The 144179-nt window shown below is 34.3% G+C and overlaps 13 protein-coding genes across 28 annotated transcripts in view; 7 read left to right on the forward strand and 6 right to left on the reverse strand.

Annotated features, from left to right (window-relative positions):
- Positions 1-5226: 5226 nt before the first annotated feature.
- On the reverse strand, positions 5227-42907 carry LOC129803215 (protein daughterless). Of its 11 annotated transcripts, none has more exons than XM_055849648.1 (12): positions 42564-42907; positions 36253-36305; positions 35610-36065; positions 21194-21463; positions 16586-16657; positions 16033-16279; positions 11501-11591; positions 11270-11365; positions 10741-10845; positions 9415-9560; positions 9207-9322; positions 5227-5458 (listed from the first exon to the last, which is right to left on the reverse strand). In XM_055849648.1, exons 1-12 carry the CDS (start codon positions 42643-42645, stop codon positions 5414-5416), a joined length of 1779 nt encoding a protein of 592 aa, XP_055705623.1. In that variant the 5' UTR covers positions 42646-42907; the 3' UTR covers positions 5227-5413. The 11 variants fall into 11 exon arrangements, with proteins under 11 accessions (XP_055705623.1, XP_055705624.1, XP_055705630.1 ...); XM_055849649.1 differs by having other exon boundaries at positions 36253-36299; positions 42564-42901; XM_055849655.1 differs by lacking the exon at positions 10741-10845 and having other exon boundaries at positions 36253-36299.
- LOC129803268 (uncharacterized) lies at positions 28219-29443 on the forward strand. Its single transcript, XM_055849718.1, has 4 exons — positions 28219-28285; positions 28350-28555; positions 28620-28746; positions 29053-29443. Exons 1-4 carry the CDS (start codon positions 28240-28242, stop codon positions 29334-29336), a joined length of 663 nt encoding a protein of 220 aa, XP_055705693.1. The 5' UTR covers positions 28219-28239; the 3' UTR covers positions 29337-29443.
- A 278-nt stretch (positions 42908-43185) lies between the features above and the next one.
- Positions 43186-63922, reverse strand: LOC129803180 (axotactin). Its single transcript, XM_055849563.1, has 7 exons — positions 63249-63922; positions 56247-57303; positions 50224-52683; positions 47340-47975; positions 43913-44521; positions 43672-43853; positions 43186-43610 (listed from the first exon to the last, which is right to left on the reverse strand). The coding sequence occupies exons 2-7, from the start codon at positions 57220-57222 to the stop codon at positions 43203-43205; spliced, it is 5271 nt and encodes a 1756-aa protein (XP_055705538.1). The 5' UTR covers positions 57223-57303; positions 63249-63922; the 3' UTR covers positions 43186-43202.
- Positions 63923-69011: 5089 nt separating this feature from the next.
- LOC129803282 (putative oligosaccharyltransferase complex subunit CG9662) lies at positions 69012-69678 on the reverse strand. The gene is made up of 2 exons (XM_055849732.1): positions 69535-69678; positions 69012-69473 (listed from the first exon to the last, which is right to left on the reverse strand). Exons 1-2 carry the CDS (start codon positions 69674-69676, stop codon positions 69163-69165), a joined length of 453 nt encoding a protein of 150 aa, XP_055705707.1. The 5' UTR covers positions 69677-69678; the 3' UTR covers positions 69012-69162.
- A 204-nt stretch (positions 69679-69882) lies between these two features.
- Positions 69883-71529, forward strand: LOC129803222 (caspase-8). Its single transcript, XM_055849667.1, has 2 exons — positions 69883-70005; positions 70070-71529. Exons 1-2 carry the CDS (start codon positions 69883-69885, stop codon positions 71453-71455), a joined length of 1509 nt encoding a protein of 502 aa, XP_055705642.1. The 3' UTR covers positions 71456-71529.
- Positions 71515-76332, reverse strand: LOC129803284 (UPF0547 protein C16orf87 homolog). The gene is made up of 2 exons (XM_055849734.1): positions 75914-76332; positions 71515-71602 (listed from the first exon to the last, which is right to left on the reverse strand). Exons 1-2 carry the CDS (start codon positions 76255-76257, stop codon positions 71515-71517), a joined length of 432 nt encoding a protein of 143 aa, XP_055705709.1. The 5' UTR covers positions 76258-76332.
- On the forward strand, positions 76226-77108 carry LOC129803273 (B9 domain-containing protein 1). The gene is made up of 2 exons (XM_055849723.1): positions 76226-76669; positions 76734-77108. Exons 1-2 carry the CDS (start codon positions 76423-76425, stop codon positions 77057-77059), a joined length of 573 nt encoding a protein of 190 aa, XP_055705698.1. The 5' UTR covers positions 76226-76422; the 3' UTR covers positions 77060-77108.
- A 62-nt stretch (positions 77109-77170) lies between these two features.
- On the forward strand, positions 77171-78359 carry LOC129803251 (uncharacterized). The gene is made up of 2 exons (XM_055849701.1): positions 77171-77336; positions 77402-78359. Exons 1-2 carry the CDS (start codon positions 77295-77297, stop codon positions 78191-78193), a joined length of 834 nt encoding a protein of 277 aa, XP_055705676.1. The 5' UTR covers positions 77171-77294; the 3' UTR covers positions 78194-78359.
- A 3738-nt stretch (positions 78360-82097) lies between these two features.
- On the forward strand, positions 82098-83365 carry LOC129803276 (uncharacterized). The gene is made up of 2 exons (XM_055849727.1): positions 82098-82386; positions 82449-83365. The coding sequence occupies exons 1-2, from the start codon at positions 82357-82359 to the stop codon at positions 82959-82961; spliced, it is 543 nt and encodes a 180-aa protein (XP_055705702.1). The 5' UTR covers positions 82098-82356; the 3' UTR covers positions 82962-83365.
- LOC129803225 (phosphatidylinositol 3-kinase regulatory subunit gamma) lies at positions 82983-99047 on the reverse strand. Its single transcript, XM_055849671.1, has 3 exons — positions 98668-99047; positions 92061-93082; positions 82983-84860 (listed from the first exon to the last, which is right to left on the reverse strand). The coding sequence occupies exons 2-3, from the start codon at positions 93056-93058 to the stop codon at positions 84389-84391; spliced, it is 1470 nt and encodes a 489-aa protein (XP_055705646.1). The 5' UTR covers positions 93059-93082; positions 98668-99047; the 3' UTR covers positions 82983-84388.
- A 282-nt stretch (positions 99048-99329) lies between these two features.
- LOC129803183 (histone-lysine N-methyltransferase, H3 lysine-79 specific) lies at positions 99330-119535 on the forward strand. Its single transcript, XM_055849572.1, has 5 exons — positions 99330-99522; positions 99615-100236; positions 108631-110907; positions 114396-115225; positions 118775-119535. The coding sequence occupies exons 1-5, from the start codon at positions 99501-99503 to the stop codon at positions 119398-119400; spliced, it is 4377 nt and encodes a 1458-aa protein (XP_055705547.1). The 5' UTR covers positions 99330-99500; the 3' UTR covers positions 119401-119535.
- A 6606-nt stretch (positions 119536-126141) lies between these two features.
- Positions 126142-144179, reverse strand: part of LOC129803195 (protein charlatan) — a 45835-nt gene continuing 27797 nt past the window's right edge. For 4 of the 6 annotated variants that reach the window (XM_055849600.1, XM_055849596.1, XM_055849597.1 and 1 more), the window contains exons 4-7: positions 136543-137019; positions 136271-136414; positions 135669-135884; positions 126142-132011 (exon numbers count right to left, since the gene is read on the reverse strand). In XM_055849600.1, coding sequence (XP_055705575.1) covers positions 131162-132011; positions 135669-135884; positions 136271-136414; positions 136543-137019 — 1687 coding nt within the window. In that variant the 3' untranslated portion in view covers positions 126142-131161. The remainder of the gene's footprint in view (positions 132012-135668; positions 135885-136270; positions 136415-136542; positions 137020-144179) is intronic. The other 2 variants (XM_055849602.1, XM_055849601.1) reach the window with 1 other exon arrangement.
- On the forward strand, positions 126487-127166 carry LOC129803270 (protein D3-like). Its single transcript, XM_055849720.1, has one exon. It carries the CDS (start codon positions 126487-126489, stop codon positions 127126-127128), a length of 642 nt encoding a protein of 213 aa, XP_055705695.1. The 3' UTR covers positions 127129-127166.

Consider the following 144179-nt stretch of genomic DNA (forward strand, 5'->3'; position numbering starts at 1 on the left):
TGGATCATAATTTTTTTCGAGGAAAACATTCAGCAGACACCGAGGATTAAGGTATTATTCATCGTTTTCTATAAAAAATGATTTTGTAACTCAGTGTAACAATAATTTTCACAATGAAATGTATCTGTCTGATTTATGACTTTATCTTAATGGGTTAAAAAAATCAGGTAAGAGCTTTCCCAATATTTTACTATAGTTTGTCAATCAAACGCTATGACAGCAGTGGACGCAATTACTCTCTGTTAAGAATGTATTATAATACAAAGTGATCTTCAAGAGAAATTATTGGCAATAGATTTAGTAATAACTCTTTTTATTTTATTAGCAATAGCTTCTCCCTAAAACGGTCTTCAGACATAAGGCTTAGCCATATGGATTAACTCTTATAATTTCTTATCAGTCAAGACTTTTTGGAAAATTTAACTTATGATTGGATTATCAAGTTCAAGAGATCTAACAGGCTAAACCTCTACTCTGAAGACTACTTAACGGTTAAACCCCCCGTTGGTATTCGAATGGACATTAAAATGTCTCTCGGAGAGGCGCCGATTTCTCCTAAGAGTGTGCCTAGTGTTAGCTTTGAGTTACCTATTCGGGAGGGGTATCGTGGAGAGGACTAGTATTGAGAGTTAGTTCATGTTGAATCGACGCACAGTGGGACAAAACACCTAAAAACCGAGCAAAAAATCGAAATGAACTTAATGTGGGGGCAATGCGAATTAACAAATTATTTAAATGTGGAATGGACCGGTTTGTGAACAAATAAACTGGGGTGGGCCCTAGACTGTCTGCGAGGAGCTAGTCCTAAACACGTCTGCACTGCACGACGGTCCGCCAAGAAGGAAGAGAGTTCTCTCTTTTTCTACTTGGTTGCCTATTCGTTACAGTCCTACAAGATACTCGCTTGACAGTCGTCTTCACCACCCTCAGAGGTTCTGGTCCTGGGAAAGAGACTATTGACTCGAAAAAGCGGGAATTTTGCCAAAGCAGAGCCTTTGTTGCTTATGGCGGGTTTTATTGCTTCTACATTAATAAAAATAATAATGCTGGCACAATATTCCATGAAGGAACAAGGCCTCCCGCAAGGGGATTTCTAGGCATGCATTTTTTTCTTGTACCGGATGAGATTGTCAGTCCCAAGTCTTTGGAATCAAGTGCAGTGAAGCTCACTGGATGCAATCCGAACACCTTTATTTAACGCCAGAAAAATCCCTGGTGACCTAAAGGGGATTCGAACCCGGGACACTTGCATCACAGAGCGAGTGCTCTACCACTTGACTTTACTTGATGACTTATTATACGATAGATGTGAAGCTCAGAGGCAAAATTGAATATATAGAACATATAAGAATAAATAAGTAGATAGAATTCATTATTCATCAAATATTAGAATAAAAATCCATAATTTTAACCAATTTATTTTTATGGCACCGTCATACCTTTTAGATCAGGAAAAATTCATAAAGTAGAAATTCGAATCCCTGTCTTTCTCACACGCTTTTCATATGTTCATCTCATTCTTTCGTGCTCTTCTTCTTCTTTTAAACGTCACAACAAATTCAATTTAGCTCAATCGAATTTGGAGTGAGAAAGAATGGGACAGACATATACACAGCATGTGAGAAAGACAGGGATTCGAATTTCTATTTTATGAAATTTTCCTGATCTAAAAGTGCCGGAGCCATTAGTGTCCAATTTTACCCTCAAAGTGTCCAAATTTAGAAACTGTCCAAAATTATGAGCCTTTCCTCCATTCTAGTTCAAATTTAGGCTGTCCATTTTACATGCTCGAATAAGATTTTTTGAGTTCCTGCTACATCTCTCCTATAAGTTGCTCTTAAAATCGTGGCAGTGTAGAGGAGAGGATAGCAAAGAAATACTGAAAAAGCCAAGATAAAAATCCAGGATGACTTCTGGAAAAAAAAATCGGATTATTAGCCGACAGACCAAAACCCAGATTCGGAAACACGGGAAACATTAATGATGGAAATAATGCACGAAAGTTTTTCGACAATCCACTTCTTTCATCAGAAATCACAGGAGTGGATATCGAAATTATCGAAAGGTTTGCCATCATAAGTTATTTCAGGCATAGTAGTTGATGGTCAGAAGTTTCGTGAATATGCCAATTAAACCGCTCAGTTGCTCATTGACAAATACCCGTGGTATCTTATGTTCCCCACAGTACACAAGATTCTGGTACATGGAAAGAAATTATAGAAAATGTACTTGTAGCAATTGGGCAACTGAACGAGGAAACACAAGAAACAAAGAATTTTGAAGATTCAGAGTAAACCATTCCCGGAAATTTTCAAGAGTGGCCACAAATTTACAAATTCCCTGTAGCCAATCGGCCGCAAAGTTTCACAGTAACAGAAAATTCCCTGGAATTTGTCTTCTATTTTTCCGCGAGAGTTTCCGTGGAAATAAACGCTAGTATTCCGCTTGGAATTCTGCGGAATTATCAGCTTTTTTTCGCGTGGATTTCCTGGAAAAAGTCCGAGGAATTTTCTTGCAACATATCTGAGAGCATTCCCTGTAAATTCATTCAAAATTTCCATTGAATATTCCGAGTATATTTTCTGATATCTTTCCGACCAAGACTCCATGGAAGTTTGCGCGAAAATTCTGCAATTATTTTTCGCCCTAGCGCTATAATTCTTGCGAGCTAGACATACTCAAATGAACGATATGGTAGCAATATTTTCAATTCAAAAGTAGAACAATTGAGTGTTCGTCTGATAGATGAACACTCTCCAAGTTCTAAGCTGCCAATTGGCACTGATCGTCCATATTTGAGGATTTTTTTTTGGAAATTCTCTATGAAAGATCCACGAAATTTTTAATCAATTTTTGGAATTATTTTGAAGAATAATATATTTAAAAAATCCACTGGAAAAGTCGTGGAATTTCGTAATATTAAATCGCGGAAGTCTCTAAGGCCGTTGTATGGAAATTTCCACGGAGAATTTCGTGGAAATAAAGAGGATTTTTTCCAAATTTTTAAAGAGTTGACTGCCGATTATACGCTAATAATCCATAGGAAAAGCCGTGGAAATATTCGTCAGAGAAAAGTCCATGGAAACTCGCGGACATTTCTTATTAGACGGTCCTATACAGAGTTCCGCAAACGTCCATGCAACGCTACGAAGAAATTTAGCGTCAAATTCCATCTCGGAAGCTTACGCGGATTTTGAGTGGTAAAATCCAGGGAATTTCACGCGGATTTTTAGCGGTGAAATCAGCGGACATGGCAGAAAAGGCTGCTGGAAAACCAGTGGAATCGCTGCGGCCGTTGGCTATAGGGAGGATCTAACAATTTCTCAAAATTTCTTTTTTAAACTGCAATACCCGGGGCTAGATTGAAAAACCATTTTTTGCACAATGGTAAAGGAAGCTGGGCCTAGCCATAATTTAATTTAGAATAATTAATTGTTTTGTCTATCTAAATTACATAACATTAAAGCCCAGCTTCCATTAAAAATATACGAAAAAATAGTAATTGGCAGTGGACGGAAAAACTTAGAACTTTCTTGAGTTTTGCTACTTTAACGTTTCCGAGGATTGTTGTCCTCTTCATCAGGTATCGAAATCGCAGGAAAAAATCACGTAAAGGTGGGAAATGTTTGCACTGTATTTGGACTGGATCACTGATCAAGAGCTTTTCTCTTCTCTGATCGAGAGTCCAAGTGCAGTGTAAACATTTCCCACTTGTACGTGATTTTTCTGCGAATTCAATACCTGATGAAGAGGACTAAAATCCTCGAAACATTGTAAAATAAAACGGCAAAAATCAAGAAAAGTCTAAGTTTGCCAGACAAACAAAAATTTACGAACAAATCCGAACAAATGACAAAATTTTACGAACATTTTTCTGTGTGTTTACGAACATTTACGAACAAATGTTTGTAAAAGTACAAAAAATGTTCGTCAAATGATCATTTTGCGAACAATATTTGTGAAAAAATGTACAAAATTTTACGAATTTGTTTGTGGGTTATACGATTCACGAGCATTTTGTAAGTCCTCCATAGGATTTCACAAACATTTACGAACAGTTTTACAAAATATTTTTTTTCTGTGTAGACAAACAGTCATTCCTTGTCAAAATGAATTAAGATTGTTTAAGTAACTCCCTTGTAATCATAAAACCTCGAAGATTTCAAAAAAAAACGTACACCCCAGCATAAAAAAATTACTTTAAAAAAGAACACTTTTGTTCCTCACTGTATCACTGAAAGAGAATCTAAATAAAAAATTCTATTAAGAAAATATTTCTTTTAAAAATTATTTTTATCCAATTCATTTCACTGACACTTTTTAATAAAAAAATGTCAGAAAAATTTTCATGCTATTTCTTCACTATTCACAAAATTATTTTTCGCATTTTTTTCTCTTCTGTATAAATTAAAAATTTTCTTACTTATGATTTTTCTTTTCCTTCTTCGTCTCATTAGCATATTATTTCTATCAATAAGAGGCTACGACATCGTTTTCTTTTTGTTTTTAATCCTTACAAAAAAATTACTGTAAAAAAGAAAAAAAGAAACTTATCATTTTTTTCCTATTAAAAGTCTAGTATTTTTTGTTAAGCTTCTTTCTTGTCTTTCGTTTTTGTTTTTCTACACTCTCAAAATACAAGTTATCTCAATTTGTAAGACCATGTCGTAATTTCTTATCAATTAATAATATTTATATATAATTATTATGTTAGATATATAAATTTTTAAATGTATATAGCAACATTCATTCACGATCCTCGCGTATATTTTCAAAATGTATTGATTTTTTTCCATCTCACTATATCTGTTTTCTTTTGTCTCTATATATTTTTCTGTTACATAGAACAATGTTTTTTGTTGATTTTTTTTTATTCCATGAAATCAATTATTCATCTATTTATATATATAATTCCTTTTATACTTTCTACTCCTCTTCCACACTTTCTCTTATTCCTTTTATTCATTGTAAGTTGTAGAGTTTCTGCTCTCATTCTCTCCTAATTTTTTTCTTATTTCTATATTTTTTCTTCTCTTGAAAAAAAAAAGAACAAAACACCATTCTCCAGTTTTTTCGTCTTTGTGGCATATTCCTTACCTTCTTGTGCTGTTTTTTTCTTCTTTTTTTTTTTAATCATTTTCACACCCTTATTGCTTAACTTTATATACACAAAATCATGATGTAAATTATGTTTCAGCACAGTTGTCTTATTTTTTTTCTCTGCAATTTTCTTTTTCATCGTGATTTAATATTTTTTTTTCTCAAATATTTTACCTTCATTCACATGCTCCTCTCTTGCCGCCCCCTTCAAATCGACAACTTCCACCTACACCATTAACTTCACTGCAATCGTCAAATGTTGATAAAATGTCACGATACGACGACGATGTTATCGCCAAAATACTGTTAAGTGCTATTGTGAATGACTGTTGTTGTGTGATAAGTTGGAGTGTGGACCCTGTGGCAAAAGGAAGAGGGTTCAATTAATTGAATGATATTGCATAAGAGCACATTCATTGCCAATTACTATCTTTCTCTCTTTTTTTTCATTTTGTTTCAACGTGAGTCAATCATTCTGCTTTTGTAGATTTCCCTCTTTTCTTGTCACAAACAGTTGGACTTACATAAAACAAAAATTTAATCCTATCCCACTTTTAGGGATTTCAATGAATTACCTTGTTCGCAAAGTAGTTTCTAGTAATGCAAAATCTTCACTATAGTACATAAAAACTTCATATAATTCCCGCAACTTTATTCAAAATTCTTTAGGGTAAATGTCCTAATTCAAAACCATTTCCAGACGCTTTAACTTTGACTGAAGCATCAACACATTAAGTTCATATTTTATCTGAAGAGAATTAAATAAATTTGCTCCTTGACTCTTTTAGAATGTTACTGTTTAGTGAAAATTCTTTAGGTATAATTTGAAAACTTCTTAAAGAAAAATGCGCAAGTGTAAAATGCTTCTATTGGAAACAAATTAATCCAAATGGAGACAAGGGAATGTTTCTAATTGGAGACACACAGTGTAAATGAAACCGCGACGAAAGGCTTCCAAAACCTTGTTGAGTTGCTCTTAAGTGCAGGATTTGTTCTTATTCCTGGAGGGAAATTCTGTAACGCTGTGGCAATGCCATATGACAAATTGGGTTCGAATCTTAGGAGAGCTTTTTCGAAAATGCGATTCTGTAGCTGTGACATTGCCATTTCAGCTCACGTGGCATTTTCAGAAGTCACATATTTGAGATTTCTGGCAATTCAAATGACAAAGAATTCTGTTAAACAAATCAACAAAAGACGTACTGTATTTTCAAAAAATTATCAAGTAAAGGGATTACATAAAAAAATCAATGAATTGCATTTTCGAACTCATGATATGACAAAAAAAAGCTCGTTTGGCATTGTCAGGTTTCGAACTCATGCGTGACAATGCCACGAAAATTACAGAATTCCTCTACTGGTTTTTTCACATTTCCCATCTAAAACAACAACAAAAATCTCTCCAAAAAAAAAACATTTTTCCGGGGTTTCCTATTGAAGCATTTGCAGACACTTCAGAAAAACCCTTTTTGTTCATGAAATAGGTAATTATTTCATTTGAAAACTTCACGTACCGTTAACAATAAAGATTAGCACTCAATTTAACTAAAATTAGCCAGAAATATGACATAAATGCTAAACAAAATGAATAAACAATAGTCACTTTATTGTTTTTTTCATTCGGAAACATGGTCGATCAATGAAAAATTCGATGGTGAAAAGGTACACTTTTAATTTTTCTGAGAAATTAACAAATTAAAATTTGTGAATAAGAATGGATTATCGCTTTATTTGGAGCAAAATTAACTAAATAATGAAACTATGGTATAGAAAATATATAAATATAATAATTTAGTACTGTATTTATCGTGAAAACAATGACGTTTCCATTTGGAGTAGCGAAAAATTTCCATTTAGAGCAGGTTTTGAATTAGCTTAATTTACCCTAAATAAAGAAAATCCTTAATCTTTTAAATCTTTACGACTTAAGCCGAGAGACGACTTAGTGGAAAATTATGAAAATATAGTTTAATCATTATTTCGAATAAAATTACGCTAAGACGTTTCTCGGCTAATCCTCAGGTCTGTCGAGGCCCTTAGAATGTACAAGTTATTAGATAAGGGAAATCTTACTATTACTATGCAAATTGTTCATTAATACTCCCTCCGTTCCGAAATAAGTCGTACGTTTGGGAAAAATTCTTGTTCCGAAATAAGTCATACGTTTGGGAAAAATTGGGATTAAGGGAAAGTTTGTTGGTAAATCTTTTGTGTATCAACAATTATCTCTTGTAAAGAACTATTGCTAATGTCCAGTACTAAAATTGGGGTCTAGTCTTGATGGTATGTTGAGGAACGAATGTCTTAAAAATGTCTTATTTTTTGCGTTTTATTTTCAATCTAAAATAGGTGCAGAATGGTGAGAGATACAGACTTGGGGCCTCTGGGGGACCCCCACATAAGTTGACCCTGGGACCATTAATATGTTCTTTATTTTGCCCCTACTCCTTCCCTTCCCCTCCAAAATCATGTTTTTTGGGATTGCTCGAAAACACGTTGTGCGATTTTTTTTTCTTCAATTCTGGATATGTTTTAGAGAAACATATAAATTGTTCCATGGTCAACTTATGGGGGGTCCGCTGAAGGTCCCAAGACCCTATCTCTCACCATTTTGCATCCAGATATTCGAATACATAAAAAGGGATGTTCTTTTTATTGCTCATTCTGCAAATTTGAGCAATAAAAAATGTTATATCGGTAATAACTGGTGAGTTCTACTTGTGCATACTAAAAATTTAGAATAAATTCTAGCCTGTAATGTTAATCACAGTCCATCTTATAGTAATTAACTATCTACCGGAGCTCTTTGAAAAAAACGCGAAAAATGAACAACTTCAACATATCGATTCCTCAACTTACCATCATCGTAGGATCCCCATATTATCCCTGAACATGGAGGATAGTTCATACACAAGATATTTGCAAATAACAAAAACATTATCTGAAACCATTCCTTAATCCCTGATTTTTCGCCAAACGTACGACTTATTTCGGAACGGAGGGAGTACTTAATTATATCAAATTTGAAAATTTGAGAAATAAACCGGACCTGGCCCACAAAAAGTGGTTTAAAAAATCCATAACGTTTCTTTAGTTTTATTTCGTATATGCTTTTGAGCTAGAGCCAGGGTTGGGCGTTTTTTTTTACATTTTACATCATTTTTTACATAGTAAAAGAAAAGCCTTTAACATGTGCTACATTTTTAACGTGTAAAGTTAAAATATAAAAAATGTAAAATTGATTGATAAAAATATTGATATAAATATTGTAAAAATCATTGAAATTAAGATTTATTTCCTGCTCTCTTCATAATGATAATTTTTCTCTTGGGGATTTTGCTATATAGCTTGTCCAAGACATCACATTCCAGAAAACAATGTTCATGAAAAGAATCAGTGTCTCCTTGCTAACACTGATTCTGTGGTAATGAATATTTCTGTGATAATATTCTAAAAACAAAATTCTGCACAGAATCCGAGTAAAAACGATCTAAATTGCTAAACGTTTTGTTCGAAAGCTGTGAGGATTTTATACTCAATTTTAACCGTTTCGTGCTGAAACTGTGCGCTCTTTATTTGCAATTTTAAAAAGATTAAAGCTATGAGTGTATTACATACAAGTAAAATCATTTTAAGTTTAAGTTGTGCAGGATTTGAACATAATATTAACCAGTTTATGCTGAATCAGTGTCGGTTCTGTGACAACCTTGTTTTTTTTTTAACTTAAACTGTGCGGGTTTTATGCAAAATTATTAATTATTAATTAATTATTAAATTATTTTTGTTTTCCTGTCGAACATTTTACGAACACTTACGAACAAATGTTTGTAAAAGTACAAAAATGTTCGTCAAATGATCATGTTACGAACAATGTTTGTGAAAAATACAAACTTTTACGAACTTGTTTGTGGGTTATACAATTCACGAGCATTTCGTGACTCCCCCATAGGAATTCACAAGCATTTACGAACATTTTTACAAAATATTTTGTCCTGTGTTGTGTATGAAATTCCGTTCAAACAATGAAGATATTTCCTGATATTGATACCTTGCACATTCATAATCACTCGGAAAATTCAATCGAGAATCTAAAAAATTGGACTTACGGATATTGAGGGATATCCTTGGGATATCATATGATGTTGTGGCAATTTTGATCCATCCTCCGCCTTCTCCTCCTCCCTCCTCTTTAGGCAAGCTGCTTTCGGGTTAAGATTCCTCTCTGTGAAGAGCAATTTTAAAGGCAAAATTGAGTCTACGTCTCGAAGTGATCTGATATAAAAGGAATAGTAAATATATTTCCTGTTCACTCACCTCGAACTTGTTGCTCCAAATTCATTATCACTTCCACTGCCATATTGAGAATACCCAATTTTGTTTGTGGCTTATCTGATTTCAGGTGTGTCATGCACATTCTGCCCAATTCCTTTAGAGCCTCATTTATATCCCGAATCCGTATCCTAGATTATTAATTTGGAATATTACAAAAATGGTTTAAATATAAATTATTTTATATAAAAAAATGATATGGTGCTGGATTCTATTTGAATAAAAAATTTCAAGCAAAAGGTATACCTCTAAATTTTGCTAACACAGCATCATTGCATCAAAAAAATATGCTTGCAATCTATTTTATTCAAATATAATTCATGTAAAAGAAAAATTTATTATTGCGCAACGACAGACGAGAAAAATCAATTGAAACTCTCGAGAGATTCTTCTTTTTTCCTTCTTCATATTCACACAGATATTTTTTCATATTCAACACAATACAAAACTGACAATTTCATTTTCTCATGAGGAAAAGAAACGCCGCGAAGAAACCAAAATGATTACAGTGGAAACTTGTTGTTCCCGGCATCATCTCTGAAAAGCAAGCATATTGAAAAGTCTACACAGTGAAAGAAATTGTTTGATTTTTTTCCACGAAAGTCTCTTTGGAAATGAATAAAATTGACAAATCATTTGATAACTTTATAGAAAAGTTTATGACTTCACTGAGAGAAAAAAGAGGGTGCGATTAACTTATTTTCCTCATAACTTTAACACTTTTTAGGTGTAAAAATATATCTACAATTTTTAACGTTAATTTTACACCTTTTGAGGGTAAAATCAACATGAAAAAGGGTAACTTTAACCCCCAATACACCTAAAAAGCATAATATTTACACCGATTTCGGATCAATAATGCAGGGTAAAATTAACATTTCCGGAATGTTATTTTAACTTTTTCGGATTTCTCTCAGTGTTCAGTCGAATTATGAAAAAATAACAATAAAGAAAAACATTTGTAAAAATAACAAACTTTCAAATAATTTGAATCTTATAGAATTTCAAATATGGACTGTATAATTACTAGAATTTAAAGACAAATAACCATAGGTATAATCAAATTGAATGATTTGTCATTTCAACAAAATTCTCTGTACTTTCAACAAACGTTTGTCAATTTAACAAACATTTGTCAATTCTTTCCAAAATATTTCCTCACTGTGTTTTAGTAGCGAAATCTGATCCTCTTGAAGTTCTGACGTTGGTTAAAAAAAATCAGTTATTAGAGGTACTTCTTTTGCTCTCTGGACAATTAATGTTCTCAATTTTTTTTCCATGAACTTTCTTTGACATTTTCTTTCTCTTTACCTTTCACGAGCATTATTTGCTTGCCGTCTCTCTTTCTCTCTCAATGCCTTGAGACCGGGTTCCTCATCATCTTCATCAGCGCTCGAACAACTGCGCGAGATTTTACTGTATTTTTGGTTTTTTTTCAAAAATTATCCCCATAGAATTGTCAGCATTTGACAGTGACAGAAATCGCCCCAGAAAATTAGCCGGTTGCCGCAGGAGACAATTTTGGCCGTGAGAGAAGGAGTATGTTTTTTTCATTTTTTTTTTGTTCAAGATAAAATGTTGGAAAGAAAGGAAGAAGAAAAAAAATCATGAAATACTTTTAAGTGCCATCAAAAAAAATCCCATGTCAGAATTGTATTTGATGAAAAAAAATATATGTGTATGCAATTATTTTTCTTCTCATCTTTCATCTCATTTTTCTTTTATGTCATCTTGCAAAATTAAAATTGATTTTGAAAAAATTCAAAAAAAATTTCAACAATATTTACAGATTTTTCTCTTGCTTTTTTTTGTCTATTCATCACACAAAATCAAAACTCACCTCTCTCTAACATTATTAGCTTGTCGACGTTCTTTTTCCCGGACCGCTTTACTGCACGATGGATCAGAATTATCACCTTCATCAGCACTTGAGCAGCTAAGAAAAATAATTGCATACAAAATTTGTAAAGCATTCAATTTGCTCTACTTATACCAAAATATTCTTTGATTGCGTTTTTTGTTTTTTAAAAAAAAATGATAGAAAAAAAAACAAAACAAAAAAAACACTCACTATCGGCGTGGTCTCTTAGCTGAGCCTTTTGAAGGTCCTTCCACTGAACTACTCGGTTTAGTATCCGCTTCTGGCGGTTCCTTTCTTTTTTCTGTAAATTAAAAAAAAGCATTTTAATAATAAATATTCAGCAATTTCTTTCATTTTCTTTTAAATAAATATCTATGTAGGCAGAGTATAATGCCCAACGCAAAATAACTTTTGTTATTTAAACTTGTTTTTGAAATTTCAATGAGAGCGAATGAAATAGAGATCTAGTCATCTCGCTCTCTCACATAGGAAATTTTGAAAACATATTTACAAACAAAAGTTATTGTGCGTTGGGCATAAGAGAAATAGCATACACAATTTTTGAACTGCTTTCAATTTTTGTGAGACAATCGGTGGGCTTGCAGCTCACAACCGGGAGCTTGATTATCTAAAAGTGTCTCGGCTTAAAACAAACTTAATATTTGCACAAAATGTCGTTGATGTTCGATAAATTCAAATATAATTTCGAGTTTTTGTATTAAAAACTCGCTAAAGTACTTTTTCTGAAACACTAAGGGGTAGGTCATATTGTGAAACTCTTGTCAATTGTCCGAGAAACGCTCGTGAAACCTGAGAAACCAAATTCTTGCATTGCGAAACCCGAAAAATACAATTTTTCTATAGAGAAACAAGAGAAACCGAAAAATTGCATCGTGAAACCGACAAATTTTATCAGACAATCCGAGAAACCCAAGAATTCATCGCGAAACCGGAGAAATCCAAGAATGGGATCATAAAATTCAAGAAACTCAATTTTTGCAACGCGAAACCAGAAAAACCCAATTTTTCCATCGAGAAACCCGAGAATTCGATAAATTGCATCGTGAAACCCGAGAAACCCAAGAATGACATCACGAAACCGGAGAAAAATTGCATGGTGATGTCCGAGAAACCCAAAAATTGCACCGCGAAACCCGAGAAATACAAGAATTGCATAATGATACTCGAGAAACCCAATTTTTCCATTACGAAACCCGAGAAACCCAATTTTTTCATCGCGCAACCCGAGAAACCGAAAAATTGCATCGCGAAGTCCGAGAAACCCTTGAATTGGATGGCGAAACTTGAAAAATCCAAGAATTTCATCATGAAATCCGAAAAACCCGATTTTTGGATTCAGAAACCAGAGAAAACCAATTTTTTAAAACGCAAAACCCGAGAAACCTATGAATTGTATTACGAAACCAGAAAAACCCAATTTTTTTATCGAGACACTCAGGAATCTGAAAAATTACATCGAGAAACCCAAAAATTACATCACGAAACCCAAGAAAAAATTAAGAATAGCTTCATGAAACCGGAGAAACCCAATTTGTCCACCACGAAACTCGAGAAATCCAATTTTTTTCATCGTGCAACCTGAGAAACCCAAGAATTGCATCGCAAAACCCGAGAAATCCAAGAATTCCATTGCAAAGAACGAGAAACCAGAAAACCTTGTCAATAAAGATGGGAATGAGTTACCCCTTGAAGACACCACAATAAAAAGCTGCCAAAGATGTTAATTAGTTATTATAAAGGGAAGTTAATAATGAGACAGACAAAAATATTATGAAACTCGTGACTTTGATTGTTCTGACAACAAAAAATAATACAACAATTCTCTTTAAAGAAAAAGAAAAAAAAATATTTTTAGTGTTACAATCAGATTCTGAAAAATACAAAATCATTAAATTGTAAAGTACAAGGACTTCGAAATTAAAACGCAAAGTGCAAAGATTTCACTACACAGAAAAAAGTATATTTCGTAAAATCGTTTGCAAATGTTTGTAAATTTTCATTGGGGAATTCTAAAATGCTCGTTCGTGACATTTCGTGACAGTTTGTACTTCTTCGCAAATATTGTTCTTAAGATTATCATGTGACGGGCAGTTTTTGTTCTTTAACAAACATTTGTTCGTACATTTTTGTTTGTCTGGAAAAATTTTTACAAACAAGTGACAAATTATTTGTAAAATAACAAACAGTGCTCGTCAAATGAATATATTACGAACAATGGCCTCAATTCTGGAGACCAAAATCAAGATCAATATTTCAAGCTGTCGAATATTTCCAAAATCAAGATTTCGTATTCTGACGCGAAGTATTTATGGAACTTAAAATGTCTTTTTGCTAAGAACCAAGATTTCAAGATTTTCCACACTTTACGAAACTTCACTTCTGCCAAATATCTTCATTCCTCTGTTGAATTTCTTGAAATTTCGCCACACAAATTAGGAAAATTAATTATAGGACGTATTAAAAAATAAATGAGAGGCCATAAACAGGAGTACAGGCAGTGCAAACCAAACTTGTGATTTCGATTACATTACAAAATCAAAACACAGTATTCTTCAAAGTAATTCTCTTTTTGTACCATCTCTTATAGAAATATTCGTCATCAATAGTCATTTCGGTATGAAACTCTTCAGATTTTTAGTAATTCATATCTTGATTTGACATTTTAATCCTGATTTTTTGATTTTAGAATACCAAAATCTTGAAATTTTCTTGATCTTGATCTCAGAATTGAGGCCAATGTTTGTGAAAAAAGCGCAAACTTTTACAAACTTTTTAGTGGGTTATGCAATTTCCGAGCATTTAATTGAGTCTCCAGTAGAAATTCACAAACATTCACGAACAATTTTATGAAATATTTATTTCTGCGTCTATATAATTTGAATTCAGCAAATTTTACACGCTTGCAAATTTTAAGTTCGATTACCTAACGAAATAACAAAAAAAACAGTTTGCAAATAAGGAATTTGCAACTTCCGTAATTTTTTTTAATGTCTTTTACAAATGTTTTGTTGAAAAAATACTAATAAAACAGTATTTTTTTGGGAATGTGCAGAATGGTTTTGCAATCTAAACTACAGAGGATTTCACTTTATATCATTTAGTTCCTAATAGCTCCGGACCCACTTTTAGATCAGGAAAATTACATGAAATCAAAATTCACATCCCTTCCTTTCTCACACGCTTTGCATATGTCCATCTCATTCTTTCGCACTCTAAATTCGATTGAGCTAAATTGATTTGGAGTGATGTTTAACAGGAAAAGAAGAGTGCGCAAGAACGAGATAGACATATGTAAAGAATGTGAGCAAGAAAGAGATTCGAATTAGGACTTCATGAATTTTTCCTGATCTAAAAGGTGTGCCGGGGCCACAATAGCTCCGGGCACACTTTTAGATCAGGAAAGTTTCATAAAGTCAAAATTCACATTCCTTTCTTTCTCAAAAACTGCATATGTCTATCCTACTCTTTCGCACTCTTCTTCTTCCTTTGAACATCACACCAAATTGAATTTAGTTTAGCACAATTTTGAAAAGAAAAAGACGAAAAACAAGGCGAAGTAGAAGCGATTTTCAGACCAAAAGAGCGCGATAAACTTATACAAGTTTTTGGAAAAAGAAAGACACAAGAATTTTGATTTCATGAAATTATAATAAAAATTCTAGGTATAACATTCCATGAAGGAACAAGGCCTTCCCGCAAGGGGATTTCTAGACATGCATTATTATTATTTTTTGTATGGGATGAGGTTGTCAGTCGCATACGCGTGGAATCAAGTGCAGTGAAGCTCACTGGATGCAATCCGAACAGCTTTAATGCCAGAAAAATTTCTGGTGACCTAAAGGGGATTCGAACCCGGGGCACTTTCATCATAGAGCGAGTAGTGAAATTATACCGAGCATAAAAGACTTTAAATTTGGTTGAATTTAAATTTCAGCCTACACTGAGAAAAAAAAGAGGCTACGATTAACTTTTTTTCGTCATAACTTTAACGCTTTTTAGGTGTAAAAATATATCAACGTTTTTAATGTTAATTTTACACCTTTTGAGGGTAAAATCAACAAGAAAAAGGGTAACTTTAACCCCTAATACACCTAAAAAGGGTAATATTTACACCGATTTCGGATCAATAGTGCAGGGTAAAATTAACATTTCCGGAATGTTATTTTAACTTTTTCGGATTTCTCTCAGTGCAGTGTATGGAAACAGTCCAAAAATCCACTTTGTAATTGAAAAATTTGCAACTTTTAGCTTCTATTTAAAGTTCATCAAAGGTTTTCTGCAGAAAAAAAAGATAAATTAAGATTTATTTTTATTAATTGTAAAATTAAAATATTAAATTGTTTATAATCTTTTCCCGATATTCCCAACAGTATATTCTAGATTTTTTTTAAATTTAGGGATCTAATTATTTATTTTTCCCCTTAATTCCTAAACACAATTTGAAATTTTCCATGTAAGAATTATTTAAGTTTTGTTGCCAAAAAACTTGAATAGGATCACTTTAAATCCATTAACATAAATATTCGTATAATTGAAAACCTTCGTTCCGTGAATTGCATGAATAATATTGAGATATCAATCTTCCAATCAAGGCGCAGTTCTAACAGCTGTCTATCCATGACAACATTTAACCTGGAGGGAAACTCTGCCTACCGAGAATTCAAAAGCAAGAGAAGAAACAAGAAAAAAAGGAGTAAAAGTGAATGAAAGTATGTGATTACTGGAATTGCCACTTGTGAGTCTTTCTTGCTTTATGCTTCCCGCCATCGGATCGGCCTTTATGTCACTTTGAAGAGATGGCATCAATTGTGTTGTGGCAACTGCGGGTGCTGGTCCACTACCACTTCCACCCGCCGCCCCAATAAATGCTGGATCCAATCCTGTCAGCGGCATCGGCAGTTGGGGTTGTTCACAGTGATTTCTCAATACATTTATGGCATCATCTAGTCGCTCCTCCATTCGAGCCCCCTGCAACGATACACAACATTGCAACCTCTCAGATCCCCATCAGAAATTTAATATTGAAAATTCCCAACATGTCTCCCACCCTCAGCCTTCTTTGCCTGTTCTTTTGCTCTTTCTTTCAAAGTCATCTCGAAAAATCAACAAAATATTTAAAAAAAAAACTATATATAATGTAATGTAAAAAAGAAGATATTTATTTGAAATATAAAGAAAATCAGTCAAAAGAACAAAGAACACAAGAGAATGTGAGAAAAGTTAGAGGGTAACAAAAATAATATATAAAAGAAAAGAAAAACGTCGTCTACTTACATTCGTACTTTCTGAATGGTCTCGCAAAAAAACAATGGCATCATCTAATGGCTGTGTTTCTGGCGGATTAGCCTGAACAACAAAATACGCAGAAGCATGCAAAAAATATAAAAAGAAAAAAATTGTCGTGTATTAATTGTTAGGGATCAAACACACAAATCCACAGAATAAATTGAAAAAAAAAAACAGAAAAATAAACGATAAATTAAATTGTTAAACAAAAATTAAAATAATTTTTTCAGGAACTCCTTAATTATTTTGATAAATAAGTATCCTATTTTCTTTTAATAAAAGGTTCCTTGACCTATAATTTAAACCATGAAGCGAAAGAACATTTTTTCGCATAGCTAATAAAATTTACTTAGTTGAGACCGGGGCAGAATTATAGCCAGCAAATGATTTTCTTTTTATTTTTGAATTTGGCAGAAACTTGTGTCAATCAGACTAATAAATATTTCAATGAATAGGAAAGGAATTAATTATCTTAAGTAGTTTGCTCAATATCCTTTCTAAGGAAATACAGTAGACTCTCTCTCAATTGGGCATTTCGGGCAAAATGTAATCCGGTTTATCGATTGATTTGGGCGTCAAAGCCTTTTTCAGACAAAATTTTTTCGCCCGATTGAAAAAGAGCCTATTGAGCGAGAGTCTACTGTATCTAATACCCCACTGTTTAATTTAGCCCCGATCTTCCCTAAACCAGTATTCAGATTTGAGTTTTATCCCCATTCTCGAATGTCTCTGATTTCTAAACAGGAAGTAAATGAACGTGAGTATCACTCCTGGAGGAATATATGTACTACGGAAAAGGCACGTAAAAAAATTTTTTGGAAGATCAAGTGAAACGTTCCAAAAAAGATCGAGACAAAATCGGGTTCTTTAATGTGATTATTCATTGATTTATTTTCTCTATGTAAAAAAGTGTTTATTAGCAGTTCTTCAGATTCAAAAAGGAGTTTTCGACCCGAAATTGAAATGGATAGTCTTTTGTGATAAAGAAAAATGTTTAGTCAGTGCAAAAATAATTTTCTATCTTGAGTTACGAAGGGTCTCTATCAAAATCCCGAAAAGGTCAAAATTCCGAAAGCCAAAATCCGGAATGGGCCAAAATCTACAAAAAAGGCCAAAATCCCGAAAAGTCAAAGTCGCGAATGCTAAAGTTCCGAACGCTAAAGTCCCGAAATCGAAAATTCCGAATTCTTAAAAGTGTCATAGCTACTCCGACGATTGGACTCGCGTTTTCTGGAGGTAAAAAGAAATTTTCTGCGTTTTGGGAAATTATGCCACACATTATCCTTCGTATAATTTCGTCCTTTTGAGTATTCCGATCATTCGAGATTTTGGTTTTCAGGATTTTGGCGTTCGGGATTTAGGTTTATCGGAATTTTTGGGTTTGCGCATTCCGACTTTTCAGAATTATGACCCATTCAAACTTACTACAGTACAAACTTTACTTCTTCGTTGGCTTTTCCTTTCGCTTAGGAAATCTTAAAGTTCCAAATTAGACTTGATTCCAAATTACCCGATTTTACCCTACTTATAGAAAAAATATGAATGTGAGATGCACCAAAGAGTTTTAGGTTCCTTGCATTTAATTAAACAACAAATAAACAAAAAAAAATTGAGAAGAATGGGGCAGTTTCTAAATTTAAAAACTTAAAACTTTAATTATTTCTCTTGCATATTAGTTGTCTAAAAATATTAGTATATCTCAATTCTTAGACATTAATTACTAAAAAAAATATATATTTCGATATGCTCTACTTTGCTCTATTCAAAATCTTATGTTTGAAGTGAAATTAAATTATAGAACAATCAATATAATTGGGAAATGTTTTTCTAACTAAGTTTTAAAATGTTGTTTTTATTGACAACTATAAGACAAATATTAAAATATTGCCTACAATTCTTAAACATCTTTTTGCATTTTCACATAAACTTTGAGTTAAGTACTTTTGAAACGATAAATTGAATGTTTTTGTTGTTGTTGTTATTTTTAGTATAGAAAAAGTTTAAGAAAATATGTTTTATAGTCAAAGACGAAAAACTAAGTAATATTTTTGTAGTTGTTTTAAATTAATTCTTGCATACAGGGGCCTCTCGACATTTCATTTTTCCATACGTTTTTGCATAGAGGCACTGAAGAGTATTGGCAAGTTGTTTCCTAAATCATTATCATTATCAGTCTGATATATTTCGAAATTGTGCATTAAAAGCTATCTAAAAATACATATTTCATAATGCTCGCCGAAATAATACAAGAACTACGAGGAAATTTGTTTAAGTTGCAGTGCAATATCTTCACTTTTTATTAGGATTGATGGGCCCCTGCTTGCATATTTAAAATGGGAACACTTGAACTTGAATATCGGATTTTCGTAAAATAATGAAAGATTACTCAGTTTTTGAAATAACCTAAAGATAAGAAAATTATGACTTTAAAAATATTCTTTTTAATGAATTTCTTTAAAGAAATTTAAAAATCAAATGATCGAGACCCATCATATCGACCACTCAGAATATAAGTCGAACAACTCGATTTTTTACAAAAAACAATCGTTTTATTCGCTTTTTAGATAATTCTTTATACCCTTTCTACCTTTCTTCTGAATATTATACTTGAAAGATAATTATTTTCAAAGTTATAGGGATTTTAAATCTAAAAAATTCTATACTCTGCATGTAAAATCTTAGCTTCAAATCGTTCTGTAAAATTTGCCTACTGCGAGTTATTTGTTTTTTATTCTGAGCGGTCGATATTTCAAGTAATGAAATTTATGTTGCTTTGCTGAAATTTCAAAGGGAAGCTCCGTCTGGACGAAACAACACAAACTGTGGAGTTTTCAACCTAAAGATAAAAAAAAACTCATTCTTTTCCAGAGCTTTAGACACGCTCCGTGTCTTCCTCAGTGATCGAGTGATGTCAAAGATCACTGGGTTTCGTTGGGTGGGGGATTTTACAAATTTGGTTGTCTCCTGATAATCTTTATGTGAGCGAGCATCCTGGAACCCTCCCACCAAATTTTTAAGATCCCCCACCCAACGAAACTCAGTTATGTTTGACATAATTCGACCACTGAGGAAGACACGGGGCGTGCCGAAAGCTCTGGAGAAGAGTAAGTTTTTTTGATCTTTGGGTTGAAAACTCCACAGTTTGTGTTTCCACGTCCGGACAGAGCGTCCCTCCGAAAATTCCCACTGAAGTTTGAACGGCTATTTCCCCGATAGTCAGGGTTCTTTTTAAAATAAAGTAAAAAGGATATTGACAAAGTTGTGGAGGAATAAATCTTCTATAAAAATATATCAATTGGATTTTTTGCGTTTCCAAGGGTAACATCTCACAAATTATCCGATGTCTGACAAAATTTGCTCGAAAAAGTACATTTTCTTTCGAGGTACAGACAAGTTGCCTTAGGAATAGTTGTAGAGCAGTATTCCTATAATAATTTGCTCTTTATAAATCTATCAATCTTTCGTGAGAGTTCGTGAAAAAATTAAATATCCGTTTTGACAAATCGTCGGTTGCGTCTACCTCTGTCGTATCTGCATTTCTTTTGTGTCAGCATTTCACGCAAGAGGGGACGTTTGTATTGTAGCTTGCACCAAATGCAAATACAAAACAAATGCAGATACGACAGAGGTAAACGCAATCGACGAAATATTGCCCCAGTCTCCCCTAATGAATTTCGGAATTTCTGATTTATTATTTCTTACCCCCTTCCCATGCGGTCATCGTCATTTTAGCGTCGATTCCAACCTCCCCTTACGAGTTTTATATCATTTTGGCATTTATCTGATTGTATAACATTTTGCCCCAGTCTCCTCTATTCGCCGTTAATAAGATTAACCAAATATTCAAACTCTTGCTCACTTTCATTTCTACACCTTCAACTTTGACAAATTTTGTTTACTATAGTTTTATGTAATCCCTTGAGAAAATTCCCAGGTAAATTGTAGGTTTTATACCCCATTTGCCATTTTACACTCCAAAGAACTATAAAAAACTTAAGTGAACTCATCGTTTAGTTTTTCATTAATGTTTTTATATTTTGTATGATACTTTAATGTATTTCCTTAATTATTTTACTCTTTAATCCCTTTTAATGTCCAAGAAAAAAAAATCCTAAAAGCTTTGTTCATCTTTAAAAAAAAAAAAAATAACACAACAGACGATATATTTAAGTTGTAAAAACATATGATTAAATAAGAACAAATTAGATGCATCATGCCACAGAGTAATCACTTGTCAGGTTAATTTGCTCTCGTTTTCTTGAATATGAAAAAGACTACGTGTGTTTGTGTGCTGAAGTGGTGGACCACAAGATTAAAATTCAATCTTTCACTGTAGATGTACGACAAAAAAAAAAGAAGCAACAGCATTGAGAATGGCCAACAAAACGGAACAACGAGAAATAAAAGACAACAGAGAACAACACAATTCAGATGGAATGAAATAATAAGTGATCAAAACACGTGAATGGTATTTTATGTTGCAGAGAAAAATTCTCCCTACACCCTGAGACACTGGGAAATGTAATGATTTCCTCTTCTTTTTTTTCTGTTGTTGTTGTTGTTCCAAAGTGTGCAAATTTTTTTTAATTTACTCACCATAAGTCCTCTGGCCACCAGATCTGGAGTATAGGCTCCATTCTGAAGGCCATTGACACTGGGATTCCCACCAGCGACGCCCGTCGTGCTGAGGACAGGTGTCAATTGTTGCCAGGACGTTGCACCGCTCGGAGCACTTCCCGGCTGGCCGGCAATTACTGGATTCTGTGGTGGATGGAGTGGAGTCTGCGATGTGAGTGGTGGGGGTGAATTCACAGGGGTTGATGCATTTGAATTTGTATATGCCAGATTCTGATCAGGTGAATAAATCTATAAGTGCAAAAAAAAAATATACGTAGAAACATTAACTGAACATGAACATAAAAAAATCCCCCCAGTAACTAATTGAATTTTATTCCCATTTTCCATGAGAATTTTCCATTTTTTCAACACTTTTCCAAACCAATTTTGCACTTGACACTCAATCGATCCATATACAATCAATTTTGCTTAGACTAAATGAAATTCAACACCCCTGAAATCCTCAACAGTATGTGCTTTTACTGTTTAAATAATTAATCACAATTTCTTCCAAGGCTAATAATTACACCTTCAAACTGTCTTTTAACAAATCAATTTTACTGCGGACATTTAGCAAAATATTAATGAAGTTGTTACAGAATGTTCTAGATAAATTTTCTGTGGAATTATCATACACACATCACCTATAAGCTAAATTTGATTATTTTATGTGAAAACAAAAAAAAATAGGAATAAAATGCATGTATTTAATATTTGGTGCAAATTTAAACCCTAATTCTAACCCTGTTTTCTATTATTGTAATTGTTGTCTAATAAATGAAGTAGAACCGACCATCTTTCATTATCTCTTTTCTTCTAAGCGCCAGGTGTGCAAAGATAAAAATTCATGGATTTTTTTTTTCATTTCTCAGTCACACTACAATTTTGTTTCAAATTTATCAAGTATAAAATACAAAATAGATTGACATTCAATAAATTCAGTAAAAATTACTTTAGTCAGATTACTTTAGATCGGTAAATTTCTTGATTTAGTAAACAAAGAATTTTTTACAAATTTTACTGGTTTATCTCTGACCTGTCGTACAAAACTGACAACGAAGGGTCAAAAAGAGTTCAAACCATCAGAAGAAATGTCAACAACAAAGTCTTCAGACTAGCGTACACTAAGAAAAAACCTAAAAAGTTAAAACAACTCTATGGCAGAGTTGAATTAACTCTACGAATATCGATGTAATTGTTACTCTTTTTCGTTGTAAATTTTAGTAAATAGAATTAAAACAAGTGAAGAATTGTTCGGATTGCAGCCAAATGAAAAACTGGGTGTTAATTTTTCTGCATACCAGCGACGTTTCGTGCTTTATTTGAGCACTTCTTCAGGCTCTGTGCAAGGGAGATATACAATGATTGATATAGAGATTTGGAGTGACAATTACATACTCAATCAGAAAAAAATTTATAAACTCACAGAGCGATAGGTGATAGGTGACCTATCGATAGGTGACCTATCGCTAGGTCACCTATCGTGATAGGTGACCTATCGCTCTGTGAGTTTATAAATTTTTTTCTGATTGAGTATGTAATTGTCACTCCAAATCTCTATATCAATCATTGTATATCTCCCTTGCACAGAGCCTGAAGAAGTGCTCAAATAAAGCACGAAACGTCGCTGGTATGCAGAAAAATTAACACCCAGTTTTTCATTTGGCTGCAATCCGAACAATTCTTCACTTGCATAATTTACCACAGCCGTTCTTCAATTATTATAGAATTAAAACAACTCTTCGTGCGAGTTGAATTAATTCGTCGGATATCGATGTAATTATTACTCTTTTACGATGTAAAATTTCATCTCGACTGAAGTATATGTTTAAGTGTTTTCGTTTTAAGAATATACTTCAGTCAAGAAGATTTTCGTATGACAAAGTTCATATGGAAAATCAACTAGAAATATGCCTAACAGTGTTTCATGAAGACATGTGCGTGCATCTTACGTGATATTTGGGTCGGAATATAGGGAACTTGAGATCAAGAAAATATAAATAAAAAAATGATAAAATAAAAAAAAAACATAAAATTGCAAAATCTATACATTTTGGGATTTGAAAGAGTTATTTTAATGCCAAAAAAGATTTTTTTAACTCTTGGAACGAGTTATTTTAACTTTTAAAACGAGTTATTTTCAGTCTTAAGAAGAGTTATTTATAGGGGGAAGTGGGGCACCTTTGAAACCGAGGCACCTTTGAATTTGGGATTTTTCACCTGTTTTTTAATAAAATTGAGCCTTATCGTGATATAATTTAGCTGCACAAACAGATTGAGAAGCTGAATTCTATCACGATAAGGCTCAATTTTATTTAAAATAGGTGAAAAATCCAAATTTCAAAGGTGCCCCACTTCCCCCTACTCTTTTGTCATGTAATTTTTAGGAAAAAAAAGTTAAAACAGCTCTTCCAAATATTACACCTAAATAGAAGTAAAATCAACTCTAAAATATAGTTAATCGAAAATCACAACGAAAAAGAGTCAATTCAACATCGATTCGAGTAAGTTTTACTCGATTATTTTTCTAAGTGTATGAATTTTCTATTCAAAAAGCAATTGCAGTGATATTTCAAAATATATTATTAAGTCAATTGATATTAATATACAAAATTAAATAAAAACTTTTTAAAAATATTGATTATAAAAAAAATAGCAATTATTAAGTCATATGACTTAAGCCTTAAGGTCTAAAGCCCATTACTAAAGCACTTTTAAATAACCATTGTTAAGTTAAGCAGTTCATGGGGTATCCGATAATATTAATTGAAACTACAAAAAATTTCATCCTTTTACAATTTTAGAAATAAGGTATTATTTATTAAATAAATAAATAATTTGGAATTCAATTGTACTTCAAAATGCTTTTAACCCTTTAACGGGTAAGACCGCCTCCAGGCGGTCATTACATAAATCGCATTTACTGCGATAATATTACTTATTTGAAGTTGAAATATCTACAGTGACCTCAGTTATAGTCTTACTAACTTATTTTCTGAAGCTGAACTCATTTTGACCTTCCCGGCCGGCTATTCGTACTGACTTTACAGATCCTACTTAGTATATACAGCGTATTTATGTGAGGAAAGTACTAATTTCCATACTTTCTATGTATATACTATGTATTTACGTGAAAGATATACAAATTTAAATATATAGTCAAGTAATACGTTGTATCTCTACGCAAAAAATACTATGTTGAAGAAGTGCCCGGAATATATCGAGTATAAACTTTGTATTTCTGGTTTAAAGTCCTTACAACTACACAACCTTGCTGTGTCGGTGTGCCCGTCGACCATTTCCTCTCTACCCGGCCGGCTATTCATACTGACTTCACAGATCATACTGAGTATATACAGTAGATTTGGATGAGAAAAATACTAGTTTCCTGATATACTATGTATATGCTATGTATTTGAGTGAAAATTATACAATCTTAAATTTATACCCAATTAATACGTGGTATTTATACACAGAAAATACTCTGTTGCAAAAACACTCATTATATTTATTGGGTACGGCTCTACTACTACATAGACATGCTCTATCGGTGCGCTGCGCCCGCCGTCCAGTTCCAGCAGTTTGACAAGTGACAAAATCGTGTCGTGACGGTGTTTTACGAAGTGCGTTCTTCAGTGGAAAACGGTAAGTTTTCATAAATTTCATTAATTATTTCCCTTATATTTAATCCAGAAGAGACTCCTTCAAGACCATGTCAACGTTAATAAATCGAAAGATAGATGTGCGCAGACGTTTTTGCGAAGTTTTAGGAAAAGAAAATTACGTCAATTTTAGTGAAAAAGGGTTCAGGCTTCTTGAGTTGCATTCCGGAAACCATGCACATTCACAGCTGAACGTCTGGCCTAGCATATTGGTGAGGAATCAATCCGGGAAGAGCATTTCTTGGAAGAGTATGTTATTCTTGGTGCTGAAATTAACAGATTATTCCAAGAGGCAAGCGCTCGACCGTGATCATTTTGCGATAAAAGTGGTTTCCCTCAATTCTAGGGATTAAGAATATTTCACTAGATTAAATGAGTTTGTTCAAAGCTGCAGTCTTTCGTTTAGAATCAATTCGTAAACCGCAGTTATAGATAAACAAGGGATATATATTTCATTAAAAGTGGTGTACATAGACATATTTTTTTTACACCAATTACACTATGCAACAAATTGACAACTTTTTTCCTGTCTTAGAGGTCACATATGGTGCGTTTGAAATCAGTTGTCAATTTTTTTTAATTAATACTTTTATATTTTTCTGCTTTGCCAACAAACCAACAAATAAGGCATTTAGAGTGATCGGAGCGCGATGTCTTATATGAGCAAAATTGTAGCCCTAAGTGTTGCCTATCGCCTGGTGTCAATGATTGTTTCATATTTTGTTTAGTTTATTTTATACAAATTTTTAAAATCTCACTTTAAGATATTTTTTTGGTAATTGTTAGAGAAACTCTAATTTTACACTCTGAAGGAGTGGTTTAAAAAAGTTTTTTGTAATAATAAAAATTGAAGCACAACTAATGACCTTTTCAACGAATCTACGCCTTTTAAGTTCTATTTATTAGAACCTGAGATATAACGAATAATGTAAGTCAAAGCAGAAAAAATATAATAGTATAATTAAAAAAATTTGAGACGTGATTGAGCTAAACTAAAACCATATACTTAATCAGGGGACTCGACTCTATCAAGCGTACCATGTGAGACCTCTGAGACAGAAACCGTGTCGCATAGTGTTGTTGAAATTCCATAACAATTCCAAAAAATGACTGTTGTTAAAAGTTTTCCATTTTTTCTTATCTTCTCCTTGCATATAGTAATTTCATACAGTTTTCTCGAAATGTATTTTATCGTCCTTCCAATTTTAATTTTTTCAGATTTTTAAAGATAAAGGTTGTCTTGCTGAAAGTTTGCTATTTGTTTTTTCTTTAAATGGGAAGACCTAAACTGTTAAGACAAAAGAATAGAAAGATAGCTGGAGTATCGCAAAGACATTTTAACCGATTGAAAAAAAAGGCAAATGCATCTTCCTTTTTAAATATAGCTCGAAATGAATCTATCATGGAAGCACAGGCAAGTACATCCTTAGAATGTCTTCCACCCTCAGAATCTCCTGGAATCGCTCAATCCCTGTCACCATCACAATCTATCGAAGTCCCTGATTGTGTACAATTGTCTCAGTCATCATCGGATTGTCCTGATCATGAGGAAGAACCAAATGAGAAAATTTCATTCCGTGACCAGCTTGCTTGTCTTATCTCCACAAACAATTGCACACGTGCATTTACTGATCGTTTACTTCAGCTTATAAAACGAGAATATAAAGATAAAAATCTACCGAAAACAAAGAAAGCCCTGTTGCAGACTGGAAATAAGAAGATTGTAACTTGTGTTGTGGAACCAGGCAAATATTTTCACGTTGGAATTGAAAGCACTTTGATCCAATTTGACTCTGATTCGTTTTTAACTGAAATGGAATCAGTTAATTTATACATCGGTATTGATGGATGCCCAATGACATCCAATAGGACATCCGCATGGCCTATCTTAGGCTCATTTCCCGCGCAAAAAGAGATCTCCCCTTTTCTCATAGGAGTCTACGCAGGCAAGGGGGATCCTAAAAATGTAGACAATTTTTTAGAGGAATTTGTCAATGAAGCCAAGCGTTTGTATAAAGACGGTGTTCTAGTTACAAAAGAAAAAAATTTGAAACCATTTAAAATTGAGGGATTCATTTGCGACTCTAAGGCCAGATCCTGGATTAAAGGAGTTGTTGGCCATACGGGTGCACATGGTTGTGGATTTTGTGACAATGTTGCAGTTTCTAGAGAACGCAGGTTGGTCTTTCCATCAACAATTGGCAACTTGCGCTCAAATCAATCATTTAGAAAGAGAATGGATCCTGCGCATCACAAGTCACCAGGCTCAGCAATGCTTTTGGAAAGTTTGAAAATTAATATGATCCATGACTTTCCCCTATGCCCCATGCATTTGATCTATCTAGGAGTAGTGAGGACACTTGGTGTCATCTGGATGCAAAACAAGAGCCCAAGCTTTAAACTCTCTCCTAAAATTCGAGAAAAACTCAATGTCCTCCATCTTCAGGTAACGGCTTTTTTACCAAATGAATTTGCTCGGGATCCTGATGGCTTCATATATGTAAAAAGCTGGAAAGCCACACAATGCCGCCAATTTTTGCTTTATATTGGACCAGTCGTTCTTAAACAAATTTTGAGTCTTCAACATTACAAACACTTTCTATTATTGGCAGTTGCAACGCGGATTTTGACATCTGAAAACTTGTGCAGCAATGAAACATATTTTAAAAAGGCCGAAGAAATGCTAAAAGAATTTGTCATTAAATACCCAATTCTGTATGGTTTGAATCAAACTACATACAATGTTCATAATTTGCTCCATCTAACAGAATGTGTAAAAAGGCATGGCGTACTTGAAAATTTCTCGGCTTTCACGTTTGAAAATTTTTTACAACGCCTGAAAAAGAAGATATATGCTACAGCCCCAATTGTCCCACAAATTGTGAAACGACTAGAAGAGGAAAGAGCAATTGCAAAAAAAATGGATTTGATTCAAGGAGTTCGAAAACAATTCCAGGACAAAACTAGAGTTCAAGAATTTTTGGGGTGCTCGTTCTCCTATAAGACATGCAATTATAATAAAGTCACTTTTAAAGTTGGCGAGAGTGATGCATTCTGCTTAATCGAAGGAGAAAAAATTTTCAAAATGGCTGGTGCAGGAGATTGCAACAATGTTTCGGGCTTATTTGGATATATATACAAACACCCGAAAGATTTTTTTCTGAGCCCAATAAAATCTTCTGAGATGAATATATATCTTGCCTGCGAATTGGAAGATTCACTCGAGTTTTGTCCTCTCGAGAAAATCATTTGCAAAATGGTCAGGATACCTTATGAAGATGCGTTTGTCTTTTTCCCATTACTGCATAATTATTAAATTTTCTAAAAAAAAAACAATTTCCAGTTTGCACAGCAAATCGATAAATGGCTTTCAACCCGAAGAGACGCAGAATGGAGGAGGACAATCGAGGTTTGTACTATAATTGAATTTTCTAATAGAAGAGAAGACACACTATACTTTAAAAAATTTTCAGTTCCCACAGATCCGTCCAACAAGGATATTTACAACCTCTTGCTGAAGATAAACACAAAGTTGAACGAAATTCAAAACCAGAATACGGAACAGAAGCTCAGAAATAAAGGACTTGATTTTGTCAAAAATAGTATGCCATTGAAAAATCAACAAGAAATGGAACACTTCAATGAGAGCCTCAAAAGCAAACAAATTACGCAAGCCTTTGTAAATAAACTAAATTCGTATAAAAATATTCCAAGACTTAAATATTCTTTTTTTTTGTTTACAGAGAGACTGGGCAAAAACCGCAAAAGTGTCTGATATATTGTCCGATGAATTAATTCCGGACTTGAACTATTCAGGCAAATTTGGCAAGTTGTCCTTGTCTGGACAAAAATTCTTCGATATTTGGAAAAGTTAGCAATTTCGTTAATATTTTTAAAGTGAATTAGATATTGAGACAAAAATTAAAAAAGAAATTAGAATTTTAAAAACATCATATTCTTAATAGAATAACTAAAAAAACCACAATTTTTTTTATTGGCTTAAGCAACAAATAATTCTAAACGTCCATATCAATATTTATCACCATCATTAATTTATCAAGAATATCAATTCAGTTATCAAGAATATAAAATTATTAAATTTTCAAAAATATCGATATATTGCGGATATGGATCAATCTCTACTTTTAAAATATTTATTTTTCTTTATTTGCAAAGGAGAGACCATTTTGGACAATTTTGAGGCGAAGCTCAAAAGTGAAATATATCGCGTGAAAAATAAATTAAATCAGCGGAAAATTCAAAAAAAAAAGAAGCAGATTCGTCATCGTCAAGACGCCAACGAAAAAATAAAGTATGAAGAAAATGCATCAGCAAATCCAGAATTAGCCGACTTTTTTAACGAAGTATCCGAATCGTCAAGTTCATGTGAAACATCCGATACATCCGATACATCCGATTCAGAGCCAGGCGATCCACACACGAGCCACATGAGTAAATGAGATAATTCGTACAAGTTCCTTTTTAAAAAAGTTTAGAAAGACTGGATACACTCTGCGACAAAATTTAGGTTTTTGTGGGTGTCTTTGACGAGGGTGCCAAAACTTGTTAGAGGGTCATTTAAGGACCTCAAACAGTAGAGGTGACCCGGACAAACGGATTGCTGATTTGAAGTCCTTAATGACCCTCTAACAAGTTTTGGCACTCGTCAAAAACACCCACAACGTGTCGCACAGTGATATTTTTTATTTTTATTTTTTAAATATTTATGAAGTAAATTATCGTTAATGTGTTCAACTTTCATAAAAATTGAAATGAAATACAAAAAAAATGACGTGAGTTCTTTTATATTCCAACAAGAAAAAAATATAATGCAGATAAATAAAAGAACATTATAATAAACTCATTTCTAATTTCCGTAATAATACCGATTTAAAGTTATCTGACTAAAATAAATTTATTTTTTACTGAAAGGTATGTCATTCTACTTTGTATATTTCATTTAAAAAATTTGAAAAAACTAAAAATGTGAATTTTAGAAGCAAATAGAGTTTCAGAAAATTTTTATATTTTCTCACCTAGCGCCTAAACTAAAAGAGATAATGAAGAATGGATGGTTTATTCGACTTTATTGGATCATAATTATCATAGAAAACATTGTTTTAGAACTTTTTTCGCGTATTAAAGAAAACACTGTTAGAAGGTTAACCGTCCTATTGGTGAACAACTAATTAACATTTCTGTCCACTTTCTTCAACTAACTAATATGTCGCATGATATAATATTATATACTTCTGAAAGAACCTGTGATAATCTTGTGATATAATTTCTAATGTATATGTCCTATTTTGATTATTAGTTCACAAATACGACATCTCAGTTTAATATTTTTGATAACTTGATTTTTATTATACAATTCAAAATGTGATTATAATTAAGATGTAATATAATTTATTTTTTTACATGATCGCTCTCCAAAGAATCTCTGTTAATTAAATTAATTGTAAAAAAAAATTGTCAGAGCACAGTGACCTACAAGTGATATTTTTAATTGTAATTATGGTTATCAAGAGGGACTGACAGTGAGTTGCCAGAGGTTTAAAAACGGATTGATCAGATCTCTTGCAGCCCTGAAACATCCTCACCACGTTGTATTTTAAAAGTTTTTGAACAGTCAATAAATATTTTTAAAAAAAATGTAAATATTGTATTTAATTAGTACAACTACTCAAGAAATACCTCATTCTAGATACTAGGTATCTATTCGATATAAATACTTTAAAAATACTTAGTATAAATACTTGAAAAATACTGAGAAATTTATGAAAAAAATAATGAGGAAAACCAAGGAAATACAAAGTAGATATACTCAGTATAAACTCAGTATAAATGTCGACTCACGCACACTAATGATGAGTATTTGGGACATTTCATACAAAATCTACTATGTATTTTGTATGAGCATACTAGTTTCCTACTAAGTATTATACTCAGTTTATACTGAGTTTGTACATAGTAGATAGCCGGCCGGGTAGTTGACAAAGTTGTGACATGTCTGATGGTGAAAGATGTGCGTCGCTCAGTGAAAAAGGGTAAGTTTTCCTTAATTTATTAATTATATTCGGTTAATTCAATCAAAAGGAACCCCCCTCAAGTCCATTTCACAAAAACAATTTGGAGATAAGTGTGTGCGGTAGTTTTCTTGAACAAATTTGAGGAAAAACGAGGTACGTCATTTTCAGTGAAAAAAAAATGATCAAGCTTCTTGAGGTTCGTTCCAGAAACCACTAGAATCCAATATACTTAGCTTTCGCGTTCAGCTGAGCATCTTGATGTGAGGGGTTAAGACGGAAAATACATAGCGTATTGTTGATAATCTCTGTTGAAAGATTGTTCTGTGAAGCAAGTGTAGGCTGTGGGTGTAGAAAATTCTGCGAGAAATTATAATGACGGTTTTTGAGAATCAAATCATAAACCACATATCGTTAGACTCCGGTATTTGATTAGAAGTGATATACACAGATATTATTTCAGAATCTGTTGAAAATTTCCCATTTTTCTCATCTTTTTGCGCATAGTAATTTTAAATTTGAGTTTTGAAAAATTGTACGTTATCGTCCTGTTTGTTTACATTTTTTCCAGAATATTAAAAGACCGAGATTCTTTGCTGAGGTGCATCACGTTCCTGTCATATCCACCAGGCCTGTTACATTCCCGGAACTATCATCGTACGCACATCAGTTACCGGAAGTCGTCTATAATGGCCTCTACTAAGGATTACTCTCTTATCGATGCTTGGTAAAAATTTTCATGCCCATACTAGTGCAAACAAAACGAACAAAACTGCGTGCATGGATAATGCGATGTAATGCTCAGAAATTAAGTTCGGGATTTGCAGAACTTTCAGTCTCGAGAGTATCGTAAAGGAGGGATAGAACGTCTTTCAAATCTATGAGAGAAATATGCGCTAGGATATTCTCTAATACTTGTGACTGGAAAAGATGGATGATTTAGTTCTTTGCTCAAGCCCTTCTTTCTTTTTCAGAAATATCTTTTTTTAAACATTAAGAACTAAACCATCGATTCTTTCAGACTCAAATATATTATAAAGATTATCATTGTGGATAATTCACCTATAGACCTCAAAGATATCCTATCCCTCCTCCCCGATACTCTATTAGAGACTGAAAGTCTCCCAAATCACGCAATACTGAACATCAAATCGCATTATTCCAAAGTTCGCTTTTAATCGCTTTGTTTGCACTGCTGTGGGACACGAAATTTTTTTCCAACTATCCATCCATAATAATATGTGCCTAGCCACATTGTATTTTAAAAAAAAGTTCCGAAAATAAATATTTATAGAAAATAAAAATATTGTTTTTACTTAGTATAAATAACCGAAAAATACTATGTATCGAGTCAGTACCAATACACGAAAAATACTTAGTATAAATAGTCGAAAAATACTCGGAAAATTTAATGAAAATTTATGAGGAAAATCAAGTAAATACAAAGTAAATGTACTCAGTATATACTCAGTATAAATGTCGACTCACGCACACTAATAATGAGTATTTGGGACATTTCATACAAAATCTACTATGTATTTTATATGGGTATACTAGTTTCGTACTAAGTATTATACTCAATATATACTGAGTTTGTACACAGTAGATAGCCGGCCGGGTTTCGTTTGCTTACAATCTTCAGTTTTGTATGACAGGTCAGAGAAAAAACAACAAAATGTCGTTCGCGACATTTTTCGTTTCCAAGTGAAAAAAAGATTGTTTTAAAGTAATCTAACTGTAGTAACAATCTTATTTCCTGAAAGATATGTTCTTCTAGTTTGTATATTTCAATTGATAAGTGTGAAAAAACTAAGAGTATGAGTTTTAGAAGAAAAAAAAGAAAGACTGTCTGGGGGCGGTCTTATCGGTTCAAGGGTAAAATTTTCAAAAATTACCGATTTTTTTATTTAATTATTTTGGTTGTTCTAGTAAAATATATTATTATTTTGCAAGATATTAATCATGGAAAACAATTGAGATTACACGAAGACTGTCCAGAATGAGTAAAATGGTCGATTTCTTCGAATTAAGCGAAATTGATAAAGAAGCAGTCTTCAACAGTGACGATGAGTTCCCTAATTCGTCCTTTAATGCCTCAGATCGTGAAATAAAACCAGAAGATGAGCAATATATTTCAAAGGACCTAGTCTGCGGCCTAGTTTCAAACCTAGTCTGCGACCTATTAATTTATAATCAGTCTTATTGAAACACTTTGAGCTTCATTAACGTCTAATTATAAAAATTATAAACGTTTTTTTCCTATAAATTATCATTTCTTATATAATAATACAACATTCATCCATAAAAAAAACGTTTAAAATTCATTTATATTCATTCGAGGAGAGGTGGAACAGTGGGAGAGATGGACCACTTCGCCTCCTGCCTACACCATATCCACGATCTCCACCTCATTTGGTCTATTTGTGCCCTTCAACATTCTAATGAAAACCTCCAAGTTACAGCTTTCTACCTTTAAAATTGTACGAGAAAATTGAAATTAAATTTTTTGAATGTCTGAAAAATGGCCAAAAATTTTTATTTCGCCATAAGAATACGTGTATTTGGGGATTGAGGAGAGATAGAACTTAATAGATTTGGCAACATTTCCGGTGTGAATTTTAGTCAATGTTCTTCAAAATCTTTTCAAGTAAATCTTAGAAATTATATTCCATAAATTTCTGGTAAGACTGACTTGATACACTCAGCGAAATTGCCATCGAAGTATATGAGCCACGTATTCCACAAAATAAATTATTTATACTAAAAAAATATAATAAACTCCAATAAATTCAATGAAATAGTGTTCATGTCTAAAATCACTTCCCTCCTATTCTAAATTAATAAAACAAACCATAAATAATATCCACCTCACCCGCACTTTTTTTGAGTCCCTCAAAATGCAACTTTTTTTAAATCCTATTTTTCGAAGTGACTATTTTCATCTAGGCTTTTCTAATATTGATATCTTAAATTTAGAGTATTTAATTAAATGATAAACCAGTGAGATTCGTCTTTGTCTCGAACACAAAACGTATCCGCAATATTGAATATAATAAAGGTGTTCCATCTCTCCTCGAATGACTATACAGTAGGTGTCAAAAGTTTGTTGCCTCACGTATGATCGGGAAACCAGGTACAAAAAATGATAGAAAAAATTACTTTTTCGATTTTTTCTTTAATAATAAATAATAATAATAATTAATTTTAAATTAAATAATAATTAATTTTATTTCATTTAAAAAATTATTGTTTTCCAAAAGTTGGTCATTTTTGAAAAATCAAAAGTTTGTTGTCTCATTTAAAGAACTAATTTAAAATGATTAAAACATGCAACCAACTTAATGTGAACCGATTACATTTTGAGTTTATGTCATTTGACAGGCAAATGGTGGGTTTGTACGTTGCTAAAGTTGTCTATGGTAAATACATGTGTATAAAAATATTGATAAATAACAAGAAATAATCTTTTTTTTTGATAATTTATAATTTAGGTTAAAAATTGCAAATTACAAAAAGTTAAAAGGAGGGAAATTGTCCAGATATACTGCCGGAATGAATCTTCGTCGTCAATTGTTTAATTTTATGGAAAATCTTTACAAAATATACACAAAATCGCCAAAATATATAGTGATAAGGTACGACAACATTTAAAAAACGTTACTGGAAGACAACTTTAGAAATGTCTAAACCCACCATTGGCCTCTCAAATGACATAAATTCAAAATATAGCCGGGTAACTTCAAGTTAGTTGCATGTTTTTGACCATTTTGAGTAACTTTTCAAATGAGGCAACAAACTTTTGATTTTTCAAAAATGAACAACTTTTGGAAAACAATAATTTTTTATATGAAAAAAAAAATTAAATAATTTTTCCGAAATACATAAATAAGATCTATGGATTACAGGCAACTAATTTGCGAAAAGAAAAAAATTAAAAAGTTATTTTTTCTATCATTTTTGCACCTGATTTGCCGAACATACATGAGGCAACAAACTTTTGACACCTACTGTATATATTCAAATATAATTCAGAATTATATATAGTTTAAATCTTTAAACTTTGAAGTTTTCTCAACAAAAATAAATAATAAATTAATCATAAGAAAAGTTCTAACGTACTGTGCTTTGAGTCAGAGTCAGAATATCATTATGTTTTCTTGGAAAGAAAAATGAATAAATAATTGAATATAAAATAAAATCTAAGGGCCCAAAAGGGCGTAGTCACAGAGGTAAAATTTTAAATAATTTGAGAATATTATTGGAGGATTATTCTCCGTTTTTCTAAGGCAAAAAAAAACAACTTTTTAGAAAAAAAAAATCGCGAAAAATCCAATTTTAAACCAGTCGTAATGAATTTGAGCTTCTTGAAAGAAAAATCAATTTGAATTCTTTACTGATGAAAATGTAATCTAATTGATCATTATTTTGATTACAATTAGGTTAAACCGTCAGTCGGCTTAAGTCGTGAGTGGTCTAGGGCATAATAATACCCAATAAATCTAAACACGGAAAATATTTACGAGAACGTATTCTCCGTGCGATTAATTTTGATTTTATGTTTTCATTTTGAATTTGAGGGGCTCTCTGCCGAGGGTTTTTCCAAATGGCGAGTTTTCCCTGCAATTTTCTTCAGGGATATCAATTGCGCGTAATTAAGATTTTTAAACAGAAAAAAAAATAAAGCAAAATTATAATGAAACTTACATTATGTGCTGCCTTCCGGACAATTGTGTCTCCTGCCTCAAGGACGGGACTGTGCTCAGGATGGGGATGATTGTGTGGAAGAGACAACTGTGGATTGTAGACGGCCTGTGAGGGTCCAGCCCCACTGGTGCCGCCACGAAAGGAACTCATCGGCGGCAGAGTTTGCGTCTGTGACAGCTGCCCGCCCTCCATGTGACTCATACTGGGTGACATGCTATAGTGATTGCCACCACTGGCGCCCCCATGATGAGGCGCTGGGCTAATGTGGGAGGAATTGTGGTAGTTGGAGGCTGCCGTCTGGGGTGTGTAGGCCCCACAGGAGGACGGAGCTGCATACCATGTGGTGGCCGTAGAGTCAAAGTACGGTTCCGGCTGGTAGAGTGCACCGACCGCCTTTGGCGATGCATACCTCGTCACTCCAACAGGATTCTCATGTGCAAAATCATCCGGACCGTACTGCAATTGGCAGTTGGACACAGAATAATTAGCAACGTGTAAGAAGTAAAAAAAAAGAAAGAAAAAAAACATCTTGACAATTTTATCCATGTCCACCACGGCACGGAGCTTGATTGCAACATTTTGTTGCAATTTTTTTCGGGGGGATAATTTCAGTGTCTTTCGGGTAATTTAATCACAAACTCACCATTCCATTTTCCATTCCGCTGTACGTCGATGATTGGTAACCTTTCTCTGCTCCTGGTGTCATATCATAAGAACATGAAAGAAAAAAAAACACAATTTACATTGAGGGGAGATGGAGAGGAACATAAGATAATATAAGTTAAATACAGGGCATTTAAAGTGGGTCGTTCGGAAAGTTCGGTACATATTATAGAACCTTTGATAGGACATAATCGACATCATTTATGCCGTTACATATTAGAGAAATTTATGTATATATTTGACAGTTTTTTTCTTGCACAAGCGTAAATTTTTCTTGTGCGTAGAGACCATTAAAGACAATTTAATAATTTTTGTCTTGTAAACATGTTTTTGAAACTGATGAGTGAACAAGATGACTACACTGAGAGAAATCAGAAAAAATTAAAATAATATTGAGAAAATGTTTATTTTACCCTGCAGTATTTATCCGAAATTGGTGTAATTATTATGCTTTTTAGATGTATTAGGGGTTAAAGTTACCCTTTTTCATGTTAATTTTACCCTTAAAAAGGTGCAAAATTAACATTAAAAAATGTTGATATATTTTTACACCTAAAAAGTGTTAGTTATGAGCAAAAAAAGTTAATCGAACCCCCGTTTTTTCTCAGTGTAGGGGAAACTGGGGCACCACCAAACACGGGGTACCACCAAACACTGCGATTTTTTAATAGGATATTCGATATCAGAGGATAAGACCGATAGGCACTATAGGGATGCTTGTCCACTGAAGGAACGGTCGAGATAGTCCAAGTAGTTTAGAAATAAAAATTACTGTTTGGTGGTACCCCGTGTTAAGTGGTGCCCCAGTTTCCCCTACTTTTGTTAAAAATTGGTGAAACCGTCAAAAATGCAATTTTTGTGGAAAATTACTCTCAATGTGTAAAGGCTTTTATAAAGTTCAATCAATATGTAAATTGTAAATTGTAAATATGGAACTGTTTCCAATGTTATATATATATATATATATTCAAATTAAGACAAGTGTATAAAATAAATATGTTAAAATTTTATTTATTTTTTCAGTTCCTCATTATAAACTCTTTTTATTTCTGCATTTATGATTTCTACAAGAAAAACCTGATAATGTACTGAGTACTAATTTTATGCAAGAGATCCTAAAATCGCTGATGAAAGCGAAATTATGTTAGGTTTCTTTTAAGAAAAAAAACGAGCAGAAAAATATCTAATTATGATCAGTAAAAAACTTAAATCTTTACAAAAATGTGTCTAATTTATATATTTAACATTAAAAATTATTGCAGATAGAATGAAAACCCCATTATTTTCCCTTTGCCAAAATTTGGACGACAATATCACTTTTTCCAAATTTTTTTGTTACTGCTCAATTTTAAATTTTTACTGCTTATTTATACAATGCTTTTCTTTTATTCTATTTATTTCCAAAACGAGAGCTAATAACGGACAAGGAATTTTTAAACAGTATCATTGTATTTCTATAGAAGGTAAAAATGTGAACCTTAATTGTTCTTGGAGATTCCGATAGACGATTGGACAACATAATTTTTACCTGTGAAAGTGTGATAATTAAATGGGATTTTTAGATACTCTGGTTTCAATTTTTCTTTTGTAGATGATAATTCAGACAAGAAATTTATTTAATTTTCATTATCCTTTAATTACAATTAACAATTAATAACAAACACTATCAGTTAATTGAATTTTTTAAGGTTACTTTCCAGATGTTTTTAATGGTAACAAGAAATACTAAAATTTTTTTATGTTGCTTTTTCGAAGTTAGTTTTATTGATATAAAGCAAAATCACAAATGATTACGGTCTAAAGAGCGAAACTCGCAATTGAGTTATTGCGAGCAAAAACAATCTATCTTATGCATTTCCCTATTAAAATACCCTGTTTTTAGTTTTTGAGCATGTCCACTATCTTATGTTTTGTAAACATCCACAATAACTTTTGTGTGTAAAAATGTTTTTAAAATTTCCTATGTGAGTGAGCGAGATGACTTGGTCGTGATTTCATTCACTCTCATTCAAATGTCAAAAACATGTTTACAAAACAAAAGTTTTTGCGCGCTGGGCATAAGAGTGATCGAGAAAACTAGATTATGATATCAATCACTCTCACTAAAATGTAAAAAAAAATCTTAAAAAAAAACTTATTGTGCGTTGGGCATAAAAATGAGTGAAATATATCGTTAACATCTCGTACATTTAGGGCAGAATCACATTGACAGTAAAATGCTCACCGTCACCGTCAAAGCCCTCACCGTATTTCGTTGATTTACGCATTTTCATTGCAATTCTTACGCACATTTTCCATTACGATATTACCTTGTCTCATACTCGGTGGCACTAGGTGAAAATAGTATAAGAAAATTGAATAAATAAAACGAAAATGCGATAAACGGTGAGCAAAACAAAAAACTGTAGGTTTTTTTGCTACAGTTTTCCAACAAATTTTTTGCTCAACGTTTATCGCATTTTCGTTTTATTTCTTCAATTTTCTTATATTATTTTCACCTAATGCCACCGTGTATGAGATAATGTCACACGGTAATAAAGAACTTGCGTAAGATTTGCAATGAAAATGCGTAAATCAACGAAATACGGTGAGGGCTTTGACGGTGACGGTGAGCATTTTACTGTCAATGTGATTCTGCCCTTAATGTGATTCTGCCCTTACTCATACACTAAGAAAAAACCTAAAAAGTTAAAACAACGCGAATATCGATGTAATTGTTACTCTGTTTCGTAAAGTAAAATTTTAGTAAATAGAGTTGAAACAACTCTTCGTGCGAGTTGAATTAATTCATCTGATACCGATGTATACATCGTTTAATTATAATTATTACTCTCTTCGATGTAAAATTTTATCTCGACTGAAGTATATGCTTAAGTGTTTTCTTTTTAAGAATATACTTCAGTCAAGAAGAATTTCATCTGACAAAGTTCATATGGAACATCTACTAGAAATATGCCTAACAGTGTTTTATGAAGACATGTGCGTACTCATACGTGATATTTCGCTCGGAACATAGGGAACTTGAGGTCAAGAAAATATTAATAAAGAAAATTATAAAATAAAAACATAAAATTGCAAAACATATTAATTTGGGATTTGAAAGAGTTCTTTTAACTCTAGAAGATTTTTTTAGCTCTTGAAACGAGTTTTTTTAAGTCTTAAAACAAGTTATTTTCAGTCTTAAAACAAGTTATTTATACTATTTTGTAATGTAAATTTTAGAAAAAAAAGTTAAAACAACTCTTCCGAATATTACACCAATATTGACACTTTTCTACGGCTCCATTCCATACTATTCTCATTCGATTTAGAATTAGACTACTCGGAAAGATATGTTGTTCCTGGGACCAAGATCTACAACTCTTGAAAATTTGGAAATTATCCCATATTCGGATGAGAACATATTCAACGTTTTTGAAAAAAAAATACATTTGCTCTCTTCAAATGGCTCTTCTGAAAAGTCGTTATTCTGAGATAGAATAGTATAGAATAAAACCGTCGTCGTTTTGGCAAAATGTTGAAAAATATTTAATATATGATTGATCTTCATTAATCTACGTTTTCCGAAAATTCAAATTTCGCATTCCAAATGGTACAATGTAGGGTGCCAATAGTTTCTGGCACGAGTTCTTGTCAATAGGTATACCTTTCACCCTATGACTCTATATTAATTTAAATTTTAGTGCAAAGTAAGTTACTTTGCGAAAAGTTGGAACAACTCGTCTGAATATTACACCGAAAAAGAAGTAAAATAAACTCTAAAATATAGTTAATCGAAAATCATTGATTCGAGTAAGTTTAACTACTTTTTTATTAGTATACTCATCCAAATTATAAATACCGAGGCTTAATAACTGAATCAAATTTGATACTAATCAGATCAATCAGGTAGGCAATATTATTTTTGTTTTCTTATGATAACATGATCCTTTAGAAAAGCTATGCAAGCCATTGTGAGGAGGCGTCGGACTCAGGGTGGACTTAGGAAAAGGTGGCTGAATCAAATTCAGAATCTTGGATTGAAGTGGCTCAAAATCGAACCCGAACATCTTTCTGAGCTGGCGGAGGATCGACAAGCCGCGGACTACTAAATGCTAAATGGGGCCCGCGACCCCAATAGGGATAAGCGGTTGAGAGTTACGATGGTAATGATAGGATATTGTCCAATGCACAATAACTTTTGTTTGTAAACATGTTTTCAAAATTTTCTATGAGAGTGAGAGAGATGACTAGATCTAGATCTCACTCGCTCTCATTGAAATGTCAAAAATATGTTTACAAACAAGTTATTGTGCGTTGAGCATAATGCCCAACGCACAATAACTTTTGTTTGTAAACATGTTTTCAAAATTTTCTATAAGTGTGAAAGAGATGACTAGATCTAGATCTCACTCACTCTTATTGAAATGTCAAAAACATGTTTACTAAACAAAAGTTATTGTGCGTTGGGCATAATAACCAGCGCACAATAACTTTTGTTTGTAAACATGTTTTCAAAATTTCCCATGAGAATGAGCGAGATGACTAGATCTAGATCTCACTCACTCTTATTGAAATGACAAAAACATGTTTACTAAACAAAAGTCATTGTGCGTTGGGCATAATGCCCAACACACAATAAATTTTGTTTGTAAACATGTTTTCAAAATTTCATATGAGAGAGAGCGAAATGACTAGATCTCGGTTTCATTCACTCTCACTGAAATATCAAAAACATGTTTACAAAACAAAGGTTATTGTGCGTTGGGAATAATACTTATGCCCAACGCACAATAACTTTGTTTAGAAAACATGTTTTTGACATTTCAATGAGAGTGAGTGAGATCTAGATCTAGTCATCTCACTCATTCTCATGGGAAAATTTGAAAACATGTTTATAAACAAAAATTATTGTGCGCTAGTCATTAGGATAATGCCCAACGCATAATAACTTTGTTTAGTAAACATCTTTATCACATTTCAATGAGAGGGAGTGAGATCTAGATCTAGTCATCTCGCTCATTCTCATGGGAAATTTTGAAAACATGTTTACCAACAAAAGTCATTGTGCGCTGGTCATAACATTCAAAATTCCAAACTTCTTAGCAAAATCTATTAGGGGATTTTTTTTTTAATTTTTTCTCCCAATTTAAAGTAGAATTGGGCCTTACCATGGTATAATATAGCTCCACAATCCAATTCTGAAACTTACATTAATGCTTAACGCACAATAACTTTTGTTTGTAAACATGTTTTGACATTTCGATGAGAGTGAGTGAGATCTAGATCTAGTCATCTCGCTCATTCTCATGGGAAATTTTGAAAACATGTTTACAAACAAAAGTTATTGTGCGTTGGGCATAAGGCTCACTGATAAGGGTCATTGATAAAGCTCACTTCAATTTAAATAAAAAATTATGAAAAAACCCTAGTTCAAAGATACCCCCTTCCCTATTTTGTGACAGAATAACAAGGAAATAAAACCCTTACTATAAAGCTACTAAACAACAAGCAACTTATCACTTTTCCAGGCTCATATAATTGTTTTTAGTAAACTTGAGACTTTTTAGTAAGCTTTAAGTGAATATAGTTTTCTTTTTGTTTACCGAACTTTTCAAAGAACCCGCGTGGATTGCTGCACGAGGAACAATTTTCTTTCTTATTATCCACTTCTTTACGCCAATATCATTATAAATGTATGACAATATAATATTTTTTTTCTTGGATTTTCAATATATAAAACCAAGAGTTGACTTTGTGTCGCTTTTTCTCGCTGTCTCTCACCCAATGTCCAATCAAATCTCTCGCACTCTCAATTCCATACATTATGTAGATAGTTGGATATTATGTGTTATGTGTATAAATAATACATCGTATCGACAATATATGCACACAAAATATTGTGCGGAGGTAGGGGGAGACGTAGAGAGCGAGGAAAAAAAAAAGAGCGAGGTACTAAAGGTGAATGTTGTGTAGCGACTTCCTCGTATGTGTTGTAAAATAATTATGTAGTGCTGCTGCATTTTATATGTCAATTGGACTTGGATGGCTTTGCGAGTAACGAGAGAAAGAGTGAAACATCGCGAGGCGCTGGACCAGGGGGGGAGAGAAGTGAGATTTTTTTTTCTCCAGACTCTTGCAAGAGAGAGAATAACTTCCCTCGCGGAGGCTGCGGAATACAAAGAAGTTATAAACCCGAGAGCCACGCGTCACAAATCACCCAACTTTCCGGCAAACACCCACACTCTATGGCCAACTGGGATGCTCCAACTAATACCCAAAATGCCCCAATTGTCCTGACAGATAACTCACCGTTCTGCTTGTTGGCAATTTTGTTGAAGCAATTCTGAAACACTTCGTACAAATGCATTGGCTCATCGTCAGAAGTCGCCATTTTGAGTTTATTTTCTCTTTCCTTTTTTGCTTTCACACTACACACCAAATACGACAACTTTGATCCGGGATTTTGTCCACTATTTGCACACCCACACACCACTGGATCACTTTAAATTGTTCGTGAGGACACCAATTTTCACACAATACACAACATGACACATTTTCTCAGCTCCTTCCGCATAAAAATACGCAATTTATCCGCCAAGTCGCATAAGAAACAAAATCAAAGATACGACTACACTGGCGCCAGCGGTTAAACTAGAAACTAAATGTGGGAGTGCTTTTCGCCGCATTTACTGCAGTGGCGCCACTTCCGTCTGGCGATTTCTAGCAGTCTTTGGAAAAACCAAAAGTCTAACGATTTTATTTTTTTCTTAGCTCCCCGCGAAATGAGCAGAAAAATGTGAAATTTTCCACGGGAAAAGACCATTTTCTTGATTTTACTGATGTATTGTGTAAAATGAATGTAGAACAATCAACCATGGACATGATTAAATCGATATTTCAGTGTGTATGCGGTGTAGTGAAAAAAAATCTCTTCAAGATAAACTTTATTCACTCCTCAGTATCACTGGGATTTTCATAAATAGGAGTTATCCCATTTTCTAAGTGTTTAAGGGCCACCTGATTGGTGATGCTTTCGTATGGAAGGGGCGGTGGCTCAGTGAGTGGCACAGCATTGAATGAGACTCCTTTGAGGGCCATCTTGGGTGTCTCGTGGATTTTAGCAGCTTCCTCCTTGGACCTGATAATACCCTCATCCGTCTCACGTTCTATCCTCTTGGCATAGGCACGATTGGACCGATAAACCTCAAAGGCACAAGCAATGATAATGGCTAGAAAGAGAATGGCCAGAGTGATCACAACAACAGGTGCCTTCTCTTCCTTTTTCGTCAGCGTCGTGTAAATGGACTTGTACGGGATCTTTATGGGAGGATCTTCAACCCATGTCCGATCAGTGGCCTGCAAGAAGCACAGAAAGGTAAGTCGATACACTTTTTCCCCGATATTCTTTGAACATTACCAGACTAAAATTGAGGGTTGGCTCTGAGATGAGCTTCTGCACAGAGTCAAAGTGAGCATTGCACTGAGCACTCCTGACCCCCTGGGAATTGGTCACTGCTATATTGTCAGCTCCCGTTTTAGTGAAGAGCATATACTCTTCCAATGGCTTCATAGAATCATTATTGACTTGTATAAGGATATCTAAGGAAAATCTTTTGGTCAAAAATAATCCCAGAATAATTTCCAAGAGATATACTCACTGGAAAGGCAACCACTGTAGCTCTTATAGATGGCAAATCTAGGATCTGTTGTATTAATACCTCCAATTTGTACTTCATTGACTCCCAAGTCATCAGCTGCTATTCCTGCTATGGCATTTACAGTGAATGGAAGTAATGGGACACTTTCTCGATCCACCCAGAGAGTTCCATTGTCCCCATGTCTCTCGTAATACACTGAATGCCGTGCATTGTTGAGGAAGTTGATTTCCACCTTGCCCTTTACAGCAACTCCCTCTCGATCTTCCTCAAACAGCAAATGTCCATCGGCACTGATACCCAACATTAGGTAGTACGTTCTGTGATTTTCCGTCTGAACTAGCAGCATAATTCTACTAGTTCTCCGGAAATCTTCACTAGAAAAGGCCAATTGAAGCTTCACGTAGTTCACTTTTCCAACAAGAACAAATTTCCTCTGGATAATGGCTTCTCCACTGAAATCAGCTCCTTTCTCCTCACTGCAGAACTCTCCCACAAAACTGGTATGCTCACAATCACAGGAACTCTCTTGCCTTGCAAAGTGTTCTGTGCAAATCCCACCATTTTTACACGGTTCAGCATCACAGAGGATTTGGCAGTGGGAAAGAACTCCTGAAAGATAAAGAGATGGGCATTGTAGGATTTATTTAGTCCGTTACTAGCAAAGTAGGGGAGACTGGGGCAATAAAGTCACAAAACGGAAATTTCAAAATTCAATGTCTTCCAAGATAAATAAGATAGCGGCTTAAATTTTTTTCCATGGATAGCTTACATAGACCTTCTTCGATGTTGTATGCTTCTTCGAATTAGAACAAGGAATTTAGAAAACAAAAATTATCAAAATTTTTAGCCCTATTTTTGAAATATTTTCCTTAAAGAATATATCAATTATTACCTACTTATTATACAAAATTTATGCACTGATGATTATTTCCTAAATGACTTGACTCTTTGAATACGAAGCCGCTAGGGTAATTTGTCTAAAGCGAGACAGTTTGGAATGTTGGACAAAGGAGTGTGGAATGTGAGTCACCTCCTTAAAAACTTGATAATAAATCAATTAAATATTTCAATTTTCGGGAAAAAGATTATTAAACCTAATTTTGTGATTACTTGAGAAGTTAAAAATGCAAAAGTCGTTATAAAACAATCAAAGAGTGACTTGCAAGAATAATTTAAAAAATATATTGCATGCGTGATATTCATAGACACGGTAGTTGCCATTTTCTCTGTTTCTTAGGGAAGTTGCTAGGAAAATATCAAAGTGTTTTGTTTGATTTTTCGGCATAATTTGTGAAATATTATTAAGTCCGTAGTGATAATCGAAGGACATACATCTATTTAAAAGATGAATAAAAAATATTTGTGAAATATTACATTTATAAAAAGGATAGAAAAGTGATTTAATTTCGTGTTGCTTTCAAAACAAGTTTTATGAAATCTTGGACAAGTTGATTTTGTGAATTAATTTGGTGGTTTTGTGCAGTGAAATCATGTTAACAAAGGCGACAAAGATCCTTAGTTATCCGGAGAAATAGTTGCAACAGCAATTAGCAGCTGATAAGGACAAAATCTCCTGGAAAAGGCTGCAAGGATTTCCAGATTCCGAAGACCACTTTTTCTGACAGAATGGATAGTAAATATCGCAAAAAACACCTGGTGAAAAACAAAGAGGAGCCTCTACAAAACTTCCAAAGCAAGTGGCAAAGGACCTGGCCGGATTAGGTATCCAAATCTGCTAAAAAGTTGCATCCACTTTAAAGCTATAACTGCTGGACAGCGCGAGGCGTCTGACAAAATTTACAGAACCTCTTTTTGGTTGGACGTCCAGGAAGTTCTTGTTAATTAGCGTTCCTCAACTGTTACCCGGACATAAAGGAGGGATTAGCATAACCATCAAATGTGCAAGTATACAGAGAAAACCCTCAACATTTGATTTTCTACATATTTCGTATGATATTTTGTCATTAATATCACTATGTCCAACTTTCCAAATTTTTTTGTCCAACTTTCCAAAATTTGGTCTATCTTTTCAAAATGTGTTGTTTTTTAATTTGAAGGAATATTCCAATTAATTGGTTGAAATATCTATTAAAAAATGTTAAGATTCTGTTCGAATATTTCACAAGCAATCTCATGATGCAGAGAAAATGAAAAAAATAAATATTTATTCGACTTAAAAATGCATTTGAAATTGAACTTTTTCTTAAGTGTCTCCCTTTCCACAATCCACCAAAATTTTATTGAGAGAAGAATTTTACAAAAAATCTTCTCTCAATAAATCTTTTTATTAAGAACGACCACTTGGGGTAAAAAGTAACAAAAGGTATGGAGCAAAAAGTAAGAAAAACCGAAACAATTTATGATGTCTCACGACAAAAAAAATCAATGCCATGTGTCGCCGCTCGCTGTTTGCATTGGTTAAGCGATTTGCAGTCTTTTTTGTGTTTTTTTTTTTTCAAAAATAGCTTGAAAAGCGTTTTTATCGTTCAGATAGAGAAAACGGTGTTTTTCAAAGGTGTAGAGGAATAAATTTCCTATGAAAATATGTTATCCAGGATTTTTTTTTAATTTACGGAATCCCGTAACAAAGCGAATCAAAATGTGATAACATCCCATGCCTGATACTATTTGCCCCAGCATTTTTGAAAATGGTCACAAAATTACGATTTATAAAACGGCTCGATAAATGTATTTCCTTACTAAATAGAGGAAAATGACTTTCACAAAGTTGTAGAGCGGTAAATTTCCTATAAAACTGCGCTAATTAGAAATTTGTGGGACGTTCACTGAGAGAAATCCGAAAAAGTTAAAATAACATTCCGGAAATGTTTATTTTACCCTGCAGTATTGATCCGAAATCGGTGTAAATATTACCCTTTTTAGGTGTATTAGGGGTTAAAGTTACCCTTTTTCATGTTAATCTTACCCTTAAAAAGGTGTAAAATTAACATTAAAAAATGTTAATATATTTTTACACCTAAAAATATTAAAATTATGAGGAAAAAAAGTTAATCGCAACCCCATTTTTTTCTTAGTGTTTGAATAGCTTGGAAAAAATAAAATATCCGTTTTGTGACTTTTTGCCCCAGTCTCCAATAATAAATTTGGAAAAACACAGGTAATGCCTATTGTGAGTGAGTCTAGAAAGGACCTAGGAGAAGGTTTTCAGGCTTCGAAACTTCATGTTTTTCCCATATTCCTTCAATTAATCTGACCTATTTTTTCAGTAAATGTGTGATTTAAGACTAGCTATTAAAATATATAGCTATTAGCTCATATTCGTTAAAAAAGTATGGGAAAAATATGAAGTAATCCCCGTAATCCAGGTTCTAGTCTAGGTTCATAGCAAGAACGTGAAACATTAAGAATGAAACGTGAAACATTCTAATGTTTCACTAATCAACATTATTAGAAAAAAATGCCATACCATGGGACAAATCAGGATCAACCAAGTCCTCAAGATCAATCAAAGTCTCTCCAATCTTCAATCCTCCAATGCACCCTACGAATCCCTGCAAATCGGCAGCATCTCTATTTGTTTTCAGAAGATTTCTAGAGTCATACCCTCCGATGTTGATCTGAAAGTACTCAGTTGGCGGAGCTGGAGGTCTATGGGGAGATAAAACTTCCATTTCGGGATTTTCCCATGGAGTATTTGAATAATCAAGTAGTAGGGCATCACCTCTTGGGATAGTGACATTTTTATCATTGACATACATCGAGATGGTTTCAGGTGTTCGAATAATAGCCACTTGAGCACTCTTTCCCGAATTGAGATTTTCATGCCGGAGTGTTAGATTAACAATTCTGTGGCCGCTGTTAAATAGAAAATTAACTTCTTGCGAATTGTTGATGTAGAGATGGACAAAATTGTTGTAATGATCATTGGCATAGAAGACAAGGGAATAGTTGTCGTATGTCCTTAGGTTGATCAAAAGATTTTCCGCTAAAATATCTCGCCAGATTTGTTTATCCACATCAGATGAGCTTTGTAGAGCTCCCACGTAGTTTCTCTTCACGTAAGATTCTCTGTTGAGGAATGTTAGGGCTTTTTCGTTGAGATCTGCAGATGAGAAAAAATGTTGATTAACCAAATTCTTATGAAACTAATTATAAAATTAGTGATTCCAAGAACGGTTAACCGCTTTCGAAAAACCGGTTAACAGCCCTATTTTGAAGACGGTTTAAAAACCGGTTTTTAGAGATGAAACCGGTTTAAAACCGTCTCCTTCCAAAAATTAAAAAAATTCTCTTAAGCTTTAGTTTATTTCTTGAAAATCAAGTGAAAATCAAAAACACTGCAAAATATTTTCTTGACTTTAAGAGGGAACTTGAAGTGCAATAACAATATGATTCTAAGAACGTCTTCAGACTAGAGGTTTAGCCTAGTTTTCGAAGGTCTCAAAATCCTAAATAGCAACCAATTTAATTTGTTTCTCTGATTCAAATAATTTACTTTCCCTTAATAATCCATTTCTAAGTCATAATTTTCCAAAAATTTTCGACTAATAAGAAATTAGAGAAGTTAAGCCTTATGAATGACTAAGCCTTAGGTCTGAAGCCCGTATAAGTGTAATCTGTAGTAAGGCAGTATGCTAATAATATATGAAGGATAGTAATAATGGGTTTCCTGTACGTTTCTTCCCTTGAAAGAAATTTTTTGCTTAAAGGTTATCGGAAATTTCAGGACTTCTTCACTAGAAAATTAATTGTATACTGAGAAAAAATTGTAAATCATTAAGTACAATCTTGTAAAATACTGTTTTATGTGGAAAAGTAACAAGATGTTTACCTCTCTCTGTTTTCATGGAGATTTTTATTGAATCTTGCTATATTTTAATTTAACTACATTATCTTTTTAGACCCAGATTCACCAAGATTGTTACACAAGATTCTTGTAAAATTTTTGTCATATTCTGGTATTTATTAGTTTCTCAACCAATAAAGTAAAAAAAAACAAAAAAGTTTACCTTTTATAGTATTTCTTTTTTTTAAATGCCTATGGATTTTTTTCTATCAAATTATTGAGTAAATTATAATCATGATTCTCATGATTATAATACCAAAAATTATGCATCGGTGTGTTTTCTGTAGAGAATGATCCAAAAAATAGACTTTAAGAAACCATTCCTTTTCGAAAAATCTGGATTTTTTTTGTTGAAAAAAGAATAATTTTGACAATACTTTTACAAGATTTTACATAAAAAACTTTATAACGAATATAAGTTAGCGATAAACCTTGGTAACTATCCTTCCGATCCTTCCATATTACTTTTCTTCATATTTTTGCGAATATTATTTTTCTCTCACGATTTAAGTTTTCCAAACTTAAATTTAATAAGATTAAACTAGTCATAGGAATTTAAAAATAAAGAGGAAAACTCTTTTGGTTTGTTCGTTAAAACGTTTTCTATGATTTTTTTTCTTCATTTTCCAAGATTTAGAATAAAATTTTTAAGTATTTCCTTATTAAAGATTTTCAAAAATGACAACGTTTATAGCACTGATAGAGAAATCCGAAAAAGTTAAAATAACATTCCGGAAATGTTAATTTTACTCTGCATTGATCCAAAATCGGTGTAAATATTACCCTTTTTAGGTGTATCGGGGGTTTAAGTTACCCTCTTTCATGTTAATTTTACCTTTAAAAAGGTGTAAAATTAACATTAAAAAATGTTGATATATTTCTACACATAAAAAGTGTTAAAGTTATGAGGAAAAAAAGTTAATCGCACCCTCTTTTTTTTCTCAGTGAGCCAATATATTTTAATAAAAATAAATTGTATGAAAAAATGGTTATTTTTACGGAATGGTACAATATTATTGGAAAAACTCCCAGCAATTTTCATGCACTCTGAAATTTCCTAAACTATTTTAAATATAAAATAGAGCAATTAAATAAATAAGTTCTAAACTAACTGAGAAAAAGGATGTACGGTAGAGTCTACACTTATGGATGTTATACACACTTATGGACAACACAAAAATCTTAAGTTATTACGTTAAACAGATTTTGAAAAGTCAAAAGAATTGTTAATTACATCATAAACTAATAATTTTATAACTTTTCGAAATCTGTTTTACGTAAGAACTTAAGATTTTTGCACGCTGTCCATAAGTGTATAACATCCATAAATGTAGACTCCACCCTATTTATGTGTTATTAAAAGTTCAAGTTCTGAAAAATTGGTCAAAATTTCATATTGTGATCCTAAATTTGAAACCGGTTAACTGGTTCAATCCAAAACCGGTTAATCGTCTATCCTAAAAACCCGGTTATTTGGAATAACTATATATAAAATAGAACTTACTAGTCTCACAAAATTCACCAACATGAGCCCAAGGATTGTTGCAGACGCACTGAAAAGTACTCCAGAGTTCTTTGCAAAAGGCCCCATTCTTGCAAGGATTGGGAACACATGATGGTTTGCAGTCTTTTATGATTTCAGACAAATGCACAGCCATATAGCTGTAGATATCCAGGATTTCACCATTAACAACCAATCCACGGAAGCATCCAATTAATCCCTGTTTCACAGAGAGTTTCTTTAGCAAATCCGATGTAGCTCCTCCGATGAACATGCTACCCTCAAAGGGTCCAAATTCCTCTTCTGGTAGCAAATCAACCATCTGATAATCCGTGTTAATCATGAATCGAACATGGTACTCGTTGTAGTCTATCCAAATTTTATGCCATTCTCCTGCATTGAGTTTTCTGTTGCTGTTGATGACCAGTTCTCTTGTAGTTCCAGTACTCAATGTAAAGTTAAAAGTTAATTGGTAATCTCCTGTTAGGGCTACCATGAAGGAGGGGTAGTTTGGCCGAATAGGAGGTTGAAATAACAGGATGGCTTTTTCTCCTGTAGTCCTAAAGGAAAATGCTATGTCGCCTTTTCTCCATCCCGGTACTTCAATATAGGATTGAGATGTTGTGAATGTGACAACGTATTTTTGGGTATTGGTCTCTACACATTCTAAAGGTCCAAGTGTTATTCTTCCTTGAGCCTCCTCATCCAGGATAGTTTGTTGCAGGAAAAACATTTGGGTTATGCCTAAGCTCTGAACTTCTGAATAGGTTCCTTCGTCTGAGAACCATTTTCCCTGAATGGAGCTGTCGCAATTGCAGCTCTGATTGGCATCTTCGCACGTTTTATTAACTGAACATGGACAGGATCCTCTTTTGACATTCCCCAAGTAATCAACGGTATTATTCTTGGCTGAAGACATAAACCAAGTTGCAGAGTGCAATTCCAACGGAGCTTTGTAGCAATCATATTTGATGTGTTGGGTACAATAGAGGGAGTGTGAAATTAATTCCTGAAGCATTTCCGGTGAGAATTCCCGGTATGTTATATAGAAACTGAAATCATTCCACTGAAAGGATCTCACATCAACTTGTGAGGGTAGATTGTGCTCAACGATGGTCTTTGTAGCATTTTCCAAACTCTGAAAGTCACATTTTACATGAGCTGGAGGAAAAATTCCATTCCCATCAATGTCTATCAGGTAAACATCGGATTTTGTATAGCCTAGGAGGGCAAGTTCTTCACAGGTTTTGCGGTATTTCGTAAAGTGGCAATTTTTACCAATGTATCCGGTGTTCTTGCAATCACACGTAATTCTATCGTCCTTTACAATGCATTTCCCTCCGTGCTCGCAAGTATTTGGTCTCTTGCAGGGATCCACATACTTACAATTATCCAGGGTAATCTCTCCGACAATCCTCTCAGTTTTGACTACGTATCTAGGTTCTATAGGGTAATTATAGATCTCAAGATCACGCATACAGCCAACAAGTCCAGATGGGGCTGTTCTCAAACTACTCCCAAAGACCACTTTGTCCCCAATGTTAAAGGACAAATTGTACTTAAGCAGAACAGTTTGACGATAGTCAATTGTAAAATTGATAACTCCTTCGCTGTACGATAGTTCAATAGCATGCCAGGCAGAGCTACTTTCAATTTTCTGCTTGATTGACTGCAGAACTGATGCATTCTTATTGTCCAGCATTATGTCCAGACTCAGTTTGTCATTGTTAAGTCTAATTTCCCAGAATCCTGGTCCAGAGTCCGTTGTTACTTCGCTGTAAGCAAGATGAGCTACTGTTCTAGCACTCTTAAACTCAAATCTCATTGATATTTCATCAGTGTGATTAATTGGCCACCAAATGTGAGATGTGGCAAAGGGATAAGTCATTGGAATAACCTCGACATCTGCCTCGTAGAATTCCGGTTCTAAAATTCCAATATAGTGCATTTTTGGGCTTCCTTTCTTCAGTTCATAGAGTATAGAGACCTCATTGAAGAAGACATACTTGAGGGATCCTGCAAAATTATTCTTTGATACAAGACCCTTTTTCTTGTTGAGTTCTGGTCCACCACCAAAATGAATTTCTGGGTCAAAGAGGAGATTCTGTACAGAACCTTGAATTTCTATAATCTTGTACTGATCATCGAGAATCAAATGAATTTCGTCATTATGATGAAGAATTGTTAAATTGTGCCAATAATGAGATGTGAGATCGGTACCCAGAACAGCACTCATTATTCCATCTCCAAAATCAATTTCCACATAAACTGAGTGATTTTTAATTGATGCTCCAATGTACTGTTGCTTGAGAGTCTCTCCACTTCCATAAAATAGAGCTGAATCGTCAAAGCGCGTCTTGAACATAAGACTGATCCTCGTAAAAGGGGAATGTGTTCGATCTTTCCAATCGTAAATCCTATAGGAAACATAGCTCGATCCCCGAAGGGTTAATACTGTAGCGGCTGTAAAATATAAATAACGGTTACAATAAGATTCAAATCGGGAATGTTAGAAATTAAATTAGAATTTGATCAAAAATGAAGATGGCGGACTTTTAGCTATCTTATGTTTGTCATAGATTTATTGCATTTTCTAAATATCAAATGGCTTTAATTTCGAGGAGAGTTATACTCTTGGACAGGTCTTGGAATTCTCTACAAATATGCTCTCTACAACAAATGTCATGTAGGGGGAAGTGGGCCACCTTTGAAATTGGGATTTTCACCTATTTTTAAATAAAATTAAGGGCAGAATCACATTGACAATAAAATTCTCGCCGTAGCCTCATCGTATTTCGTTAAATTACGCATTTTTATTGCAATTCTTATGCAAATTTTCCATTACCGTATTACCTTATCTCATACTCGGTAGCACTAAGTGAAAATAATACAAGAAAATTGAAGAAATGAAACGAAAATTCGAAAAACGGTGAGCAAAAAAAAACTGTAAGAGAAATTAATCGTGCAGCTTTTTTGCTTACCGTTTATCGAATTTTCGTTTTATTTCTTCAATTTTCTTATATTATTTTCACTTAGTGCCACCGAGTATGAGATAAGGTAATACGGTAATCGAGAATTCGTGTAAGAATTGCAATGAAAATACGCAAATTAACGAAATAAGGTAAGCATTTTACTGTCAATGTGATTCTGCCCTAAGCTTTATCGTGATATAATTTAGCTGCACAAACATATTGAGAATCTAAAATATAATCCCAATTTCAAAGTTGCCCCACTTCCCTCTATTAAAAAGAAATTATTAAAAAAAAACCGTAAAATATTTTTCCTTTCATTATTTCGATCATTTCTAGTTCATATAGAACTAGAATAATGATAATGACTAGAATTTTGATTTTTGAATAATGAGACGTAGTTTTTTTTATAATTTTTTTGACATAACTTTTTGATACTGTGTCTAGAAAGTATTTTTAGAGGCGACCACAAAAACTTGAAAATTCTCAAGGTTGTATTCTAAAAAATCCTTCACAGTCGTAAGGATCGTTAGGGGTCATATATATTACACTAAAATGCCGAGCACATATAATAATCAAAGAAAAACTGTTGATATAAACTAAGAATTGAATTGAAAATGATTTTTTTTTCTACGGCCATCTAAACCTAAAGTTATGTTTGGCTCTAAAAATCAGAAAAAAAATCTGAGCCTTACTTTTTGACACTCCCGTCCTTAAAAGGTTAAAATAATTGCATAAGCAAGAGTTGATCAAAGTCTTAACCCTCTAACGGGTAAGACCGCCTCCAGGCGGTCATTCTATAAATCGTATTTACTGCGGTAATATTACTTATTTGAAGTTAAAACATCTACAGTGTCCTCAGTTATAGTCTTGCTAACATATTTTCTGAAGATATGAACTCATTTTGACCTTTCGTTTGCTTACAATCTTCAGTTTTGTGTGACAGGTCAGAGAAAAAACAACAAAATGTCGCTCGCGACATTTTGCGTTTTCAAGTGCAAAAAAGATTGTTTTAAAGTAATCTAACTGTAATAAGAATATTATTTTCTGAAAGATATGCTGTTCTAGTTTGTATATTTCGATTGATAAATGTGAAAAAACTTGAAGTTTGAGTGTAAGAATACAAAAAGGAAGACCGCCTGTGGGCGGTCTTATCGGTTTAGGTGTAAAATTTTCAAAAATTACCGATATTTTTATTTAATTGTTTTAGTTGTTCTAGTAAAATATATTATTATTATGCAATATATTATCATGAAAAACATTTGGGATTACACGAAGACTGTCCAGAATGAGTAAAATGGTCGATTTCTGCGAATTAACCAAAATTGATAAAGAAGCAGACTTCAACAGTGATAATGAATTCCCTAATTCGTCCTTAAATTCCCCAGATCGTGAAATAAAACCCGAAAATGAGCAATGTATTTCAAAGGACCTTCAAATTATACAAGAAGATGACGTTTTCTAACTTAGCCTGTGACTTGTTCATTTAAAATCGGTCTTATTGCCATACCTTGAGCTTCATTAACGTCTAATTATACAAATTATAAACGTTTTTTTCCTAAAAATTATCATTTCTTAGATAATAATACAACATTCATCCATAAAAAACGTTTAAAATTCATTTATTTCACTATTTGTTCACTATTTTTCAATAAAAAATATTTCAGTCTTTTTATGCCTTAAACCGATATGACCGCCTCCAGGCGGTCTTTACCTTTTCTCACCTGGCGCCCAAACGAAATGAGATAATGAAGAACGGATGGTTTTTTTGAGTTCAGTAGACCATTAATTACCCTAGACAAAATTATTTAACTACTATTTTTGCATATTATAGAAAACACTGTTAGAGGGTTAAGAGATTATCTTTACTAAATTTCAAATAGGTGTCCATCAACTTTTTTATAGGAGGAACTCGTACCGTACCTTCGGTCGATTCATGTTTTGGACGCTGTAGGGTAAAGTGTATAATTTGGAATTAGTGATATAAGTTGGACAATTCGCCGGTACAAGTTGGACATGGCTTTTTTCTTGATAAATACAGTACAAAATTTGTTTCTAAGCACAAGAAACCAAATTATAAAACTAAAGCATTAAAAATATACTAATAAAAATGTAGTAGTAAATTTATCAAGACGAAAAGCCCTGTCCAAATTATACCATTGTCCAACTTGTACCACTGTCCAACTTGTACCACTTTACCCTATTGGATTTTGGGACAATTTAGTCTTCATCTAAGGTGGCAATCTAAACGGTTTCTTTGAGACCATTTACACCGACGCATTAGATTAAAACTGAATTGTCCAAAAGTCCGATTTTGGGCAATTCAATCTAAATCTAATGCGGCGGTATAAATAGCCTCAATTTCTCCCCATGTTTAACTCGTCGTTCTTTTCAGGAAATTATGAAAAATTAAGTTGTTCGAAGCCTAAGTAGTCCTAAGGTATTCCTCACTGTTTCCCCTAGATTAGATTTAAATTCAATATTTTTCTTCGCTTTGGATTTTGAGATTACAGGCGGAAGTTTCACACACATTGTGAAAATACCATTGAGTCATTCCTTATAACGATTTTTCAAGTTCAAAGGTTAAAAAGGCTCTAGGGAGCATATTTCCCAACTCAATGGTATCATGTTTTGGCTTGTTGGAAAGGTCTTGGAATTTCTTATAAGACTGAGCCAATTCCATCGGTTCTGAACCGGGAATGAACCGATAACTAATTTTTATCCAAAAATAAATTTTATTACTCCTAAGCCATTCTGGGCGATTTTTGACTGATTTAAGTATTGCTGAAAATGGTTTTAGAACTGGTACGGTAAACAACACGAAAGTACTTTTCACTTATAGAATCTATGTCACGAGTTCAAGCATTTCGCATCGCATGGGACACTTTGCCCATCCCTTTTACAAATTATACGCAAAGGAAAAATTTTTATTTGCTGTCTAATGTGCCCCGGTTTCCCCTAATTGTTTTTTTTTACAACTTTTTTTTAACTTCTTTTATATTTTCGTCATTTTTATTGCATTCTTTTTTCTTATAAAAATTATTTAAAATAACTTACTGTAAATGTCGCAATGTTCTCCTTCGTATTTTGTACCAAAACAGTCACAAGAAATATCGTAGTAATGATTAATACATTTGGAATTGAGGAAACAGAGATTTTCTCTGGTATGGCACATATTGAGGCATCCCTCCTTGACATTCTCATGTTTAGTCGCAATTAAAGGTGTAATGGGCAGTAGATCAGATGCTGCCTTTCCTGAACTTAGCACAATATTCCTTATGCATCCAACAAATGATTCAATAATGTATTTAACTCCATGGAGTTTCTCTTCTGAGCTCAATCCACCAACAAGAATAACTGATGGTAGATTGGTTGAAACTCCGTAGTTGGTGTCGTGATTGAGACCCTTTAGGTAGACTTCTTCTTGATTATTATCTACTCTAGCTATTAATCTGGCACCATGAACATCAATTCGCACCATAACACTATGCCATTCATCACGATTGAGTCCTTCGCCAACTGTAACGCTTGTAGAGTGCTTTCCGAATACATGAACAACTTTCAGTTGACCCTTTTCGACAATCACGTACAGGGCATAGGGATCGAGGGTGATACCCTCGGGATTTTTCACATTGTGATAAACCAAAAGTCCATGTGGAAGACGTGTTCGGAATTGAAATGATATCTCTCGACAGAGTCTCAGTTGAAAAGTCTGAATGATATCTCCATCCAATTGGATGAAGGTGTTGTTTTGAGCAAAGAGGAAGGTTTTCTCGTGACCTGATTCCTCAAAAGTCAATTCAGATCCTCGGAATTCATAAGGAATTCCCGTTCGTCCAATAAATGAAGATGTTGTTGTAATTATTTGATCATTTTTCGTGGATTCTTCAGCCGAATTCGGCGTCGTTTGTTGTCCATTGTGAATAACACTACTGTTTATAATTGTCTCTGAATGTCCATTGTGATCCAAATTCTGTTCCAAAATGCACGATTTAAAAATACCCAAGAAGATAATTAAACTGAGGACTTTCATATTGATTTACTCTTCTCTCAATGTGCTCAGTAATCCACCAGATCCACCACGTCGCAGGAGTTGAAAGTTTTTGGTGACGTTCTATAAAAATAAAGATTATTTTTATAAAGAATTTATTAGTGAATAGAGCACAGTTGATAGCAAAATGCATATAATAAGAAAATATGACTATGGTAATAAACAAAGGTAAATTCCACTTGCGTGTTGGCTGGGTTGTTTGACTTGTTAATAAGCAAATAAGCACGAAGATCAAGATAATTAAGAGATGTTTTCTCCAGTTTGAACAAGCAAAAGACAATCTTGTAAGCAAAATTTTACTTTCAATATAATTTAAAAGAAGAACAAGAAAAAAGTTTCAATGAATAAAATATTTCAATTATACAACAATTATTAAATTGCAAACATATAACGTATTTGTTTTAATTGATATTGTGGGAATTTTTAATAAATCACAAAGACCATCAGCTTCAATAGAATTCACTTTTTGTATAAAGCTTTGAACTTACTGATAATGTTGATTGCTTTAACATTGGATTATTGGAAATTTTTTTTACTTTATAAGATCTTTGTAATTTTATTTGTGAATTCGTTGACAATAAGAATATCACGAGGAGAGAATATTTAAATGTAGTATTTTCTTATTGACTCAGATACAACCAATATTAACATTGAACTGACCGCTAATTTGCAAGATTGTGACAATTTGTATGACAAACTGTGATCATGAGTTTAAAAATTATATTAATATTTGCGTTGTACAAATTTAATCTCGATCATCGAAACTTAAAAAATTGGTCTATATGACAACATATTCTAATTAATTTCTTAACGAAAAAACAATTTAAATTTTGTATGTCTCAAAATTCAAAAATGTTCAATGTTTAGCGCTTCCAGGACGATATTAGATCTAGCTCGTTAATTGTTGGAGAAAAAACGCTGTATTTTACAGTATTAAACCGAAAATTAAATTATTAGCTGTAGGCATATTGCTCGAATTGTCAATTTTCAAGCACAAAAAACAATTTGACAGTAAAAAACTTGGTCAGTAAAAAATCAAATTTGATCATTATGGCTCCGGCACACCTTTTAGATCTGGAAAATTTCATAAAGTCGAAATTCGGATCTCTTTTTTTCTCACATATTTTGCAGATGTCTATCTCATTCTCTCGCACTCTTTTTCTTCTCTTAAACATCACTTCAAATTCAATTTAGCTCAATCGAATTTGGTATGCGAAAGAATGAGATAATCATATGCAAAACATATGAGAAAGAAAGGCTTTTGAATTTCGACTTCATGAAAATTTCCTGATCTAAAAGGTGTGCCGGAGCCATTACTATCTATTTAGAATTTCAAACAAAAACAGTGAAATAAAATTGGCAAAGGTATAACATTAAAAATCATTTTAGCTGCAACCATCTTAGATATTAATTATTAATTATATAAATTAGACAAATTTTTGTAAAGATTTAGGTTTGTTGGTGATCAAATCTAATTTTTTCTACCTCTGGTATACATTATAGATCTGGAAAATATCTTGAAATCAAAATTCACATCCTTTTCTTTCTCAAACGTGTTTACGCAAACGTCTATCATACTCTTTCGCAGTCAAATTTAATTTAACTAAATTTGCTGTGATGTTCAATATAAGAAGAAGATTGTGAAAGGGTGGGATAAAGAAACGCAAAATATTTAAGAAAGAAAGGGACAAGAACTTTGGAGCCATTACTGAGGCGCTAACACACCTTTTAATACAGTAGACTCTCTCTCAATCGGGAATATGGGGCAAAATGTCGTCCGGTTTAGCGATAGAATTGAGCGTCAAAGCCTTTGTAAATTCCACAAAAAGCGCTCAATTATAAAGAATCACGATAAAATAGGAAGAACTGCAGCGAATTTGATCGAATTAGGTTCATAATTAAACGTGAAAATTGGCAACAAAATTTGTCGCCCGATTGAGAAAGAGCCGATTGAGCGAGAGTCTACTGTAAATCAAGAAAATTTTATCAAATCGAAATTCATTTCCTTTTCCTTTTCAAATTGTTTGTATAACCGTGCTATCACACTAGGATTTTTCCAATTTATAAATTCAATTTAATTTTAAGATGAATTGTTCATCTGCGTTATTTTGCATTAAAAATCATTGATAGATTTTCGCTTATTTATTGATATAAACTAATACTTGACCCATCAAAACATATTTAAGCACGCTAAAATAGCATAAATGTGGTTGCTCAATTAAATAAGAATTCAGCAAATTAATATGTTAAAATTGCTCAATAATTTCAATTTTATTGCAGTTAAATAAGTAGCCTTTTGAACCAAATTGTTCTTTTGCATAACAGATAAATGACTTATAAGACATTTTAAGTACTATCACACATTTTCCGGAGTCATTCACAATCAAAAATCTTGCGGCACTATTTAAAATTGAGCAAATTTCTTGCAAAATGTGTCCTGGCTGTGAGAATTTTCAAACGAATTCTAGAAATCTTTTAATGCTCAATTGGCTCAATTGAATTTAAAATTAAATTGTGAAAATCCTAGTGTGATAGCACCGTAAGTCTATATCTTGCACTTTTATACTCTTCTTTTTCTTTTGCACATCACACCAAATTCAATTTAGTTCAATCTAAATTTTGAGTTCAAAAAGCGAGACAGTGATATGCGAAACGTTTAAAAGAGAAAAAAATATGTGAATGTTAATTTCACGAGATTTGCCTGATCTAAAAGGTGTACCTGAGCCATTAATGATCAATGTTAATTTATTTTCTGACAAAAAAATATTTTTTTATCGATCGAATTTAACTTTTTATAGATAAAATTTAATTTTTTTCGGGGTGTTTCTTTACGGAAAACTACCTCCCTTTATTTCCCTTTAATATTTTTTTATCCCTATTTTACTGGTTTTCTCTGTCTACATTATTGTGTAAAGTTTTTGTCAAAGTCGAGTATTTTGAAGTAATTCACTTCAAAAGGTGGCATAAATCGTGTCAAAATGCTCTATTTTACCGAAAAGTTCTCACAATGTGCAAAGATCCTAATGCTTGCAGCATATCTTTTAAATTAGGAAAATTTCATGGAATTAAGATCATATCTTCTTCTTCCGCATAGGGGAAAGTCGTCTGCCTTCAAACGAAAAATAGAGTTCCAAATTTAAGATTTTTTTCTGAAGAATCCACAAAATGGATTTTATTTTCTACTACACCAAAAAATTCTCTTGTTCATTCGGCGTATATGATTACCTCATTTAGCACTTGCAACTCCTCAGTTTTTCCTTCTGAGGAAATTAAAAAAGTGATGTCGATATGTATGAAGGCAGCTGGCATAGTCTGCCTTCAAACGCGAGGCAGCTGCCTTTAAATGTTTTTTTTTTCACTGAGAATATTGAATCAATAAAACTAAATGGGCTATAAATGAATAGGTTGAAGCCTAACGCACTCACTAAAATCATCACTGCAGTCAAAAGACATTAAACAATAACTTTTCTTCACATTTTTCTGAAGAACTGTTTTGCACTTGAAAATTTGGAAGAAAAAGCTATTGAAGTTGACAATTGTCAACTTGAAACATCCCGGCCGGAGCAAGATAGCAAGTTATAAGTATTTGTATGACGTTCGTCAGAGAAAAGTAGGAGTTCGATTTCACATGTTTTGATGTATGGAAAGATAGGATTTAAAGGCACACGACATTAGCATTTAAAGGCTGCTGCAGGGTGATATTTTCAAATTTTTGCCACCCACAAAAATTGTGTCATCTGAACCAAAATGTATTAACAGAAATATTAAGCCTGATTAACCTTCTATGTGTCACAATGGAAGATTTATTTGTAAAATGATTTTTACTATGAAAAATCACATGATTTGTGGAACATCAAAATTACAGTTTAGAGCTCATTTTCATTTTTTTTTTATCTAGCATCTAGGAAATAGGAGCTAGGCTCTCCATTTTTTGATGATTTGTGAGGATGATGGATAGTTACCTAATAGTTAATAGAATATAATTTATGCTTTTGAGAACAACGAAAAAATCGCAACATTTGAAGGCTGCTGCATTTAAAGGCAGACGACTTTCCCCTATACTTTTAATATTATAGCGCTGGCACACCTTTTCAATTTAGTGAAATTCAATCGGTTGAAATTTTACCTCTTAGTCTTTCAAACTGAAATAAGATATGTTTGTCTCTTTCCGTCAAATGAAAATTGAAATTTCAATTTCATTTTCAATTTCAATTTTAAATTTCATTTGAAGGAAAGAGACAGCTATATCTGATTTCAGTTTGAAAGAGTGTGAGGTAAAATTTCAATCGATTGAATTTCACTCAATTGAAAAGGTGTGCCAGTGCTTTTACTGTCCCACTTTTCCGAATTCAAAATTGGATTGAACTAAATTTAATTTGGTGTGATGTTGAAAAGAAGAATGGAAAGGAGTGGGAAAAGCGTAGGGAAGTGGGGCACCTTTGAAAGTGGGCCACCTTTGAAACTGGGATTTTTCTCCTACGTTTAAGTGAAACTGAGCCATATCATAATGTAAATTCAGCTTCTCAATCTGTTTGTGCACCTAAATTATACCACGATAAGGTTCAATTTTATTTAAAAACAGGTGAAAAATCCCATTTTCAAAGGTCCCCCACTTTCAAAAGTGTCCCACTTCCCCCTACATTATTTAAATAATATTCGCCTTGAGAAAATCAGGAGAGGTGAAGTTTGTATTGAGCTGGGGCTATTGAAAACGCTGCTTTTTCGCCTATTTCAAAAGGAAGCTGGACTTTAACGTAATGTTATTTAGATAGACACAACAAATGTGAATCTAGATTAAATTAATTATGGATAGGTCCAGCTTCTTTTAGAGGTATGTAAAAAATGGCGTTTCCAATGTAACCCCAGCTCAATATAGCCCCACATCTCCCTAAATGCTTAGCTAGCGTGCACTGTGTTATATTCACATATAATTAAATATTTAATCCCACAAAATATTTCAGTCTTATCGTAGCACCTAATTGGCTAGAGAGCTTTTTAAATGTTTTGAATATACTTTCAGACTCTGGCCAATCAGAAAACGGGAAAAGATTTTAAGATATTAAATTATTTATTTACTTTTGAATAATGATTATAATGCTCAAATTAACTTGAAATTAACACGCAAAAGAACTTTGTCTCATTCTCTTCTCGCGCGTGTTCATTGATGGATTATTGTGAATAGTGGAGTATCCATGTGATTCGGTCGTATCTTTAATTAAATCAGCCGGCAGAGTGTAAAATGTTTTATCAGTTGTGAGAGTTTTGGAAGAGAGAGAGAGGACTTTCTCTCACTGATCTTCTGCTCTTGCTCCTTCTAATGAATCAATTGATCAAAATGATAAAGAGAGATATTGAAACAGGGAGAGAAATAGAGAGAGAGAGAGAGCGAGAGAGTAGTGAGCGGATCGCGAGAGAAATGATAATAGAACACAACCTGTGATTCCCTATTGCCTATCTCTCTTATCATTCTCCGTGCAGTTACTATTGGACTCTTCTCAGCGGAGAGAATAAAATGAGAGAAGTCCAATAATTGTAATCACGCGTTTAATATGTCACACAGAGTTGAGTGTGAGTGTTCTTTTTAATCTCAAGTGTGGGGGCCTCCCTAAATAAGATGAGAACGATGAGACATGATAATTATACCTCAACTTGCAATATCAATTTCTCTCTCTTTCGCACTTTTTATCTCAATGACTCTCTCTATTGCTCCAATTGTTCAAGGAGGACGAAATAAATGTGAAATTTCTTATCACATGAGAGAGAGGTACATTGGGAGAATGGGATAATGCGAGGAGGAAGAAAATGAAATTGTAGCTAATTTAATTTGCAATGACAGAGAGAAAAAAAGCGCTATCACTGCAAGTGTGTAGGAGAAAGAGAATGCAAGAGAGAGAGAGAGAAGTGGGAATTTAATTTATTGTATGAAGATGAAACCAAGAGATTAACTAATAGAGTTTTTTTTTCTATATCTCTTATCATAACTCCAGCTGTGAAAAATAGATACTTACACATGCCTAGAAAAAAAATGTGGTGAAACACCTTTTTTGTCCTCAAACACAACGAATATTGTTGTGAGATAAATTTGGTAAACTTTTTTTTCACTCACTCCTCTAGCACAGAACACAATGGAGAACCCAGAAAAATTGGGCTTTTCCGCAGTTGATGAATGAAACGGGATTTCGAGGAGTTTTACGCGGATCTTAAGCACCTGATCACTTCTTATCCTTTTAATTGAACTCTAGCACTTTTGATTTCTACCTAATTGATCTTCTCTGGATGATTATATAATCTCCAGAAAGTGAACTTGCAAGTGGAGAAATCCAACTGAATAAATAATCCTAAAGAGCTGGAGAGATCGACTGGATGAGTTTACTGTGGGGGCATCATTTTACAAATGCGCGCCAGAGAGAGATAATCCTCTATCCAAGTTTGATGATGAGATGAGGTACAATGGGGGGCTACTAGCTATTTTTTTTTTCTACAACTCTTTGCAAAACGTCTGGGACAATGGACAAAAAAACGCGTTAACACTCGTGCTCAACACGGTACACACTGATCGTGATATTGGCAGTAAAAAGTGGTCTGGAATCGCCACGATGATTCTCCGAGCGTGGGATGATGATAAGTGGGGGAGAGATTCATCCTCGGTGATCTCCCTCTTGCTCTCATTCTTTGGGTTCTCTAGACAAAACACACTCTGACCGATTCTATTTAACACTTTGCTGTGTTTACCAACAACATAAGTGCCCCACTCACAATTGCTTGAACTTCTTGACGGAATTGAGAGGGGGGAAAGCCTTTCGATTGAGATGCATTTCCCACGAATAGAGCTGCGAGATATGGGATAGATAGATAAGAGATTGTTAAGTATTTTGAAACAGCCACGAAATAGGATAAGTGTGCCAAATTCCGGCCAGCTTGCAATTCCGGCCACCTTTTTTGTTCCTCGAATTTCCATGAACTTTTAGATTTTACGTACTCTAGAGAATATACAATGCAAAAGAATAACAAAAAATGTAGCTTCGACAAACGAGATGACATGAAAGAGACATTGGAGGAATTCCCGAAGGACAAGGAACTATGAGAATGAAGGTGGCCGAAATAGGGCACCAAAGCTATGTCTATATTTTTATTCATTTTAAAATATATTAAGAACGATTTTAAAGTAAATAAAGACGATAAACTGTCTACAAGGTTCTAATCAATACTCATAAATTAGAAGGAATAAAAAAAAATCAATTTCTATTAAAGATATTACATTTTAAACTTGAGACTTTGGCGCTTGCATGCAACTATGCCGAAATTTGGCACACTTACCCTAATTGATTTCTGATTTTTTTTCTTATTCAGACCGTTCTGATTAAAAATTTGACTCGTTTTTAAATGATGTGTAATACTCTGAAAAAAAATGTTTTGTGAAATTAACAAGACAAGTTTGTAAAAAGGATGTTCTTCCATACAGAATATGAAAAAGTTTGGTCAAATCGGTGGCCAACGGGATCTTGTTAATAGTTTGTCAAATGGTGTTTTTCCATGTAAAATACAAGTAAAAGTTTTGTTAAATTGGTAAATAACACCCTTTTAACAAAATTTCAACAAAATCCATTTGTTCGGTAAACAAAACATTTTTTTCAGAGTATAAAGTTCTTTAGTAATACAACTTACTTACTTTCCACTAAGTTTTATTGGTTTACAACCGATATGGACCAATTTATAAATCGCTTGAAATATCTTAGCCGATTATTACTGAAAATTGCGAGAAAAAATATTATCTCGTCTCTACTAATATCAGAACCTTTTAAACGAACCCAGACTAGCCTTAATTGGTTGAGACATGCTCTCTTTACTTTATTCTGTTTACCTTTTGATCTTGGAATCAGGGGCATTTTCGTATAAGGATGAATAATGGGGATGGCCCGAAGACTGCGGGTCTCTATCTCTAACCGTTTGGCATCTAGTTCTATCATGAACAGTTAGACAGGATGCAGCGGGTTCACAGACTTTTGAAAATCTTCAAAACAAATCCAAACTTGCCCCAATAGATTGAGTAATACACTTTTTAGATCTGTTTAACACTTGACCTTGAGAAATCCATAGTAACAATAATTTTATTCAAGGTCACTAGCCCGTACATAGATGAAATGTCTATCTAGCAATCTCTGAATTTTGTCTTTGTTGCTAAGATCGCCTTCAGCCTACAGGTTTAGCCTAGTTACCGAAGGTCTCAAAATCCTAATAGCAACCAATTCAAGTTGTTCTTCTGATTCAAATATAGATTATTTCCCCTTAATTGTCCATTTCTAAGTTAGAATTTTCCAAAAATTTTCGACTTACAAGAAATTAGAGAAGTTAAGCCTTGTGGCTAAGCCTTAGGTCTGAAGCGCATATAAGTCTCTTTATCTTTACTAAATATCATAGTAAACTTTATCTATACGGTTAACACATTAAGTACAGTAGACTCTCTCAAATTCGGGCATATGGGGCCGAAATGTCAGCCGAATTGCACAGAAATTCGGGCGACAAAGTTTTTGAAATGCAACGATTTTTTATTCATGTGCATACAGATATTGAGTTTACACACTCATATATAACGTAAATTGCATGAAAATCCCTCAATAATGCAAAATCACATCAAAACTAAGACAAACCATGCCAAATTTGAGGATATTTGATTCATTTAATAATCATAATCAAACTTGAAAAATGACAACAGACTTTTTTCAAATGTAACCGCTGCCCGAATTAAAAAGTAGCCCGATCTTAAAAGAGCCGAATTTGCGAGAGTCTACTGAACTTATTAAGCACTAAAAAGTACTTAATTTAATGCAATGCCTCAAATTTTATTTACAGTAGACTCTCTCAAATTCGGGCATTTGGGACCGAAATATCACACGAATTAGAGAGAAATTCGGGCATGAATTTTTTTGAAATGCAACGATTTTTTGTTTATCTGCATTCTCATATTAAATTTACATGCTCATATTAATTGTAAATTTTATGAAAGCCCCTTAATAATGCAAAATCACATCACAACTGAGACAAAGTATGGCCAATTTGAGCATATTTGCTTCATTCTATAATCACAATCGAACTTGAAAAATGGCAACAAACTCTTTTCAAATTGAACTGCTAGTCGAATTAAAAAGTAGCCCGATCTTAAAGGAGCCGAATTAGCGAGAGTCTACTGTAGTTGTAGACTTGTAGAACAGCGAACTACTTAGCAAATAATTAAAATTTGAGCAACATTTTATTGTGCCAACCCCAATTGTTTTTAATTTCTTTTCACTCTTAATTACACTTAAGCCGAGAGACGATTTAACGTAATTATAATCAAAATAATGATTTGACTAATTTCCCATCAGTTTTTTACTAACTAAGCCGTTTATCATCTTATGCCGAGAGACAGATATTAATCAGAAACTGATGGAAATATCATCTGATCATTTTTTGATTATAATATAATTATGTTAAACTGTCTCTCGGCTTAAGTCGTAAGTGTGTGTAGGGCATAAGACTGCGATATTGAAACTATACCCTTGTTAATTGATTTCGTAAAATAATTGATATGGGGAACTGTGCCAAATTTCGGACAAGTTGTATATGTAATACACCTTAATATCTTGAGTGTGAAATGCAATATTTTTTATCTTTTTAATATACAAATGAGAAATTTTAACTATTAATTTTATTAGTTCTGAATTCAGGATTTAGATTCATTTGTTATATTTGCCTTTTCTAAAACTGATCGTAATAGATTTGAAATTAAATAAAACATACATAATTCCTTTGTCTCCTATATCGGACACAAAGTTTCTTTTTGTCCTTTCGAGGATATTTCTACAGCATCTCGTATGAAGTTGCGAATCTCATTTGTTTCGCTGGTATTTATTGTGCAACCGTAAGAAATTAAAAAAAAAATGATGAAACTTAGCGAAATAAAAGAAGTGTCCGATATTGCAAGCTATCCGAAATTTGGCACAGTTTCCTCTAAAAATAAAAAGTAAAATCAATATTTAAAAGTGTAGCATAAAAATCACGAGCATTCTCCAAATCTTCTGCATATCCACTCTTTTTCATGAGGTATTTTAAGAAATCCCCATTAAAAAACGTTGGTTCATTTTGTGTGTGTGTGTATTTTCAACGAAACTCCGTTTTATTCTGCAACTCCCAATCGTTAAATCATTATTTAACATAATAGTCCAACCGACGAAGGGAAGATTTTCAGTCTTAGCACATACTCTGGCTTTGAACCCTTTGAACACTTCAGATTTTTTCCAATTCCTTCAATGAATCTGATCTAATAGCAATATATTTTAATAGCTTGTCCGAGGTTACATATTTCCTTTAAAAAAATTGGTCAGATTCGTTAGAGGAATATGGAAAAAATATGAAGTATTCGAAGCCAGAGTGTGCGAAGCCTGTGAGCCTTCCCCTATTTCTCTTCTTTAGTGAGCGTTTGTTGATTTCTAACAAATCCTGGAATTGATGTTTCGTGTATCATTAAAATGTAACATTATTTTTTTTTTAATTAACAAATCTGAAAATTAAAAAAAAGGAATGAAAAATTCTTTTCAAACTTAAACGTATTGTTAAAATATTTTCCGTATATTCACGAAAAAATAAGAAATCGTCAGTTAAATCAGCATTTGTCGTAACTTCCTTTTGATAACTTTTCAGGAGACGAAATTTTCAGTTCAGCTTCATTTTTCTTAAAAATGAGCCCCGAATGCGATACTTTTGAGTCAAAATAATAAAAGTGACACTAATAAGCTGTAAGTTAACTCAAGAAAATCTTTATAAAATTATTTAAAAGCTGAAATATTGAGAAATATGTTAGAAGAAACACGATAAGATTTTATCGTAAGTTCCATTGTTTATAAAGCCGTAACTTCCAATGTATGGAAATCTTGGAAGTTACGACAATTTTCAAAAATGCATTATATCAATTTCAATTAGTCTAGTGATAATAAGCGCCTTTATTTGACTAAATTAATCAATTAAACTGTTATCCCTGTCATTAAAAGCTTTTATTTCGTAACTTTTATTGAATAAATTTTGTGTGCCGCGTCAGCCGCGTCGCTTGTTTTGTTTTGAATTAATGACAAATGAAAAGGGATTTATTCTTACTTTTTTCTCGTAAATATTGAATTAAAATTATTTAATGTTGCATTATTCACACTGTCTTTGGAGATTTGGAAGAATTTTTGAACGTTTTAATGAGAAATATTACATTTTTGCTGCAAATTACAAGCCATGCAAACGAGCAATAGAAGTTACGGCAAATGCTGATTACAGAAAATTTTTTATGAAAATTTGTCGTAACTTCCCCAAAAATGGAAGTTACGACAAATTCTGATAAATTTTTCTTAATTAAGGGCACTTACGATAATTATTGTTTAAAATAATTTTTAATGGGCTTATAAAAGTTTCTTTTTCTCAAGTGCGTTTAATAAACAAAAGTACGCCGATTCCAAATATGTATATATATCAAAATAGCAAAAATGAATTTACGACAAATGCTGATTTAACTGACGAAATATCAAGCATGTTAATCAAGTTGATTAGTGAAATTTCAAAATGTTTCATGTTTCATGTTTCACTTTCTTAGCTCAACTGAAATATTTGCGCTTCAGAAGAGTAAAATCATTTTTGCAAAAGTATTTTGTTAATCAACTAATAGTTGGTTTTATTCTTGCAATGTATTTTAAATAATTTCACTTAAAGATTTGTGGAGTTTAAAGATAACACGAAGCACTAAAAAAACCGTCATATGTTGATAAAAAACATTGTTTCATGTTTTATCCTTTGATACACTTTTTATTAGACTGGAATTCACAGTTTTCCTCTTTGAACATATTCACAGAGAGAATATTTTTATCTTGCGAATTTGCAGAATATTGCGAATGAGTCTTTAATAGTTGTTTAGGGTTGTAGATATCCAGGGAGTTTCATTCTCATAAAGATCCATGTTGTGAAGAATGATACGAGTATAAAGATGAATCCCATGGCTGTCAGGAGGATTCTGTTGAGTTTTTGTTTCCCTGGAGTATGAGTTTGGTCCATTATTATGAATCCTAGACCACCAATTGTGAAGAGGAAGCTACTGGCCAGTCCCTCCATGATATACTGCCCATTGACTCTGTAGGGCATAAATGCCACTGGTCGGGAGTGTCCGTGCTCATCTGTTGTTGATCCTACACTTGGTGGTTCAACAATAACATCATAGATAATACCTGTTTTGGGAAGAACAGTGATTTAATTCCATTTCAAAGAGAAATTGTTGATTGAGCTTACCTCCGGTCACGAGAAAATATGAGAGGAGGACAAATGAAAAGACTGTGATGCTGCTGGGTTGTTGGAACCATGATGGTCTTTTGAGGCGTAAATTGGGGACCTCAAGGACGAGAAAGGGGAGTCTGTAGAGATCTTCCAGCATGATGAATATTTAAAAATTTTGTGCGATAAATTACCGGGTGTGTTGATGACGTTGATGACGTTAGCAAAACATCAACAACAATTGGCTGCAATGATTTTTTGGGCTGCGTGTATTTTCATTTTTGTTTTCTTTCCGGGGGAATGTTTTTTGTGGTTTTTGTGCTGATCTCAGGATTTTTGTGTTAATTATTTTTCTGCTTTAGAAGCATGTCAGTGTCCAAAGACCTCGCACATGATGCTCTACCAAGGGCCTCAGCTAAATTATCAGTGTCTTCCATATCTATTGATGATTTGCACTTGCTGGAGAAGGATCTGCTTTTCCACGAAAAAGTGAGTCATCTTCTCTGTATTGTGAGGAAAATCCCCTGATTTTTTTTTTGGGGCTTTTCTATAGGTTTCTGTGTGTTTTCTGCTATGCCGGGAAAATAGGGATATATCTTTCATTCAGCAAGAATTGAATCTTGAGTTTAGAGTTCATCGTGGAAGGGCCATTGGACATCAAAGGGCATTTGATAAGTCAATAATCACTACTTGGGCTAGAAATGATGCAGATTCCAAGTGGAGGGAACACCTGGTAGAGGCTCTAGCCATTGTCAAGTGCAATAGGGTTTTGAAGAAGCTCGGATTTGATTTGCAAGATATTCAGGAGACTTACCACCCTTTGATTGATGAATTTTTTGTGCATGTTCATCCAATCCTCAAGATTCTCTTCCGGATGTGCGAGAAGATGACTTCTCTTGAGACTCGCAAGTTGATCCAACATATGAGAAACAGGTATGATAATTGTGGAGATTTTGAGGTGGATTCTGAGAAGTTTATGGAATTGCATTTGCTCAATTGGATCAGTATGAGGATTATCTCAATTGGAGATGAGAAGGGCATTGGATCGTATTTTGATGAGATAATTGCATTCCTCAAAGTCAATGAAATTGATGAATTTTGGGAGAAACTCAAGAGATTCACAGCAATTGCATCAGACGCAAATTTAGAGGAAAGGAGTCCAGGTCGAATGAAGAAGGGAAGTCCTGGTAAGGAGAGAAAAGATCTTGAGGATTTTTTCCATATGAATTCAGGAAATATGGGATATGTTTTAGTGATCAATCAGAAGAATTTTCACAAAGAAAGTGGAAGGGAAATAGATTATTGCTTTCTGAATGGAGATTTGGAGACAAGATATGGTACGGATAGCGATGTAAAGAGTATCCGAGAGACTTTTTCTGCCTTTGGATTCAATGTGATTGTCAAGGATGACTTGAGAAGTGATGAAATTATCTGTTCAATTGAGGAATTTGTGGGGAAAACTGAAGAAGAATCTCAGTCATCTTTAGTTGTTGTGATCCTATCCCATGGATTTCAGGGCAGTGTTTATGGATCAAATAGCATTCCTGTGGAGGTGCGTGAGATCAAGGATGCGTTGTGTGATGAGAGGCTCAGTGATAAGCCCAAAATTCTCATTATTCAAGCATGTCAGAGCAATGATGATTCGGGTAAGGGGAAATTGGCTAGAGATGGACCATCAAGGATGGGAAATTTGATAACAGCTTGGTCCACGGTTGAGGGATACACTTCAATTCGTCACACAATAGAAGGCACTTGGTTTATTCAGACACTCTGTGCTAAACTCAGTGAATTCCATGAGAAGGAACATTTTTACGATATTCTAACGAAAGTTCATGCTGAAGTGGCTGACAAGGAGGGCGATAGTGGCGAGACTATGCAACCAAAGATTGATTCGACACTCAAGAAGAAGCTCTACCTCTACCCAATGAATAATTTTTGATTGATTACTTCATACTTATATATGTTTATTTTATGATAACAGAACATTGTTAATTAAAATCACTTGGGATTCCACACGACTGAGCCCAATTTTTGATTTATTTCCGCCAAAATGATCGATGCGATCTTCTGTTTTTCCTCAGACAACCTGGAAAAAAGATGACAAAGAAAATCAGATAAAAAAAAGATCTCAAATAGAGAACAAAGCATGGGCGTACCCAGCTAGGAGCGGGGGGGGGGGCAGCTGCACTGAGAGAAATCCGAAAAAGTTAAAATAACATTCCGGAAATGTTAATTTTACCCTGCATTATTGATCCGAAATCGGTGTAAATATTACCCTTTTTAGGTGTATTAGGGGTTAAAGTTACCCTTTTCTCATGTTGATTTTACCCTCAAAATGTGTGAAACTAACATTAAAAAATCTTGATATATTTTTACACATAAAAAGTGCTAAAGTTATGAGGAAAAAAAGTTAATCGCACTCTCTTTTTTTTCTCAGTGTGCCCCCCCTAGAAGCGTCAAAGACAAAAACAAATGAAAAGTAAGAAAAATATTTGGTCAGCAAAAAATAAAATTAAGTTATACTAGTAAAAAAATAAAATCTTTTCATAATTTTTCAATCCATAAGGTAAATTAAGCTAATTCAAAACCTGCTCCAATTGGAACTTTTTCGCTATTCCAAATGGAAACGTCACTGTTTTCAGGATAAATACAGTACTAAATTATTATATTTATATATTTTCTATACCACAGTTTCATTATTTAGTTAATTCTACTCCAATTAAAGCGAAAATCCATTCATATTCACAAATTTTAATTTGTTAATTTCTCAGAAAAATTAAAAGTGTAGCTTTTCACCATCGAATTTTTCATCGATCAACCATGTTTTCCAATGAAAAACACAATAAAGTTACTGTTTTTTATTCATTTTGTTTAATATTTATGTCATATTTTGGGATAATTTTAGTTAAATTAAGTGCTAATCTTTATTGTTAACGGTACGTGAAGTTTTCAAATGAAATAATTACCTATTTAATGAACAAAACGGGGTTTTCTGAAGTGTCTGCAAATGCTTCAATAGGAAACCCCGGAAATATATTTTTTTTTGGAGAGATTTTCTTATTGTTTTAGATGGGAAAGGAGAAAAGACCAGGAATAAGAACAAATCCTGCACTCAGGAGCAACTCAACAAGGTTTCTGAAGCCTTTCGTCGCGGTTTCACTTACACTGTCTCCAAATAGAAAATTTCCCTTGTCTCCATTTGGATTAATTTGCTTGCAATACAAGCATTTTACGCTCGCGTCATTTTTCTTGTATTTAAGAAGTTTTCAAATTATATCTAAAGAATTTTCACTAAACAGTAACATTCTAGAAGAGTTGAGGAGCAAATTTATATGTAATTCTCTTCAGAGAAAATATGAACTTAATGTGTTGAATCTTCTGTCAAAGTTAAAGCGTCTGAAAATGGTTTTGAATTAGGACAATTACCCTAATGATTGAAAGTTTCATGAAAATTCTACTGCTTTTAAAGTTGTAAATTTAGTCACTTCTCAAATTTGATATTTTACTGCTCGGTTTGTACAGTGTCAATTCAAAAATTAGCTTATAAAAACTCAAAAACATTTAAAAGCCCAATGAGGGGAAGGGGTAGGGCAAGGCTGTTGCCCCCACTCCACTACATTCAAAAATGAAAAAAAGTGTAAAAATGGTCAAATATTTCGTAACTATTTATGATTTCATTTTATAACGTAATTTCAGTAATTAATTTATTCAGTAGGGGAGACTGGGGCAAAAAGTCACAAAACGGATATTTTTTTTACAAGCTACTCGAGTGCTTCAAAAATTTCTAATTAGCGCAGTTTTATAGGAAATTTACCGCTCTACAACTTTGTTAAAGCAATTTTCTTCTATTTTGTAAGGAAATACTGTTATCGAGCCAATTTTTTAAAGGTAATTTAAAACTTAAATTTACTTAAAAAAATTTTAAAAACTTAAAAAAAAATTTAAAGCTATTTTAAAAAAATGCTGGGGCAAATAGTACCAGACATGAGGTATTATCATATTTTGATTCGCTTCATTACAGGCTTCCGTAAATTTGAAAAAAATAACTAGAGGACATACTTTCATAGAAAATTTATTCATCTAAAGTTTAGATTCTAAACCTTTGTAAAACACCTTTTCTCTGCGAGAAAAGCGAAAGAACGAGAAAAGCGCTTTCAAGCTATTTTAGAAAAAAAGAACACAAAAGACTGCAAATCGTTTGACCAATGCAAACATCAAGCGGCGAGACATGATTATGACGTTTCTTTTCGCCGTGAGACATCAGAAATTACTTCGCTTTTTTGTTACTTTTACCTCTATACCTTTTGTTACTTTTTACCCCAAGTGGTCACTTTTAATAAAAGGATTTCTGGATAAAAGAACTTTTGTGAAATTCCAAATAATCCAAATGATTTAGAAAATATTCACCAGTGCATCAATTTTAGAAAATAAGTAGGTAATAATTGTTATCTTCTGCAAGGAAAATATTTCAAAAATAGGACGATAAATTTCGATATTTTTTATTTTCTAAATTCCTTGATCGAATTCTAAGAAACTTACGACATTGAAGAACGTCTAAGGAGGCTATTTATAGAAAAAAAATTTGAGCCGCTATTTTTTTCCTTGGAAGATATTGAATTTTAAATTTTTCGATTTGTGACTTTTTGCCCCAGTCTCCCCTACTCTATTCCTTGAAAAATTTAACTTTTAATTTTGAGTTTAACAGGTTTAACTTTGAAAATGCAGTGAAATTTTAATTATTTTTAATAAAAGTTAAACGGAAAAGTGGAAGCTCTCCTTTTCAAGGAATGTAGTACTCAATGTTGATCAACAGTAAAAAATCAAAATTTTGAAGAATGATAGTAGACTCTCGCTAATTCGGCTCTTTTAAGATCGGGGTACTTTTTAATTCGGGCGGCAGTTAAATTCGAAAAAAGTTTGTTGACATTTTTCAAGTTTGATTAAGATTATCAAATGAAGCAAATATGCTCAAATTTGCCATGGTTAGTCTTAGTTCTGTTGTGTTTTTGCTTTATTAAGGAGTTTTCATGAAATTTACCATAAATATGAGTATGTAAACTCGATATGTGTATGCAGATGAATAAAAAATCGTTGCATTTCAAGAAATTTGTCGCCCAAATTTCTCTCTAATCCGGGTGACATATCGGTCTCAAATGCCCGAATTTGAGAGAGTCTACTGTATTTTGATTAAGATTGTTTTGAAAACATGCACAGCTTAAGCATGAAATGGTTAAGATTGTGCTGAAAACATGCACAGCGGTTGGACTTCTTAAAACAGATGGTGCTCGTCAAAACCGGTACAGCCGCGCACAGCTAAAAAATAAAATGGTTAAAATTGAGCATAGTCCTGCATAGCTCAAACGAAATTGAATCTAAATTTTTAACAGTTTTCTTAATTTTAATCGTTTTATGTTTAAGAGCTGTGCGCACAATATCTGAGAAAACGAGTTTTATACATAATCTGAACCATCTTATTCTTGAGCTATGCGTATTTTCAGCACAATTTTAATTTAGTATTTTGAAGTATATTTTTTTTTATTTCAAGTCGAAATCTTGAAAGAATCTAAGAACAAAATGCGTTTCAGGAGCCAAGAGGAGCGCCAAGAAAGCTCTGCAACAAATTAGGCGCCCCCCAAAAAGCACCTGAAGGAATTTAAAGTGTCCCTTTTTATTTCAACATGAAATCTTGCAAAATTATAAGCGCAAAACGCTTTTTTAGAGCTTCATGGGCGCCAAGAAAGCCTTTAGAACAATTGTACGCCCTAGAAAGTGGGAGAATTAAAAAAGCTTTTTCTTCAACGCGAAATTTTGATAGATAAGTACAAAATGCATTTTAGGAGCAAGAGGAGCGCCCCATAAAATCTCTGAGAAAATTAAAAGTGTTAACGCAAATTTTGGTAAATTATAAGGACAAAAGGCATTGTAAGAACTAGAGGGGCACTCCAGAAAGACTCCACTGAGAAAAAAAGAGGGTGCGATTAACTTTTTTCCCTCATAACTTTAACACTTTTTAGGTGTAAACTATATCAACATTTTTTAATGTTAATTTTACACCTTTTTAAGGGTAAAATTAACATCAAAAAGGGTAGCTTTAACCCCCAATACACCTTAAAAGGGTAATATTTACACCGATTTTGGATCAATACTGCAGGGTAAAATTAACATTCCCGCGAAATGTTATTTTAACTTTTTTTTGATTTCTCTGTGTCGGAGTCTATTTTATTAAAATCTTTTTTACTTGAACATGGCAATTATAAGGAATCAGGGTTGAGTTGTCTAAAAAAAAAAGGAACATCGGCGCCTCTGGAGGCTCGCGCTCGCGCCCTAGGCGGACCGCTCCTCCCGCACCCCCTTAGGAACGCTACTGCAGGGAACAAAGGGAACGATTAAAACTCACTGTGAAATGGTATCCCCTCGTTCCTCCTCATCTTTCTTTGTCTTCCTTCTGGGACCCCTTAGACGTGTTCCTTTGGGTCCCTTCCCATTTGACTCTATGGAAAATTTTGGGTTGTTCTTCCTGTCCTTTCTCTTCTTGCGTTTATTCTCAAATTTGGACGGATCATAGAACTGAGGCTTCTCCCGACGAACACGACCAGTACGTCTCTTCTGACCATCACCTTCTTCGTCTTTCTTCTGGGAATTCCTTCGGGCTCGTGCATGGAAAAATGAATGACCACATTTGCAACTTTTACATGCCACAGCTACTTGCAATTTACACTCTGGGCAGGCTTTTTTGATCATTTTCTTGGGGCAGGAGAAATATATTTTTGTGGTAGTATCTCCTGGAAATGTTGACACTTGTCTTTCCAGTCGGCAATACAGGTCATTTTCCCATGGCAACACTTTCCCGCGTAAACAAATACCGCGCTATTTGGAAGTAACTGGAAGAAGAGGGAGTGTGTACTCATGGATTACGAGAAACATTTTCACTTGAGTGTTTTTGGGCAATTGGAGACAATTTTCCTGCCTCTGGGATGTGACAGTAAGTCTGTCTATTGTCGCTATGAAATTCTTGCTGGACCAGATTGGGAATTGGTGTCAGGAACAAAGTCTGGAATAACACAGAATTGCTCAGCTTCACGACATCGTTTCCAGGAAATCTCCTTCAATATGCCTCTGGACTTTACGTACAAATCTACAAATCCTTTCGGATGTAAGAATTTTAGTGAAATTTCTTTTTTTTTTTTGGTAATAATAGAGTTTTTCTTTAATCAAAGGGCCTCAGATTGTCGTTAGTTTCTGGGGAAGTAATTTCTGGGGCAGTGAAGTCTGTCGAGGATATGCCAGATTTCACGTTCCTCTGTCCAGAAAACACAGCTATAGGATTAAGGCTCCTATCCTTACGCCAAAACCCATGGATTTGTGGTCAAAAGTCGTTGGATGGATCACAGATTGGGTACCTGAATTGAGAGATCCATCTGTCTTAATTCATGGAAATCGTACCAAAGGTATTCATACGGAATCCTATGGGTATTTGCAGGCATCCTTTGATATACTAACCAGAGGCAGTGAAGCTCTGCATTTGGAGTGGAATTCACGGTGATTTGCCATTGAAAAGTTTGATTACCAAAAATATATACATACCTCCTACATATCGTCCCAGTTTTTTTTTTCTTTATCAACTGTGTCACTGCCTTGATTGTTCCGTCAATCACTATCAGGCATCTTGTTCGGCTGAATTCCTTCCGTGTGACGGTGACGAATTGCAAATGGAGAGTGGTCAGTGTTCAGGGAGGAAGTGCTAAAAGTCATTCAGTTTTGATTTGGACGAGTGAGAAATGGCAGAAATTTTTCCAGTCTTGATCATCCTGCTGTTCACAGTAAGTTCAAGGGATCATCTGAGAAATCTATCCCAAAAGAAAAATCAAAAATTCCATCCCAAAAGGTAACTCTGGTGAGGAATTGGCATATGGGTGATATCACCACATTTGAAACAAATTCCTGCGATGAACGCAAAACAGAAGGAATTATCTGCTACAGTTGCAGTGTCGTTGCAGTCTGCATATTGATCCAGCAGCAATGGCATACAATCCCAATTGAGGAATGTGACACTCTAGGTGGATTCTACTGCAATGTTAATGCTGGAAAGTGTTCAAATGCTTCTGGACCGTGCAATCCTATCGGATATGAGAGGAACTTTGTGTGCACTTCAACGGGAATTTTCCCTGATCCCTACGATTGTCAGGTCTATCATATGTGTTATCAAAGTGGCAACAGCTTTGGGGCAATTAATGTGGAGTGTGGGGGAAATAGTGCCTATTCCGTGGCTACTGGGGACTGCTCCATCACAATCGATCATCATGTTTGTCGGGAGCATCAGTTTCGGTGTGAAAATGTGGGTGATCGAGCTGCATGGCCGGGAAATCCAAATATTTTCTATGTGTGCAAGGCAGAAGTTCAGGAAGATGGCCGAAGAGTTCTCTATCCAGCACTCTATCGATGTGGCCCTTCTGAGCACTTTATCAACAGAGAATGTCGTCTAACTGATAGTGAGACTCATCCTACACTACCACCAGACAATGAATGTGTAACTCCGGGAATTTTTGTTAATCCCACCGACTGCACATCCTACCTCTTGTGCGATCATGAACTTGATTTGCATGTAATTCACTGTCCAGAAGACTCATTCTTCAATCCTGAAATTCTTGCGTGTCAGCGAGGAAATTGCACAAATTAGAGAAATGCCAGTGAAACATTTCTTTTGTGCAGAAAAAAAGTATTCCAAATTTTGCTAAATGTGGTTTTGATTGAATTATTTGCTAAATGTATATATGACACAAAGATTAATAAAATTAATCAAGTGAAGACGTCAGCAAGAATAAATAAATTTTTTACAAAAAAAATTTATTATAAAGTTTCTCATATGTTTCTCTGATGTTGCAAACACTTAAATTAATTTTTGGAAAATTGTTCGTTGTTTTTTGATCTTTTTGATCCTTTTGGTCCATATAAGGGTAAAACAGAACGGGTACCCGACTAATTTAAAATCTCTTCCAAATAGATTTTTTATTAAAACCTATCAATATGAGTGGATTTTCGATTCATTTGCATCCAAAAAAATCAAATAATTAATATTATGACATAGACAAAATGTAAAATGGACAGACCAGCCTAGATCGGTTTATTGTAGTTGAGATTCTTAACGTAAGCCTTCGAGTTGGCATGCAAATTTGATTTGTTCCTGAAGCTGACCAAAGGATGACTTAGGGTAAGTGTGGCAAATTCCGGCCAGCTTGCAATTTCGGCCACCTTTTTTTGTACCTCGAATTTCCATGAACTTTTAGATTTTACGTACTCTAGAGATTATACAATGCAAAAGAATAACAAAAAATGTAGCTTCGACAAACGAGATGACATGAAAAAGATATTGGAAGAATCCCAAAGGACAAGGAACTTTGAGAATGAAGGTGGCCGAAATAGGGCACCAAAGCTATGTCGACATTTTTATTCATTTTAAAATGTATTAAGAATGATTATAGAGTAAATAAAGACGATAAACTCTTTACAAGATTCCAAGCAACACTCTTTAAGAAGAAAGAATAAAAAAATCAATTTGAATTTAAAATTATTACATTTCAAACTTGAGACTTTGACGCTTACATGCAACTATGCCGAAATTTGGCACACTTACCCATGGCTAAGCCTTAGGTTTGAATATCTCCCGAAGGGGCAACTCACAAACTAACACTAGGGACACCAAGGGGTAACTCATCTCCATTTTTTCTGACAAGGGTTTCTGGTTTCTCGGGTTTCGCGATGCAGAGTGGGTTTCTTCGGGTTTCGCGATGGAGAAATTGGGTTTCTCGGGTTTCGCGATGTAATTCTTGGGTTTCTCAGGTTTCTCCGGTTTCGCGATGCAAATATTGGATTTCTCAGGTTTGCAAAAATTGAGTTTCGTGATTTTTATGATCCCATTCTTGGGTTTCTCGGGTTTCGCGATGCAATTCTTGGGTTTCTCGGGTTTCGCGATGCAAAAAGTGGGTTTCTCGGGTTTCGCGAAGCGTTTCCGGACAATTGACGAGGGTTTTTCAATATGAGTTACACCTTGAGGGACACTCTTGAGAGAAAATGGCACCACTTCGGGAGAAATTGGTGCTAACAATATATAGAAATACAGTTGGACCTCGATAGAGTCAACCCCCGATAGAATCAATCTCCAATAGAGTCAACAGCTATTTTTTTTACTCTACGGACTCCGATAGAGTCAACTTGGACCCACATTGACTCCGATAGAGTCAACTTTTCCTTTATTATTGAACTAATATTGTATGACATTTTCGAAATTAAAATCAGTGTTTTGGTGTATCAATGTAACGTTTTTAACACAAGAAAAACAATATTATGATAAAATTCATATATTAATCGTGTAATCAATTTTCGACAAAATAATTTTCTTTTCGTGATTTAAAGCGTTTTGACCGATTGAAAGTTCTCTTGTCTTTTCTCTCTTGTCTTAAAATTTTTTGATTAAGCCCTATGATCCCGTATGACGTGTTTTCCTGTAATTACAAAAAAAAACGATTTTGGTGGTGAAGGGGAGGAGTTGGGAGGAAATTAGGGACATAATAAAAATCTCCAGGTGCATAATAATAATAATTTTTTAGGACAAGAAAATGAGAAAAATTGATTTTATTGCTCTTTTTGTTAAGTTTAGAGCCATGGTCTATGGTATATGGCCTATAGTTATGTCATAATGAAAAGAACAGTTATCAATCTCTTCTTTCATAAGTTTAAAATAAATTCTATTAATAACGTTAATTTCATCAGAATTTTCAACAATTAAATATCTACCGGATCTCTTCTAAAAAAAAGTGAAAAAAGAAATCTTTAAGATACCATTCCCTTATCTTAACATTGTGGATAGACCTCAATATTATCACATGTATAATAATTTTCACTTAAGATACTCACTAATAATTAAAATATTCTGTAAAATCATTCCTTAATCTCCAACTTTTAGAATTTATGGGTTAATTAAATAAAATATTCTACTATCGTGTTATAGGAGAATGGTCAAAACTGTATGGGCGCTGGTCCCGGAATCGCCACAAACGAGAGTGGGCGCATTTTGTAGGTACTGATATAGGATTAAAAAATTGCCGGAACCCATGACGATAAACTCTGAGAGTCCTTGTAAAAAAGCGTTTATCCTTCCGAAATATCGCTGTTTTGACAAAAAATTGCTCAAGAACGACTAAAGTGATCTTGATGAAATTCGATATAGGATCATTGTATTACTTAAACTTTTTATTCATGCATACCACCCCCTCCTCCGACCCTCCATTCTTGTAGCCCCCATACAAAATGAGGCCATTTTATCTTACGACTTTTTTCTGAGAAGAGGTACAATGCTAAAATACGGCATGCGAACAAGGCTTAAAGAAAACTTTTTAACCATACATACCAAACCCTTCTTCCATCATTCCTTCTGGTAGCCCCCATACAAAATGAGAGCATTTTAACTTATAATTCCTTTTTGAGACGAGGTAAAAAGCTGAAATTCGACATGGGAACAAAGCTTAAGGAAGACTCTTTAACTCGCATACCACCCCAACACCCACTTGTCTGATAGTGACAAATATAGAAAGAATTCCTTCTCACAAATTGTTATTAATCCACTGAATTGCATATTAGTACAACTTCTGTAGACAATAAATCGAGAAGCAACTCTGAAACCTTGATTACAATATCAAAAATATACCACTAATGCCAATTAAATTATACAATGAGGATATGTTTCTATCTTTCACGTACCAACACAGATCTTAATGAGGCGAAAAATGAAATATAAAAAATTTGGAAAATGATTATTATTAACGTTATTACTTATTCTTTTTTTTTCATTCAATCAAGCTCGATCAAAAAGTTCTACGAGAGGATTGTTGAAAATACCTCTTCTCAGAAAGGAGTTATAAAGTAAAATGTTCTCATTTTGTATGGGGGCTATCAGAATAGAAAGTGGGGGAGGGGGTGGCGCATGCATTGATAAAAAGTTTAAGTAATACACTGATCCTATACCGAATTTCATCAAGGTCGCTTTAGCAGTTCTTGCGTAATTTTTTGTCAAAATATTGATTTATCGGAAGGATTGAGGCTTTTTTACAAGGACTCCCAGCGTTTATCGTCCTGGGTCTCGAGAATTTTTTTAATCTTATACCAGTATCTGCAAAATGCGCCTACTCTCATCTATGAATAAAGATGAATCGATGCCCATATATACTTTTGACCATTCTTCCTTCTAAGAAATAGTTTTTATGCTCTAGAATTTTTCCTCGATGGTTTAGAACATTGGTCCCAGAATAAAAGTTGTTACCTATACCAATGTTACCTATACCTATTGAAATAGGTCCCGTTTGTGGCGATTCCGGGACCGGATTTGACCATTCTCCTTTATCAATTATCTAGTACAAACATAAAATAATACTCCTTTATATCAAAATTTCACATTTTAATTGATTTTTTTCGGACTCCGATAGAGTCACCGAATCCAATGGAGCAGGCTTGGAAATAATTAGTTGACTCTATCGAGGTGCCACTGTATACTGAAAATACCGAATTCCTAAGTAATTGTTTTTCGTCCTATAGAAATCTTTATTTTCGAATGTAATGCACGCTTGCATCTACTTCACCCTTCCTTAGGATCTCACCTAAATAAGGCAGAGGCAGACTGATAAAAGGAAATTCTGATGAATAAGAATCATTTAGTACTAATAATCTAATCTCCTAATCGATTACTTCCCAATAAATTCCGCTCTGATAGTGAATTTGAGGCATATAGAGCAATCCAATTTTCGAACTTTATCAGTTTTTTGGAGAATTTAGAAGAGTTAAGTGCCCAAAATGATGAAAGTATTGTCAATTTTAATCTTGGTAAGTATTCCTTGTCTTTCAAAATTATTTACTTAGATTTAAATTAAAAGTATGATTTTTAGGGAACTTTAGTGGGAAGCATTCATGCTCAAGCATCTTTCTCCTCCCTGCAAAGTCGAGTAACTTCATTGGCTCAAAATGCTGAAAGAGAGGTGGAGAGGATTCATCAGGATGCGTCGGGATTCATTGTGAGGTCAATTAATGATGTCCTTGGGCAAGCTTATGATTCCGAGGGAGAATCTGTGGATGAAGTGATGGTATCTGCTTGCAATTTGAACGTAGTCAATCTGCTGAGGGGTGATATGAAGGAGATTGATGATGCTATTGTTAGGCTAAATGTGAAAGTTGTGGAATTCAAGACAATCATTTTCCGGGCTATTGATGGAAAATCGCTGCTGTGGGAGCCTGAGAATATCCAGCAGGAGGTAGATATGGCCATAACTGAAGCCAATGGTGTTCTGCAAGATGAGATATTCAGTGTCATAAGGCAAATTGCCACCTTCAAGGCTGACACATACAACCTGATAAAGAACCATCGAAAGTGTATCGCAAACTCTCAAGTGATAATGCGCTGATAATAGAAAATGAGGAATGAATTATCTTCTGACCAGTTTTTTTTTACTGTTTTCTTGGGCTGTATTTTTACAAATTTCTGTTTATCCATTACAAATGTCCAAGTAACAATTTGTAGAAGGGGTAGATTTTTTCTCTTCATTGTAATTTCTATACTCAATAAAAAGTAAATATAATAATATATAAAATAATTGTTTTGATTACACAACATCTTCTTTTCTCCTTTACACATTCGGACACGATAATAATTTTTTATTTAATTCACTGTAAAATTTATAGTTTTTTTTTTCATTTAAATTTGTTTCCTTATATAATGAAGGTACACATTTCTATCAATAAACTCCACATTCGTCTCTCTCTCTTTCTCTCTCTCTCTTTAACTCAATTGTTTATCCATCTTTTTTTTTAAGAAAAAAAAAACACTTCTGTTGGTTTTTTTTTTTAATCATGATAATTCTATTCGAACTTTGTTAATTTTGTTGATGTAATTTTTGAAAAATTAAGATTAAATTAGACTTTTTTGATTTGTTTTTTGTTTTTTTTTCCTTTCTGAGAATAATTGACGAAAAAGAAGACACATTTGTTTAAGAATCATTTAGAGAAACAAAAAATAATAATCTTTTAAAATGGCACAAAAAAAAATCTGCACACATTGTCTTGTCCAATTCAATCCATTCCACAATTACTATTTATTTTATACACCACAAGGATGGCAACAGAGAGTGCTCAAGCGATTATCTTTAGTAAGTTTGGTTGGTTGGTTTTTTTTTTTTGGAGGAAATTACATATATTTTCGCGAATCATCATAGTTACTTTTTTTTTGTTAACACACAACGTTATATCCTTTCACATTATCTTACAAATATCTAAGATCCTAATATCTCCTAATATTTTTTTTATTCATAGTTTATCTGCTGTATGTTTTTTGCCACCATCTATTTGATTATAAAACACTTGTTTTTCGATTCTGAAGTATCGTTTTTGTTTTTTTAGACATTTATTATATATTTTTTTTATTTCTTAGGGGGATGTTTTGACTGGAAAAGGTTGTTTTTTTTAGATATTGAATTCATTGCAACAACTAAGATTAAATTTTACAAGTAAATTGTGTTTTATTTTCTGTATTTTGTTTTTTTTATATATATATAATTAATAGTATAAAAAAGAAATCACATTATTCTTATATATAATATATACTCGAAATAATTTGTTTTGTGAGGAAGATTCTCTGCCAGAAAAAAAATTAACACGAATATTTCTTTCATTTTTTTTGATAACGTCTCTCTCTCTCTCTCTTTCTTTCTCTCTTTCTCGGCCAAATCACTCTGTGTCCATTAGATTTTCACAAAAAGAAAAAATAAAAGGAACACAACGAGAATTTAAAGAAGAAAAAAAATGGGGTGAAGGGGGAGCAGATATACAGAAATCACTAACACTCTCCACTAGTTTGTCGTTGATCCTCTTTAATTGCTGTCGTTGTTGGCACAATGACATTCTGTCCGTAGACAGGGTACTTGAGTGTGGTCAGGAGGGAGTCATTGTGCTCCTCGAGTGAATTGTGAGCATAATGCAGCACCAGAGCTTTTAGTGTGCTGTAGACATTGTAGGGCTCAGCAAAGCCATAGCCCCGGTCTGTCTGGTAGATGATACAGTGATTAGGTACCCCATTGTTTGAGATAGACAGGGCGTAGTGACCAGCGCTGCGCGGACGTATGAGAAAGGTGCCCGTTTGGGTGCCAGTTAGCAATTGCTCAGCTTCCAAACGATTGCAATTGGGCAAGAACCACGTTGATTCGTCATAATGGGTCATTTGAATGTTATTCAGATTCGCCCACGACCGAAGGCCATCCTCCATTATCTGATTAATATGTTCGTGTGTTAGACCATGATGAAGGAGCCATCTGAAAAGTAAATTTTTTTTTATTCGTCTTACATCTTCTTTGCAGCATATTTCGCAAAAAAGTCTTTACATAGATACAGATTCATTTTTCTCCAATACCAAGGACTCAAATGATTCATGAATAACTAATAAATAATAGACTTTTACAAGCTGTTTTTATTTATATGTAATTTCTACAAATCAGCTGATCGATAATTTTTCTATTCAAGTCAATCAGCAAATTTATAGTCATTTCGTCATGATCACAGCTATTGTTATCATGCAGTTCAGTCATTTTTCTCAGAGCGAGTTTATATTCATAAAGCGGTCTTCAGACTAGAGGTTTAGCCTAGTTCCCGTAAGTCCCAAAATCCTGAATAACGTGCAATTTAATTGTTTTTTGAGAGCCTAATAAGTTATTTATCTTTAATAATTCAATCCTAATTTAAATTTTCCTAAAAAATCATGATTAATGAGAAATTAGAGCAGTTAACCCTTTAACGACGAGACATTTTTTACGGACTGAAAATCAACAATAAAAATTAAACTAATGGCCTCTACACATTGAAAGCAATTTTCGTCAAAAATTGCATTTTTGAAGAAAATCGTCAACACTGCACAGTAAAAACGAGATGAAATTGGCAGGTTGAATTCCATTATTTGAATTGAACTAGTTCAAATTTCGAATTACAAACCACTAAAAAAAATCAACTTTCAATTGAAAAGGAATCATTTAGATTGCAAAACAAGTAAAATTAAACTCTCGGTAATGGCCTACGTACAATAAATAGTAGTAATAATTACTATAATAGTAATAAAATGAAGCAACAAAATGGCATAAACTTAATTCAACTGACTGATTGAAAATTGCCACGATTATCGCGTGTAATAGAATCAATTCAATTTTCGTAATAATTTTTCAATCGATTATCGCAGCAAAAAGTTCAACTTTCAACTAATTTCGTTTGGACTCATTCTTCTTCTTTTTATATTTTGTGTAATTTCAGTACAATTATTGAAGGTAAATTCAACTTAGTTTGCTTTTCAACTACGAAAATTCAACTTGTTTCCATTTCAACTTTGCTTACTACGATAATCGTTGCAAATTTACTACAATTATCAATGCTCTCCCATTACACGCGATAATCGTAGTAATTATTTTTTACTGTGTGGGTGTAGATGGAAACGTCAAAATTCTGTCAAAAATACAATTTTTGACGAAAACTGTTGCAAATGTGTAGAGGCCTTAAAAAACGTAATCAAAGATAAGTCTTGCATTTAAAGTTGGAAAATCCAACAGAGTCTGATTCGGTGTATTTTGTGCTTCTATGAACGATAGGGACAAAAATAGCCCAAAAATTTCAGTAATTTTTCTAACAATACCAATAAATAATATTTTTTGCTTTAGGGCAGAATCACATTGACAGTAAAATGCTTACCGTATTTCGTTAATTTACGCATTTACAATGCAATTCTTACGCAAATTTCTCATTACCGTATTACCCTATCTTATACTCGATGGCACTAGGTGAAAATAATATAAGATAATTGAAGAAATAAAACGAAAATGCGATAAACGGTGAGCAAAAAAACATTGTACGATTAATTTTTCTTACAGTTTTCTTTGCTCACTGTTTATCGAATTTTCGTTTTATTTCTCCAATTTTCTTATATTATTTTTACCTAGTGCCATCGAGTATGAGATAAGGTAATACGGTAATGGAAAATTTGCATAAGAATTGCAATAAAAATGCGTAATTTAACGAAATACTGTGAGTCTACGGAAAGCATTTTATTGTCAATGTGATTCTGCCCTTAGTCATAAACGATCCAGATAGCGAAGCGCCCAGATTAGCACACTTGACTATAGTAAATTTTTAAGTTCAAAAATGACGAATTTTTAAATTCTCATAGGGGGAAGTGGGGCACCTTTGAAATTGAGATTTTTCTTCTATGTTTAAATGGAACTGAGCCATATCATAATGTAATTTAGCTTCTCAATCTGTTTGTGCACCTAAATTATATCGAGGCTCAATTTTATTTAAAAATAGATGAAAAATGCATATTTCAAAGGTACCCCACTTTCAAAGGTGCCCCACTTCCCCCTAATGAAAATTAATTTTAATTATTTTTTATGCTTTTAATTTTTTTATGCAAAACTGTTTTGGAAAAAGAAACTACAACACTCAAACATAACATTTTTCATTAAAGTGAAAATTATCATTCATTGGTATTGTCAGAAAAATTACTTAAATTTTTAGGCTATTTTTTGTTCCTATCTATTTACGAATTTGTTTATCGGTTTCATTTTTATTGCTGATTTTCGGTCCGCGAAAACTGTCTCGTCGTTAAAGGGTTAAGTAGCACTCTTCGGAAAACGATCCAGTTATCCCACTTCACTATACCTACTAAAATTCGTTTCCTTGACCAAAATATCTAAAAGTGTCTCGGATGGTATGTTGTACGCGCTAATAGAAAATGGACCGGGGTGTATGTACAAAAACTGGAGTTGGCTTCACCAATTTTTCTCCTATGTTTAAGTGAAACTGAGCCATAATCATAATATAATTAAGCTTCTCAAGCTTCTCACGATAAGGCTCAATTTTATATAAAAATATGTGAAAAATCCCAATTTCAAAGGTGCTCTACTTCCCCCTACTCTGGAAATTGGTAATATTGACTACAAAATGATTAAGATAAGATAAGATTTTGCCAGGGGTCAGTTCTCCATTTCGGATATTCCGATGCATCCAGGCCATCAATTGGGCCTCTTATGCTTCCCCACTCCTATTCTATCTTATCCCCCGATACGGGTAGCCGCTCTATATCACAGCTCTGTGGGCTATCAGTGCCGCTGCTATATCACAGCATCCCTTCTCGGTGTGTGTTTGGGATCAGTGACAGCGAATATTTGTATCGACTGATGTACCACTTTCAAGCCGAAACTCGTTCTCGTACCAGCCTCTATTGTTTAGGCGGTTCACTTTTTTACCAATATGCACCATTGACATTACTATTCATACATTCGCTGGACGAATTCAAAGCCGATATGGCATGAGAAATCTTTTTCTGCTGCTGCTCAGCTTTGAACCTCAGACCTCGCAGTCATAGAGCTACTACTCTATCCACTGACCCACTCGAGGCCCTACAAAATGATTAATCCTTCTTCTACTTCAAACCACAGACTTCATGAGTAGGAAATATTTATTTTAAAGCGGGTTAGAAAATGAATTTCCATTAAATGATTCACAGTTACTATAAGTTAAAACAGCTTCTCACGAGCTTTTTCCCTATTCAAAAATTGTCGAAGTGACTGCTGCTGGGGGCTTGTTTTTAGACTTTTACAAATATTCAATAGATTACCAAATCAAGTAATTTTTTTGTAGACGAACTTTGTGATTAGAATAATGCTAAACAAGCTAAATTTACTATCTGAGTACGCTTTAATCCGTAAGACAGTAAGACATTACGGATTTTGAGATTAAAGAAAGGAGGAATAATGATAAAAGGAAATAAATCCGAATCATCAGTTTAATTATGTAGAAATATTAGGATTTAAAATTGCTCGAATGCGTTTTCATTTTCTCTTATTTTTTTTTTACAGGGAGTAGTGGGGTACCTTTGAATTGTGTTGCCTGTGAAATATGTGTTTTCTTCTCCTATTTTTAAACAAAACTGTACTTTGCCATGATATAATTTAGTTCGACACAAATTGTGATGCTAAATTGCTTTATGATAAGCTACAATTCCTTTTAAAATTGCCAATTTCAAATGTACCCCCAATTTAAATGTGCCACATTTTCTCCTAGCGCTTTCCATTTTTCTCATTATCAGACACAAAATTTTCCACTTTACCGCCACAATTGTAACCCTTATCAGTCACTGTCTAATTAGTACGAAAAATAGTTTTTTTTACGAAATATTGAAGGAAAACTCATAATATACTGTGACACAATCTTCAGACCTAAGGTTTAATAAAGTTCCCAATTGACTTAAATTAGTGGTTTTATACTATATTATAGTATACTACTAATTTAAGACAATTGGGAACTTTATTAAACCTTAGGTCTGAAGATTGTGTCACAGTAATATGGCTAAACTGGTTAAACCTTAAGTTTGAAGACCGTTTATAACGGAGGCAGCCAAAATCCCGAAAGCTAAAATCCTGAAAGCCAAAATCCTGAATGTTCAAAATCCTGAAAGGGATGAAATTATATGGAGCATAATGTGTAGAATAGATTCCCAAGACACAGAAGATTTCCCTTTGCCTCCAGCAAAAGCGGGTGCAATCGTGGGAGTAGCTATTACACTTTCAGAATTCGGAATTTTGGCTTTCAGGATTTTGGCCCATTCGGAATTTTGAACAAGACCCGTTTATAAACATATTGATGATTTATGTTTAAACGGAAATTTTGAATAGGGGAATTTATAGCTTACTATAATGGTTTTTCAAGGTCAAAGTTTAAAGGTTCTAAAGAGCGCCTTTCTCAACCGAATGCTTTCATTTTGAGCTCGTTGGCAAAGTCTTGGAATTTCTAACGAGTCTAAACCGATTTTAGTTGGTTATGAACCTGTAATAAACCGATAAGTAATTTTGATTCAGATAATTCGGGGGGATCTTTTGAGTGTCCAAATCACGAGTTTGAGCATTTCGCATAGCATGAGATACTTCTTCCACCACTTTCTCAACGATTATAGCTTAAAATTTCAACATTTTTAAAGGAATTATAGTAAGGTGGGGTAACTGGATCGTTTTCCGAAGAGTGCTACTTAAACGCTTGTTTTTGGACTGATGAAATTCTTTTTTACTTCTTCTAAATCCATAGAATTATTCACTGTTTCATTCAGAAACATAATATAAAAAAATTATCAAAAATATTAAAGAAAATTTATAAAATAATGATAATACTGAAATAAGTCAGCATGCACTAACTGGGTCGCCTTTTCGCTAATTCACTTTTAATTAAACCTTTTGATTTAAAACACTTTTTTTCACAAGGAAAAAACAAAAAATGTTTTCAATCAACCAGCTGTCATTAGCGAAAATATCGCTGCCAGAAAATTTTTACACTCACTTATTTAATGGATAAAAATATTATTTTTGCTTTTTCTCAAAGTTCTCAAAAAAAAATTCTTTCTTCGCGATAATCTCAAAAACACTTTGAATAGAAGAATCCTACTAACTGGGGCCTCCGTCGCGAGTTACGATTAGAGCAGAAGAAGCTGTTGTTTAAAATATATTACTGATATCATTGAGCAGGTCTTTCTGCAAATGTTTCAGAACTTCAGGAAGATTGAATGAAAACTTGAAGATAGGGGTCGGCATGAGAAGGATTTGTGATCAGGAGCAGGAATATTGACAGCTCTTTCTGCTCCATTCGCAACGAAGCTTCTAGTTACAAATTCAATTCTCTGGATAGTTTCTGGGGAAATGTGGAGGTATTTTTCTTCAAAAATAATTTTTTTTCTTTCAAGGGTTTTTGAAATAGGGTAAATGTCTTAATTCAAAACCATTTCCAGACGCTTTAACTTTGACAGAAGATTCAACACATTAAGTTCATATGTTTTCTGAAGAGAATTACAAAAATTTGCTCCTTGACTTTTCTAAAATGTTAATGTTTAGTTAAAATTCTTTAGATATAATTTGAAAACTTCTTAAATACAAGAAAAATGCACAAGTATAAAATGCTGCTATTGGAAACAAATTAATCCAAATGGAGACAATGGAAATTTCTAATTGGAGACAAAGAGTGTAAGTGAAACCAAGACGAAAGGCTTCCAAAACCTTGTTGAGTTGCTCTTGAGTGCAGGATTTGTACTTATTCCTGGTCTTTTCTCCTTTCTCATTTAAAACAATAAGAAAATCTCTCCAACAAAATCATATTTCCGGGGTTTCTTATTGAAGCATTTGCAGACACTTCAGAAAAACCCTTTTTGTTCATGAAATAGGTAATTATTTCATTTGACAACTTCACTTACCGTTAACAATAAAGATTAGCACTTAATTTAACTAAAATTAGCCAGGAATATGACATAAATGTTAAACAAAACGAATAAACAACAGTCACCTCATTGTTTTTTTCATTGGAAAACATGGTCGATCGATGAAAAATTCAATGGTGAAAAGGTACACTTAATTTTTCTGAGAAATTAACAAATTAAAATTTGTGAATATTAATGGATTTTCGCTTTATTTGGAGCAAAATTAACTAAATAATGAAACTGTGGTATAGAAAATATATAAATATAATAATTTAGTACTGTATTTTTCGTGAAAACAATGACGTTTCCATTTGGAGTAGCGAAAAATTTCCATTTGGAGCAGGTTTTGAATTAGCTTAATTTACCCTAATTCTTGATGCAATTAGCTCCAATGCGTAGACACCATTAACTCCAAAACCTATTTTTGCAAGGAATGTGTGACTTAAGACTAGTTAAGTCAGATCCATTAAAGGAATATGCGGAAAAATATGAAGTAATGCAATCCAGAATGTGTGCGAAGCCGGAAAGACTTTCTGTAGGAAGCTTTTTAGTTTATTAACCAATAATGTTTTTTTTTTATATATAGCAAAGTTCTAAACCAGTTTAAACCCGGTTATGAATCTAAGACCGGCTTCAGACTAGAGGTTTAGTCCAGTTCCCGAATGTCTCAAAATCTTAAATTGCGAGCAATTTTATTGCTTTTTGAAAGCCTATTAGGTCATTTGTCCTTAATAATCCAATCCTAAGTTAATTTTTTCCAAAAATTCGCAATTGATAAAAAAAATAGAGTAGTTAAGCCATATAACTAAACCTTAGGTCTGAAGCATGTATAAAACTCAACAAAATAAAAACAGAGGTGAATTTAACAATTTCTTTTGAATGACTGACGTTCTTGAATGTAGATTGAAATGTATATTTTATTTTTCATACATCACATTTAATAGGTACTAAAAACCTCGTTTTTCTATTGCTATACCCAGTTTTTCTTCAATTATCTTTATTGCCAATAAAAGATTTACCAAAAATATAAAATCCTAAAATTGCATTACGTGGACAATCAAAGTTTTAAATTTTTTTTTGTTTTTCTACAGCCTTTATTACCTCTATAAATTTATTAATTGTGATTGCCCCCTTTAAAAACAATTTAAAGCGTTGTCAGAGGATGAATAGGAAAATTTTTGTGTAATAAAATTTAGTTTAAAATTAGAGGAAGGACAAAGAAAGTAATTTCAAAACTTACCCGTGGAGTTTCTCCTTTTGTCGGGACAAATTGAGCACTTCAGGCTTGAGGTAATTGATATCGCGTTCAAATGCTTGAAATTCCTTATTTTGCATTGCAATATCATTCTCAAGTTTTTCCTTGCTCTCACTGAGTGCACCGAGTCGCTGATTGAGAATGTCGTAGTTTTCATTGAGACTCTTTATCTCATGCGGTTGCGCTTGTGTTTTCAGCTTCTCCTGCAGCTTTATCTGATCCTCAAACATGGATATCGCCTCGTGGAATGCCTCAAGTGCTTGTCGCTTAAAATCTATCTCAATCTCCATTCGCTGATACGAATCGTGCATCTCATTGTAATTTTGTGACTTCTTCAGGTATTTTTCGTGCACTTCCAAAAATTGCTCTACCAATTTGTTCACATCACTCTCATTTGCCACTCCCGTTGTATCTTCTTCCTGATTGTACCTCGAGATAGGATACATGAGCTTGATGTCAAGCACATTGTTGTACTGCTTGAGAGACTCCTTGCGAAAGTAATTGACCAATTCTACCACAGATGGAAATGTATATGGCTCCGTAAAGCCATATTTTCCATTTCTATGGCCGATTTTTACCAACTTATCACTGCCATCCTTGCGAATGGTGAGCGTATACTCGCCCTTCTGGCTCGAGGCATCACGTATCAAGAATGACCCATCCGGCATATCCTTTAACCTATCCTTCACCTCATCTCGCGTAATTTTGCCCCAGTACCACTCGGCATTCGCCAGTGCTACACTGGCCCCCGTAAAATCCCCACTGGGTCCCTTTTCGCTGCCCGAGTGGCTCTTTTGAGGGACAGCGGGGGGATCTGTGGGCACAGTCACCCCGTAGTAATCATCTGAGGCAGATGAAGAGGTTGACGGTGGCGGGGCAGGGCCCACTGAGGGCGCCGTGAGGGTGGATCGCGAATTAAGTCGCGGCGGAAGGGCTGGTCTATCACAGCTGGGGTTGTCCTTGAAGGCGTGCGATGGGTCCATTTTTCTCTGGAGGACTCAGCGAACCTAAAACCCCGATTTTTTTTTTAATTCATTCATTCATTCATTTTCAACCGCTTATCCCTATTGGGGTCGCGGGTTTTTTTTTTTTTTTTTTTTTTAATTCCTTATTCAAATTTTCAAACAGGAAATCATTCAAATATCATTCAATCTTCAAGGATGGTCAAATTTCTATGTGATAAAGTACTTTGTCCTTGGGATGAGAATTTTACTTTAAGCTTTTCTAGTATGTCACAGCTATTGCAAGTGATTGAGAAAAAATCGGACAATGGCACACAAGGACATCGAGGAAAGCATTGCAGTTTTCTGTAAATTCTTTGTATGCAATAAGTCTATAATTCTTTGTATTACCGATATTTTTTATCGAACATACGTTTTAAGGGTCGTTTAAGTTAAATTTTTGACATTGAATTCTTTCTAACATTTTTTTGTTTAAATAGTGTAACTGGCTTAGAACAGATTTTGTCACGTAGAATTCAAATCGGGAAAGAAATTGAAGGAAATTATTATCAAAATTGACGTAATGTCAAAAATTGTTGTAGAATAAATTAAGCAAATTAAGCAAACAATACTAGGGGAAACTGGGGCACCACCAAACAGGGGTACCACCAAACATTGCGATTTTTTAAATAGGTATAAGATTTCAGAGAATGAAACTTACATGAAATCATAGATACTATAGGGATGCTTGTCCAGAGAAAGAATGATCCACATAGTTCAAGTAGTTTAGAAATAAGAATCTTTTTTCGCAAAATTGTGAGATTTTGATAATTTTAGTCATTTATATATCTACCTGGAAAATAAAACTGAAATAAGTTACATCAAATTTCACTACACCAGTACTTTCCTACATGTTTTGGGATAATATTTATGTATCTACTAAAGAAATTAATGTTCACATTTTTTTAAAAGAATATAAAATTCATCACAAAACAGAGTTTGGGGCACCAACAAACCGGCAAATTTCTCACAATTGCAGATGTCGCGAGCGTAGCTTGAATGCCAAAATTTTTCCTCTTATCTTTCTTACTCTTCATCTCCCTCTTTGTTCGATTACAGAAATTTATATCCATTCATGGGATTTTCATTCAAGACTCGGAAGAAATATAGTTTCAAGAACCCAATTTTGCATTAAATGATTCTTAATGATTCTTAAATGATTTTAATCAAGGACTAACGAATGATTTCTCGATTTTATTACAAATAATCAGAAGAACGCGCAAAATTTGAACTTTAGGTAAAATGTTTGCCACGATTTTAGTGGCGCTGCTTTCCAGTCAGAAGTCGAATGTTATCAAAATGATGAAAAATCCATTGAAAAATATGTTCGGTGTGCAGTGCTTTAATTTTTTGCTATTTTGGTCACTCATTCTAAAATTTGCAGTGCTTTTTTGAGAATTATTTACATTTTCAATACCTTCTTTATAATTAAGAGTTGTGGTGAATGCCCAAAATAACTTCAATTAATGAGAAAAGAGGTGTTTTTTGGTGCCCCAGAAAGTGTTTGCTGGTACCCCGGGTGGTTGGAAAAAAGCGAAAAATGCATGGTGACACAATTTTCCTTTTTACGGAAAATTGAAGTGTTTTACATCATCCTTGTATACATTAATGAGCAGCCTATACCTAAGACTATAACATGGGGTAAGCAACATTTTTCTAAAATTCACAATATTCTTAAGAAATTCAGTCAAAATCGCATCTTTCAAAAGTGTTTGGTGGTACCCCAGTTTCCCCTATCTCTCTCTCTTGTTTTACGTTTTGGCTGTCAGACTCAATCAGGTCCATATAGCCATTTCGCTCACTCTTATTTACATACGAGTTCCATCTGTTTTCTTTTTATCCCATATGTTTGTTCCTCTCATCTCTCCCTATCATTTTTCTTTTTGCTCCATCACAAATCCTTTTTTGCTCCCTTATCTTTCATCATAATTCCAATTTTGCGTTCAGTTTGTAGCTTTTAAGGACGGTGAAAAACTGTTTTCCAATTATTCACCGGACCCGCTTCGATCAAGGATCGAACCGAGGGCCTCTGTGTCACAAAGCCAACACTTTGCCCATTGAGCTACCGAGACCCCTTAGCAAACAATACCAAATCTGGATTCGGATTAATCATTTTGGATCGTTTAATCGTTTTTGAGGCGAAGTTGTTATGACAACTTCTAGCATTTTTAGGCGACTTTTCGACGTTGGCTATATGGACCCGAGTGAGTCCGACAGCCTTACATAAAATAGAAGAAGAAAAAGAAGACTTTTTGACTTCGTAATTCGTGTCAATCAGGGTCGAATGAAAATCTCTTCGACAGAGAAACCCCTATTGACACTTTTGTCAAAATGTTGAAATTTATTTAATGCATCCATTAAAATCTAAGTAATATAACATTTTTTCATTAATCTGCGTTTTTCGATAAGGATAAGTGTTTGAATTTCGTATTCCAAATGGTACAGAGTAGGGTGTCAATAAGTCCTGACATGAGTTCGTAAAGTGTCAATAGGTGTTCCTTTCACCCTATATTCCTGAATATATGAAAAAATTAGGCTTTCATGGTCATGCAGTAAATTTAATTTTCTGTTAAAAAAAGGATGTTTATGCTAAAGCTAAATCTTATACGAAGTTAAGTTTGATGATAAATTAAAGTAGACTACTAACGAGTTTTTCCTAAAAAGAGGAAAAAAGTAAATGAAGAACCAAATAATCGTAGAATGTCGTTAAGGTTTAACTTCATTTAACATTTTGCTCTCTTATGACCTCTACAAACTAGAGAAATTTATGTTCATATTGAAGCAAATTCCCTACACTTGTGTAGGAAAAGCTCTTCAATACGGACATAAATTTCTCTAGTGTGTAAAGGCCATTTACAGCAGCTTAATTTCAAATAAGTGGTTCCTATATATGTACAGAACTTAACATTCTGTTAAATGAAATTTTTGATTTATAGACATGCTCATCGAGAGCTTGGTATACTTATTATCGTAAAATTAAGCTGAATAAAAAAATATAAATTTTATTTCGTAAATTTCTATTTGACAAATTCTATGAAGTTTTACTTGTATAAACACTTTATGAAATTATCAAATTTTTTTATGTGAAAATCTAGGAGAGTTAAAAACGATCCATATTGAAACGAATATTGAAGAAATTGCCTACACACTAGACAAATTTTCTTCAATAATGCAAAATTATATCTATATATTTTAGTAATGTGTAGGCGATTTTCATCAATTTAAGTTATTGATTGCGAATATTGATAAAAATTTTTCCTAGTGTATAGACAGCTTTATGGCCTCTACACATTGGGAGAAATTTTTGTCAAAAATAGCTTTTTTGAAGGAAATTCCCTGCAGCGTTGTAGGGGGAAACGTCAAATTTCTGTCAAAAACGCAATTTTTGACGAAAATTGCTCCCAATGTGTAGACGCCTTTAGGCAAAAGTAAATAATGTTACATTTTAAAAATAAGAAGTTCTGATTTTAAGGGTTGTGGTGAAAGTTCTAACGGAAAGATAGAACTCATTCAATGAACAATTAATCAGATTTCTTTTTCAATGTCATATTTATAGTAAATTTTAATTTTATATCTATTAATTTTTTCAATCTTTTTCCGGAGCATTTAAACGATTTAAACAATAATTTTATCTACTCAAAAACTATTTTTTTCAATTATTTTATCAACATTTTCGAATTCTTCGTGTATTCTGATTTTGCTCTATATTATTTTGTGGCTAATAGTTTCTTTTAATTAAATATTTATGTAGAAAAATTTAGGGTTGAATGAACACCTCTTCGACAGGGAACCCCTATTGACACTTTTGTCAAAATGTTGAAATTTATTAAATGTATCTAATAAAATGTAAGTAATATGGCATTTTTTCATTAATTTACGTTTTTCGATAATGGTATATTTAGGGTGTCAATAGGTCCTTACACGAGTTCTTAAAGTGTCAATAGGTGTTCCTTTCACCCTATAACACTTTCATCGCAAAATTCACGAAGAAATTAAATGCTTATAAATGATATCTAAAATTTCCAACATCTCACAGTGAAAACACCTAAAATAAGCCTAGTTAATAAGGTCTTAAATGACTATATTCCTTAACACCAAACGCGCTCGGTCAAATGATAGAACGCGGTAATGGCCTCTAGTAGAAATTTCTTTAAAATATGACTTTTTAAAGAAAATTTCCCCTATCCTTGTAGGCAGAAACATCAGATTTTTTTAAATTAATTTTTAACGATAATTGTTTCTAGTGTGTAGACACCGGGAGGATACCAATGATACTCAACAAACTTTTCTTGGAATATGTATAGGAAAAAATTAAAATGTAAACACTGAAAAATATATTACAACTATATTTTAAGAAATTCATAAAGTTTGATAGTAACTTTTTAACATTTAAATATGTGTAAATTTTAAAAAGGTTTTAAACCGGCCAATTTGACCGGGTCTTGGTAAGCTTAGTGTTAAATTTAGAAACCTCTCAAGTTTTTCTCAACGTTGTTTAGCCTCGAGCGGTAGATATTATTTACTGAATTAATTTATTACTTAGGCTATTTCAGTTGAATTCTAGTATGAAATAGGAAAGAAATCTCATACGCAAGAGCTTTTTAGTAAGCATTTTTTTCTAGACTCCGCTAGTAGTGTGAGTTGTCTTTGACATCACAATATGATCATCTTCAGTGGTAATTTTCACGCAATTTTTCTACAGGATGTTTAAGATTCATTTCAGAATTAGGGTGCTAATACAAAATAATTATTTTAATGAAAGAGGATAGAAGAGAGAGCCACAATCCCCCCAACCCTATCCCTCAAAATGTTGTGAATTATTTTCAGATTAAAAATTTGTAAACTTTAGGTTTAGGACTTTAAGTTAAATTTGTTTTAAAATAATTGTGAGCTAAAGTTGCTGCATTTTTTTTAATGATCCTATACGTCCTAGATATCCTGTCCCTTTATTCCTAATACTTTTTTTTAATATTTCAATAAACACTATTAATTTTTATTTCATCTCTTTAAATATGTATTAGAATGATTTGGCCGGGTAAAAAAAAATGATTCCACTTTCTGACCTTCATGGCAGATTTCTGCGACTGTGCTTCAATCCCAGTCTCTTCAAAAACGGTCATTATCGATTTTCAGACTTTTCAGAGAGTTTTCTAAAAAACTAATAAATTTCTAAATTTTAACTTGTATCACTAATCTCTATCAGTGCCAAAGTCTACAGAGAGAATCCCTACAACCACAAGTATAAAATGTCTTTTTTTCGCCCGGACGGCAAATGAGGTTTTTCATCCATTATCTTCTTTGTCTCTTGATGTGTGGAAATTTTCTCACACAACCAATTACCGGCATTAACCCCTCGAAAATCTAGTATGGAGCCCCATTTAGAACTCCTATCGTGAGGATTTTTCTGTATCAATGTCCCCATTTGAAGGAGATTTGGGCGATAGAGGAAAAAAAAGAAAAGAAATGGAAAGTTTTCTTGACAATCGCAAGAAGGCTCCTGCAAAACCGGTATTTGGCTGCCATTGACGTTGTCGTCAAGGGAATTTTCACGCACTTTTCCACACCGTAAACTTAATATTTCGGCCAATTACCATTTCCATCATATTCTCCAGCTACTTGGCTCCATTTCAGAACACTTTTCCAGCACTTTTTCACCACAATTTTCACACAAAAGGGCAATTTTTCTATTCAGAACACTCGCAGCTCATAAACATTTTGCGGGGTACCTGATGAGCAAAGACAAACAGCGCCGTGGGTAGATGATCTGAGAAATACACTTGGCCTAATTATCAACAAAAAATCGCATTTCCTTGGTATTTTCTTGACTTTTCACGAGGATTTTCCAGCAAATTCCTTGTTGATTGAATACTAATTGAAATAAAATTGATAGCTTTGCTACAGGATGTACAATCTCCATAGAAATTAATAGAATGAAAAAAATCAAGTTGCATTTCCCGTTTTGGTCACGATAATGAGAATAAAGTCACAGCTATTGCAAATGGAGTTGAAATTTTTAATTATTTTATAGAGAGAAATAATGTTTAAAAAATTATCCACTATGAAAGATTAATGATAGTATTAAAGGAAAATGTAATAATACCAAATAGAATAATAAAGAAAAATCTCTTTAAAATTCAATAATTTTTTTTAAGATGAAATGTTCTTAGGGTTAATTTGAGAATCTCAAAACCGCATGGATTGCAAAATATCAAATGGGGTGGCCATATTGTAATTTTTAAATGCCTCAGTTGCCTGCCTGGGGGTCGCTCGAGTGAGAAAAAAAAATAGATGGCTGTCAAAATATTTTCTTGATAAGCATTTTTCGCCCGTAGACAAGCTAAAAAGTGTATAAAATGTTGTGATTAAGTGAAAAAAAATTGTATTTATTTGTACATCAATCATCAAAGCACATATATACATAGGAATGCAGGACATAAAGTTGAAAGGTGAGTGAGAATTGGGTGGAAAAAGAGACGCAACATGTTTGTTTGGGTGCAGACATCAGAGGTTGATGATCCCATAAAAATGCCAATTTCAGGTGCAATAGGTGGGCATGAATCGCGAAAAATGCTGTCAGGGGGTGAAAAGAGCCTTTTACTGCAATCTCCAGCTGGTGGGGAGCCACTAGTGTACACGTGGCCCCTGCAAATTGGCTCAGGATCGGACAAACATGACTGTGGCATTGACATTATTGAGACCATTCGGTGGGTCTTTGAGGATATGGCCCAGTCCAAGGTGGCTCATGAGCAGCTCAATTTCACAGATGTCAAAACTACTTGCTATGACTCTATGACTAAGCTCTGTGACACTTACAATGAGCTAATTGGACGAATAATAGCTGGAGAAAGGGATTCTGGGACATTTGAACAGCGTCTCAATAAGACAGCCACAAAGGGACTGCTTAAGCACATCTTGCAGCAGGTGTACAATGGCTCAGTGGATGATCCGGACAAACTCAATCAGTACGAACCTTTCTCGCCGGAAGTTTACGGTGAGACCTCGTACGATCTGGTTTGTCAGATGATTGACCAAATTGACATCTCGCCGGAGGATGTGTTTATCGATCTGGGATCGGGTGTTGGTCAAGTGGTGCTTCAGATGGCCGCTGCTACCCATACAAAAATCTGCCTTGGCATCGAGCGTGCGGAATTCCCATCCAGGTACCAAGATTTTTGGCTTATGCTTCAAAAATTTCATGAAACATTCATAGAAATATTGCAGAGATAAAATTGTACTGAATTCTAAAATATGTGCTTTGTTTTTTAGTTCAATACAACTACAGTGAGTGTTTATTGCTAAATTCTTAAAGAAAAATCATTAACCCTTCGTGGCACTATTTTATTTCAATTCAATTCAATTTATCCAATTTTTATAGATATTAAATTGCGAAAGAGTAAGCTACATGTTGAGCCAATCAGGCTTTTCACAGTAATGCCCTAGACACATTTACGACTTAAGCCGAGAGAGAGCTTAACCTTATTATAATCAAAATAATGATCAGATTACAATTCCATCAGTTTCTGACTAATCCGTTTCTCGATTTAAACCAAGAAACGGCTTAAGCCGAGAAGTAATAACAAGAATAAAGAAACTTAAGAAGTCGTCAGTTAAATCAGCATTTGTCGTAACTTCATTTTGACAACTTTTCAGGAGACGAAATTTTCAGTTCAGTATTTTTTTTCTTAAAAATGAGCCCCGAATGCGATACTTTTGAGTCAAAATAATAAAAGTGGCACTAATAAACTGTAAGTTAACTTGAGAAAATCTTTATAAAATGATTTAAAAGCTGAGATATTGAGATATATGTTAAAAGAAACACAGTAATATTTTATCGTAACTTGCATCGTTTATAAAGCCGTAACTTCTAATGTATGGAGATTTTGGAAGTTACGACAATTTTCAAAAACACATTATATCAATTTTAATTACTCTAGTGATAATTAGTGCCTTTATTTCACTAAATTAGTCAATTAAACTGTGGTCCTTGTCACTAAAAGCTTTTATTTCATAAATTTTATTTAATAAATTTTGTGCGCCGCATCGCTTGTTTTGTTTTGAAATAATGACAGATGGACAGAGATTTTTTCTCACTTTTTTCTCACAAATATCGAATTAAAATGATTTAATGTTGCATTATTCGCACTGTCTTTGGATATCTGGAAGAGTTTGTGAACTTTTTAATGAGAAATATTCAATTTTTGCTGCAAATTACAAGCCACGCAAGTGAGCTAAAAAAGTTACGGCAAATGCTGATTAGAGCAAATTTTGTATGAAAATTTGTCGTAACTTCCCCAAAAATGGAAGTTACGACAAATTCTGATAAATTTTTACTAATTAAGGGCACTTACGATAATTTTTGTTTAAAATAATTTTTAATGGGCCTATAAATGTTTCTTTTTCTCAAGTGAGTTTAATAAACAAAATTACGCCGATTCTAAATATGTATATATCCCAAAATCGCAAAAATGAAGTTACGACAAATGCTGATTTAACTGACGAAGTATTAACAAGAAAACATAGCAAATCAATTTTTTTTAAATAGATAGATATACAGTGGGACCTCGATAGAGTCAACTAATTATTTCCAGGCCTGTTGACTCTATTGGATTTGTTGACTCTATTGGAGTCCGAAAAAATCAGTTAAAATGTGATTTATGTTTGTTTTAAATCACTGTTAAATTCAAAACGATAGTCGAATTTTCATTTAATTAATCCATAAATTCTACACTCTTTGGCCCAAAAAAGTCATAATGTATGGGCAAAAGTTGAAGATTAATGACAGATTTTGCGGAATGTTTTTATTATTACAGTAGACTCTCTCAAATTCGGGCATATAGGACCGAAATGTCAGCCGAATTAGACAGAAATTCGGGCGACATGTGCATATAGATATTGAGTTTACACACTCATATATATCGTAAATTGCATGAAAATCCCTCAATAATGCAAAATCACATCAAAACTAAGACAAACCATGCTAAATTTGAGCATCTTTGATTCATTTGATAATCATAATCAAACTTGAAAAATGACAACAAACTTTTTTCAAATGTAACCGCTGCCCGAATTAAAAACCCAGCGATCACCAAATGCTAACCGATTGCAATTCAGCTGAAAACATATGTATTTTCAGCTGAATTCTGCTAACCTTGAAACAAAATTGGCGATTCAGTGCCATTTCCATATATTTGGTTAGCACTTTTTGTTCGATAACTGCCGATAAGTCAGCAAATTTTTGCTAGTCGATTCAGCAAAAATATGCTGAAAACGCTACTTTTTTCAGCTAAGTGTGCTCGCTGGGAAGTAGCCCGATCTTAAAAGAGCCGAATTTGCGAGAGTCTACTGTATTACTCTCCATGTGGTAATATTGAGGTCCACTCACGATGTTAAAGTAAGGAAATGGTGTCCTAAAGATTTCTTTTTAGAAGAAAACTCCAAGTCAATATCTTTAACCATTCAGAACTTTAATCTTACTGTGTTATCACACTTGTACATTAAAATTTTAATATGATTCACATTAATTGTCGCTGGTGAGAGTCCAAATGTTTAATTTGTGTGTTTGAATCATTTAATATTCAAAATGTGATCTATTTGTTGATAAAAAGGTAGACTTGGCTCCCAAAATTTGATATAAATTGATTTATAGCATTAATGCGAAAAATTAATGAAATTTCTCTTTAATTTTTTAATGTGAAAAATATTTATGCTTTAGGTAAATTTAAACTTATTTTTGCAGGCCAAGTCCACTTCTTTATCAATCAATAGAAAAACCCCAAATATTAAGTGACTCAAAGACACAAATAACATATTTGAACGCTCACAAGCGACAATTAATGTGAATCACATTAAAATTTTAATGTGCAAGTGTGATAACGCCGTTAAATGTACAAAAGAAGGGCGTTTTAACCGTTTTTTGCTGGCCAATTTTAATTTTCTGTCGCTTATGTACTTCTTTTTTAAACAAGTTAGTTCTTTAAAAAGTTTGAATAAATTTTGAAAAAGTTTCTTCTTATATAGTGATCATATGCTTAATCAAAAAAAAATGTTAAGACAAAAGGGAAAAGACAAGGGAACTTTAAATCCGTCAAGACGCTTAAAATCTCGAAAAGAAAATTATTTTGTTGAAAAATGATTCTACTGGAAAATGATTCATAATATTACCATGTTATACTTACATAAATGTTTTTCTTGTGTTAAAAACGTTACATTGATACACCAAAACACTGATTTTAATTTCGAAAAATCATAACAAAATCATATAATATTAGTTTAATAGTAAAGGAAAAGTTGACTCTATCGGAGTCCGTAGTAAAAAAATAGCTGTTGACTCTATTGGAGATTGACTCTATTGGAGATTGACTCTATCGAGGGTTGACTCTATCGAGGTCCCACTGTAATGATCAAATTACATTTCCGTTAATTTCTGACTAATATGTTTCTCGGATTCAGTCAAGAAACGGATTAGCTAGTGGGAAATCTATAGGATTTTAGTTAAATCATTATTTTAATAGATACCTTATGTCGTCTCTCGGCTTAAGTCGTAAATGTGTCTCGGATTTAAGGAAGTATTTATTAACAAGAAAGCATAGCAAATCGAAAAGGACAGATAATCCTAACCGGCTTATGTAGGTGAGATTCTTAACGTGAGCTAACTCGGAGTGCATGCAAATTCGATTTAGAGCTGAAATTGTGAGTCGCCATTCAGTTATCTTGAATCAAATTCGTGAAATTATACAAATTTTGTATTTAAATCAAAATATCAAGGATTTGGATGAACTGGCACAAAAGTGATATATGGGTGAAATGTAGACCAGAATGTACTCTATAATTTTCCCATAGAACATGATCTCATCGATTACTCAGAAGCCAAGATAAGCGAGTTTTTTTGTTTCTTAACTTTTTTTTTCATCCAGAGTGCCCCAAGTGTTCATTTGTTGAACTTCAACTATATCAAAGAATTGTTGTATTTTGTGGGACTTTCCATTTAAAACCATATTTTAAGTGTCTTGGTGGAGTAGAGGCAGTCAAATTGACATCTGAGTGATTTCTAAGCGTTATTATGGGAAAAATCATTTTTTTCACACATAAACGGCAAAATTGGAGTGATAGCGTAGTCTGAGCGGAAAATGATGTATGGACGAAATGTAGAGACAAATGTCCTCTACAATTATGTCGAAGTAATCATCAAAATCGGTTTAGCGACAGTCGAAATAATTGAGGTTATGTGATATTGAAATTGGTTTTTCGACTGTGGCGCCCCTGGTGTTGGTCCCACGAAGTTCAAATATTCTAGAAAGTTGTAGCATTTGGTGAGATCTTTCGTTTAAGGCCTCGATCATCAAAATCGGTCACATAGAACCGGAGATATGATTTTTTGAATTTTGTGAACTTTGACCCCTCATATCTCCGGTTCTATTGAAACCACAGCGCACATACGCACCATTTTGGAAACGTCCTAGACTGGACTACAACATACTAAAATTTCATTAAATTGCACAAAGGAATTTTTGAGAAAAATGATTTTGAATTTCGATGAATTTTGACGCTATCGCAGCGCCACCTATGGGGACTTTTTGAACTTCCATCTGAAAGTGCTCATCGAGACGAAACCAAAAAGGTAAAATTTAGGTCGCTATGTTAGTTAGAACCGGAGATAGAGGCCGGTCAATGTTCGAACTTTGACCCCTTATAGCTCGGGTCAGGGGTTATGGATCGACTTAAGGTTTTTTTTGTTTGATAGGTATAATCAACGGCTACAACATACTAAAATTTCAGCCCGATTGCATAAGGAATTTTTGAGTTATTTAACTTTTAAGATTTAAAAATTTTCTTTTTAATAATAGCGCCCCTAGCGGTGGTTTTATGAACTTGCGATATTAGAAGGAGAAGTGGCATTTCACGAGAGCTTTCCAAAAAGCCCCCATTTTTTAAATTCTGACAATTATAACCGGAGTTATGGCCATTTTAAGAATTTTTTTTTTGGACCCTTATAGCTCGGGTCAGGGGGGTCGGGGGACCTTAAGTTTGGTATTGATGGAAAGCCCTAAGGCCCAGCTATAACATTCTAAAATTTGAGCCCGATCGATGCCATAGGGGCGGAGCCATTAAGAAAACAAAAAAAGGGGGGTATTCAAAATGGCGGAAGGAGGGGTGGGGAGTGGGGGGTCAATGCACCAAGTTGCAATTTTCATACGATATATAACCTTTGCCGAAAACCGCAAGTCGATATCTCTTTTAGTTTAGGAGCTATTAAGCTCCAAAGAGCGGCCGGACGGACGGACGGACGGACGGGAACGGTTTTTAGCCATCCATATATTCGTGATCAGGAAGTGTCAAAACACATTCTGGCAAAGTTTGGGGCCAATCGGAGGACATGAGATTTTGTTAGGATTATAGTAGGTGAGATTGTTAAGAATCTCACCTAATATTAATGATATATCAATTTGAAAAGACTGCCGGCAGTATCTCTGCTTACGAAAGACAGAAAACGCATAATGGTGCTATTCAAATTAAAAATGAACATGTTTTTCTTTTAGAAATTAACTGTTCTCAAAAGCTTCTATATTATAATCGATTTTTCTTTGTGTTGGTTCCTGTCACGACTGTTTGGTCGTTTTGGAACACAGCGGGAACTAGGGAAAACGGTCGAGACAGGAACCAAACGAACAAAAATCGATAATACGGAAGCACTTGAGAACAGTAATGTATTTAAAAAACATGTGCAGTGCACTTTCCCTTTTTTTTACTGTTCTCAAGTGGTTCTGCATTATCTTTATGTTGATTCCTATCACGATTGTTTGGTGGTTTTAGAATATTGCGAAGACTGGAGAAAACAGCCGAGACAGGAACCAACAGCAAGAAAAGTTGATAATGCAGAAGCATTTGAGAACAGTAAAGTGCTAAAAATATGTTAATTTTTTGTTGGAATAGTACCATAAGGGTGTTATTCCAATGAAAAATGAAAAGGTCAAATCTTTCTCAAGAATATTTTTAGTACGTGGATGCTCTCATGTGCTTCTGCGTTTTTTTTGTCTTAGTTGTTCTATTAAGAATGTTTTCCTCAGTCATCGTCGTATTCAAAAAAAAAAAAAAACACCAAAGAGTCTTGACAGAAACCAACACAACATATAGAAAAGTCGATAATACTCAGAAGAAAGATTTCCCCTTTTCATTTTTCTTTTTTTTTTCTCCAGTTCGCCTTTTCTGCTTTTTCTAAACAGTTAAATACATTTTCTAAATAATACAGGTTTTTAAAAATGCTTTGAAAAGCATTTTTCTCGTTGAAGAGGTATAAGTTTCCTTTTTCGAATTTGTATAATGGTATATTTCCTATAAGAATTTGTTGGTTGGAAAGCCCAGTCTTTTCTGAGAACGTGTCGGAGAATAATGGTGCTACTATAATGAAAAATGAAAAGGAAAAATCTTTCTTTTGAATAAATTTTTAGCACTTTACTGTTCTCAATTGCTTCTACTTCGTCGATTTTTCTTTCTTTTGGTTTTTGTCTCGACTGTTTTCTTCAGTTCTCGCCGTGTACTAAAACCACCAAGCAGTCGTGACGGGAAACAACACAAAGAAAAGTCGATAATGCAGAAGGACTTAAGAACAGTAATGTACTAAAAACATGTTCATTTTTCATTGGAATAGTCAGTGCCAGTGGCGGATACAGGGTGAAAGGCCCAGTCCGCAAATGGTTAAGGGGGAGCACCAATAGACCAAAAACAAAATTGAGGTGCACATCATTCAGGATTGATCAGATGCTCTATTGGAGAATTATCCCTAAAAGAAACCGTTTTTCGAACGCAAAAAAGAGCTTCTCGGAAATTTTCAAATTTTCAAATTTTCATTAATTTGAGCTTATTTAAAAATCAAAACGTCCTCAAGGGGTTACATGGGTCTCAGGTCAAAATATAAGCATTTTTTCTGATAATAATTTATTGTGTCGAAAATATTTTAGAAATTCCAACTTTTGGGATATGAAAGAGTAACTTTAGAACAAAATTAAAAAAAAAAATTTTGAAAATTCGACCGTTGGTACCTGATTTTCAGAACCATTCCTAAAAAAAAGAACTTGCGGTAGGTGGAATTTCTCCCAGTAGGTTCATCTGAAATCAAAAAACCAAATATACTCTGTTAGGGGATTAGTTGGACCTGTGGATGAAGGAAGGATTTTTGAAAAAATTAAATTTGGATTTTTGGCAAAAGTTCTTGTGAAAAAGTATCAATTTCACCCTATTTTTCAACACAATTTGTATTGTAAAAATGGTTTTGATTAAATGAAGTACAAATCCTTCTTTCAAAACACTAGATAATACTTCTTAAAACAAGTATGCAATATTTCAGTAAGATCGGTTCAGTAGACTCTGAGTAATCTTGACTACGGCATTGGAATGCCCAACGCACAATAATTTTTTTTTTGTAAACATGTTTTCAAAATTTAACAAGATTTAACAAGAGATAACAAGATCTAGATCTCACTCACTCTCATTGAAATGTTAAAAACATGTTTACAATACAAAAGCTATTGTACGCTGAGCATAAAATGGTGTTTTGAGAAAAACGCGTTTAACCCTTTAAGGACGAGAGGGTCAAATAATGGGGGTCGGAAAAAATAATTTTTTCTCACTCTTTAGCGCAAGATACAATTTTAGATGGACGTAGGAAAAACTTCATTTTTGGGCCACCGGTGACCCAATCGTCCTTAAAGGGTTAAAGTTTTACAACAATATGCGCGCGCGGGCGGAATGCATAATTGAAACTGTTCTACCTCCGAGAGTTTTACTCCGATTGACTTGAAATCTTTAGAAAATATTTTTCAAATGTTATACTACAATGTTATACATGTAACCCCTTAAGGTGTGCTAATTTTCAATGTTTTTGAATTATTTTTGATTTTATAATTTTTTTTTATTTTTTGAATATCGTGAAGGATGAGCCACGGCCCCTTTTGCCTTTCTCTCGCTAAGCCCTCGTTTAAAATGTTTAATTAGAATCGAATAGTAAATTCAAACTTTAAAATCTGAAATATTAAAGATGCTGAATGGATAAAATTAAGTGTCTCATGAGCTAAACAAAACGTATAAAATATTTAAAAGGGCTGTTCAGGGACGCCTCGTGGTAGGGGCCTTTTCTCTTTGCTATCACTTATATCCGCCACTAGTACCATAAAGCTTTTTTTTTTGCTAATTATCCTAATTATGTTGCAAGCTCTTTTATAAATAGTTTGCATTAATAGAATTATTGAAGCTTACTTTAAAGATTACTGATAGCCGATAGCCCTTATTCACTCTTTTGGATTGAGAATAGCAATGGGTTCAAACAAGGAAAATTTTTGATTTCGTTTAATCAGGGCAATAAATCCCCTTTTTGTAAATTATTTTTTTTCTTTGGAATTATAAAAATTTTAAACATTTTTTTTTCACGTAAATTTTCCCCTAAAAGTGCTTCACAGGGTTAATTGATTTGCAGAAAAGATTGGCAAATATTTTTTTATCAAACAAAGAATTTTCAGAGCAATGCCTCGTGGAAAATTTCATAAATTTTTCCAATGGTATAGGTACGCCGAGAGCATGGATTACAACTTTAAGCTGTGGATGAAGTGGTTTGGGAAGCGCTATGGGGACTATCGTCTGATCAAGGGTGACTTCCTGGCTGATGAACACCGGGAAATGATCAATTCGGCCACAGTGGTCTTTGTCAATAATTTTGCTTTTGGTCCACATGTGGATCATCAGTTGAAGGAGAGATTTGCCGATCTCAAGGATGGTGCCCGAATTGTTTCCTCCAAGAGTTTCTGTCCAATCAATTTTCGCATAACTGATCGCAATTTGTCGGACATTGGGACAATAATGCATGTGACGGAAATGTCCCCATTGAGGGGAAGTGTTTCGTGGACGGGAAAACCAGTGTCGTACTATTTGCATGTGATTGACAGGACAAAGTTGGAGAAATACTTTCAGCGACTGAAGAATCAGAAGGCAACTGATGGGGAGTATGGATTTACAACGGCTGCCAATACTCGGACAAGTACCAGGGAAAAGGGAAAGAGGAATACTGCTGCCAAGGTTATGTATGATTCCTCCTCGGATACTGATGCTGAAGTCACAGGACCCACCACCAGGAGAGCCTGGAGTGATTGGTGCAGTTCCAAGGATAAGAGCAGTCAGTCGGAGGATGATAGTTACAATTCGAGCTCACGTGGAGCCCCACAGAAGAAGTCCCAGGGTCAACAAGGCAAGAAGAACAAGAAAATTGTCCGGAAGAAGAATACGAATCTGGAGACACAGAAGAAGCGTGGGCGTCTTCGGAAGGGGAAACAGAGAAAGAGCCTGAAAATTGTGGGATTGGATTTGCTGCACAGCAAAACTCTGCTCAGCACGTCGGTGGAAGCTCTGGGGAAGAAACTTCCCCCAGCTCCTGGATGCATCGATCAGCAATTGACATCGCTCACGGGAAATATGGAACACACTGAACTGGAGATTCCAACGGCTCCCGGAGAGACCCCGTATGCCCTGCAGATTTTGCTGGATATGTTCCGGAATCAGTATATGCAGGCACTGGAGCAGATGAAGACACCCAGCTACAAGGAAAATCTCCAGTTGCAGATTGAGCGTGAGAAGGAGAGGAATAGGAAATTGCTGAATAGAGCTAATCAATTGGAGAAGCAAATCCGGGTGTTGATTGATGACAGTGTGGCTCTGCTGAAGGCAAGAATGAAGGAATTGGGTATCAGTACTTCCAGTCAGAATGATTTGCTGTCGAAGGCCAAAGAGATTGTGGGAAGGCACAAAGAGCTCCAGGCCACAGCTACTCGCCTTCAGAATCAGGTGAGTAGCATTGAGATGGAGCAAAAGATGCTGGTGATGAATAGAGTGAGGAAATTAGCAGAGAATTTCTACAAGACAGATCAGATTAAGGAGAGTGATCTCACGAGAAATCTCTCCTATGATCTTGTCCTCAAAGAAATTGATAATACCTTTGCGCAGCGAAAGAGAATCTACAGTCAGATGTCAGCAATGGAAGGGGAAATTCGACGTTTGGAGAAGAGTGTGAGGCAAACCAAGGAGATTATCAGTCAAAATCCACAAATTTATGTGCCAAATCCCGATACTCAAGCCACTGGCAAACAAAATCGTTCCCGATCGAATCGTATGCGAATGCATGAGTGGCCAGATGTGCCAGATGTTGGGAAGATTGACGAAAAGAATCCCGAATTACTGGCACAGAAGATTCTGGCAACGGGTAGGAAGATTGAGGCGGGAAAACTTGCCGGAAGTTCAACGGCGAAAGCCTCAAAACCCAAAGAACCCAAAAAATCCAAACATGGGAATCTCGATAGTGAACTGATGCCAGCTCCTGTGTTCACAAAACAGCCACAACAGATGAATCTCAGCAATCCACCAACGACGCCGAATAAACCACAAGTACCCACCTCAACGGCCATTCCCACGCTCAAGATTCACGATACACCGAAGGTGGTTAATTTTGAGGATCGCCTCAAGAGTATCATAACTTCGGTGTTGAATGAGGATCAAGAGCAGAGGCGATCGCAGATGGCACAACAGCAACGAGAGCCCAAAATGACTCAGCCATCATCATCAAGTGTCATCCTTCAGGCGCAGGAGCCGGAAATCCCACCGCAACCATCAACGTCAACTCACGAAATTGTCCCAGTGGCTGACTTGATACAAGAATCTGGGAAATTTACTGCCATTCAAGGGATGCAAATGAAGAAAACCGCCGCAGAGTCCTTCTCAACGGCCTATCAGGTTTATCTTAGTCAGCAGCAGATGCAACAACAAGTACAACATGAGGCTGCAATGGAAGCTGCAGGGTGAGTAAAAGATTATTTAATACGTTCTCAGAATTTAGGTTCATATCTAGACTGTTTACAATTTCACATCTAAAAGAATTTCGCAAGAAGGTCAAATTACTAGAGATCCTTCTCAGATGATACTTCGATTTATTTAAAAGGTCTTGAACCCCCAAATATCCACTGAATCCATCTCAATGGACAATAAATGGGTGAAATACTAATAAAAACTCCTTTAAACGAGTCTTGGAAAATCTCCCCGAGTGGTTTGTTTCTGAGGTTCTGTTATAATCGCTCGAATTGTGTCTCTGCTAAATAAAAGCCCAACATAATCTCTATTTTAATTTAAAAACTTTATAAAAAGGTCGAGTGTTTTATTAAAAATAAATAAATTCAGTAAATAGGGTAAATATCCTAATTCAAAACCATTTCCAGATGCTTTAACTTTGACAGAAGATTCAACACATTAAAAGTTTATATTTTTTCTGAAGAGAATTACATAAATTTGCTCCTAGACTCTTTTATAATGTTACTGTTTAGTGAAAATTCTTTAGATATAATTTGAAAACTTCTTAAATACAAGAAAAATACGCGAGTGCAAAATGCTTCTATTGGAAACAAATTAATCCAAATGGAGACAAGGCAAAGTTTCTAATTGGAGACAAACAGTGTATAAGTGAAACCGCAACGAAAGACTTCCAAAACCCTGTTGAGTTGCGCTTGAATGTAAGATTTGTTCTTATTCCTGATCTTTTCTCCTTTCCCATCTAAAACAAAAAGAAAATCTCTCCAGAAAAATCATATTTCCGGGGTTTCCCATTGAATCATTTGCAGACACTTCAGAAATGACCAGTGATAAGCCCAGATAAGCTTATGGTAGCTGAGATTCTTTACAGGTGACCTCGAAATGCGTGCAACTCGGGGTGCTTGCAACTCGGAATGCGTGAAAATTCGATTGTGAGTTGAATTTTGGGGTAAAGAATCGCGTCGAGTAAACTGTTCTCGGCAGTCGAAATGGATGAAATTGGCTCGACGCGATTCTTTACCCCCAAAATTCAACTCACAATCGAATTTTCACGCATTCCGAGTTGCAAGCACCGCGAGTTGCATGCATTTCGAGGTCACCTGTAAAGAATCTCAGCTACCATAAACTTATCTGGGCTTATCACTGGTCATCTTCTATTTTAAATAGTCCGAGTGGGGAAGACCAACAAGAGAAAAAAAAGTTCATTGAAATCGGTTAATAAACATAAGTGATAGAGTCCGGTCCATATGGGTATAGTAAGGGTCGGGGTACAGTGGGTTGGGGTAGAGACGGATGGGACCCATAATTAGAAAGATCGTGCTCTCAGATACAATGTAGGCTCAAATTTCATCGAAATCCCTTTATAAATACAGAAAATGCAGTCCGGTCAAGACATTTTTGATTATAGCTCAGGTCAGGGAACATCAAGGGAGGAGTGCGACCTACCATTGGAAAGGCCTCGACCCCAGCTACAACATATTAAAATTTAAAGAAAAAGCATCGTCTAGTTTTCGAAATATTCGAAATCGATTAATCGAAAATCGATTTTTCGATTAATCGGGCCTTCGATTAAATCAGATAAAATTGAGGTGTCACAAGGGTTGTAGTGCTCCACGAGAGCTTTCCAAAACACCAAATTTCTTTGCATTCCGATAATTAGAACCGGAGATATGACCATTCAAAAATTCAATTTTTGACCCCATCTAGCTCAGGTCAGGGGGGTCGGAGGGGGTGAAGTTTGGTATCGATCGAAAGCTCTTAGGCCCAGTTATAACATACTAAAATTTGAGGTCGATCGATGCCATAGGGGCTGAGTTATCGAAAAAACAAAATTTTTGGGTGTTCCAAAATGGCGGAGGGGGGTGGGGGGATCGGGATGGATTTGACATCATCAACTTCTAGCGGCCCAATGACTTGTAACCTTTGCCGAAAACCGCTTGTCGATATCTCTTTCCGTTCTCTCTCCAGAAGTCGAAATGTAACGGACGGGACGGGACGAAACGTCCACGAAAATCGATTTTTGGCGCACATGATTTTCGTGATCTATGAGTGTCAAAACGTGTACATCCAAAATTTGGGCCCGTTCTGACGAGGTCGGATTTCACCTGTGACCACAAAAGCTGAGATTGTAAAGAATCTCAGCTAAAAGTTGTTAAGGTTTTCATAAGAGTGTTTTATTAAAAAAAAAAATAAATTCAGTAAATGATGTAAAGTAATCCGCAGATTAAGAAATTTAAGAAGAAAAAATGTGATCAATTAATTGATATACAAAAACGTTCACACCGAAGAATTTTGTGTTATTCTTTGATGTCTTCAATGCTTTAAAATTAACAGTATTCGGAAAGTTATTGGTTTTCCAAAATATTTTGAACGCTTTTGAAAGAGGATATTAGACTTTAATACCTCTGTGTTAATAGACTTTGAGACGTCTCCTAAAAGCTACTTCTCAAAAAGGGCACAGGGAGTCCCGGGATTATAAATATCGGGATTATCCAAACAAATCATATGGTATGCATCTTTGCCTATCACCAGGACCAGGAGCTATTTGAGCCCAAACAGAAGTAGATTTTGATTCTCCAAAAGTGTCTTGGATAAAAAGTAAATGGAACTTTATTTTCACAAAAAGTCGTTAAAGTTCGAAGAATTCAAATTCAATTTCGAATTTTCATACTAAATTTTCGAACAAGGTGGGGCAAATTTATCAAGTATCACACTAAAAAGCTGGCAAAAGAGTTACTCAGTGATTATGGAGTGATTAAATGCTGGCGCAAGAACAGTAAACGTCGTCGTTTTTCCTCACAACAATGCGAAGATCGACACATTTTGACACTTGAGCACCTCGTAATTCGAACAGGATGTAACTTCCGCCACCTTGCGAAAGTATTAATAAGTAAGAAAGTCTCTTTTTTGGATCTTCAAATAGATTTTCGAATTTTCCAAGATCTACTTCTGTACGGAAAGAATGAGCTTTAGCCAGGTGCATTTTTGACTTTCTTTTTTGGCACAAAAACTGTTTTTTTTTCAACAGTTCTATTTGTTTATTCAATATTTTGACAGTTAAACTATTTATATCAACTATATTCTTTTTTTGTTTTTCAAGATATGCTTCTTTTTCTTCTTTTCTTATTGTTTTAAAATAAAAAAAGGAAAAATTGCCTAATCATCGATTTTAGTCGAGACACACATAGGGAGATTATAACAGATTATATCAACAGTTATCCTAGGAACGAACCACTAGCGTAAAATTGGACGTTCTGGACAACATTCTTAAAATTTGATAAAAATCAATTAAATAATCTTCAATGTACTATAGAATTGAATAATTACTGCATTATAACTAAATTATCAAAGTCCGAATTTCCATTACTTCTTGGGGTAATTAATTTATTGGAAATTCAATTTACACTTGGCATTGCTTTTTTCTGTAATTATTTTGCGTAATTTGGATCGTTGTTGATCCTTATGCTGTCGTTTTGCTTCTCAGACGCTATGATGAGCGCATGACACCTGAAGCTGTGGCTCAGATGGATCCCTCAAAGATGCGCAGTAGCACCTTCTCACCGGGAATGCGGCTACCTCCACAATCGCATCGTGGTGTAGTTTATTCGGCAATGCAACCGGATTACACTCAAGTGTCACCGGCAAAAATTGCCCTAAGGCGGCACCTGAATCAGGAACGCACAGCCCAACAATCGCCAGTTAACCTCCACAGAGGTAGCAAGACAATTGGGGATTTGGTAAATGGGGAAATTGAGAGGACACTGGAGATTTCCAATCAGTGCATCATAAATGCTGCTGTAAATATGAGTGGGATCTCGGAGCAGGAGATGCTTGCCAAGGAGCACAATGTGGCGACAACGAAGAAGGATTATGGCTTTGCTGGTGTTCCCGGAAGTCATCGGGGGGTGGAGAGGAAGCTTACTTACACTGCCGAGCCATCGTCGAATGCTCAGACTTCCGATCATGCTGCTCCTCATCCACCTCTCGAAGGACTGGCTGCGTCTCTTCAGGCCCGTGTAATTGCTTCGCTGCAGATCAAGCAGGAGACTGATCATTCGCATCCGCAGCAAATTCAACCAAGGGATCTTCATGAGGTGCATCCCATGGATCTACAGCCGATGCAGATTAAGCAGGAGGATGTAAAGCAGGACTCTCAGTTGATATACTATCAGGGAGCTACCAGGAGTATTGTTGATGCAGCTCCACCGTACATCAACTGCGACAGACAGTCTGCCTCCTTAGATTCCACAATTAGTCCGGACACTAATTACGGTGTCATGGATGACAAGCAGAAGGGACGCAGACAGGATGATGGTAAGTCTGAGGCTTTAAGTTTCTGAAATATTTCTTATGACGCCACCATAGATCAAATTTACAAACAATATACCAAATAAAATTTTGACTGGAGACCATTTGTGGACACCGTTCGGGGAGTGTGTCTTGGTTAAGAGTGTGTTGTACGAGATAATTGGTATTGTCCATTGTGAAATTTCTGTTTACGATCAAACTATCGCAATCGGTTAGAGTCGTGGAATTACACTTCAGAGTGTAAAAATTACACTTTTGCTCAGTAATTTTCGTAGATTTTGAAGGCTATTTCAGATTTCAACGATTAAAGAAGACATCGTCCCTAATGGTAAAAAAAAACTTTAATTGCCCTTTTTTCAAGTCTCGTCGTTAAAGACGTCGTCGCCGTCGCATCGTTTAGATCAACAGCCGTGCTAACTGGATTTCATTTGCGTCTGCATTCATTTACAACGAATGTGTAAACGACGCACAGCTGCGTGGAGTATGCAGTGAATGTAGAGATAAAGGAAACACAGTTAGCACAGTTGCTGATCTAGCCAACGATGAATGTCGTCTGTTGTAGTCTTCATGGAACATAAAACCCTTCCTATTGGTTAATACTGTCCACTCTCTACTTCAATCTGGTTAGTTGTTAACAGTAAATGTCTGAATTGAGTATTTAGTCATTGGGCAGAAACTTAAATTCCCTACAAATCCGAGCAAACACACAGAACAACATTTTGGGCCGTTAATTTCAACCTGACTATTTATCTTGGTAAAGAGTCTTCACAATTCGACAACATGCTCTTGATCTCGTATGTGACCCATTTTGATACGTTTCAGCAAATAATCGCAGTCATTAATACGATCCAAAAGGTTCTTTTTTCTCTTACGTCAACATCCATACATCGAGCTTTTTCTTGAACACAGCTGTATGAAAATGGTTCCAAACTGTTTTCTGGTTAATCTTGAGTTCCTGTGCAATAAAATAATTACTTAGGGTAAGGACTCATAATTTTGGACAGGATGCTTAAAGCATCAATGTACTGAGTTTGAAGTGCGATATTTTCAATATTAATTGACTTTTTTTGTTAAACTCTTTTCAGAAGGGTTGTTTAGAAACTTGTTTAGAAACTTAGTAAGCTATTTATCGTCTTATTTTTACTAAAATTAGTTTTAATACGTTTAAAAATGAATTGATATGTAGAGGTGAATTTGACTCTTATTTTGGACAACTTGGTTATTAATTTGGACAACTTGGCTGTAAATTTGGACAGGTAATCCGCCTCAACAGGATGCCCATTGTTCTTCATTTCATGAACCAATCTTACCAAGTCCTCTTCCTGTTCATGTAACGGAAACGTAGAATGTCACAAGAAGCACGGAAACTTTCCATATCATTTATTAAAGTGAGTTGACTTCGGTACTCCAAGTACGTGAGGATTAGCGCATTCCTTGACCTTTCCGGGAGCCTTTCAAGGCTTTTCTCAATACATCTCATTCATAGAGATGATGCTCCTTTGTTTCTTCAGGCATTTGTCCAACCTAGTCATCACAAAAGCTAAAACTTCACAAAATTTCGAGAGAAAAACACCTGTCCAAAATAAGAACCATCACCTGGTGAATGACTTAAAAAATTTCCCATTTTTCACACGAAAAATCTAATTCACAAGGCAAATCTCCCTTCAGGTCAAATGTATAAATCACCATTACCATGAATCAACACAATATTCAATGAATATTCAATAATATCACTCAAAAATAGGGAAGAAACACTGTTAGTACTTCACCACAGCTAAATAAGACTGAAGTAAACACGAAGTTCTGTCATATTTCTCGTATAGGGTAAATGTCCACCAGCGAGACACTTAAGAAAAAAATCAATTTCAAATGCAGTTTTAAACTGAATAAATAATTATTTTTTACCATTTTTTTTTTGTATCATGGGATTCTTTGACAAATATTTTAACAGAATCTTAACAGTTGTTATTAAATATTGCAACCGAATAATCGGAAATTCACGGAAATTAAAAAAATAACACATTTTGAAAAGATGGACAAAATTTTGGAAAGTTGGACAAAAACTTTTGGAAAGTTGGACATAGTGATATTAATGACAAAATATATAAAAAATCAAATGTTGAGGGTTTTCTCTGTATACTTGCACATTGGATGGTTATACTAATCCCTCCTTTATGTCCGGGTAACAGTTGAGGAACGCTAATTACCAAGAACTTTCTGGACGTCCAACCAAAAAGGGGTTCTGTAAATTTCACAGACGCCTCGCGCTGTCCAGCAGTTATAGCTTTAAAGCGGATGCAATTTTTAGTACATTTCAATTCCCCATCCGCCCAAGTCCTTTTCCACTTGCTTTGAGAATTCTGTAGATGTAGAGGCTCCTATTTGTCTTTCTCCAGGAGTTTTTGCGATATTTACTACACATTCTATCAGAAAAAGTGGTCTTCGGAATCAGGAAATCTTTGCAGCCTTTTCTAGGAGATTTTCTCCTTATCAGCTGCTAACTGCTGTTGCAACTATTTCTCCGGATACTTAAGGTTCTTTGTCGTCCTTGTTAACATGATTTCACTGCACATAACCACCAAATTCATTCACAAAATCAACTTGTCCAAGATTTCATAAAACTTGTTTTGAAAGCAACACGAAATTAAATCACTTTTCTATCCTTTTTAAATGTAATATTTCACAAATATTTTTTATTCACCTTTTAAATAGATGTATGTCCTTCGATTTTCACTAAGGACTTAATAATATTTCACAAATTATGCCGAAAAATCAAACAAAACACTTTGATATTTTCCTAGCAACTTCCATAAGAAACAAAGAAAATGACAACTATCTTGTCAATGAATATCACAAATGCAAAACATTTTTTTAAATTCTTCTTGAAAGTCACTCTTTGATTGTTTAATAACAACTTTTGCATTTTTAACTTCTCAAATAATCATAAAATTAGATTTAATAATCTTTTTATCGAAAATTGAAATATTTAATTGATTTATTGTCAAATTTTTAAGGAGGTGTCTCACATTCCACACTGCTTTGTCCAACTTTCCAAACTGTCTCGCTTTAGGCAAATGACCCTAAGCAATTGCTCACACTGAATTTTCAACAGAGCCATTTCAACTCAAATCATATTCAAAATTTAACGTATTTAGTGTTAAAATCTTCCAAAAAGAACAAATATTTAGATAGAATTAATTATTCATCAAATATTGGAATTAAAATCCATAATTTTAATCAATTTATTTTTAGTGTCCAATTTTATCCTCAAAGTGTCCAAAATAAGAAACTGGACAAAATTATGAGCCTTTAACCTAAGTGGCGAAAAGTGGGACACTGGCGAGAAATGGTGATTCCACCCTAATTCTACCCTTGCGTGTTTTTGATTAGAGGATACGATAAGGAACGTACTTCATACTGTAGCAAATTTTAAGTCTCAGTTATTGCTAATTCAAATTTAAATCTGATCTATGCCACGAGATCTAAAGTATTATGAAAAAAAATGTTAAGAGTCCGCTGTCTAACATCCAGCCCAAAATGCCTATCACTTTGCAGAATTCCTGGATGATGAGAGCCACTGGCAAGACAGAGTTCGCTGTGGATTTGACAAATTGGTGGCTTTTGCATCAATTGAGTTGGACAAAACTCGTCGATCCATAGAAGAAGCTTCGCTGCCTTCCAGCAAAGATGGATCTCCTCACTATGGGGATAGTAAGAGCTGTCATCAAGCACCGCAAATGGCACCAGTAAAAGCCTCATCGACATCTTCATTGTCAGTAACGACTACAGAATCTGTGGCTACGACCTGTGACATTTCTCCTGGGTTTGCGGAAGAGATGCTTCCACATACTCCCAGTCCCAGCCTCACGCCGCCACCGCAAAGTGGCTCAGCGGCCAGGGTGCCAATGAGTAGTCAGCAACAGCAGCAACTGAACATTCCTCTGAAGTATCAGAGGCAGTCGCGCACAGAAAAGCACTACAAGAAGAAGTTCAGGGAGAGGAAGTGGGAATATGGGATTGAGGGGGAAGCAGGGGGATTTGCGGGTGCTGATGATGGATCTTCTGGACCTTCCTCCAAGCTGCACAAATCTTCAAAATTTCGACCGAAGGGGAAGGATTGGCACTGGGTGGGAGAAGCTGGAATTTCTGGAGGATACCCCGGAAATCCGCCGGATAACTGAAGGCGGTCGCGCAAAGTGAGTAATTTAAATTAAGCCAATAGTGTTAAAAGTTTAATCTTCATCTCCTTCATGCATTATATTCACTACTTATGTAACACTGCCGATGTTAGTAAAATAAAAAGTCCGTCAATAACATTCGAAAGGATATTTTTATGCCGGAAGTGTTGAATTGAAGTCTAGGTGAATGAGGCATTTTGGAGGAATTTTATGCTGAGTAATGAAAAATAAAAAAAGCTAAGAGTCAGTAGACTCTTTGTCATCGAAAATCAAACAAAAAATGATTGGCTTTTGTAGAGTGTTGTTCGCAGTCGGAAGTAAAACAGCACTTGCCCAAAAATTCCAACACAGTGATCAGAAAAACAGTCATAACTAATCTTTTTTAGCACATTTCACATCATAATCTTGATCTAAGATTTTTCATAATTTTTTACCGTCCTTTTTATTGCCAACGAAAGAGCGAAAATAGTTATTGGTTTTCTGTGAATGCTCTCAAAATGAATTTAAACCAAAAGTTCCTATAAGAAATAATTGATAATAAAAGTAAAATTAGTACACTGTGAGAAAAAAAGAGGGTGCGATTAATTTTTTTCCTCGTAACTTTAACACTTTTTAGGTGTAAAAATATATCAACATTTTTTAATGTTGATTTTACACCTTTTTAAGGGTAAAATTAACATGAAAAAGGGTAACTTTAACCCATAATACACCTAAAAAGGGTAATATTTACACCGATTTCGAATCAATAATTAAGGGTAAAATTAACATTTCCGGAATGTTATTTTTACTTTTTCGGATTTCTCTCAGTGGAGTGGTATATCTCAGCTCCTAATGAACATAATTGGATGAGTGAACTATTGTTGGAAAGCTTGGTTCATTAGCTTTTAGAATCTGGTATACTTAATCTGCTATGGATAAACCATGGTCATCCAGAACCATTTATGTCGAAGAAGACACTTTTTGCAACGTCATTTTTGGCCATCTACTCCTGAGAGCAGGAGTAACCCGCAATTCGCGCACAAGGACTATTTGTTAGAGGAACTCAAAGGGTATAATTTGTGGAAGAAACTTTTTTTTTGGACATCTTACTTTTTTTTATTCATCGACTTTTGCAAGAATTTTGAAGTGTTAAACGCAAGAAAAAAATGACAGAAATCCTTGACAGAAATCTATCTCATTTTCTGGACAAACTAATGAAGATATCGACTTGGAATGTTCTAAGTACTCCCCCATAAGTTGATCCAAGAAATCCAAATATCACATCGATTTCATCCCCATGTCTATCCTTCCCCTCCAGAAACCATTCTTTTAGGATTTCTGTATTTTTTTCCTTGTGTTTAACACTTCAAAATTCTTGCAAAAGTCGATGAATAAAAAAAAGTAAGATGTCCAAAAAAAAGATTCTTCCACAAATTATACCCTTTGAATTCCTCTAACAAATAGTCCTTGTGCGAGAATTGTGGGTTACTCCTGGTTCCAGCAGTAGATGGCCAAAAAAGACGTTGCAAAAAGTGTCTTCTTCTACACAAATAGTTCTGGATGACCATGGTTTATCCATAGCAGATTAAGTATACCAGATTCTAAAAGCTAATGAACCAAGTTTTCCAACAATAGTTCACTCATCCAATTATATTCATTAGGAGCTGAGATATACCACTCCAAACTTTAGACCTCTTCTACTGACAGAATATATGTGCACATCTAATATAAATTATTTTGGATAAAAATGAGTTAAATTAGATTGGAATCGAATACGCTTGTTAAGAATTCCAAGACCTTTCCTATGAGCCCAAACATGATACCATTCGGTTGAGAAATGCGCCCTCAAGAGCCTTTTTAAGCTCTTAAAACCAGCTAACCATGGCCTATTTCCTCTTTTTCCCCGTGTAAGACTAAGTGGATTCATTTTTGCCGAAAACGCAATTACCACGATCCTTAAATTAAACTAAATAATAGAGTAATAGAACCGTTCCAAACTTTAAAAATTCTCGATATAGGGTAAATTAAGCTAATTCAAAACCTGCTCCAAATGGAATTTTTTCGCTACTCCAAATGGAAACGTTATTGTTTTCGTGATAAATACAGTACTAAATTATTATATTTATTAATTTTCTATACCACAGTTTCATTATTTAGTTAATTTTGCTTCAAATAAAGCGAAAATCCATTCATATGCACAAATTTTAATTTGTTAATTTCTCAGAAAAATTAAAAGTGTACCTTTTCACCATCGAATTTTTCATTGATCGACCAATGAAAAACACAATAAGGTGACTGTTGTTTATTCGTTTTGTTTAACATTTAATGTCACATTTCTGGTTAATTTTAGTTAAATTAAGTGCTAATCTTTATTGTTAACGGTACATGAAGTTTTCAAATGAAATAATTACCTATTTCGTGAACAAAAAGGGTTTTTCTGAAATGTCTGCAAATGCTTCAAGAGGAAACCCTGGAAATATGATTTTTTTTGGAGAGATTTACCTATTGTTATAGATGGGAAAGGAGTAAAGCCCTGGAATAAGAACAAATCCTGCACTCAAGAGCAATTCAAAAAGGTTTTGGAAGCTTTTCGTCGTGGTTTCACTTACACTGCTTGTCTCCAATTAAAAACTTTCCCTTGTCTCCATTTGGATTAATATATTTCCAATAGAAACATTTTACGCTGGCGTATTTTTCTTGTATTTAAGAAGTTTTCAAATTATGTCTAAAGAATTTTCACTAAACGGTAACATTCTAGAAGAGTCAATGAGCAAATTTATGTAATTCTCTTCAGAAAAAATATGAACTTTTAATGTGTTGAATCTTCTGTCAAAGTTAAAGCGTCTGGAAATGGTTTTGAATTAGGACATTTACCCTACTAGAAGCTTAATTTTTTAGTATTTTATTTAAAACTTTTCCAGAAGAAAAATAAAAAGACATGATAGGAAAAATAGAATAAGCTTTCTTCACGGAAATTTAAAAAAAAAAACTTATAAGGCTAAAATTGATAATGATAATGCTATTTATTAAGTTTTTTTTGTTTATTAATTTTGTTTTTTTTTTTATGAAATAAAAAAAATAATATTATTACCTGGAAGGATTTATTCATTAAGAATAATCTAGCTTCTTCAAATATTTCCTTTAGGTTTCAAATTCAAACCTTTATTTCCATCATGTTTCATGCGTGCTGCATTCCCAATTGATTTGAAATTTGAAATCGATTTTAGGGGTAGGGGGAGGCTTTGAACTTTCGCATACTAAAATGATGTTCAAGTTCAGTGATTTTTTCTGACTACCATGCAAACCGTATGGATTCTCCAACTATGCCAAAAAAATGTCTTACTTATAAGGTTCATAATCCCACCAAACATAATCCCAGGAAATCCTTAGATTTTCCTACAGAGGAAAATGAAAATTTAATGGCGATTTATCCGATAGATGAATCAAGTTTCTATTATCGCATACGATTCACGCCATCATTGAACATCCCATTTTCACCGTAAATTTTGCACCGGACACTAAAAGTTGCACATCATTGTTTAAAGGGAACTCTAATCTACTTGATTAACCCATTTTTATAAGGAATAAAACATTTTAATATCACTTTTTTGGAACTTTTCTGAGAGATGTTTTATTGACATTAAAAACCATTTTTTTGCTTGATTCTACGAGAATTTCACTCCGGAAACGGTTAAATCTGATGAATACTTTCTTGAAAAGTCCAAATATCACCAAATTTACACGAATCAATAAGTTTTTAAAGCTAAAAATTGACTAAAACTCTGCAAGCGAGAAGACTACACAAGATTCCACCATTCCTCCACGGAGCCGGATATGCACAAAAACGTTTGAATGTGCATCATTGAAGATTTCTCTGTTCCTGCAGCTGCAGGAATCGGGATTTAGCACAGATATTGAGCTTCAGCAGGTGAACAAGCTAAAATTTTCACAAAACATCTTCTTACGGACAGTTTCTTTTCTTTGTCATGCAAAACAACACAATAGTGAGGTTATGTCAAAGATTGTCAAAAACCAGTTGTAAACTGTATGAGCTTATTACAGATGTGATTCTTTCATTGCACATTCAGTTTGTGCAAGCTTGAAAAATATTTTTATATCAAAGAAATGCAAAATTGCTTAATAATTACTCAACTGCAACCTATTTGAGTCAAATTACTTCTTGTTTATCAATTTTACGATTTTTAAGTTTTCCTTTTTAGTGATGGATCAAATCGGTAGATTACAATAGATGTGAATATGAGGGATCGTATCTAAAATGAAGTTTCCTGGAAAATATCTGAAAGAAGCAGTCTTCTATTTGCGATCGATGAATCTGAGTCAAGTTTGTGAATTTTGTTCCACCCACAAAAAGTGTCTGTTCAGCCTAAAAGATTTTTACTTAAATCTGATTCCTAATAACCCTTCTACCCTCTGTGATAGTAGTTTTTCAGAAAAGTGATATTAATTCTGCACAATCGTATGAAATATTGCACAGCAAAATTACAGTTTTTGACCTGTTTTTATTTTTTGCTTCCTGAAACTAGGAAAAAAGGATTAGACTCTCAATTTTTTCAGGAAAGATGGGATTTAAGGTTAGCTATTACAATATAAAGCCATATGTCAGATTCATAAAGGAATATGGGAGAAATATGAAGTGTCCGAAGGTAGCGTATATGCGAACGATCAAAGCCTCCCCCTAGTTGTTGATGAACGTTTAGACAGAATGCACAGTATATTTTTTTATATAAATATTAATCGCAATAATTCGTTATAAATTTAATAGCTGCTTTTCTGAATTTGCTTTCTCCCTGATTAGATTACCTCGCAATATTTCGGTATACTTACTCTCTATTCATGAAGTCTACATACTTCATGCAGTATATTAACAGTAATTAGATAGATAGATAGATATCGGGGGCAGACAGTGGCGTCCATCCATGCACATTCAGCTCTTCTTTTGGCTCCAGCCTCTACCTCAGCAGTAGCCGATTCACCCTCCTTGTGCGTCGCGTCCTCGCCAATCCGTTCGCTGTATCCAGGCCTCCGTTTGGGCCCATTACATATGTAACACGATTTTTGGCACACGGATCTCACATGGTACGTTTGGTAGAGTCGAGTCTCCTGATCAAGTCTGTTCTTGGTTTTGCTCCTATACGTCACAATTTTCTTTAATTATTTTTTTTTGTTTTTGTTGTTTTGTCTCATATTATAAATTATTCGTCCGGTTCTAGTGTACAGAACTTAATAAATGGGCATCCGTTGGAAAGGTAAGTAGTTGTGCTTCAATTTGAAAATTATGTGATATTTTTAAAAAAATCCTTGGGGCAGAAAAATAAAATCTAACTAAAACTTATCAAAAATGACATAAAAAAGCAACTTTTGAAAAATCATATAAACTAAACTAAATTAAATATTAATGTACTCTCTTCAGCACACAATAGATTCCACATTGGACTACATTTTTGCTATAGAAGACATCCTGCTCCGATATCTCTAAATGCCTTATTTTATTTTGATTTTTGTCAGAAAATTTTCCAGAAGAAATTCTACTTTTTTTGGCCAGATTATTACCATGTGGGGGAAGGATGGGCGGGACGTCTTTGGAATATATGGGTGAAATGTCCGCTAGGATCATCTCTTTGTTGAGAAGTCTTTGTTGAGAATCCAATGAGGAAAGTGTGCAGTGAAAAAAGTCCAAAACGCACTAAGTGTAACAAAAACCTTTGTGACAAGATCTTTCCCAATTATTTCCATTACCTGAGGAAGGAGGAAATCCCGTCCGAAACGTCGGTTTGAGAAAGTAAAGGAGAAGAAACCAAAGGTCATTTCCGTGTTTCAATTATCATTAAATGTCCGCTAGGATGGTCTCTAAAACATATTCAAAAAAGAAAAGCATCGATGCTTTTTTTTCTTGAGATATTCCTAAAAGAGTGGTTTCTGGAGGGGAAAGATAGACGTGGGGATGAAATTGAAGTGACATTTGAATTCCTTGGATCAACTTATGGGGGATACTCAGAACATTCCAAGTCGATATCTTCATCACTTTGTTGAGAAAATAAGTTTTTTGGCAAAAATTTGCAATATTTCATTTGTTTTGAAAATGACAAATATCAAAAAAATAAGGCATTTATAGGTATCGGAGCAGAATGTCTTCTATGGCAAAAATGTAGTCCTAAGTGGAACCTATTGTGTGCTGAAGAGAGTACATTAATAGTTAGTTTAGTTTAATTTATATGATTTTTCAAAAGTTGCTTTCTTAGGACATTTTTGTGAAGTTTTAGTTTGATATTTTTTTTCCGCCCCCAAGGATTTTTTGAAAAAATATCACATAATTTTCAAATTGAAGCACAACTTCTTACCTTTCCAACGGATGCTCATTTGTTAAGTTCTGTACATTAGAACCGGAGGAATAATTGATGATTTGAGACAAAACAACAAAAACAAAAAAGTAATTAAAGAAAATTGTGACGTAGGAGGAGCAAAACCAAGAACAGATTCTTGATCAGGAGACTCGACTCTACCAAACGTACCATGTGAGTTCCGTGTGCCAAAAAAATAACTTGTCAATTTGTTACACAGTGTTATGCATCCCCTTTTGTTAACAGTAATTAAATAAACTTTTAATGGTCCTGGAGTGGATTACCTTTTCATCTTATGCAAGATTGCAAATATTGATGAAGAACCGACTCTGCCGAAGACGTAATATTGAATATACCAACAAATTCATAAAACGGATTTCCAAGAAGCCACGAAAAACAAAAATTCTTTTATTACATTCTTCCTCTTTATTTTCCTTCTTATAGTGAAATTATAACATTTACACATTGTTTATCAATTAATTGTAGGAGAGACAACATGTCAGAAATGGCCATATATATACGCAATAAATTAAATTGTCATGAATCATTTAGAAGAGAGAGAGAGAGTAAAAGAGTCCTCTATTTGCACAGTCAAACCCCAATTTTTCACGCAATTTTCCAAATAAATCTCTGTCGTCACTTAGTACATGTTCTTATCTGCAAGTTTGGGCTCTTATCTTCCATTTCCACGACTAGGAAATTACTATAAAAGCTCTCGGGATGCATTGTGTTGGGACGAGTTTACTGTGAAATGAAGAGTATTTTGGTTCTTATTTTCTTGTCCGCTCTTTCCGGGACACGGGCTTTTCTTGGCCCAGATGTTCCTGGAATTTTTCGGGCATCTCAAATTGTGCCAAATGTAATTCCAGTGGCTCCTGAGCATCAACTAGAAGTTATTTATAGTATTTTCAATCGGGTTTCTCTGGGAGAAGAACTCACTCCCACATCTGTGAGGAATCTTCCGAGTGTGGTAAAATGCCTATTTTGCGGAGTGAGACTTACTGGCTTCTACAGCCTCGTGATGATCGATCCTGATGCTCCAAGCCGAGATAATCCCTTTGAGGCAAACTTCTTGCATTTCATGGCAGTCAATATTCCCGGACACCGTTTAGCCTACGGATTGCACATGGGAGAAACTGTGGCTGAATATGTTGGAGCCGGTCCTGCCCAGAGTACTGGCTACCATCGTTACATCTTCCTGCTCTATCATCAACCCAATGGAAGAACTCTTTTCAACGAACCCCGAATTCCCAGCACAAATGCATCCCTGAGACGAAACTTCGCTCTGGATTCCTTCGTAGCCAGGTATGGGCTTGAGTTGGTGGCCGGAAACTTCTTCCAGGCCGCCTATGACTCTTCAGTGCCCGCCTGGAACGACCAATTTGTCGATTAATCACGCTTTTGCGATAGAAATAAAAGCCCAATTTTGCACACAGAACTTCTCAATCACGGTCCGACAATCTTCAGGTGATTCCCTCGAGATTCCCCAGAGATATGATTGTGCGACCAAAAAAATGCGATAAATGGTGTTTACTATGAAAAATTAAATTATACTTCGTTGTGCCGTCTTGGTCTTGTCTTTCTTTTTTTTATCAAGATGTCTCATTGCAATCAGAATGGTTGGTATGGATAGGAAGTTTTCTGTGTCTCAGAAATGTTAACAAAATGCCCAGAAAAACTTAGATTGTATGGATAGATCGATAGATAGATTGTAGATGAGATAGATATTGTAGATATTGGTGTCTGAGGACGAAATGTCCGCCTTGGCCATGTCAAAAACATATCCAAAAATGGAAAGGATCGATGGTTTATTTCTGGAAATATTCCCAAAAGAGTGGTTTCTGGAGGACAAGGAGTGGGATGAGAGGCAAATGCATGTGCTGTTTCGATTCCTTAGATTGACTTTTAGGGACTACTCAGAACAATCAAAGTCGCTAACTTTGTCTCTTTGGCCAGAAAATTGATCAAAAGAAGTTCTGCTCTTCTGAACTGATTATTAGCATGTGCAAGAAGAGGTCGGACGTCTTTGAGATGTATGGATGAAATGTCCCCTAGGACACTCTCTAAAACATATTCAAAAATGAAATGCATCGATGGTCTGGTTCTTGAGATATTCCTAAAAGAGTGATTTCTGGAGGGGAAGGATAGACGTTAAGATGAAATCGAAATGACATTTGGATTCCTTGGATCAACTTATGGGGGGATACTGAGAACATTCCAAGTCAATATCTTCATCAGTTTGCACAGAAAATGGGATAGAAGGATTTCTGTATTTTTTTCCTTGCGTTTAACATTTCAAAATTCTTGCAAAAGTCAATGAATAAAAAAAAGTGAGATGTCCAAAAAAAGTTTCTTCCACAAATTATACCCTTTGAGTTCCTCTAACAAATAGTCCATGTCCGAGAATCGTGGGTCATTCCTGCTCTCAGGAGTAGATGGCCAAAAATGACGTTGTAAAAAATGTCTTCTTCGACATAAATGGTTCTGGATGACCATTGTTTACCCATAGCATATTGCTTATACCAGATTCTAAGAGCTAATGAGCCAAGCTTTCCAACAATAGTTCACTTATTCAATTATATTCATCAGGAGCTGAGATATACCACTCCAAACTTTCGACCTCTTCTACTGACAGAATATATGTGCTCATCTAATATATTACTGATCGGGTACTACGTTCCCAGTGAAATCATTCCAAATTCCAAATTCATTCCCACACGGCCCTTCATGGCAATAAGTTACAGCAATTGCCAAGCATGAAAAGATCACTCCCCACTTCTTCTTGCGTCGTCTGTCCATTTTGGTAATGTTTAACGGTTTTGTGTCATTCCTTCTTGAAATATTCAAAGTTTCTCCATTCTTTCGCTGTTTCGTCTTCAGCTGTATCTTCTTTGAGATGTCCTTACGCTCGCATCTTCTTTTTTTTGATCTCGTCTTCTTTGGTTAACATGAGGCGATCTCGTCTTCAACTTCTGCTTGTAATTTTTCCACAACTTCAGGCTCATATTTTTCGCATTGTATCAGTTTGATCAAATTCTCATCTCCACAGTCATCTTTTTTCGTTAATTCCGTCTTATAAGCTTCATCTTCACACTCGTCGTAGACATCTTTAGCTTCATCAACTAATTTCTCCTTATCACTCTCATATTCGTCACATCGAATCTGCCTAATCCAATTGTCATCATCAAAGATTTCTTCCTTCTTATTTTCCATATTTGGAGTTTCATCTTCATCTTTGTCCTAAACCAACACTTGAAGCATCCTTGAGACGCCCTTTTCTTCATTGATCATTAGTTCACTCTTCTGGAAATCAATTAAAGCTTCATCATGTTGCACAATGCTCAGTGCAAGGTCTTCTTCATTTCCATCACAAGACAAATTTCTCTTCACGCATTGATAGATAAGTCCTTTCTTCGTCAAAAAGTTCAATAATTCGTCGTATTGCACAATTCGTCGTGCAAAATCCTTTTTCTTGCCATTGAAAGGCAAATTTCTCTTTTCACATTCTTTCACAAGTCCATACTTGGTAAGACAAATAACTAATTCCTTAAAGCTTCTCATCTTTCATCATTCGTTCCACAGTTACCGTCTTTCGTGTTCATGCAACTCTTTCGCAGTTACCGTCTTTCGTCTTCTTGTAACCCTTCAGCAGTTGCCGTCTTTCGTCTTCTTGTAACCCTTCAGCAGTTGTCGTTTTTCGTCTTCTTGTAACCCTTCAGCAATTTCCGTCTTTCGTCTTATTGCAACTCTTCCGCAGTTACCGTCTTTCGTCTTCTTGTAACTCTTCAGCAGTTGCCGTCTTTCGTGTTCTTGTAACTCTTCAGCAGTTGCCGTTTTTCGTCTTATTGCAACTCTTCCGCAGTTACCGTCTTTCGTCTTCTTGTAACTCTTCAGCAGTTGCCGTCTTTCGTTGTCTTCGCAATCTTTGTTCTCATTTCTTGTGCTTTTGCAGTCTTTTCATCTATAATTGTTCTTTTCGCGTCTTCTACTTCATACCACGTCTTTTCATTAATTTTTCATCGTTTTTCTCCACTCATTTTATTTATCGACCTCCTCAAAATTCCACGTCTTTTTTTATTTTTGCCAGCAATATTCTACTCCTATTCCGGTTGAGCCCCTATGTAAGATTTGGGAAAGGGGGATATCGAGGGAAAACTCTTTAATTTAATAAATGGTTTAATTCAGTACTATGTAACTTCAGTACGTCTCCTCCCTTGAACAGAACTCTGTCTAATAATATTTGTTCTACTGATCGAGTACTACGTTCCCAGTGAAATCATTCCAAAATCCAAATTCATTCTCACAGTAATATCTTATTGATTGAAATAGCACTGACGTAAGACGTATCTTGAGAATCAAGGAGATAAACTCCCTCGGGGTGCGTCAGGGGTGGTTATCCTTTCAGAACAGGAAAACACGAATGTTTTTGCCAAAGCTTTCGACGCTACAACGCACCTTCATCAGTGGTGAAATCGTGAATGAGTAATATCTTACTCATCGTATTACTCCACTAGAGTGTACTCTTTCTAACACACGTGATTTTCCATTTGAAATTTTGCATACTATATACTTCTCTTTCCGGCTTTTCTTAATATTTTAACGCTCTGTATCGTAGCTTGCATCAAATGCAGACACAAAACAGATGCAGATACGACAACGGCTGATGCAACCGACGATTTGTCTAACCTTGTAAATATTTGGAAATTGAATTTGATGGGTCATAAATGACCTAATAAACTTGAAATTTTGCTGTTTGATTTCAAAGGGAATATTGTTGTTTTCACATTTTCAGTCACTGTCTTATCAAACTTCCCATCCCAATCTACCTCAAACACCTTTCTGATTGCACATACGAGACATTATAGTTCTCGGTTATAAATCAAATTGAAGGAAAATATCACTAAACTCTCGACATTAATTACATTATTTGAGATTTATAAATGCAATGGTAAAAATCATCTTGTGATGACTGAAAAAGAAAAATTGCTGATAGAACCTATTTAAAATGGCGTGTGATTAAAATATAGCACTATATACATAATGTCTTTCTGGCGGTACTGTTTTTTCTGCCTTAAAAATTACATAATACTCCTACTGGTGAGTTGGTGTGTGTCAAAGTTTATCTTCAAATATCATTTGGATTGTTCTTAATCTGGTGTTTTACAATTAATATTGTTTATAAGGTATTATCTATTTTTTTTCATCTTAATTTTTTTTTCCTTTTATATATTTATATAATTACTATAAGAATTTTCTCTTTTATCCTCCCCGTCAAAATTCCTTATTCTCAAGTTATACTCTAAAATAACCCCACAAAATCTACTCTTATTTCTTTTTTTTCTTTTTCTTTTCTCTCTATTTATCCCACACAAATAATCTCTGTCGGTAAAATTGATTCATTTTCATTCAAAAACAAAAATTTCTAATTATGTGTCTTTGTCAAAGATGGTGCTTCTGTTAACACTAGAAAATACTCTGAATGTACGTCTTTTATGCGCTAATTGCTCGTGGATGAGGAGCCTGTAGCGTTTCGTGAAGGATTCCTGGCAGGTGGGACACTGAAAGCGACGCGAATGGCGCCAAAGCGTGTGCAGAATTAGTGATGCCTTCGAGTGAAATGGCATCACAACACATTTATGCTTATATACACAGATCTGGCAGGATTTCTGACGCGAAACCAACCTCGTGAGGTGCTTATCGCGAATCTTTGCAACATTTGTTGTATCCTTTTGGGGTATTTTCCGCGGTTGAGGCTGTTTCCTCTGTCTCTTCTCACCCAAATCCTCAACCACTTTGTTCTCTTGACACTTTCTTACCTGCTGCTCTGTTCCTCGATTCTGACCCACCATTTGCCCCTTTCGGGATCTCTGAGCCCCAAAATGGGCATTGTACATGCCAATAATTTCCCTCATCCACATTTTCTCGTCCCATTTGTCGCATTTGTGAGGAATTAAATTGGTATTTTCCTTGTCATGACATGAACGTCGTCGGTTCTTCTTGCTACCACCATTCTGATAGTGATTTATCGCGGGAGGCGAATTACTCATTGCTCCAGAAGAGTCACATCCTTGCTCACACTGATTAAGAGATTCCTCATTCTCATCCCCACGTGACTCTTCCCATCTCACCTGCTGCTGCTGCATCATGAATTGCTCCATCAGACTGCCAATGATGGCCAGTGATGGTGGAACAATCAATTTATCTCCGCCCCCCGCATTATGAAAATCCTGGGCGACTGAAGCGGTATTTCGACTCAGAGCCGCCATCCTCAATTGTCTGCAAAATCATCAAAGAAGCAATAATCAATAATTATTACTTCTTTAAATAAATATTCTAAATAAAAAAAAGCGTAGTAAGAAACTCAGACGATATTCTCCAGAAAAGGAAAGTAAGGAAAGGCTTTCAAACTACGTACACACTGGCTTAAAGCACTTCGTATTTTTATCCATATTCCTTTAATGAAATTGACCTAGGGTGGAATCACCACTTCTCGCCACGTATATTGAAATCGCAATTTTTCACGATTTATGAAATAAATGAGCCGCAAAGTTACTTGTATTTTTATTGCTGCTACGTATAAAATCGAAAAACACTAATTTTTTGTTTTGAATTTAAATGTTTGAGCATTTTTTAGAGGAATATTTTAAGCAAGTGCATCGAATCCAATTTTTCTTACCAAATATAGTAAGTGTCATGAAACTTTTATCGAACAAAATTTAGTTTTTGAATAAGTAATTTGCCTATTGAACATTTAATTATATTCGGCAAATACATAAAATTTGTATTTAATTAGTTAATATTTCATTTTATATAATTCTTATGTAAAAATGAGCCATGGCGGAAAGTGGTGATATTCAAAAATTGATTCACCACCTGTCGCCATAGCTTTTCAATAGGCGACGCTAACTTCACTTCATAGATTCTTACTTGTCAAATCTACTTTGTTTACTTTCTGAAATAGTCTAATAATTTGATTTATCAAATAAAAGTGAAGAAAAATAATTTAATGTGAGTAATAATAAGTTGATCATGAGGAAAAAGAAATGCTGAATGTATTCTTTGCATATTATTTCTCAAAATGATCGAGTTTGAACTTTTCCAAGTGGGTGGCGAGAAGTGGTTACAGAACTGGCGAAAAGTGGCAAAAAGTAGCAAATTGAGCTCAAAATTCTTCAAGAATTGGGCCTAAGAAACTCATTTCTATCATAAAGAATAAGCAATAAAGTTCAAATTCTATTTGAATTCGGCCATAAAATCAACCAAAAATTTGATATTTTAACTGGCGTGCACGTACGTATGCAAATTCACACGGGTCACTACCACAATAAGTGTTGTTGGATAGGCCCATATTAAACAAAAAAATATTAGATCGATCAGAATTACAGACCACCAACTTATAGGTCCGTCCCTAATTCAATTTCACTCATTGTATGTCCCAAAAACATTTCAATGTCAAATATTCGAAAATCAAAGTTTAACCACTTTGGGGGACCTTATTGTTCAACCGATTTTCTTAAATTTGTTTTTTTTAAAGATATTGAAATATCCCATAGGGGGAAGTGGGGCACCTTTCAAATTTGGATTTTTCACCTATTTTTAAATAAAATTGAGTCATATTATAATGTAATTTGCTTCACAATCTGTTTGTGCATCTAATTTATATCACGATAAGGCTCAATTTTATTTAAAAATATGTGAAAAATACCAATTTCAAAGGTGTTCCACTTCCCCCTACGGCTGAATCGGACTTGCTTAATCGGTAATGAATCAGTAAAGTACCCATTAATGTTATTCCTTTCTTGAATTTACTTTTTTATTTGTCCATATGCTTGTTACTCCATCCTAACGGTGCTATCACACTAGGATTTTTCACGTTTTAATTTTAAATTCAATTGAGCCAATTGAGCATTAAGATTTCTAGAATTTACTTGAAAATTCTCACAGCTAGAACACATTTTGCAAGAAATTTGCTCAATTTTAAATAGTGCCGCGAGATTTTTTGATGGTGAATGACTCCGGAAAATGTGTGATAGTACTTAAAATGTCTTATAAGTCACTTATTTATTATTCAGAAGGATCTCCAAAGCCAGAAAAAAGCTTTGTAGGCAAAGGCTTCATGCAGCGACTCTCATACAGTCTTATTGAAAATCTGTATAAAGTCGTCTCAACTCCTAAATGAAATTTCTTAACATAACAATTTCCTTCGAATGGCTTTGGAGGAACTTAATGAATTACTCCCGATACTTAAGCTTCACTTCATGCAAGTTTATCACTGAAACACTACTTATTCTGTGGGGACACTTCCGATAATCGCCAGTGGAAATTTATTTAAAAATTTATTTATTTAAAAATTGTTCAAATGAAAAAGAAACGACCTTGTATAAAAATATTGTTGAAAATAAATGAAAAACTTTGTAGCCACTGAAGAAGGTCCACATACGGACCGAAAGCTCTGGGCAAGACAGAAAATTTGTTTTTCTTCTTGAGGTGAAATAAATTTCCACTGGCGATTACCGGAAGTGTCCCCACAGAATATTCATTACGCCAGCTCATTATCCAACACTCTACTTATCTTATATTTTCGCCACAAATAATATTAATTACGAGTAAATAAATTTAATAAGAACAATTTTCTTCAAAAGACTACTTGTCTAACTGCAATAAAATTGAAATTAGTGAGCAATTTTAACATTTTAATTTGCTGAATTCAAATTAAATCGAGCAACAACATTTATGCTATTTTAACATATTTAAACAGGTTTGTCTAGACCAAGTATTAATTTTTATTAATAAATAAATGTAGATCTATCAATTCAATTGGTTTTTAGTGGAAAATAACGCATAGGAACTGATCATCTGAAATATAAATTGAACTTACAAATTAAAAAAAAAATCCTAGTGTGATAGCACGGTAAAACATTCATAATGTGTTTTTCTTAAGTGATTTTTTTCATTTCGAAACTTTTTTTTTTAATTTATGAATCAAGTTCACACTCCATAAAGCTCGGATTGCATTTCCACCTCTTTTTCATAAGAATTTAATTAATAAATTCTGAACATTAAAATATGAATTAAACTTTTTTGAAGGGCGATGCCAATATTTTGAGGGATGTGGTCTATTTAATGAACAGAATCATTTTTTGTGAGCCGATTTGACTTACTCTCTTTAGTATTATTAATTAATTCGTAGATTAATTCGCAGATTTTTTTCACAAAATTTGTCATGAAAAACATGTTTGTCAAAAAATTATTAAAATCCTGTTTATGAGAATCGATTTCCGAACCTTTACTTTTGAAGTATTCAAAGCGGCTATTCGATATACATACATAAGATGAGTAGCAACTTTATTGAATCGGTATATAAATCATTTAAAATAGTTTAGGAGAAGACTAAGACGATTTAATTTCGGATAAAATATTTATCGGTTCATAAGCTATTGAAATCGGGTCAGACTTGTCAGATATTCCAAAACCTTTCTAATGAATTCAAATAAGATCTCCTTCGTTTGGCAAATACATTCCTAGAGCCTATTTAATCTTTGACCTTGAAAAATTCTTATTAAGAATGATTCAATGGTATTTTCGTGTATTGACCAAATTATCACCCAGGCAATATCTTAAAGCAATTCCAAAAAAGAACATAATTTTGGAAAGGTAGACGAAAAATGAAGATCATGTTAATGATCCTTGAAGGTCTTATATCTATCTATCTACGCCGATCTAGCCTATCTATTGACGGCCGGACTGACGAACGAATCAAACGAATCAGACGGACGGTTATACAGCGTCAAAAATTGCCTGAAACGCGAAGATGTTGAGGAAAGTAGTCTCCGGGGGATGGAAAAAGGAAATTTGCGGGGCCGGGGGTGAGAAATTGAGAGATTATAACCTGTAACATCGTGAGAAGAAAATCAGAATTATTTATTTACTTACCGGCTGTAGTCCTCTGGGTCACTTCCGTCAGCTTCCATGTACTGAAAGAGGCGCTCGGCCCCTTTCTTTTGATTCGTGGAGTTACTGGAGCTGCGATTTGTGCTCCTCCACTGCTGAATGCCCAAGTCACTCAAGTTCTGGTTGTTGTTGGAACTGTAACCCGATCCAGCGGCTGCTCCTCCGCAGTTGTCCACGCTGGAATTGTGCGTGAGGGAGCTGCAGAGATTGTGTCTTTTAATCAAACTTAAAACTCTCAAAACCTTTGTACTTTGAGTAGGAGTCAGAGCAGATGATGCTAGATTGAAGATAACACATCAAAGATGCATAATGCTCTGAAATTTGGGCTTTATTTTTTAAATTCTTCAATTTTTTATCATCATCTATGCAACAATCTCATCAACTCTGACATCAAACAAAAAAATTATAGAAAGAAACTCAATGAAATATCTTTAAAAAACAAAACTGATAAAAATATGCCGAATTTCGAAATGAAAACGAAAAAAAATCAAAAAAAAAAAATATAGTAAACAAGGTGGAGAATGGGGGAAAAAGAAACAAAGAATCGAAAACAAATCATTTGATCCACAACAAAGTTCTCTCACCAAAATGTATGGCCAGATGCTGTGGAATTGGTATTATTGGTTAATTGAGATGCTGTATTTTGTACGAAAGAGTTGCTAATCGATCTTAAAACTGTACAAGACGCACTTCCACCTCCGGACCGCGCCGGTCTCGAGTCATGGGGACTAAAGGGGTCACAACCAAAGTAAGAGAGACAAACATTGCTCAATTAGAACTATCTTCTTGAATAATAGCTCCCGCGTAAATTGCATTGTCACGCTAAAAATTGAGAAATGGGGACTATAATACTCACTGAACTTCAGTCTGATGGTTCATGAATTGTGCCTGATCGTCTGCGAGGAAATTGCACTTGTTGCAGGCCTTCTTGTTGTGCACCTTGAAGACATGAGTGGCCAGACGTTCGGAACGGGCTGCTTTGTAGTCGCACATGATGCAAACGAAGGGTTTAGTGTGAGTATTTAGGTGACGCTTGAGTCCCCAATTGTCAGCTCCGGTCCAAGGACAGTAGCAGCAGACATATCTTTTGTCACCTTGTTTCTTCTTTGCTGCCTGAGATCCTCCACTGTTGCTGCCTCCGCTGTTGCTAACCTTCTCGCTCTTCATGGGCATCTTCTTTTCCGGCATCTGTGATTCACTGAGGTGCATCTTTTCAGCTGGAGCTTCTGCTTCACTTGATGGATTCTGCGGTAGCATTTCCTGTGGATTCTGACCACCGTTTGTGGCTCCACCCTCAACAGTACTGCCAGTTGATCTCGATCCCAGGAATTCACTATTGAGTCGATCAGAAAAGATCTTACTCACAAGTTCTAATTTATAGAAGAAAGTGCTCATGCTTCGTACGATTCCAAGCTTCATAATGACTTAATTTTTTTACTATGTTTCTCAATAAATGCGAATCATCGCACCCATTTTTTATTAAAAACTAAGGAGAACGTGCCCAGTTTCTAAAATAGGGGAGACTGGGGCAAAAAGTCACAAAATTGTTTGTTCACAATTTTGTTTTTTTTACAAGCTACTCGAGCGCTTCAAAAATTTCTAATTAGCGCAATTTTATAGAAAATTTACCGCTCTACAAATTTGTGAAAGTAATTTTCCTCTATTTTGTAAGGAAATACGTTTATCGAGCCAATTTTTAAAAGGTAATTTTGTGACTATTCTCAAAAATGCTGGGGCAAATAGTACCAGACATTGGGTATTATCATATTTTGATTCGCTTCATTACAGGCTTCCGTAAATTTGAAAAAATACCTAGAGGACATATTTTCATAGAAAATTTATTCATCTACACCTTTGTAAAACACCGTTTTCTCTGCGAGAAAAGTGAGAAAACGAGAAAAGCGCTTTTCAAGCTATTTTAGAAAAAAAAACACACACAAAAGACTGCAAATCTTTTGACCAATGCAAACAACAAACAGCGAGACATGATAATGACGTTTCATTTCGCCATGAGACATCAGAAATTGCTTCGCTTTTTTGTTACTTTTTGCTCTATACCTTTTGTTACTTTTTACCCCAAGTGGCCATTTTTAATAAAAGGGTTTCTGGAGAACATAATCTTTGGAAACTCATAAAATAGACAGCGGTTTCCTATTTAAAGAATCCGAATCATTTACAAAATATTCACCAGTGCATCAATTTTGGAAAATAAGTAGGTAATAATTGTTATCTTCTGCAAGGAAAATATTTCGAAAATAGGGCTAAAAATTTTGATATTTTTTATTTTCTAAATTCCTTGTTCGAATTCTAAGAAACTTACGACATTGAAAAAGGTCTATGGAGGCTATCTATAGAAAAAAATTTGAGCTGCTATCTTTTTTACCTTGGAAGATATTGAATTTTGAATTTTTCGATTTGTGACTTTTTGCCCCAATCTCCCCTACTTATAATCGGCCATAAGTTTCTTGACAAATCTTTGTTCGAGAAACCAGGTGGGAAAAATGAGCTGCTTGTAATCTATAAATGGTATTTGTGTATTTTAAAATTTTTAATTTATTTTATTTCATATCAAAAATAATTGTTTTCCCAAGATAAGATAAGATTTTGCCAGGGGTCAGTTCTCCATTTCGGATATTCCGATGCATCCAGGCCACCAATTGGGCCCCTTATGCTTCCCCACTCCTATTCTATCTTATCCCCCGATAGGGGTAGCCGCTCTATATCACAGCTCTGTGGGCTATCAGTGCCGCTGCTATATCACAGCATCCCTTCTCGGTGTGTGTTTGGGATCAGTGACAGCGAATATTTGTATCGACTGAAGTACCACTTTCACATCGAAACTCGTTCTCGTACCAGCCTCTATTGTTTAGGCAGTTCACTTTTTTGTCAATATGCACCATTGACATTACTATTCATTCATTCACTGGACGAATTCAAAGCCGATATGGCATGAGAAATCTTTTTCTGCTGCCGCTCAGCCACGAACCCACGACCTCGCAGTCACAGAGCCACTGCTCTATCCACTGACCCACTCGAGGTCAAAGTTGAGCATATTTCATCGGCCATAAGTTTCTTGACACATTTTGTAAAACCTACTCAAAATGGCAAAATACGTACAACTAACTTCTTTTTACCCTGTATATTGCCTTTTTAACTGTATATTTCCGAGTCACATTTATTCAGAAACATAGGAAAAATTTAGTCATTATGGACATTATGAAGCCTGGGATCGTACGAAGCATAGGTACTATCCCTTACTACTTCGAATTTATATTGAAGTTCCTTTTTAAATCTACTTTTTTTTTTAAATATTTGTGATTTTTTTAATTAATACTTTTCCGGTGACAATGTGTTAAGATTGGTTAGACTTAGACTCGTTTATTGGTACTACCTTACTTAGGAATTAGAAACATTATTTTATAGTAGGAAAATCAGGGGCCATAGATCAGCCGGAAATTTAGTGTCTTCCAAAATTAAAGCAACTGAAGCTTCTAATTTTTACCATACAGTAAGGTGGGGTAACTGGATCGTTTTCCGAAGAGTGCTACTTAAACGCTTGTTTTTGGACTGATGAAATTCATTTTTACTTCTTCTAAATCCATAGAATTATTCACTGTTTCATTCAGAAACATAATATAAAAAAATATCAAATATATTAAAGATAATTTATAAAATAATGATAATACTGAAATAAGTCAGCACAGCATGCACTAACTGGGTCGCCTTTTCGCTAATTCACTTTTAATTAAACCTTTGGATTTAAAATACTTTATTCACAAGGATAAAACAATAAAAATATTCTCAATCAATCAGCTGTCGTTAGCGAAAATATCACTGCTAGAAAACTTTTAGTGAAGAACTCAGCTGGCACAAGAATGAAATGAGTCGATTACACTCACTTATTTAATGGATAAAAATATTATTTTTGCTTTTTCTTGAATAGGGGGAGGCTTTGAACTTTCGCATACAAAAATGATGTTCAAGTTCAGTGATTTTTTCTGACTACCATGCAAACTGTATGGATTCTCCAACTATGCCAAAAAAATGTCTTACTTATAAGGTTTATAATCCCACCAAACAAAATTCCAGGAAATCCTCAGATTTTCCTCCAGAGGAAAATGAAAATTTAATGGCGATTTATCCGATAGATGAATCAAGTTTCTATTATCGCACACGATTCACGCCATCATTGAACACCCCATTTTCACCGTAAATTTTGCACCGGACACTAAAAGTTGCACATCATTGTTTAAAGGGAACTCTAATCTACTTGATTAAACCATTTTTATATAGAATAAAACATTTTAATATCACTTTTTTGGAACTTTTCTGAGAGATGTTTTATTGACATTAAAAACCATTTTTTTGATTGGTTCTACGAGAATTTCACTCCGGAAACGGTTAAATCTGATGAATACTTTCTTAAAAAGTCCAAATATCACCAAATTTACACGAATCAATAAGTTTTTAAAGCTAAAAATTGACTAAAACTCTGCAAGCGAGAAGACCACACAAGATTCCACCATTCCTCCACGGAGCCGGATATGCACAAAAACGTTTGAATGCGCATCATTGAAGATTTCTCTGTTCCTGCAGCTGCAGGAATCGGGATTTAGCACAGATATTGAGCTTCAGCAGGTGAACAAGCTAAAATTTTCACAAAACAGCTTCTCACGGACAATTTCTTTTCTTTGTCATGCAAAACAACACAATAGTGAGGTTATGTCAAAGATTGTCAAAAACCAGTTGTAAACTGTATGAGCTTATTGCAGATGTGATTCTTTCATTGCACATTCAGTTTGTGCAAGCTTGAAAAATATTTTTATATCAAAGAAATGCAAAATTGCTTAATAATTACTCAACTGCAGCCTATTTGAGTCAAATTACTTCTTGTTTATCAACTTTACGATTTTTAAGTTTTCCTTTTTAGTGGTGGATCAAATCGGTAGATTACAATAGATGTGAATATGAGGGATCGTATCTAAAATGAAGTTTCCTGGAAAATATCTGAAAGAAGCAGTCTTCTATGTGCGATCGATGAATCTGAGTCAAGTTTGTGAATTTTGTTCCACCCACAAAAAGTGCCTGTTCAGCCTAAAAGATTTTTACATAAATCTGATTCCTAATAACCCTTCTACCCTTTGTGATAGTAGTTTTTCAGAAAAGTGATATTAATTCTGCACAATCGTATGAAATATTGCACAGCAAAATTACAGTTTTGGACCTGTTTTTATTTTTTGTTTCCTGAAACTAGGAAAAAAGGATTAGACTCTCAATTTTTTCAGGAAAGATGGGATTTAAGGTTAGCTATTACAATATATAGCCATATGTGAGATTCATAAAGGAATATGGGAGAAATATGAAGTGTCTGAAGGTAGCGTATGTGCGAACGATCAAAGCCTCCCCCTAGTTGTATTATGTTACTGTAGTGGCTATATGACGGAAATAGAAATAAAAATTTTGTTTTAAGTGGATTAGTCATAAACGATCCAGATAGCGAAGCGTTCGGATTAGCACATTTGACTGTAAATTTTTTTTATAAACCTCCTTAAAAATCGTTTTTTTTTAAAGAAATTCGCGTAAGCAAATATTCCTGATGCATTAATAAAAAAAAGAATTGCCTAAACTGATTTGAGGCTTATCTAAGAGGATTAAATAAATAATAAATGGAGAATTTTTACAGACAAATTGTATATTTTTTGTCTTATTTCCTTATATTTAACGAGAAATGCCAGAATTTATTTTCACTGAATTGAAAAGCTCATTCACAAAAATTCTGTCAAAAACAGATTTTTTTTTCATAAAAATGCAGAACATTGCAAATTTTATGTTCCTTTCAGATGAGTTTTAGGCATTGTTATCATCGTGCAATCATTATAAATTTTGCGCGAAATGAACTATAAAATACTTTTTCATTTGGTAATAAAACTCAAAACGATGGCATTTAGTTTCCTGCCCAATGCCCAAATTAAAATTTCACTTGAGAAAAAATGTAGGGGAAGTGCTTATAATTTTGGACAGTCTGCATATTAGCATCGATATCCCAAGTTTGAAGTGCGATATTTTCAATACTAATTGACTTTTCTTGTTACTCTCTTTTCAGAAGGATTGTTTAGAAACTTGGCAAGCTATTTATCATCTCATTTTTACTAAAATTAGTTTTAATACGTTTAAAAATGAATTGATATGTAGAGGTGAATTTGACTCTTATTTTGGACAACTTGATTATTAATTTTTACAACTTGTCTGTAAATTTGGACAGATAATCCGCCTCAACAGGATGCCCATTGTTCTTCATTTTATGAACCAATCTTACCAAGTCCTCTTCCTGGTCATGTAAGGGAAACGTGGAATGTCACAAGACGCCCAGAAACTTTCCATATCATTCATTAAAGTGAGTTGACTTCGGTACTCCAAGTACGTGCGGATTCGCTCATTCCCTGCCCTTTCCGGGAGCCTTTCAAGGCATTTCTCACTGCATCTCTTTCGTAGAGATGATGCTCCTTTGTTTCTCCAGGCATTTGTCCAACCTAGTCATCACAAAAGTTAAAACTTCACGAAATTTCGTGAGAAAAACACCTGTCCAAAATAAGAATCATCACCTCACTGGTGAATGTCTTAAAAAATTTCCCATTTTTCACACGAAAAATATAATTCACAAGGCAAATCTCACTTCAGGTCAAATGTACAAATCATCAGTAACGTGAATCAACACAATACTCAATGAATATTCAATAATATCACTCAAAAACAGGGAACAAACTTTGTTAGTACTTCACCAAAACTAAATAAGACTGAAGTAAGCCACGAAGTTCTGTCATATTTCTCGTAAGCAATTGCTCACACTGAATTTTCAACAAAGCAATTTCAACTCAAATCATATTCAAATTTTAACGTATTTAGTGTTAAAATATTCCAAAAAGAACAAATATTTAAATAGAATTCATTATTCATCAAATATTGGAATAAAAATCCATCATTTTAATCAATTTATTTTTAGTGTCCAATGTTATCCTCAAAGTGTCCAAAATAAGAAACTGGACAAAATTAGAAGCATTTCCCCTACCACGGTATTGTACGGAAAATTCAAACAAATCGCCATGAGTCTTTTACAGAAATGAATTTCTATACAGAGTTGCACTTCAGGTGGGGCATTCAGGTCTCGTGGTTACATCGTGGGGATAACTATGACACTTTTAAGAATTCAGGATTTTGGCTTTTCAGGATTTCGACCCATCCGGGATTATGGCTTTTCCAGGATTTCGCCACATTTGGGATTTTGGCTTTTCAGGACTTAACGTTTCGTGATTTTGGCTTATTTGGGATTTCGATCCATTCAGAATTTTGATTATTTGGGAATTTAACTCATTTGGGATTTTGGCATTTAAGATATTGACGTTTTTGGTGATTTCCGGACTTTCGAGACTTTTCGGGATTTTGACCCATTTGGTATTTTGGCTTTTTGGGATTTTGGCCCCTTTAGGATTTTGACTCTTTGGGTTTTCGATCCATTTGGAAATTTGACCCATTCGGGATTTGGAAATATTTATTTATTTATTCACTTTACAAAAATATCTATAAAGTAAAGATATTGTTTTTTAGATAAATAAAATTAAAAAAAAATATTCATTCATATAAAAATGCTTAAAACAAAATTTTAAGTTTACATAAACAATGATTTCCTACTTTCTTTTCCTACTGTTCCGTCCACCGCCGTCTTAGCGTTGGTGACCAACCTCTAGAGGCAAACGGTGGAAATCCTCTTTCATAGGTTAGGTTGTATAAGCCATTGCAGAAAAATCTGCTATCTGAACTTCTATGGAACTCTCATGATAAAGACCCCATCATTACAAATGATTGAAGGTTTTTTTTTATTAATTTCATTTTGAACTGTACATTAAGAATAGTGGAGGGAAGTTTAGAGACCTAGACGAGGTTCGAAAAGAACACGTTTTGTCTGGGTCTTTGCGAAGGATCAAAATTGAAATTAATTAATTAAATTTAAATAAAATTAAATAAAAGTAAGTTTTAATAAATATTAAAAGAAACGAAAACAAAAAAAAAGAACCATAAGCAAAGGAGCCAAGCCAAAATTCGGAGAGGGAGCCGAGTGAGACCCCAGTGATTTTCGGAATTTCGATCATTCAGGATTTTGGCTCATTCGAGATTTTGGTTTTCGGTATTTATGCGTTCGGGATTACGATCCATTCGGGATTTTGTCTTTTCTGGATTTTGGCCCATTCGGGATCTTTTGGTTTTTCAAAATTTTGGCTATTCAGGATCTGGTTCCCTTTGGGATTTTCGCTTTTAAGGATTTTAGCTTTTCAGGATTTTGACCTGTTCGGGATTTTGGCTTTTTGGGACTTTGATTTTTCAAGACGACCTTGGCATTCAGGATTTTGACTTTCAGAATTTTGATCGAGAGCCATACATGATACGATTGTAGTGCCTATACATATCGATGGCTGCATTCTATACTATTCTAAGTCGACT

This window comes from Phlebotomus papatasi, chromosome 2 (assembly GCF_024763615.1).
Source record: "Phlebotomus papatasi isolate M1 chromosome 2, Ppap_2.1, whole genome shotgun sequence".
In the NCBI taxonomy this organism is placed as follows: Eukaryota; Metazoa; Arthropoda; class Insecta; order Diptera; family Psychodidae; genus Phlebotomus; species Phlebotomus papatasi.

Coding starts and splice junctions, on each gene's coding strand:
- LOC129803268 (XM_055849718.1), top strand. CDS start 28,240: ATGGCTTTCAACCCGAAGAGACGCAGAATGGAGGAGGACAATCGAG. Junction 28,286..28,349: donor AATGGAGGAGGACAATCGAG/GTTTGTACTATA, acceptor AAAAATTTTCAG/TTCCCACAGATCCGTCCAAC. Junction 28,747..29,052: donor ATTCTTCGATATTTGGAAAA/GTTAGCAATTTC, acceptor TTATTTGCAAAG/GAGAGACCATTTTGGACAAT.
- LOC129803215 (XM_055849648.1), bottom strand. CDS start 42,645: ATGGCGACTTCTGACGATGAGCCAATGCATTTGTACGAAGTGTTTCAG. Junction 16,658..21,193: donor TGGTGGCCAGAGGACTTATG/GTGAGTAAATTA, acceptor TTTGTTGTTCAG/GCTAATCCGCCAGAAACACA. Junction 9,323..9,414: donor TTTGGAGCAACAAGTTCGAG/GTGAGTGAACAG, acceptor TGCTCTTCACAG/AGAGGAATCTTAACCCGAAA.
- LOC129803180 (XM_055849563.1), bottom strand. CDS start 57,222: ATGAAAGTCCTCAGTTTAATTATCTTCTTGGGTATTTTTAAATCGTGC. Junction 52,684..56,246: donor AGAACATTGCGACATTTACA/GTAAGTTATTTT, acceptor TATATTTTACAG/CCGCTACAGTATTAACCCTT. Junction 43,854..43,912: donor CTACAGTGGTTGCCTTTCCA/GTGAGTATATCT, acceptor GATTTTCCTTAG/ATATCCTTATACAAGTCAAT.
- LOC129803282 (XM_055849732.1), bottom strand. CDS start 69,676: ATGCTGGAAGATCTCTACAGACTCCCCTTTCTCGTCCTTGAGGTCCCC. Junction 69,474..69,534: donor ATATTTTCTCGTGACCGGAG/GTAAGCTCAATC, acceptor TTCCCAAAACAG/GTATTATCTATGATGTTATT.
- LOC129803222 (XM_055849667.1), top strand. CDS start 69,883: ATGTCAGTGTCCAAAGACCTCGCACATGATGCTCTACCAAGGGCCTCA. Junction 70,006..70,069: donor ATCTGCTTTTCCACGAAAAA/GTGAGTCATCTT, acceptor GCTTTTCTATAG/GTTTCTGTGTGTTTTCTGCT.
- LOC129803284 (XM_055849734.1), bottom strand. CDS start 76,257: ATGATCAAAAAAGCCTGCCCAGAGTGTAAATTGCAAGTAGCTGTGGCA. Junction 71,603..75,913: donor CGAGGGGATACCATTTCACA/GTGAGTTTTAAT, acceptor TCTTTTTTCCAG/GTTGTCTGAGGAAAAACAGA.
- LOC129803273 (XM_055849723.1), top strand. CDS start 76,423: ATGGATTACGAGAAACATTTTCACTTGAGTGTTTTTGGGCAATTGGAG. Junction 76,670..76,733: donor ATCTACAAATCCTTTCGGAT/GTAAGAATTTTA, acceptor CTTTAATCAAAG/GGCCTCAGATTGTCGTTAGT.
- LOC129803251 (XM_055849701.1), top strand. CDS start 77,295: ATGGCAGAAATTTTTCCAGTCTTGATCATCCTGCTGTTCACA. Junction 77,337..77,401: donor TGATCATCCTGCTGTTCACA/GTAAGTTCAAGG, acceptor CCATCCCAAAAG/GTAACTCTGGTGAGGAATTG.
- LOC129803276 (XM_055849727.1), top strand. CDS start 82,357: ATGATGAAAGTATTGTCAATTTTAATCTTG. Junction 82,387..82,448: donor TATTGTCAATTTTAATCTTG/GTAAGTATTCCT, acceptor TATGATTTTTAG/GGAACTTTAGTGGGAAGCAT.
- LOC129803225 (XM_055849671.1), bottom strand. CDS start 93,058: ATGGACCCATCGCACGCCTTCAAGGACAACCCCAGCTGTGATAGACCA. Junction 84,861..92,060: donor CAAAAGGAGAAACTCCACGG/GTAAGTTTTGAA, acceptor TTTACTTTTCAG/ATGGCTCCTTCATCATGGTC.
- LOC129803183 (XM_055849572.1), top strand. CDS start 99,501: ATGCAGGACATAAAGTTGAAAG. Junction 99,523..99,614: donor GCAGGACATAAAGTTGAAAG/GTGAGTGAGAAT, acceptor TGCCAATTTCAG/GTGCAATAGGTGGGCATGAA. Junction 115,226..118,774: donor GGGACGCAGACAGGATGATG/GTAAGTCTGAGG, acceptor ATCACTTTGCAG/AATTCCTGGATGATGAGAGC.
- LOC129803270 (XM_055849720.1), top strand. CDS start 126,487: ATGAAGAGTATTTTGGTTCTTATTTTCTTGTCCGCTCTTTCCGGGACA.